Source organism: Anas platyrhynchos, chromosome 6 (genome assembly GCF_047663525.1).
Source record: "Anas platyrhynchos isolate ZD024472 breed Pekin duck chromosome 6, IASCAAS_PekinDuck_T2T, whole genome shotgun sequence".
Classification (NCBI taxonomy): Eukaryota; Metazoa; Chordata; class Aves; order Anseriformes; family Anatidae; genus Anas; species Anas platyrhynchos.
In genome coordinates this window covers 2,145,892-2,285,174 of record NC_092592.1, presented here as the reverse complement: position 1 = coordinate 2,285,174, position 139,283 = coordinate 2,145,892, and the positions used below count along the sequence as shown (strand labels likewise).

Sequence of the window (139,283 nt, the reverse complement as noted above, 5' to 3'; positions counted from 1 at the left end):
ATGCCTAGGGATGGATACCATTTTTTCTTTACTCATGTTTAGCTTGTACTAAATAGTAATATAAAAGTAGAAAATAAATTAATTCACTGCCACAGAGATATTAAATGTATATCAAGTATTAATTATGCATTTAGTATGTTCAGAAATTGGTAACTCAGCTCTGAAAAATATATATAAGTGTATAACTTTGATAACTTTATATGCATACTTTACATATACATAGAAAGTCACAAACTAGGAGCAAACAAAAAATGAGATATCAGACAGAATCACTGGAGACAAAAAAATATATATTAATTAGAATCAGAAAATATGCCTGTGTTCAGCTCTATTTCTCAATAAGGCTATAACGTTTGCATATGTGTGGTTCACTGGAGCTTGTTCTCACTGTAGGTGTGTTGGTAGGACTTTGCTTTCCTCTGAGATTCTACAACTAAAGTAGGTTATTTTTTCCCATTCTGTGTTAAACAGATGCATAATTTACTTCAAACCACTGTTACCATTGCTCCCCAAAATGATGTGCATAGGCTGCTGATCTTTAAAACTTGTTAAAATACATGTATATACATATATATATACATGTATATCAGTTTACTAGTTTTGAAGAGACAGACTTCAAAACAAATCAGAGACACCAAATACTTGAGTTTAAAATCCTGTATAAAACCTTTAACGTGACCTGTAGAATTACCAATTCTGCTGCATGAAAGTCACAGATACTGTCTTAAAACAAGAGTGTGGACTCTTTCTGCTGGTGTCAGTTAGGACGAGGCTGGTTTTTAGAATAAAAGCAAGGACAAAACTAACAATCATCTTTAGAAGGGAATTTCTTGCACTGCCCCAAAAGGCCATTAGGACCTCTTTTGCTAAGCGAGGCCCCATTTCTGTAGTATCTCAGCAGACAGAGTCAGCTGCTCTTTATGGACTATTATTTACTTATTAATTAGATATTTCAAGTCAATTTACTTAGTCTGAGCATTAGCTGCTCAACAGAAAACAACCACAGAGCAGTTACTTTCCTGTGGATCACAGCCCCAATTAATAAGCCCGAGTGGCTGCATGGGGAGCAAGCTCAGGCCCTGTGTGGCAGTGGGGTTAAGCAGTCACAGCCCAGCTTCTGGCACGCTTCGTTAGCCCCTGCTCATCAGCAGACACGTGCTGACCACAGCTGAAGTGGTGGGATGTGTGATACCCTAACGCAGTGTGCCAGGTGCTATGAAAAATGATTTGCTCCTAGCGGCGCTATCTAGTTAAGGGTGTTCTCTCAGTTCTTTTGAAGTGGTTTGTGAAAAGGAGCCGAGAATCCCCCCTCCTGCTTCTTTCAAGAACTTTGTTTGGAAAAAAAAAGAATATTGCCCTGTTAGGAAAGCCTTAATTAGGTTTTATCCAATGAGTCAAGAGTAACATTTATGCAGAACAGCTTTTGTGTGGTGAATGTCTTGTTTGCACAACCTGTGACACTCAACAAACCCAAACAAAATGCCCCTTTGCTCATCTCGCTGACGAGCTCTTCACTTTGCACAGCTTGGCACAGAGGCCAAGATGCCCTCTTATATCCTAGTTGCAGCTACTGAATGGAAAACAAGGCAGCTCCTTCAATGCAGTGATGGAAACTTGGCAAGTGTTCTTCCTCTACCCTCACAACTCCGTGCCTCTGCCCAAGGCTTTCATCTCCTCTGGTATGGAGGCCGCCTCACTATCGAACACGTACTAGCTAAATTAGGGAAGATGGAATGATCCCTTATCATTAAGGCTGTGTGTAATGCAATTAAAATGGAGCATTTTCTCACAGCACAAGAGTTCAGCCCTGTTCTCATTCTGAAAAAAAAAAATAAAATAAAAAATAAAAATTGGGGTGTGCCTTAGGACTTTGATTTGTTAGAAATTACTGCCTTGAATAATTATGGGATGATATTAAAGACTGAAATGACAGAGAAAGAGCAACTTAGAGGCACTTGCTTCTCTTACATAACTGCAAGAACAAAAAATACAGGTTGGAACACGGAAGACAGCAAGGCTGTGAAGCTGACCTAGAAGGGTACTTATATCATGAGCTTCCAGAGGTCAAAGCGCTGCTGTTATTTCCTCTTTCTACCCACATTGCATAGGGAAAGCTACTAAGCCAAATGACAAATTGATCCCAAGCACATCACCTTCAAGGGGTTACAAATGCCAAGCTGCTTTGTCCTGTTTCTCTTCTGAATCTGTTGGTGGCTATCACCAGGTTTCTTTGGAAAACAACCAAACCAACCAAAAGGGATACTTCTAAGCAGCAGCCAGTAGGGGCCGACACAGGATTAGGTTCGTGAAGATGGCTTTGTGAAGTCTCCCTGTTGCAGTTAAGGAGACTGAGTCACAAACAGAGCAGGAGAAAATGAGTGCAAGGAAACTGGAGTTGTTCAACATGCAAGGACTTCATATAGATCCAGTAAAATCGGTAAAATTCTGTAAAACTCCAAGGTCACTAGTCTAGACCTACTGCTTGAGTTGTTGCTGAGACAAGAAGCATGAAGCTACATGTCCTGGAATTCGGGATGATCATAAATCCTGCACCACAGACCCAACTAAACATTTTGGGTGAAGATACTCCTCTCATTTCAGAGGCTGCAACCTAAGCTGGTGGAAGCAACCCCTCACTCCTCTTGTGGTAACACTTTGAAAACACGGATTTCACCAATCAGAACTTGCCCAAAGGGCCATTCATCTTCTCCAAAAGAAGCCCTAAGAAAAACATCAGAAAATAAACTCTATCTGTCCTTCCATAGAAATCTATTACTCCTCCTAGACTATATGAAAATGTAGGTTCTTAACTGGGGTTTTAAAAATGCATAGATACCTGAGCTGAATTTTTTTTTTTTTTTTTTTTTTTTTTTTTTTTTGCATTTCATAGAGGAACAGAAAGCTACCACCCTTTGAGATGTGTGCACGCCAACATTATCCACAGGCCGCAGACACTGACCTCTAGAAAATATTCTCCAAACCACATTCAGTACTCCACATCAGCTGCAGCTCTGAAAAGGGCAACATCGCAACCTCATACGCTCACTGCTCCTCTTCCCAGTGCTCACCTCCCTTTACAAGCACTGCACAGCGTGGCCATGTTTACAAGAGAATTGCCTGAATTTCAGAGGCACCCACATTACACTTCCAAAAATTATGGCATTTGGCTAAAAAAATTAAATATGGTTGTAAGAGGACAGTAGTAATTACATCTTTAATTATTCCTAAGAACACAAAACACTTAAGTCCTAAATTGTTTACAAATTTAACGGCTTACAAACCCGTACTTCTCAGTAATTTTTTTTTTTTTTTTAAATAGCATTTTCATTCATAGTAGTTCTACTAATAAATCTATAGTTTTTAGAAGAATATTTACAGAACTTTAATGAAAAAATAAGACTTAAGCACATAAAATTTAAGCAGAAAATAGCTTACAATTACACTGGCAGTAAAGTAACATGGCTTCCTGGCTACTGTACTCATTACCATAAAAAAGGGGATAAATACGAGCATAAAAGATTTATTTTTCTACCTGCCATTCTGCACAAGCATCGCATGGTATAGGAACCACTATATGTATCTACTAAAACAGGCGGCATCATATCTGTAAACATATTAAGAAAAGTACTTAGATAATATCATCAGCGATAGCTTTACAAAATCTGAACTTAAAATCTGAGTGTAAGTCAAGTCACATTAAAAATTCCAATGTCATTTACAGAATCATTCTAAAAACTGGCTCTTTAACTGTTAAGACTATTTTCTTGTTCTTGCACTTGCTCTTGTGCTTGATCTTGTTGTCCTGTTCGTCCCTCCAGCAGTCTGAGTTGTCTTCACATTGCCTTCAAGTTTTTCTTCAGTTTTGTTTCTTTTCCCTTTTTTGGGTGATCCGTTTTCATCATTCTCTATTCGTAGACAGAAATATTAAATGGAAATTTATATCATAAATCAAGCATTTTATAGAAAGTCAATCTTCAGTTCCATTGTTTTTGAAGGGAGATGTCCCTAATGACTACGTTCCAAAGCTTACATCTATGAGTTCAACAAACCAGTTACAAAACCCACACTTCTGCACATCCAATATCCTTTAAAATAGGTCCCCAAGGACATACAGCTATTTCTGAAAGTAGGTTAACATTAATGAGAGCACCAAAACCAATTAGCTATTATTTTAGCTAAAAATTCTTCTACTGATATGTAAAACTAAAACATATCTAACACTGAAGAAAAAAACAGCAAAAATGAATGTACAGCAACTAATTTATTGTCCAGCTAGAACTGCAAAGTCAGGCTTGTAGTTGTAACAAACACACTGGACGCTTCTGGAAGAATCCACATGGCACAGACCAGTGAAGCTGCTCCAAGAGATGAGCATCGACCCAAGCACCACCACTAAAATCCATGTGGGGAAAAAGGACCTCCCCCCAAAAGAAACTATTCAGACCGGTAGAAAAGCACTGGGAGAGATCAGTCCTTTGGGAGGTGCATGTAGCAGTGTCAAGAAGTGAAAACTAGCAGAAGTGTGAAGTCAATAAACCAAGAGGGGAACCTGCCACAATAGATGTACGTGTTACGTTTGGATAAGCACACGTAACAGATAAAGAGATGAAGAGAAATGAAACGAGAGCATGGCCAAATCACAACAGGATTAATGAACATAACCTGCCAGAAAATTCTTTGTGCATCTGTAAAGATTCATTACTTCCATTTTATTATATTTATTTGACGATAATTTATTACAACATGGTATCTTTAAAATTTTATCACATCCAGCTGAAAGGTTTAGGGAATATTTCAAGTGTCTGAAGCTAGAGCTCTATTGGCTTGGGGAAAATAAAACTGAAAAACAGGAAAAGTGAGAGACATGTGGAACTTCTGCTGTCATTTGAGCTCAAATACAGCTCCAAGTCCTTCTAGCACCAACTTCATTACAGCACGGATAAGTTGTACAAGCTACCCAAAACCTGGACATACAAAAGCAGGAGCTTAGATGGTATTTAGGAGAAAACAAGCACAGACAATGGGTGCTACAAATGTAATTATCATGCTATGCTCATAACCACCTGTAAGTTAGTTAATTGCTGTTATTTAACCTGCAAGTTACGGATTGAGACAGCAGAAGAGCATGAGAGCATTTGAATAACTCAGCAGAAGAGGAATACAGCTGTCAGATGCCATACAATCAATCCATTCTGCTTTGGAGAAACATCTGGTTTGTACAGGATAACCTAGCCCCTTCTTTACTTACCTCTCTTTGCTACATTAAAGACCCACTCTCTATTTACATTAGACTATGGCAGCCAACAGTAATAACAACCTGTACAAAATTCTAAACTTAGCTATATGTAGAAAATAGAAATATTTTTTTTTCCTCACCTGATTTTGATTTTTTAGGTGGTACATCATCTGCTGGCAACAGACATTTTCTTCTGCGAGAAGTGGAAGTTGTCTGTTGGGTAGGGTTAACCTCTTTTCCTTTTCCAGACTGATTACTTTCTTCAGAACCAGTGGGTATCAAACACTGCATTTCCGAAATGTTGCCGTTTTCAGGCAAGTTGCCATTGTCACGAAGAGAAGTAGCTGCCTCTGGTTTGAATTGTACATTTTTCCTCTTATTTCTCAGTTGCCTTTGTTTTTCCTGGGATGAGTTATTTTCCAGAGCTGTACCTTCACCTTCCTTAAGGATTCCGTTTTGACCTCTGTCTTCAGGCAAGACAAGCTTTTCCCTGAGAAAGGTTGAACTAGTTTCTTCAGATTTGGAAGGAACTATTTTCCTTCTGCCTGCCTTCGATGGATTTTCTTTTCCTGATTGGGTTACTTCCAAAAGTATACCCTGTTGCTCTTTGGGAGTTTCATTCTTACCATCTTCTGGCAAACCTTGAAGTGAACTAGAACTAACAGCCAGTGAAGTGATACTACACTTTTTCCCTGAGTACCCTTTTGAAAGGTCAATTTTTTCTTCGGAAGAGGGTTTTTCAGAAATCATTTGTTTAGCTTTCCTATGATTATTATTTCTGCTACTTTCTTTTGATAAGTTACGTTTTCCCCGAGCAGGAGTAGAACTTGTGGCTTCTAATAATATGGCAGCTTCATTCCTTCTGCCTCTTTTTGGTTGATCTTTTAGACTTGAAACAACTGCTCCTAACGGAACATTTTGATCTTTAAGAGCCTCTTCTTTACCATTATCTGCTGGCAAACCACGTTTTCTTCTAAGAGAAATGGAATTAGTTGTGTGTGACACTGGAGGAGTTTCTTTCCTTCTGCCCCTTCCTAATGGCTTTGCTTTTGCACAGGACACCGATTCCAAAAGCACGTTTTGTTCTTCATTAGTACTCTCCTCTTTGTCATCAGTTTCTGACAAGCCACGTTTTCTCCGGAGAGAAGCTGAACTTTTTGCCTCTGCTGCTAGATCAATCTCTTTTCTTTTGTCCCTTGCTGATGTATTTGCTTTTGCCTGTGTTCGATTCTCTTGCAGGATTTCAGTTTGCTTTGGTTCATGTGCTTCCTGCTCATTTCTTGTCTGCTTTTGATGTCTATGAGCAATGCCATCACTGTTTAGAGCAGTTACCAATGTGTCAGCTGTGTTGTTCTGGTCTTTCATTACTTGGTGTGCCTGCTTGACACAACTAGAGGCTGAAGACTCTTTGGGAGAAGATTCCTCTGTTTCTGACTTACATTTAAGCATAAGATCTAGGCTGTTTACATCCTGGGCAAATTCATCAGCCTTCTTCTCTGAAGAGTCTTTTTTCCCTCTCCTGCTTCTAGTTCTGTTTGCTTCTTGTTTGAATTCCAAGTTGAGAACAGTTACTGGCATTTTATCTGTCTCTCCAGAAGGTGATTCTGACTTTAATCTTTGAGATGCCTTTGTAGTATTTTCCTGAGCATTTTCCGCTTCATCTCCCAGAGATACTTTCCTCTCATTTTTGGTGGGTGATTTTGTTTCCGTAATGGTTTCATTTGAAGTCTCCTTGGCTTTCTGAACATTCTGTGTATTTTCAAGTGCCATCCCGCACATGTCTGGTTTTACTTCTGTTGGTTGTTTTCTAGCATTTCTTGAAGACTTACCTCTTTTTTCTGTTACCTTTACTTCAAGTTCAGTTCTGTTTCCAGATGCTTCTGTGGGGGCAGTCTCAGAAGTCTGCTCATCACCTTGTAGTAATTTTGCTGATTGGTGTTTACGAAGTTTCCTTGTCGTCCCATGAAGTTCCTCTGAAGGAGCTTGTTCAACCTGTTCATTCCTAGCTCTTCTTTGTCTTTTGGGTGGAAGCAGTGCTTCTGTGTTTTCTATTTTTTTCATTCCTCTAGACCTCTTCTGATGCAATAGAAGAATTTCTTCTCTGTCTTCTACACTACCTTTGTCAGATGCGTTTTCAGATTTTTTTAAATCTGTTTGCAGTTGGTGATTTTCATCCTGAGTGCTACTAGATACGCCTTCTGTCTTTCTGCTTTGATCATCTTCAGTTACAGATGTGCTACTGATATCATACTCCTGCAAAGCCTGTTTCCTATTTGCAGGATCTTTTTGTAGCACTGAAGAATCTTTTTCAGAAGACTCAAGATCCTCACTAGGATGTTTTAGCTCCTTAGGTTCCTTAGTTTTACCTCTTCTTGGTCTTCGAGTATCAACCTGCGTTTCCACAAGTGAAACAGTTTCAACTGTTTTCTCAACAGGATGCTTTGAAACAATTTCTTTTTCCATGCAAAGATTTGTTCTCCTTCCTCTTCCTGTATTTTTAGCTACTGAAGTTGAAGTACTGATCTCTCCCATCTCTTCTTGGATGCTCTTTTTCTCCAGACCTTGCAATTCTTTTGAATTTAAATCCTTTTCACACTGCTTTGTTGAAGGTGGATGTACAGTCTTCCTTGGTCTGCCCCTTGTTAGTCTCTGGGTAGAGTGGTCTTCACTAGTTGACAACTTTTGTTGAGAATCTTTATCTTGTGAAGTATTTCCTTTGTCTTCTAAAACAGTTTTATTCCCCCCTACAAAGTTTGTCATATAGAAAAGAGCACAATCAAAAGTTACACATTACTATGCCCGATCAAAGTATCTCTTGAGTTTTCATTTTCCCAGTAAAGCGGTCTTGCTCAAATGAATCATATTTTATTTTAAAAAGTAACAGGGATTTAAACAGACTCCTAGAATAAAACCCAGTTTAGTACACAGAGTTATTTGTTTTATTTGACAGGTAGCACTCAAGCTTTAAGATATATTTTGAAAGTCTTTGCAAATAAAGGTGATTTTAAGTGGATACCTTAGCAACAGGTGATTTTTTGTTTGTTTGTTTTTTACACTGGTATGTTTGGAGATGCCACCGTTATTACATCAAACTACTACACCATTTTTTAAACACCAATAGAATGCCAACACTGGTTTGTGTTACAGATTACTGCTCAAATTCCCTGAGATATTTGCTCCTTCCATACTATATAATTTGGAATTTTTACAACACGTTGAAACTTCCTAACAACACACACAGTCCTGCATATTCATTATTACTCTAGTTAAAATAAAAGTGTTTGTACTTACCATACTCACGACTGCCATTAGTACAAGCAGTTACAGCATCTTCCTGCTTAGGATCCGTAACATTTTCTGACCTGACCTAAGGAAATAAGCAATAATCAATACTTTTGTGTGTGTCTGACAGGACAAGAAATAGTTAACTAATAGAAAATTGGGAGTGAAACAGTTGAAAAAAGTCCTGCCAAATACTTTATGAGAAAATGAAGCCAACTTCGTTTGCTAACTGCATCATATATTTGGTACTACCACAAAATTGAACTTAATACTTGTTATCTGAGCTAGTGTAGCAGTTTTTACAGTGAAAGACAACACAGTAGAGTTTTAAAAAGCATTCAGTAAACGGGCTGAACATTGTCTAGTAAGATTAGAAAAAGAGGGTTATTGAATCTAAATCATTTGAATGTTTTGAAGTGTTTTATTGTAGTTCTACACAGACCAGCAATACTCATTTTAATCTATGGATCTGGGAGTCAACAAAAATCGAGGCTAATAAAATACACCAATGACAAGAGTGATGAAGGTGCGAATTGTAAGGTCAAAATGGTAACCCAGAGCAGCCTCAGCAGCCATTTAGGTAGGGTTCCTCTAAACAAAGTACATCCTAATACAAGCAAACAGAGTAGAATTGGTGTCCATTCAGCAAGCAGTGAATGAAAGCCTTATGGGCATGACGAGCAATCAACTGACTACGTGGTAACACCAAATTTTGGCAAAAGCTCAGTGCTCTTGGATGTTTAAAGAAAAAAAGTGTTTTGAATTTAATCTACAAGCTATGAAGAAGCTGTACAAAAAAAAAACAAACATGCATATATCCCACTTATGAAAAGGAAGGCACAGAAAGAACTCCATTGTAGTCTGTAAGTAATTTAAGGGTGCTTTAAACATAACAGAAACAAATGACTAGAAAAAAAGTGCTCCTTCAAATTTGTACTCAGCTGCATCTTCTGGTTTTTACCCATTCACACCTGGACAAAGCTACCAAGGAAAACACAGGTTGTCAACTTCACTGTTTTCAAATAAACATCAGGTGCTCTTCCAGAAGGTATTTTGTCAGCCACAGGTCTTGTGCATGAGATATTTTAATGAAAATACAATGATATAAAACATGTCTTATTAGATGGCCTAAGAGTTCACTTCAACCACAGGCTCCAAGCTTAAATAAACTCTTTCCAAAAGCTAAAGAAAATATTTTACCTTTGTTTCCTCTGACTTCTGCTTGGCAGTCTTCATAAGCTGCTTGATGCCCGACAGGACCTCTACAAGTCCTGGCTTCTTCTCTGGGGTTTTTAATGGCTGCTTGATGGCTGATCCAACGTTGACTGACTCCAACTTCTCATCTGGTGTTTTCCTTTTACTTTCCAATTTCACCTGAGAGGCTTGTTTCTCTGCACTTAATGATACGCTGTCCACATCAAGATCTTCTTCCAGCATAGCTATTCCTTCTGGAATTCTGCAGTACATTATTTCAAATATAGACTTTGGAGATTCCTCCTCTCTCATCAAATCTGAGATGTCATGACAATCCAGTATCTCTCCTGAAGAATCTGGAGTATTTAATGGTGACACCATCATCTCTCCTGAAATAAACAGTAGGTTTATCTAATTTGGCAAACAAACTAAGCAGGAAATCCAAACATTCCAATCGCTGTATAACTAAGTAAAAAATGGATTCAATCAGCCAAAGCTTTCTACAAGCTAAATCCAAAACTGTGTTTCAGCAATTGGTTTGGTAATTAGCAAGAAGGCAATTAGCTCCTACAAGGCACAGCATACGTTAAAAAAATTAAGCCTAAAAAACCTTGATGATTTTTTATTTAATCTGATAAAAATCATTAGTATTACTACTCTGAATATTGGATAATTCATTCTTGATTTTGGTTGGTGATTCACTAGATGCTCACTTTTGCTAAATTCTTAGTAAAACAGAATTTAAAGAATTCTGAGTTATTCAGGAACACGACTGATATGCAAAGTCATATGCAAAAGACAGAAAAAAAAAGCTAAGGATCATCTTAACACAAATCTTCCTAATCTGACATTTTTCTTAAGTAGAATCTTTGCAAAATTCTACAGCATAACCACTCCCTGCCGTAAGATTTTGTCATTGAATCTAGATGTATCCCCTGACAATTGATTAAAGGATTGCCATGCTTCAACACAAGGTTTGCCTGAAACAATACTTCAGCATTTAGAAGTTCGATATAAAACTGAATGAATAAAAAAATAACACCTACCAAAAAAAATAACTGGAACTACTGGAAAATGTCCTCCAATACATGATAAAAAAAAAATCAATGGTTGCAAGATGCTTTATCTCTACACTAAGTCTGCCTAGCATTAGGCTATGCACTATCAGTGAGTTGCAGACACAGCTACCCCAAAGTATACTTTAATAATTTCTTTCCAATTAACAACCATACCAGATTCTTCAGGAGTACGCAGTTCAGAAGTGTCCATTGTCGTGCACGGTGGTGTAAGATCACTGTCACGAACAGTGCTTGAAGGTGATGTTTTTCCACTTGTATTTTCTGGAGTTTTAAACATCTCAGCCAGCCCTATAAATTATATTCAGAAAAATGAGCACTTGTTTCGGAAAAAAAAAAAAAAAAAAGTGCACAGTTGGCAGAACCAGTAACAGGTTTTAAAAATCTCACAACGTACCTGTGAAGCTTTCATCCATATTCAAGTTTTGTTTCGAGATTGGATTTTTCACCACTTTAGGGACCTGTCCAGCTATTCTACCAGTGGTAGAGTGCGCTCTGCCTACAACTACTGTAGCAGGAGATTCTGCATGACCTGTGCTAAAATGACCTTTTATTTTTCTTTCTGGAGGAAAAAAAGGAAATAAATAAATAAAAATTAGGACACAAAGATCCCTTTTATTTAAAACCTAGCCAGAATCACTCAAGAGATTCCACAAATTTATTGGTCGTGTTTAGCTATTGAATTTGAATGTTCAACAATTAAAATATTTGTGTCTCAATGGTTATCATCCATGATGTCTGCCATACACCCAACAGTTACAGGCAGTCCAGTCTACAACTGACAGTGTGTGAACTGGCTAGGGAAAAAGGCATAAAGAAACTAAGCTGAATACAGGTAAAATGCATGTTTTCACCAACAAAAATTATTGAACTGAAATTGTATCAGTTATATACTACTCCAAATTGAGGGACTTGGAGGATCAATACCGCAATTAACCTAACAAACAGAACCTTACTTAATGACTTTAATTCACGTGAAAGATTCACCCCACTGCCATTCCTCCCTCATTCTGTCCTCCTGGTGAGGCCAGGAGTGTCCCGAGAGCACATAGAAGTGTGCCCAAAGGGAATTGCTGATTTTGGAGGCACAAGGTGCCTATGGGGCCAGGTCGGGAGCTGGGCTGGGATGAGCTCCATCAGGCAGCCGGACCAGGCCCGTTTCCAGCGTGGCGGACGAGCAGCCTTTGCCCTGAAACTCAAAAGTCAAACTCTGTCGCTGACTTCCCTTATTAAAATGGGAGCGTGGTTGAGAGGGGCCATCTCTTGCCTGGGGATGCCAGTCTTTCCCTGTAGTTAATGGAAAGAAGGAGGCTTCTCTAGAGGGCGAAGGCGAGCTGAAACCTCAGCTGGAGTGCCCTGGAGGTACTGCTGTGTCTCCACTGCCTACACAGGGATCTTGGGAGGCAGGTCTCCGGGTGATCAAATTAGTCTTTGTGTCTGCCTCATTCCCTAATTGTCAGTAGATATCCCAACTAGTGAACAATGTACAGCATAACAAAGGAGGCACACATATAAAAAGGAGCAGAATTAGCCTGCGCTAATTGGTGGGCCTGACTTTGCTGACAGGAACCAGGCAGTTAAGAGGAGGGCTAGGAAGTAATTCACTAACTAAAATACACCTCAGAACACAGTAGTAAAATGATTTTATCTTGGTAATTTGACAGACTGGAACAGCAACAGATGAAAGTTTTTCATTTGTTTGTTTTAACCTGGCCCAGCTACCAGGTCAGACTGCTAGAAGTCTCGGCTGTTGATGTAAATGAGTTGAAGGCTTTGACTTGAAACTTGTTCTCGGTGGGTCCGATTAAAGTGAATTTGGCCCTCGTTTTACATGTGATTTCTGACAAAATGATCTGTCTGACCCTCCTACAGGGTGTTATCATTGTCCTTTATTTAAAAATAGGTCATTTGGAGCTTTATGTACGTACACAAAATATTAAGTACAAAATTCACACAACTTCCACAGTTGGCTGGCTTGCAGAATATTTCTCTCAAACAAAACCAAGGATTTAAAACTTTGCCTTACTTTGCCTTAGTAAATGTGCTTTTAGCTTGTTAAGAAAAGCCCAATCTTTAAATATAATTTAAAGCTCTAATTAGTTGATTTTAGGCAATTTTTTTTTGACATTTTAATGGCAAGGATACCTGGATTTTTTCTGGTATTCATGAAGATATTTGATAAAAAGGTAGATGCAACTCTCTCTGAAAATAGCAAAAAAACAAGTTCATGGGATCTTTTCTAAGCCATACAGTAGCCATTTAGATTTTCTTATATGCTTTCAAAGCTATCCAGGAGCCTGGTAAAGGCTCTTAATTGCAGAACTTCCCAATTTCTACTCCACTAGCACTTCTTTAACTAGGTCTTTTCCTCCAAAATACGATCCTGTCACTGAAGGAAATAATACTGAGGAAATGAAATATGGAAGTTAAATATTAACTTTTTTTTCCCTTTTTAGAGAAAAAAAATAAATATATATATATATATACTTTTCAGATGGCTGCAAGTCTGAGCAGTCCTTTCATCTCCCACTCTCAATGGCAAAAGATGCATTTCTAGAAATGGCACGCAAGTTTTATGGTTAATAAAATAGTTTATTGCGCCATTATTGTTAAGAAGTTTTTCTTGCAATGGAAAAGCATTCAGGTACACACTAAAACAACACCAATCCCACAGAATATTGTGTTTGTTCAAGCATTCAAACTTGATTAAACTTCTCTTTCAAAGTACTGCTGCATCACAGTTCAGTGAGCCCAAATCTCTCCTAATGCTTGGACACTTCTGATAAAGGATTTGTGTCAGGAACGTGTTTTAAAGTGCTGTTCTGAAGTCGGAATAGTTCTAGACAGAGATATTCAACTTCCTGCTAGGGAGAGGTGCTCAAATTAAGCATAAGAAGGTACTTGTATCTACCCTGAGTACCATAAAAAGCTATCAGATGACCCAATATAACTGACAGTTAAAATTCTACTTCTACATCACCTTCTTCCAGTGTATTGCCTCCCCAAATTTGAGCCCTTCAAGTGCACATACAAGCGCAAGTCACAAGCCTCAGAATATTCACTAACTGAGTTTTGGAGATGCAAGTAACCCCAAAGGCTTTTTTTTTTTTTTTTTTTTTTTTTAAAGAAGGGTGCAAGTTCCACCTGTTTCAGTTTTATTTTGTTTGTTTGTTTTCTTTTGTTTTTTCTTCCTCCCCTGAGGACAAACCATAAATTCTATCCTAAAGAAGCAAGAAAGGAAGCTGAAATAAGAATCTATGGAGATGACATCCTCAAAGATCATCAATTACCTGATATCTTTTAATCTTTGAGAATTGGCTCCATCAGATCTCAGCCTTTGGGAAATTATCGAACCTGACAGTGTTTACAACTCAGCATCAAGGTTAACAACTACAATCACACTGTTCTCTCCAAATAGCATTGCACCTTAGTGTCAAGTCAGGAGAGGAATGCCATGGAAAGATACAAATTAAAAGATGGAAAATTCAAACCAATACAGGTTTTCTTGTAATTAAGCAGCTGATCTTGTTATCAAGAAACTTTTTTGAGCTATGAACTCACAGTAGTCAGAAAGGATATTGGATATGAAAGAGAAAGTCAAGAGTAAATGACATATCTCTATATAAACTATACCATTGATTACAGTACAGGTTTGAAATATTAAAATCTAATGTCAGGATTATTTTTTTATTTTTTTATTTTTGGAAGATTGCTTAGAAAATATGAATACCGAGTTAACTAAACGCTCAGCCTTACAGCGAATATTTTAGTTACCCATTTTAATAAAATGTGACAAGGCTCTTAAACAAAAATAGAATAATAAAAAATAATAATAAAATGGACTGCATATTTACTATCTTACTGTATCCATGTAAAATGTTATTTAAAATTTTATTTAAAAGCCTTTCTGGAGAGTATATATTATACCATTACTGAAAATTATATTATCTTTACATACTTGCAGGTATTTATGGAATGTTCTTGTTTCTTTTGGACAGATAAAATATATATATATGTTTTTGCCTTTCAAAATATAGTTTTCAAATATATTGAACCCAAAAAAAGTCTGATGCACTGTCAGGCACCTCAATTTCTTATACGTCTCCCTAGTTTGGTATAAAGGAAACAGTCTGCTGATGAAAAGAAAGGCAGCTGTGATATTCTTTCTTATGTTTATTTTACCTGGCCATGGATATTCACCACCACTCTTCACCAACATTATTTAGTACTCATTCTCTACTGTTCTACCGTCTAAATATCTCTCTCCTCCTTAAAATATATTTATAAATGTAAAAATATATAGACACATACAGAGAAAACTATGAATCCAAATAAAGCCATGAGTAACTGTAAACATATTTTTATGAATTCCTGGAAGCTACATTTATTATATAAAACAAACAAACAAACAAACAAAAACACAAACACAGAATTAAAGTCAACTTTATTTTATTTACTATTGTCAAACAAAAACTTTCTAGGGCAAGACATTAAAAGAAGTGAGGCATATATAGAAACTTAATTACATTCTTTCAAAATCCATAGTCAAAACATCCTAGTTCAATGGACACATAGCACATTATGTGGTGTACAAAAGTTTTACTGCAGATAAAGACATTATGGCGACATCTGCCTGGCACTTTAACACCTCCTTATATTAAAAATTACATACACCTTATATTAAAAATTACATACACTTCCAATGCTAAGGATCAGCTGTTTCTCCACCTTATGTTTTCAGACTATGCCTCTTGAAAAATGCAGAAATATTTCTTTAAGTGAAAGCCAAACAGTATTTGGAAATAAATAAGTAAATACATAAGTAAATGAAGTCTTTGCTATGATCACTTACAGTTCATACCTGGGGACAGAAAAGGACACTGTAAAGTCACATCCCAAAGGTAAATAAATCAAGGTAGTGATGGAGTTATAAATACCTCCACATAGGATATTTTACAATTTGTATTGAAAATAAGCATTACAGAATTTCTGAGTTTCTCTTAAATTATTTTTGTGTCACTTTCTTTCAGAAGTTCTGCATAGGTACGCTTGTTTTTCCCTTGAATATTTACCTAGCATAAGACTCAGAATATTTTAGCTTGAGACTCAGACCATTTTAGAAGATATTTTCGTGTAATAAAAGAATTGCAATTTGCATTCTTTAAGGACACCACCACCTTCCAGAAACACATTAAATGAAGCAGAATGAAATCGAAGTAGGGCAGTTTGGGAATTATTTTCAGCTGTGTTGCAGCTCTGAAGGGCTCTTTCAAGTTAGGCATTCAATTTAGGCAAAAATACCTGGCTTCTTGTAGAGTTTATAACCTAAAGGCTATTGATTTGGCAGTATCAAAGTCGGTGAAGATTCCTGGAAGGAGCTGAGTGTCGGTGTACACTCAGGAGATGACCAATGACACAAGACATGGGATGACAACCGCACATTTATATTTGCCATCAAAATTTTTGAGAAAATAGTTAACTTGAGACTCCTAGCTATACTTGAGAGCAAATTGCAAGATATTTATGCGTACTATGTTACAGAAAATAATCCTATGACACATTTTTCCTTGTGGGGCTGTGAGTCTCACGAGATGAAGGTTGACCACCTTCTGTCCCCCTGAACTACTGTAATGGTACAGATCTGGTCAACATGCCTAGGGATGGATACCATTCTTTACTCATGTTTAGCTTGTACTAAATAGTAATATAAAAGTAGAAAATAAATTAGTTCACTGCCACAGAGATATCAAATGTATACCAAGTATTAATTATGCATTTAGTATGTTCAGAAATTGGTAACTCAGCTCTGAAAAATATATATAAGTGTATAACTTTGATAACTTTATATGCATACTTTACATATACATAGAAAGTCACAAACTAGGAGCAAACAAAAAATGAGATGTCAGACAGAATCACTGGAGACAAAAATATATATATTAATTAGAATCAGAAAATATGCCTGTGTTCAGCTCTATTTCTCAATAAGGCTATAACGTTTGCATACGTATGGTTCACTGGAGATTGTTCTCACTGTAGGTGTGTTGGTAGGACTTTGCTTTCCTCTGAGATTCTACAACTAAAGTAGGTTATTTTTTCCCATTCTGTGTTAAACAGACTCATAATTTACTTCAAACCACTGTTACCATTGCTCCCCGAAATGATGTGCATAGGCTGCTGATCTTTAAAACTTGTTAAAATACATGTATATACATATATATATATATGATATACATATATATACATGTATATCAGTTTACTAGTTTTGAAGAGACAGACTTCAAAACAAATCAGAGACACCAAGTACTTGAGTTTAAAATCCTGTATAAAACCTTTAACGTGACCTGTAGAATTACCAATTCTGCTGCATGAAAGTCACAGATACTGTCTTAAAACAAGAGTGTGGACTCTTTCTGCTGGTGTCAGTTAGGACGAGACTGGTTTTTAGAATAAAAGCAAGGACAAAACTAACAATCATCTTTAGAAGGGAATTTCTTGCACTGCCCCAAAAGGCCATTAGGACCTCTTTTGCTAAGCGAGGCCCCATTTCTGTAGTATCTCAGCAGACAGAGTCAGCTGCTCTTTATGGACTATTATTTACTTATTAATTAGATATTTCAAGTCAATTTACTTAGTCTGAGCATTAGCTGCTCTACAGAAAACAACCACAGAGCAGTTACTTTCCTGTGGATCGCAGCCCCAATTAATAAGCCCGAGTGGCTGCATGGGGAGCAAGCTCAGGCCCTGTGTGGCAGTGGGGTTAAGCAGTCACAGCCCAGCTTCTGGCACGCTTCGTTAGCCCCTGCTCATCAGCAGACACGTGCTGACCACAGCTGAAGTGGTGGGATGTGTGATACCCTAACGCAGTGTGCCAGGTGCTATGAAAAATGATTTGCTCCTAGCGGCGCTATCTAGTTAAGGGTGTTCTCTCAGTTCTTTTGAAGTGGTTTGTGAAAAGGAGCCGAGAATCCCCCCTCCTGCTTCTTTCAAGAACTTTGTTTGGAAAAAAAAAGAATATTGCCCTGTTAGGAAAGCCTTAATTAGGTTTTATCCAATGAGTCAAGAGTAACATTTATGCAGAACAGCTTTTGTGTGGTGAATGTCTTGTTTGCACAACCTGTGACACTCAACAAACCCAAACAAAATGCCCCTTTGCTCATCTCGCTGACGAGCTCTTCACTTTGCACAGCTTGGCACAGAGGCCAAGATGCCCTCTTATATCCTAGTTGCAGCTACTGAATGGAAAACAAGGCAGCTCCTTCAATGCAGTGATGGAAACTTGGCAAGTGTTCTTCCTCTACCCTCACAACTCCGTGCCTCTGCCCAAGGCTTTCATCTCCTCTGGTATGGAGGCCGCCTCACTATCGAACACGTACTAGCTAAATTAGGGAAGATGGAATGATCCCTTATCATTAAGGCTGTGTGTAATGCAATTAAAATGGAGCATTTTCTCACAGCACAAGAGTTCAGCCCTGTTCTCATTCTGAAAAAAAAAAATAAAATAAAAAATAAAAATTGGGGTGTGCCTTAGGACTTTGATTTGTTAGAAATTACTGCCTTGAATAATTATGGGATGATATTAAAGACTGAAATGACAGAGAAAGAGCAACTTAGAGGCACTTGCTTCTCTTACATAACTGCAAGAACAAAAAATACAGGTTGGAACACGGAAGACAGCAAGGCTGTGAAGCTGACCTAGAAGGGTACTTATATCATGAGCTTCCAGAGGTCAAAGCGCTGCTGTTATTTCCTCTTTCTACCCACATTGCATAGGGAAAGCTACTAAGCCAAATGACAAATTGATCCCAAGCACATCACCTTCAAGGGGTTACAAATGCCAAGCTGCTTTGTCCTGTTTCTCTTCTGAATCTGTTGGTGGCTATCACCAGGTTTCTTTGGAAAACAACCAAACCAACCAAAAGGGATACTTCTAAGCAGCAGCCAGTAGGGGCCGACACAGGATTAGGTTCGTGAAGATGGCTTTGTGAAGTCTCCCTGTTGCAGTTAAGGAGACTGAGTCACAAACAGAGCAGGAGAAAATGAGTGCAAGGAAACTGGAGTTGTTCAACATGCAAGGACTTCATATAGATCCAGTAAAATCGGTAAAATTCTGTAAAACTCCAAGGTCACTAGTCTAGACCTACTGCTTGAGTTGTTGCTGAGACAAGAAGCATGAAGCTACATGTCCTGGAATTTGGGATGATCATAAATCCTGCACCACAGACCCAACTAAACATTTTGGGTGAAGATACTCCTCTCATTTCAGAGGCTGCAACCTAAGCTGGTGGAAGCAACCCCTCACTCCTCTTGTGGTAACACTTTGAAAACACGGATTTCACCAATCAGAACTTGCCCAAAGGGCCATTCATCTTCTCCAAAAGAAGCCCTAAGAAAAACATCAGAAAATAAACTCTATCTGTCCTTCCATAGAAATCTATTACTCCTCCTAGACTATATGAAAATGTAGGTTCTTAACTGGGGTTTTAAAAATGCATAGATACCTGAGCTGAATTTTTTTTTTTTTTTTTTTTTTTTTTTTTTTTTGCATTTCATAGAGGAACAGAAAGCTACCACCCTTTGAGATGTGTGCACGCCAACATTATCCACAGGCCGCAGACACTGACCTCTAGAAAATATTCTCCAAACCACATTCAGTACTCCACATCAGCTGCAGCTCTGAAAAGGGCAACATCGCAACCTCATACGCTCACTGCTCCTCTTCCCAGTGCTCACCTCCCTTTACAAGCACTGCACAGCGTGGCCATGTTTACAAGAGAATTGCCTGAATTTCAGAGGCACCCACATTACACTTCCAAAAATTATGGCATTTGGCTAAAAAAATTAAATATGGTTGTAAGAGGACAGTAGTAATTACATCTTTAATTATTCCTAAGAACACAAAACACTTAAGTCCTAAATTGTTTACAAATTTAACGGCTTACAAACCCGTACTTCTCAGTAATTTTTTTTTTTTTTTTAAATAGCATTTTCATTCATAGTAGTTCTACTAATAAATCTATAGTTTTTAGAAGAATATTTACAGAACTTTAATGAAAAAATAAGACTTAAGCACATAAAATTTAAGCAGAAAATAGCTTACAATTACACTGGCAGTAAAGTAACATGGCTTCCTGGCTACTGTACTCATTACCATAAAAAAGGGGATAAATACGAGCATAAAAGATTTATTTTTCTACCTGCCATTCTGCACAAGCATCGCATGGTATAGGAACCACTATATGTATCTACTAAAACAGGCGGCATCATATCTGTAAACATATTAAGAAAAGTACTTAGATAATATCATCAGCGATAGCTTTACAAAATCTGAACTTAAAATCTGAGTGTAAGTCAAGTCACATTAAAAATTCCAATGTCATTTACAGAATCATTCTAAAAACTGGCTCTTTAACTGTTAAGACTATTTTCTTGTTCTTGCACTTGCTCTTGTGCTTGATCTTGTTGTCCTGTTCGTCCCTCCAGCAGTCTGAGTTGTCTTCACATTGCCTTCAAGTTTTTCTTCAGTTTTGTTTCTTTTCCCTTTTTTGGGTGATCCGTTTTCATCATTCTCTATTCGTAGACAGAAATATTAAATGGAAATTTATATCATAAATCAAGCATTTTATAGAAAGTCAATCTTCAGTTCCATTGTTTTTGAAGGGAGATGTCCCTAATGACTACGTTCCAAAGCTTACATCTATGAGTTCAACAAACCAGTTACAAAACCCACACTTCTGCACATCCAATATCCTTTAAAATAGGTCCCCAAGGACATACAGCTATTTCTGAAAGTAGGTTAACATTAATGAGAGCACCAAAACCAATTAGCTATTATTTTAGCTAAAAATTCTTCTACTGATATGTAAAACTAAAACATATCTAACACTGAAGAAAAAAACAGCAAAAATGAATGTACAGCAACTAATTTATTGTCCAGCTAGAACTGCAAAGTCAGGCTTGTAGTTGTAACAAACACACTGGACGCTTCTGGAAGAATCCACATGGCACAGACCAGTGAAGCTGCTCCAAGAGATGAGCATCGACCCAAGCACCACCACTAAAATCCATGTGGGGAAAAAGGACCTCCCCCCAAAAGAAACTATTCAGACCGGTAGAAAAGCACTGGGAGAGATCAGTCCTTTGGGAGGTGCATGTAGCAGTGTCAAGAAGTGAAAACTAGCAGAAGTGTGAAGTCAATAAACCAAGAGGGGAACCTGCCACAATAGATGTACGTGTTACGTTTGGATAAGCACACGTAACAGATAAAGAGATGAAGAGAAATGAAACGAGAGCATGGCCAAATCACAATAGGATTAATGCACATAACCTGCCAGAAAATTCTTTGTGCATCTGTAAAGATTCATTACTTCCATTTTATTATATTTATTTGACGATAATTTCTTATTACAACGTGGTATCTTTAAAATTTTATCACATCCAGCTGAAAGGTTTAGGGAATATTTCAAGTGTCTGAAGCTAGAGCTCTATTGGCTTGGGGAAAATAAAACTGAAAAACAGGAAAAGTGAGAGACATGTGGAACTTCTGCTGTCATTTGAGCTCAAATACAGCTCCAAGTCCTTCTAGCACCAACTTCATTACAGCACGGATAAGTTGTACAAGCTACCCAAAACCTGGACATACAAAAGCAGGAGCTTAGATGGTATTTAGGAGAAAACAAGCACAGACAATGGGTGCTACAAATGTAATTATCATGCTATGCTCATAACCACCTGTAAGTTAGTTAATTGCTGTTATTTAACCTGCAAGTTACGGATTGAGACAGCAGAAGAGCATGAGAGCATTTGAATAACTCAGCAGAAGAGGAATACAGCTGTCAGATGCCATACAATCAATCCATTCTGCTTTGGAGAAACATCTGGTTTGTACAGGATAACCTAGCCCCTTCTTTACTTACCTCTCTTTGCTACATTAAAGACCCACTCTCTATTTACATTAGACTATGGCAGCCAACAGTAATAACCTGTACAAAATTCTAGACTTAGCTATATGTAGAAAATAGAAATATTTTTTTTTCCTCACCTGATTTTGATTTTTTAGGTGGTACATCATCTGCTGGCAACAGACATTTTCTTCTGCGAGAAGTGGAAGTTGTCTGTTGGGTAGGGTTAACCTCTTTTCCTTTTCCAGACTGATTACTTTCTTCAGAACCAGTGGGTATCAAACACTGCATTTCCGAAATGTTGCCGTTTTCAGGCAAGTTGCCATTGTCACGAAGAGAAGTAGCTGCCTCTGGTTTGAATTGTACATTTTTCCTCTTATTTCTCAGTTGCCTTTGTTTTTCCTGGGATGAGTTATTTTCCAGAGCTGTACCTTCACCTTCCTTAAGGATTCCGTTTTGACCTCTGTCTTCAGGCAAGACAAGCTTTTCCCTGAGAAAGGTTGAACTAGTTTCTTCAGATTTGGAAGGAACTATTTTCCTTCTGCCTGCTTTCGATGGATTTTCTTTTCCTGATTGGGTTACTTCCAAAAGTATACCCTGTTGCTCTTTGGGAGTTTCATTCTTACCATCTTCTGGCAAACCTTGAAGTGAACTAGAACTAACAGCCAGTGAAGTGATACTACACTTTTTCCCTGAGTACCCTTTTGAAAGGTCAATTTTTTCTTCGGAAGAGGGTTTTTCAGAAATCATTTGTTTAGCTTTCCTATGATTATTATTTCTGCTACTTTCTTTTGATAAGTTACGTTTTCCCCGAGCAGGAGTAGAACTTGTGGCTTCTAATAATATGGCAGCTTCATTCCTTCTGCCTCTTTTTGGTTGATCTTTTAGACTTGAAACAACTGCTCCTAACGGAACATTTTGATCTTTAAGAGCCTCTTCTTTACCATTATCTGCTGGCAAACCACGTTTTCTTCTAAGAGAAATGGAATTAGTTGTGTGTGACACTGGAGGAGTTTCTTTCCTTCTGCCCCTTCCTAATGGCTTTGCTTTTGCACAGGACACCGATTCCAAAAGCACGTTTTGTTCTTCATTAGTACTCTCCTCTTTGTCATCAGTTTCTGACAAGCCACGTTTTCTCCGGAGAGAAGCTGAACTTTTTGCCTCTGCTGCTAGATCAATCTCTTTTCTTTTGTCCCTTGCTGATGCATTTGCTTTTGCCTGTGTTCGATTCTCTTGCAGGATTTCAGTTTGCTTTGGTTCATGTGCTTCCTGCTCATTTCTTGTCTGCTTTTGATGTCTATGAGCAATGCCATCACTGTTTAGAGCAGTTACCAATGTGTCAGCTGTGTTGTTCTGGTCTTTCATTACTTGGTGTGCCTGCTTGACACAACTAGAGGCTGAAGACTCTTTGGGAGAAGATTCCTCTGTTTCTGACTTACATTTAAGCATAAGATCTAGGCTGTTTACATCCTGGGCAAATTCATCAGCCTTCTTCTCTGAAGAGTCTTTTTTCCCTCTCCTGCTTCTAGTTCTGTTTGCTTCTTGTTTGAATTCCAAGTTGAGAACAGTTACTGGCATTTTATCTGTCTCTCCAGAAGGTGATTCTGACTTTAATCTTTGAGATGCCTTTGTAGTATTTTCCTGAGCATTTTCCGCTTCATCTCCCAGAGATACTTTCCTCTCATTTTTGGTGGGTGATTTTGTTTCCGTAATGGTTTCATTTGAAGTCTCCTTGGCTTTCTGAACATTCTGTGTATTTTCAAGTGCCATCCCGCACATGTCTGGTTTTACTTCTGTTGGTTGTTTTCTAGCATTTCTTGAAGACTTACCTCTTTTTTCTGTTACCTTTACTTCAAGTTCAGTTCTGTTTCCAGATGCTTCTGTGGGGGCAGTCTCAGAAGTCTGCTCATCACCTTGTAGTAATTTTGCTGATTGGTGTTTACGAAGTTTCCTTGTCGTCCCATGAAGTTCCTCTGAAGGAGCTTGTTCAACCTGTTCATTCCTAGCTCTTCTTTGTCTTTTGGGTGGAAGCAGTGCTTCTGTGTTTTCTATTTTTTTCATTCCTCTAGACCTCTTCTGATGCAATAGAAGAATTTCTTCTCTGTCTTCTACACTACCTTTGTCAGATGCGTTTTCAGATTTTTTTAAATCTGTTTGCAGTTGGTGATTTTCATCCTGAGTGCTACTAGATACGCCTTCTGTCTTTCTGCTTTGATCATCTTCAGTTACAGATGTGCTACTGATATCATACTCCTGCAAAGCCTGTTTCCTATTTGCAGGATCTTTTTGTAGCACTGAAGAATCTTTTTCAGAAGACTCAAGATCCTCACTAGGATGTTTTAACTCCTTAGGTTCCTTAGTTTTACCTCTTCTTGGTCTTCGAGTATCAACCTGCGTTTCCACAAGTGAAACGGTTTCAACTGTTTTCTCAACAGGATGCTTTGAAACAATTTCTTTTTCCATGCAAAGATTTGTTCTCCTTCCTCTTCCTGTATTTTTAGCTACTGAAGTTGAAGTACTGATCTCTCCCATCTCTTCTTGGATGCTCTTTTTCTCCAGACCTTGCAATTCTTTTGAATTTAAATCCTTTTCACACTGCTTTGTTGAAGGTGGATGTACAGTCTTCCTTGGTCTGCCCCTTGTTAGTCTCTGGGTAGAGTGGTCTTCACTAGTTGACAACTTTTGTTGAGAATCTTTATCTTGTGAAGTATTTCCTTTGTCTTCTAAAACAGTTTTATTCCCCCCTACAAAGTTTGTCATATAGAAAAGAGCACAATCAAAAGTTACACATTACTATGCCCGATCAAAGTATCTCTTGAGTTTTCATTTTCCCAGTAAAGCGGTCTTGCTCTAATGAATCATATTTTATTTTAAAAAGTAACAGGGATTTAAACAGACTCCTAGAATAAAACCCAGTTTAGTACACAGAGTTATTTGTTTTATTTGACAGGTAGCACTCAAGCTTTAAGATATATTTTGAAAGTCTTTGCAAATAAAGGTGATTTTAAGTGGATACCTTAGCAACAGGTGATTTTTTGTTTGTTTGTTTTTTACACTGGTATGTTTGGAGATGCCACCGTTATTACATCAAACTACTACACCATTTTTTAAACACCAATAGAATGCCAACACTGGTTTGTGTTACAGATTACTGCTCAAATTCCCTGAGATATTTGCTCCTTCCATACTATATAATTTGGAATTTTTACAACACGTTGAAACTTCCTAACAACACACACAGTCCTGCATATTCATTATTACTCTAGTTAAAATAAAAGTGTTTGTACTTACCATACTCACGACTGCCATTAGTACAAGCAGTTACAGCATCTTCCTGCTTAGGATCCATAACATTTTCTGACCTGACCTAAGGAAATAAGCAATAATCAATACTTTTGTGTGTGTCTGACAGGACAAGAAATAGTTAACTAATAGAAAATTGGGAGTGAAACAGTTGAAAAAAGTCCTGCCAAATACTTTATGAGAAAATGAAGCCAACTTCGTTTGCTAACTGCATCATATATTTGGTACTACCACAAAATTGAACTTAATACTTGTTATCTGAGCTAGTGTAGCAGTTTTTACAGTGAAAGACAACACAGTAGAGTTTTAAAAAGCATTCAGTAAACGGGCTGAACATTGTCTAGTAAGATTAGAAAAAGAGGGTTATTGAATCTAAGTCATTTGAATGTTTTGAAGTGTTTTATTGTAGTTCTACACAGACCAGCAATACTCATTTTAATCTATGGATCTGGGAGTCAACAAAAATCGAGGCTAATAAAATACACCAATGACAAGAGTGATGAAGGTGCGAATTGTAAGGTCAAAATGGTAACCCAGAGCAGCCTCAGCAGCCATTTAGGTAGGGTTCCTCTAAACAAAGTACATCCTAATACAAGCAAACAGAGTAGAATTGGTGTCCATTCAGCAAGCAGTGAATGAAAGCCTTATGGGCATGAAGAGCAATCAACTGACTACGTGGTAACACCAAATTTTGGCAAAAGCTCAGTGCTCTTGGATGTTTAAAGTAAAAAAGTGTTTTGAATTTAATCTACAAGCTATGAAGAAGCTGTACAAAAAAAAAACAAACATGCATATATCCCACTTATGAAAAGGAAGGCACAGAAAGAACTCCATTGTAGTCTGTAAGTAATTTAAGGGTGCTTTAAACATAACAGAAACAAATGACTAGAAAAAAAGTGCTCCTTCAAATTTGTACTCAGCTGCATCTTCTGGTTTTTACCCATTCACACCTGGACAAAGCTACCAAGGAAAACACAGGTTGTCAACTTCACTGTTTTCAAATAAACATCAGGTGCTCTTCCAGAAGGTATTTTGTCAGCCACAGGTCTTGTGCATGAGATATTTTAATGAAAATACAATGATATAAAACATGTCTTATTAGATGGCCTAAGAGTTCACTTCAACCACAGGCTCCAAGCTTAAATAAACTCTTTCCAAAAGCTAAAGAAAATATTTTACCTTTGTTTCCTCTGACTTCTGCTTGGCAGTCTTCATAAGCTGCTTGATGCCCGACAGGACCTCTACAAGTCCTGGCTTCTTCTCTGGGGTTTTTAATGGCTGCTTGATGGCTGATCCAACGTTGACTGACTCCAACTTCTCATCTGGTGTTTTCCTTTTACTTTCCAATTTCACCTGAGAGGCTTGTTTCTCTGCACTTAATGATACGCTGTCCACATCAAGATCTTCTTCCAGCATAGCTATTCCTTCTGGAATTCTGGAGTACATTATTTCAAATATAGACTTTGGAGATTCCTCCTCTCTCATCAAATCTGAGATGTCATGACAATCCAGTATCTCTCCTGAAGAATCTGGAGTATTTAATGGTGACACCATCATCTCTCCTGAAATAAACAGTAGGTTTATCTAATTTGGCAAACAAACTAAGCAGAAAATCCAAACATTCCAATCGCTGTATAACTAAGTAAAAAATGGATTCAATCAGCCAAAGCTTTCTACAAGCTAAATCCAAAACTGTGTTTCAGCAATTGGTTTGGTAATTAGCAAGAAGGCAATTAGCTCCTACAAGGCACAGCATACGTTAAAAAAATTAAGCCTAAAAAACCTTGATGATTTTTTATTTAATCTGATAAAAATCATTAGTATTACTACTCTGAATATTGGATAATTCATTCTTGATTTTTGTTGGTGATTCACTAGATGCTCACTTTTGCTAAATTCTTAGTAAAACAGAATTTAAAGAATTCTGAGTTATTCAGGAACACGACTGATATGCAAAAGACAGAAAAAAAAAAGCTAAGGATCATCTTAACACAAATCTTCCTAATCTGACATTTTTCTTAAGTAGAATCTTTGCAAAATTCTACAGCATAACCACTCCCTGCCGTAAGATTTTGTCATTGAATCTAGATGTATCCCCTGACAATTGATTAAAGGATTGCCATGCTTCAACACAAGGTTTGCCTGAAACAATACTTCAGCATTTAGAAGTTCGATATAAAACTGAATGAATAAAAAAATAACACCTACCAAAAAAAATAACTGGAACTACTGGAAAATGTCCTCCAATACATGATAAAAAAAAAATCAATGGTTGCAAGATGCTTTATCTCTACACTAAGTCTGCCTAGCATTAGGCTATGCACTATCAGTGAGTTGCAGACACAGCTACCCCAAAGTATACTTTAATAATTTCTTTCCAATTAACAACCATACCAGATTCTTCAGGAGTACGCAGTTCAGAAGTGTCCATTGTCGTGCACGGTGGTGTAAGATCACTGTCACGAACAGTGCTTGAAGGTGATGTTTTTCCACTTGTATTTTCTGGAGTGTTAAACATCTCAGCCAGCCCTATAAATTATATTCAGAAAAATGAGCACTTGTTTCGGAAAAAAAAAAAAAAAAAGTGCACAGTTGGCAGAACCAGTAACAGGTTTTAAAAATCTCACAACGTACCTGTGAAGCTTTCATCCATATTCAAGTTTTGTTTCAAGATTGGATTTTTCACCACTTTAAGGACCTGTCCAGCTATTCTACCAGTGGTAGAGTGCGCTCTGCCTACAACTACTGTAGCAGGAGATTCTGCATGACCTGTGCTAAAATGACCTTTTATTTTTCTTTCTGGAGGAAAAAAAGGAAATAAATAAATAAATAAATAAATAAAAATTAGGACACAAAGATCCCTTTTATTTAAAACCTAGCCAGAATCACTCAAGAGATTCCACAAATTTATTGGTCGTGTTTAGCTAATACAGACTGCTGGGCATACAGAAGTGGTTAAATTGCAGCTACTTTAAAGGGCTGATTCGTTGTGAAATGCAGCTCATATATTCGTTTAAGATTTGAGTGACTACGCTCAATGAGCATCTGAGACAAGTTTTCTTAGCTTTCAGAAACGCTCAGGGATTATCCTGAGAGTCTTTCAGTCTTACTCCTTTCCACCTGCATAGAATCCTTTAGGTTGGGAAAGACCTTCACCATCATCCAACGACCAACCTCACCACCACGTAAAGTGGTTAAACCGGAACAGAACCTCTTTCAAACAGCACTACAGCTTCAACTACAGACAAGGGACAAATACTTACTCCATCCACCCAACACAATTAGTTATTTAGATACATTCTTAAGATGTTTTGAATTAATACATTTCAGTAAATTCAAGTAGATTTACACGCTGTGAGAAAGACACCAATACCCATTTAACATCTTGCCAAAATCTCAAACTTCCAGCTTCTGCAGTTAAATGCCAACAAGCTGTTTCAAGGTTAAGCAAACCCCCAAACCTTAAAAAGAAGTAAAACAAATACCTTTGGTGACTGTGTTGTCTTCTTCATTGGTCTTCGTTTTGGGGCACGTTTTTTAACGGCCTTTGCCTGTGGTCTTGCAACACCCAATTTTACCACTTCTGCCCAAGATTTCGCAACTACGAAGCAAAACAGACACAATAACCTTAACTGGCAGCTGTGTAAACAGGACTTCACAGCTATTTATGATTCCAAAGGATTTGCTGTAGTCAGAAATCACAATTTCAAGCTGAATCTTAACGAGTGTCCAAGCATCCAGTACGAGCGTCCAAGCATCCAGTACAAGTGTCCAAGCATCCAGTACGTTTCTACAACAAAAAGCGTCATACAGTTCCAGAATCTGTGCTAAGTGCTGACCTCACTCTGTCCTCACTCTCTGCTGGAGTTCAAAAAGCATTTGGACAGTGCTCTCAGACATGTGGTCTGATTTTCTGGGCGGTCATTTAAGGACCCAGGAGTTAAACTTGATGATCATTGTGGGTTCCTTCCAATTCAGGATATTCTGCGATTCTGTGAAATATTTTCCTCATTACAAATTTGCCATAAGCCTTTCAGTCTTGCACTTTATTGTACCTGAATTTTTCCTTAACAAAATGTAAGGTTTAACAGCAAAAAAATGTTTTTTTTGTTTTTTTTTTTTGTTTTTTTTTTGTTTTTTTTTGCTTTTTTGTTTTTTTTGTTTGTTTGTTTGTTTTTTGTTTTTTTTTAAGTGAAACATATCCAGGATTAACCAGGAAGGCCTGTGATTTTATCTCACCATATAATAGGACTATCACTGAGACACTGCACACAGACACTGCACACAGCATGTTATTCACAACTTTAAAATGATTCTACAAAAAACGAAGATAGCAAAGAATAATAAATTGCCAGATGAATGTTGATATTGATGGGAAATTTTAAATTTGAAAGAGTCAAATTGATATAATTTGTTTTCATAAATTAAAGACATCTCTTCTTTAAGTGTTTTCATAAAGATTAAATTTTCAAGAACCAGATTCCCTCTCAATTTTTCCAGTGGTATCAAAACTATTTTGACCAACATTTGAATTTGAATGTTCAACAATTAAAATATTTGTGTCTCAATGGTTATCATCCATGATGTCTGCCATACACCCAACAGTTACAGGCAGTCCAGTCTACAACTGACAGTGTGTGAACTGGCTAGGGAAAAAGGCATAAAGAAACTAAGCTGAATACAGGTAAAATGCATGTTTTCACCAACAAAAATTATTGAACTGAAATTGTATCAGTTACATACTACTCCAAATTGAGGGACTTGGAGGATCAATACCGCAATTAACCTAACAAACAGAACCTTAATTCTACCATTTTTCAGTTTCTGAGTATTAGGATTTGCGTTCTAAATACCTTGTTATAAATCTAGTTGCTAAAGCGATGGATAAGTGTGAGAACATAAAATTTTGCAATTCTCAGATGATTCAAAAAAAAAAAAATCCCACAAACCATCAGAATATACACCGATCATTTGGTGGTCTCAGAATAAAACTAATAATAGGACTACTTCAGTTTTGTAGCTGTTTTTTAAAGCAGTAGAAATCATATTAAAATTAACTGCTGAAACAAACCTAGTAAGTTGGCAGTAGAGGCACCGCTTCTTCTTTTTGAACTGATAACTGCTACAGCACCACTCCTCCTCTTCATGGGAGTCTTCATACTACGTCGTGAACTTCTTGTTAAGTTGTTAGGTGTTGCCATTGAGGTTTTATCATCTTGGCTAACACCATTAGATTTAGGTGTTTTCTCTAGGGCACCATTTTTCTCCCCTGTATTCATATCTTTTGCAACACCGTTCTGCTCTTCTGCAATTGGTGATGGTGTTGTGATGTGCGAAACAGAGAAACGCCCTTTTGTGTAAGGTGCTGGAGAGCCTGTAGGAAGCTGCGGTGTTGCTTTTCCAGAGTCAGGGGAAGAGGCAGCTGGGGGCGTCTGGGCTGGCAATTTTTCTGGTGACATTTTTTCTTTTTGCAAACATACAGAAAGTTCTTGGTAGAAAAAAAAATAACAAAAAATTACTGTGCAAAGCTAAACTACAAGTGTTCTTTTCTATCTCTGAAAGTAAATGCAATAGTATAAAATAGCATCAGATCAGTTGAAAAAGTCTTAGATGTTACTCTCTAAGAAGAAAGCAAATTGGCAACAACTTTTAAATTTCAAAAGCCTCCAATGGCCTGTGCAAATCCAACTGAACAAATTAACTTTGTTACTCTAGTTTATTCAAAACAGTCTTATTCCCATAAAGTGCACTACAGGCTTTCACTAGCTTAAATCAGCAGCTGAATGTTTTCAGACTTCTGGCCAAGCCACACGGCCATAGCTTGCATAGTCTGGCAACAAACTACTCTTTCTAGATTGCGTCTCTTTTCTGCTATTTATGATTAACTGGTGCCAGTAGATTCTGCTGTTAAGCACAAGCACACAAACATACTCCAAAACATGCATGAGAACAAGCAAAAACGTGTGATGAAATAAAGCACACCCCCTGGATAAAGAGAGGTAGACGAACAATAAGCTGCACATCCTCCTTTGGAGGAAAAAGTTTAAAAACGCTGATTAAAAAATACCATTATAATTCCCAGTCAATATGTCCACTTCCTAACATACATCTTTATTATTCATTTTGAATTCATTTTTAGAAGTCTTTGAATTTACAAGTTCTGTTCGTATCACTTAGCTTAGCGACTCGATTAGCCTCAGCATTTATTTACCTGGACTGCAAAGTGCTTCAGCCCCTGAGCCTTTTTCAGCACTGCGCGTGGGGAGCCTCCAAACAGTAAGCTCAGCCTTGCAGGAATCGCACCTCGTTTAAGGGGTGAGTTGGGAGGCAAACTTTTGTCAAAGAGTTCCGGACTTAGATGACCACCAAAAGACAATCTTTTTCGCTTGCCTAAAGGCTGAGGTAACAGATCACCGCTCTTCCTCTTCTGAGACACTCTTTTTGTGTTACCTAAACAAAAAATAGCAATAATTGAATATATCTCCACAAATCAAAGAATCCAGGAAGTCACCATTTTAACCAGCACAGGAAACAAGGCTTACTTGGGCATTTTAAAGGCAGAATCATATTAGAAAGTAACTCATTTACATTCAATTGGAGAAAATTTTATAGAAATTACTGGTTATTTTTAGGGTCATATATATAAAAACATGATGTTACAGAACCAACGTATCAGCAATTAATTATATATTTAAATGGAAAAATTCTCACGAAAATTAAGAGATTTTCTCCAATTAAGTGCCAACAAGGCGCGAAATCTATTTACCTGATTCTTCTTCAGCCAACAGGTCAGAAACATTCATTTCTGCAACAGCCTCATTGTCTTCCAGTACACTAGCACTTCCCAAAGACCTTTTTGATGATGATCTCCGAGGTCTTAGAACACAAGTATCTTCCAAATCTGATTTCTGATTACACCCATTGGTGGCCAGATCTTGTTGAGTTCCACTGTCCTGTCTGTCTACAGTCTTATTGTCGTGTTCTTCAACTGCATTTGTCTCCAGTGCTTTCTCAGTTCACAGTTCAGAGGTTCTCGGCCTACCCCTTTTTCTTCCAGAGCCAGATTTCTGACTAGCAGGAGATGCCAGTTCTGATGTTATCTCTCCTGAAGTTGGTGTCTCTGAATGGATGCTTTTGTTTACAAATTCTTTACTTTGTCTGACATTTCTTCTGGGACTCTTGGAATTAGAAGCAGGAGACTCAGAATCTCTCTTTTTTGAATCTACATTTGTCTGATCACAGATTTCTTTCAGCACTTCTACTTTCCCCGATTTTCTTGGTGTATGTTGTTTACTGTTTCGTCTCTGGTTTATGCATTTATTTTCTGCCAAAGGCTGTTGTTGGAGGCTATCATTTCTGCACACTGAATCTTCCCTTTGAATTTCAGCTGAAATTTCTGAAAAAGATTTGTGTTCCAACAACACATCTCCTCGAGCTGTCGGAGTACCAATATTTACAGAATCCACCCCAGTAGCTTCGTTGGTAGGTGACATGAAACAAGATCGAGGACTCTTCCTTCTGGGGGTTGGTGTAGACATAACATGTTTGTCTACTTCAGAAACGTTTGTCATGTTTGTTGTCTGCGCTATTTTCTCTGCTGTTATTGCAGAGTTGTAGATTTTCACCTCATCTGCATAACCCAAGCGTTCTATGGAGCATGGCTGCAGCAGACATGCTGCATTTCTGTCATTCTCCTTACTGGGTTTGGGTGTTTTGGCTGGAACTTCAGTGCCTTTAGATTTACCTGGTGTACTTTCTTCCTTATGATCTTGCAAGTTACTTCTCCTGAGAATACTTTTTGTCATCTCCTTTGAAACAGAAGTTCGCGGACTTCTGGTAAAACATTTCTTGGTAGCACTTCCTACCATTGAGATTTGATTAAGTTCTGAACTAATTACTTCTTGTTTCATTTTATATTCTTCATTATTTTCACTTATGCCAATTTCTTTTTCTTCAGTAGGGCTTACATGATCACAACTTGATGCGATTTGAGCACTTGGTTCCTGCAGGGCACCCTTACCACCTTCTTTTCCAGCTTTTTCAGGTACATTTCCTCCTTGCAGAGTTTTTTTCACTTTAATCTCATGTTTCAGCGTTTCATAGAGTTTACTAAAGGGAGACATTTCAGTTTGCTTTCTAGTAGATTGTTTTATCTTATATGAAGATTTAGGTGTTTGTAGCTTAACTGGTAAGGCTTTGGACATATTTTCCTCTGTACTTTGTTTATTTTCATCAGCATTTTGTTCTTTGCACTCAGAATGATCTACAGCGTAAGCAAAGCAAAAACAAAGTTATGTAAAAAAAGCAGAAACATAAGTAAAGTTCCTTAAATACAGATGAGAATTCCCTCCTTTCCTCTACCAAGGCTAGCAACCAGGCTCCAGGATATGGGACTGTACACAAAGCTCTGTTTACAATAACAATTCTCTCATAATAAAAACATTAGTTGTGAAATGTTTAATAAATTTTAAGTTGCAATCTGGACCTTATCCCACATTCAGATAAGGCAATTTGTATTTCATGCTGCTGTTTTTCTTCGGTGGCTTATATACCTATCTTTCACGGCTGCCACAAGACAAATCTGTGAACACAGAACTAAACAATCACTGAGATCGGCTTACCACAATTCAGTCAGTTTCCTGTCTTGCATTTACCCAGGTGCTGTATTGTTCTAACTGTACCAATGCTTCTCTAGGGTAAAGCAAGACAATAAAACAGAGCTAGCACTTCCCAAATGAGACAGAGCAAGTGACCGCACGCATGCTGGAGGCCTGAAGTAACATGCTTCACTTCACATTTTCCACGCAGAGAGCAGTCAGCTAGCAGGGTTCATCCAAGAAGTTGCCTTTCGAAACCACAAGAAGCTGAGCCCTTGTGAACATTTACACATCCACAGTCTCAACACTGCCATATACCAGCATGAACATCTACTAAAACAAATGCTGACATGTCCACTTCTCTTAGATGCAACGGGAAATACATGTAAAGATGGAGAGACTAACAGACAAGGAAAAAGCACACTGATCAACTTTTGGAAAAGGAGATGGGGGTTAGGAAGGAGATCTTTAAACGTGATCTTTTGGGGTTTCAGCAAAACGTTCAATACTGTTTCTCAAAAAGTGTTACTGCCCGTTTGTCAGAATGCAACAATGTGTTTTCCCCTGGCATGGGTAAATCACAGCATTTAAGTACAATGCAGTAGTACACTGACACAGGAATGTGTACTGTGCTCAGTTTGAAAAATCTTTAAATATATTTATTTTGCTCTTTTCAACCTTGTTTTTCCTCCATATGCTAAGAATTAAAATTAAGGAGGAAGATGAACACAAACCCCCTATAATACAGGTACCAACCTGAAGATCTTTTAGATCCTGAAGTTTGCTTATGTAATAACTCCACTTCTGCCACCTGCTGAACATGAAGAACCTGTAAATTTGTACAACGTTACAGCAGAGCAACAAATATTTATTTAGCTTTCTACTGAACATTGGAAAACGCTAGATTTATAAATGTGTAAGCATTGCATACTGAACAGGTTTAAAAGCACTCAAATTAAAACCGAGTATTTCACCACTTAAGAACACTAACCGATACTCTACACAGCAAGAGCTCAAGTCTTGTTTTATTATTATTAGCTCTAAAAGCAGCTGTAGCATATGAACATGTACAAGCACATTCTAAGCTCACTTTTGTACCAGACCTAGTGGAAGAATTTTATTTAAATAAGAGAAACAGAACGTACAAAAATCTTCAATAGCCACAGTACTCGCTAAGTAGCAATATCCCCTTGAAGGGTTAAAACATTGTTGGGAATTAAAAAAAGAAACAAGTGCAAATCAATTATTAAAAGATAAACTTAGTTTGATATTTATAAATTCCAACAATTTACTAGCCCATAAAACAACATACTTTTGGAGGAAAAAAATGCTCAGGTTCTAGGGCAAACATCCCCATTTAAAAGTACAAGTATATCCAATGTTAATACTTTGTTTCCTGCATCCTATCCTCTCCTCAAAAAAGATAAGGATTCGTTTCAATAGGTTGCCTATAATCTTAATAGATGAGTAATAGATCTATTAACAGAAACTGATAACTCTAAAAATAATATATTGAGTTTAAAAAAGATATGAGTTCATTTGCATTTTCAAACGGAAAGCTAGCCTACGATTGAAAAAATATTCCTCATTTAAAAAAAAGCAGACAAAACCCACAACAAAACAGGGAAATAGAATTCATCCTTATCAATACTGATACCAATGTATTTAGAAGTAAGCCTGTCACCACAAATTTACCTGCCGCGTTTCATCTTTTGGAGATCTGGAACGCCTTTTTCTTGGAGTTGATTGGAGAGGATATTCAAACCTGGATGAAATATTTTAAAAGTAAAAACAAGCATTTTTTTGGTTAAATAGCTGATAACTAAATTCGCATTATTAAGATAAATGACCTAGAAAGAGTTGTCCCACTCCCAGCAATACCAACATATTGCTTTAAAGTACTTTCACTACATCAAAATATTCTCTTCTCCTAGAAATGTGTTTGTCCTTGAAACAAAATCAAAATGATCTCTCCAGACAATTTTATCTTTATTGATTTAGCTTAATATAATATATAAAAGTAATAAAAAAAATCTTTAAGCCGTCTTGCCTTCTGGAGAAGCTCTATAAGACATTGTAAAGAGATACAAAATAAACTAAATTATCTTTCTGAAAATGGTAAAATGATGTTTTAGGTTTTCCCATTCATCTACTGCTATCTCCTGTATCTTCATCCGGCAGGTAGAGACCGTCCACAGAGTTCCCCACACTGTTTGGCTGCAGAACATGTTCTAGGATCAAGGCATTGTCTGTCAGAGACAGTTTGTCACTGGCACTTACCTGAAAGAACGATCAATAATAGCTAACACATCTCCGTGCTTCAGAGGTACAGGTTGCTGAAAACAGCTACCGTTCAGCTGCGTAGGATTTACTGTACTTAAATTTGTCAAGATTGCCTAGAAATAAAACAAAAATTTCAGTAGCCCGATGAGATGCAACAATGCAATACAAATGTCATTAAAATATGCATATCTTACCTCCTCGTTTTCATTTACTTCAATTTTACAATGTTCTTTTGAGACCTGAGGCAACTGGATGCGCATGTCACATTCTGTTCTCCTAGAGGTGAAAATATAATTGGAGTTTACAGACATGCAGAGAGGACAAAAAATCTCACTGCTGTAGAATTTGGTGCTTTGACATCCCAAATTTCAGCTAATAATTTGGATGACTGTACACAGAAGAACAAAGGGACAAGAAAATACATTGAATGAAATACTTAACGTGATGTCTATCGCACCAAAAGAGTTTGGAACACTAGGAAAAAGCCAGAAAGTTATTGCTACCACAGGGAAACCTTTTCTCCACCAAAGAAAAAAGTGAATGTGATCAGCAGTTTAAATTCCACCACTTTTCTCTGGACATATACATTTAATACATGCCAACAGACCTAAGGCAAGAGAGCAGTCACTAAGTTCTCCAGGTAAGAAACAGGGGGAATGCTGTACTTGGTGCTAATTTCTGTGATGAAAAGTGGTGGAAAAAACAGCACTGCAGTAAAAAGGATCGAAAGAGAAACGCGGAGTCTAAAGCTTGGATTCTAAGTCACGTTATCAGCAAAATACACTCTGTCCAAAATCTGTCCTAGTGCTAACAATACAGAGATCAAAAAAAACAGTGTCTGAGTGGCTGAGAAGCAGCCTTTTCATCCGCCAGTAAAGCCAATTATTATAGGACTGGCTCCAGTGTGAAGCCGCAGATTACCATTAGTGGCCAAAATTGTTAGAATGCAGGCTTGCCCTGCCTAACCCACCAGGGAGCGTTGAACTCATTCACCTTAATTGGCTAAAAGAGTTGAGATCCTGAAGACAATTAAGTCTGAAAAAAAATGCAGGACATTAGGCAATGAACGGGAAGAAATGAACCACCTAAGGCTTTCAACTGTGACAAAAAAATATCAGGAGCTTATGTTTCTGTAATGCCAGAGAATCCATACTGGAAAAAAGGTAAAATAATCAAAAATCTGTTCATGACAAGCCTAAAAAGACATTAAAACTGATTATCATCTGCCTGGGCAGCTCTGCTGAAGCCAAAGAAGAGTATTATTGACACTGCAGTGCTTCCCACAGACTGGCACTACGGGATCTGATGCAGGACTGGATAATTAGTTAAGATATTAATCAATCAATCAGAGAAGTGCTGAGCAAACCCAGTTCAAGAGAAGTAAAAACATTTATCAATTCTTGATACTAGCTCGTGCATTTCATTACTGAGGCCTTGGAGAACCAAAAAAATAATTAAAAAAAAAATAAAAAAATAAAAATAAATGCAAAAGAGCACTGGTATGAGCACAGTTGAATGCAAGCCACTTTCCCTTCTGCACTGGTTGGTTCTCTAGGACCTGCCCGCAGATAAGAGTGCCACCACTTGCTAATTGGACACACGTCACATGTAGATTACTTGCAATCTCATAGCTCTAGCGGATCTCTTTGACAGAAACTTTGGGGAAAAAAAAAGAACTTTTTTTTAAACAAGGAAAGGTCAAAAAGCGATGACAAACAGTAAGTTCCGCTCAAGTAATGTGAGTCCAATACCACTTTTCCTACCTTGAACAGCATTCACAAATACAAACAGTTCTTACTTGCAAGTAAATATTAAAAAGATTCTGTCTGCAGGAACTATCATTAATGTTATTTCAATGCATCCGAGTACTCGACACATTCTCACCTTCCAAATAAACAAGAACTTGCAGTGAGTGGAAAGTGAATTCCATCGGTCCCATTGCGTTTAATTACAATTATTTTCCCGAAGAGCGGCATCTTCCAACATAAGAAGTCTTACCTATGTGAGAATGTCAAAATTACTCATCCAAGTCATGATTTATTCTCATAAATATGTAAAGCAACGTAACCCTTTTTTAATGCCGTTCAAAACACTCCTAAAGTACAGCACAAGAGCCTTGTGCCTGTGCCACGTGAACGAAGTGCCATTTCCATGTGTTTCCCTGCACCTGGGAACTATCCACCACGAGCATTGGTTGAAATCGTGCACAGGAGCGCGGGCACTACACGTTTGGAGGAAACAACGCTTTTAACAGCGGTAAGAGCAGTCATCACGTGCTCACACAAACTTAGCAATATCGCTTTGACGTATGCCATAGCTGCTTGGTATCCATCAGAGCCTGCAAAGAGGCAGCACCACTCATACAATGGTTCATTCCATGAGCGATTTAAAGCTATTTTCAGGCAAGCAGTCACTCCTGCTCACCTACACCTGGTGCGTTACCTTCCTCTCATCTACTGGGACGTTCTCGGACTTGGCTTTCAAGCAAAGCTGCCTTTGAAGCAAACCTGGAGAAGCCGTGACTGCGGCTGGAGCTATTTATCTGCAGCTCCCTGTCAGTGCCAGCTCTCACACCCGCAGAGGTTTCACAGAAATCCCGCTGCAGGCTGGGTCTCAGAAGCGACTGCGTCCCCTGGGCTCTCAGGGAGCTCCCTCCTCCAGGAGGAGGCTGAAGCACCCGTCATTACCACAGGATCAGGGTCCCGAGCGTTGCGTTAAATACAAACCTGACCAAACCACGACATTTCTCACCCCTTGGCCCGTCAGCAAAGGAAGGACCGAAGGGGAAAGGCCTGGCAGGAGCCCCGCGGTGCCGGCTCCCTGAGGGGCTCCCACAGACACACACAGCGTGTGACAGCACTGACAGCGCCCCTCCGCCAGCAAACCCTTGGGTGTGCCTGTGCACGGTGCAGCGCCACATGTTGTTCATTTGAAAGCAGGCCCTACAACAACACCTATAACCCGCGCATGGGATTAAAGCCCAGCACCCCCACGCCACAAGCACCGTAAGGGCAGCACCACGGAGCGATCCCAGCCCGCTCTCAGCATCCTCCCCGGCACTCCGCTTCCCCCAGCAATAACCGCGTGTGGTTTTAAAGCTTATTCCCAACGCCAGCAGCCCCCCGCCCCCCCTCACCCCGTCCCGTCCCGGCGCTCACCCCCTCAGCGCGGTGCCGGCTCCCTCCTGCTGCCGCCGCCGCTCCCCGCGGCGCCCCCCTCCCGTCCCTCCCGTCCCTCCCGCCCTTGCCGCGCGCGCCAGCGCCGCCTCCGCCCGCTCGTATCCCTCCGCCGCGCCGCTCCAGGCACCTGAGGCACCGGAGACACCGGGAGCTGCCGGAGCCGCCCCGGGGGGACACGGCCCCACACACCCAGCCCCGGTCGAGCCGCCTCGAGGCCCCTCGGCTCTATCCAGCGCCGCTCGGCGGACGGACTCTTTTAGCCCGGGAGGCCCCAGTTGGGCAGCAGCTCGCTAAAAGCTTCCTAAACTAACGCAGACAGCCGAGGCTGGCTTCTGAGCCGCTCCTCCCCTAATTCAAATTGGTTTTGGTTTTGTTTTCTTCATCATAAAAACAGGGCGCTTCGAAGGGGTAACAGTAGGGGGAGCGCGGAAGGAAGCAGCAGTAAAAGTGTTGGAAATAAAATCAGCACTTTAAGTCTGTTGTCGTCATCTAAGTAGTTACCTGCTGTTACCTACAAAAATTTATTCCCTGACAGGAATTGAGTACTAAGGCTTAAAGTTGAGACTCTCAAGAACTCAAAACAAAGCCCATGCTGCTCTGTATGTGAAGATTTTAAAAAAAAAAAAAAAAAAAAAACACTGGTGAGGAGCCAGGGTGACTCAGGCCTTGACCAGAAGGCCTTGACTGCATAAAAGTAGAAAGCTGATACGAGAGAAAATTGTCATCACCACATCCAACATCACGGCCATCCACATTCTTGGCCAAGTCTACGCTTGATATCTATCATTTAAGCAAAAATTGACTTCCAGTCAATGAGATAATATGGTATGAAAAATGACAAGAAACCCTGATCTGAAAATAGGCAAGCAGAAGATGCCTTTGAACCCTTTAAATGTAGACTCGGGTCAGAAACATTTTTAGACTGGAAGGACTCCACCTCAGCCCTTCGTGACATAGAGAAGATTATTTTTAAAATGCTCTTTAAAACATTTAAGCACAGATGAAAATTAACTACATTATGACACATAACTTCCATTATTATGCTCAATTCTTTCTTCATTTTGCACATTTTTACCAGTGGCCTGCAGTTACAAAGCGCAGGCCCCAACTACCTCACGTTTCATTCTCCAGCCTCCTCCACGCAGTACATAAAGCCAATTTAAAAGCAAGTCATGTATTTGCTCTCTGCTGATTCTCTCTGAGGCTTAAGGGAGTCACAAAAGAGTTTGGACTTCTATAAAAGGGATTAGAGAGTACGGCTCTCTTCCCCTCCATGAAACAGAACAGGAAAGTTCTTAGAAATGAGGGAGTAGAGGTAGGCCAGGCAGCAGATGGAGATGCAGGTGACTTAATGCTCCTCCTGCTCTTTGGGCATTGGTTAGCCTGGCTGCTCGAAACCTCATTTTCAGGCTGTGGTTTCACAACAAATGAAAGCCAACCTGACCTTTACCTACTGCCAGAGTTAAACAGAGTTGAGGTATTTAAAATAAGCACGAAAGAAACAAAGTACGCCTAAAAGTTCTGAATAATTAGACAGAGAGAACAAGTTACTCTTACGGACAAAATCAAAAATACTTCAAAAACTTGGCATTGCTCGTCGGTCGAGGGAAATGATTGCCCTGTTCTGCTCTGCCCTGGAGTGGCCTCACCTCGAGCACTGTGCGCGGTTCTGGGCACCACAGCACAAAAAGGACATTAAACTGTTGGGAGAGTGTCCAGAGAATGTGTGACTCCAACCATGTCTTCTACCAGCTGATGTTTCAATTTCGGATTTTTCTGGATTAAATTAACTCTTGTCACATCTTTTACTACCTCCTTGTTTTCTACTGGAGTCTCCGGCAATTTCTGCAAGGCATTTTCATCTGTAGTAGGTTCCAATTTTTGCTGTGGGGCCCTTGTGAGCTGCTTGATGCCTGACAGGAAATCAGTAGGCTCTACAGGCTCTGGCTTCTGCTTGGCGGTCTTCATGAGCTGCTTGATGCCCGACAGGACCTCTACAGGTTCTGGCTTCTTCTTTGGGGTTTTTCATAGCTGTTTGATGCCTGATGCAACGTTGACTGACTCCAACTTCTGATCTGGAGTTTTGTGACTCCAGTGGAGTGACATGCTATCCACATCAAGATCTTCTTCCAGCATAGCTATTCGTCCTTCTGGAATTCTGGAGGACATTATTTCAAATATAGACTTTGGAGATTCCTTCTCTCTCATCAAATCTGAGATGTCTTGACAATCCAGTATCTCTCCTGAAGAATCTGGAGTATTTAATGGTGACACCATCATCTCTCCTGAAATAAACAGTAGGTTTATCTAATTTGGCAAACAAACTAAGCAGAAAATCCAAACATTCCAATCGCTGTATAACTAAGTAAAAAATGGATTCAATCAGCCAAAGCTTTCTACAAGCTAAATCCAAAACTGTGTTTCAGCAATTGGTTTGGTAATTAGCAAGAAGGCAATTAGCTCCTACAAGGCACAGCATACGTTAAAAAAATTAAGCCTAAAAAACCTTGATGATTTTTTATTTAATCTGATAAAAATCATTAGTATTACTACTCTGAATATTGGATAATTCATTCTTGATTTTGGTTGGTGATTCACTAGATGCTCACTTTTGCTAAATTCTTAGTAAAACAGAATTTAAAGAATTCTGAGTTATTCAGGAACACGACTGATATGCAAAGTCATATGCAAAAGACAGAAAAAAAAAGCTAAGGATCATCTTAACACAAATCTTCCTAATCTGACATTTTTCTTAAGTAGAATCTTTGCAAAATTCTACAGCATAACCACTCCCTGCCGTAAGATTTTGTCATTGAATCTAGATGTATCCCCTGACAATTGATTAAAGGATTGCCATGCTTCAACACAAGGTTTGCCTGAAACAATACTTCAGCATTTAGAAGTTCGATATAAAACTGAATGAATAAAAAAATAACACCTACCAAAAAAAATAACTGGAACTACTGGAAAATGTCCTCCAATACATGATAAAAAAAAAAATCAATGGTTGCAAGATGCTTTATCTTTACACTAAGTCTGCCTAGCATTAGGCTATGCACTATCAGTGAGTTGCAGACACAGCTACCCCAAAGTATACTTTAATAATTTCTTTCCAATTAACAACCATACCAGATTCTTCAGGAGTACGCAGTTCAGAAATGTCCATTGTGGTGCACGGTGGTGTAAGATCACTGTCACGAACAGTACTTGAAGGTGATGTTTTTCCACTCGTATTTTCTGGAGTTTTAAACATCTCAGCCAGCCCTATAAATTATATTCAGAAAAATGAGCACTTGTTTCGGAAAAAAAAAAAAAAAAAAGTGCACAGTTGGCAGAACCAGTAACAGGTTTTAAAAATCTCACAACGTACCTGTGAAGCTTTCATCCATATTCAAGTTTTGTTTCGAGATTGGATTTTTCACCACTTTAGGGACCTGTCCAGCTATTCTACCAGTGGTAGAGTGCGCTCTGCCTACAACTACTGTAGCAGGAGATTCTGCATGACCTGTGCTAAAATGACCTTTTATTTTTCTTTCTGGAGGAAAAAAAGGAAAAAAATAAATAAAAATTAGGACACAAAGATCCCTTTTATTTAAAACCTAGCCAGAATCACTCAAGAGATTCCACAAATTTATTGGTCGTGTTTAGCTATTGAATTTGAATGTTCAACAATTAAAATATTTGTTTCTCAATGGTTATCATCCATGATGTCTGCCATACACCCAACAGTTACAGGCAGTCCAGTCTACAACTGACAGTGTGTGAACTGGCTAGGGAAAAAGGCATAAAGAAACTAAGCTGAATACAGGTAAAATGCATGTTTTCACCAACAAAAATTATTGAACTGAAATTGTATCAGTTATATACTACTCCAAATTGAGGGACTTGGAGGATCAATACCGCAATTAACCTAACAAACAGAACCTTACTTAATGACTTTAATTCACGTGAAAGGTTCACCCCACTGCCATTCCTCCCTCATTCTGTCCTCCTGGTGAGGCCAGGAGTGTCCCGAGAGCACATAGAAGTGTGCCCAAAGGGAATTGCTGATTTTGGAGGCACAAGGTGCCTATGGGGCCAGGTCGGGAGCTGGGCTGGGATGAGCTCCATCAGGCAGCCGGACCAGGCCCGTTTCCAGCGTGGCGGACGAGCAGCCTTTGCCCTGAAACTCAAAAGTCAAACTCTGTCGCTGACTTCCCTTACTAAAATGGGAGCGTGGTTGAGAGGGGCCATCTCTTGCCTGGGGATGCCAGTCTTTCCCTGTAGTTAATGGAAAGAAGGAGGCTTCTCTAGAGGGCGAAGGCGAGCTGAAACCTCAGCTGGAGTGCCCTGGAGGTACTGCTGTGTCTCCACTGCCTACACAGGGATCTTGGGAGGCAGGTCTCCGGGTGATCAAATTAGTCTTTGTGTCTGCCTCATTCCCTAATTGTCAGTAGATATCCCAACTAGTGAACAATGTACAGCATAACAAAGGAGGCACACATATAAAAAGGAGCAGAATTAGCCTGCGCTAATTGGTGGGCCTGACTTTGCTGACAGGAACCAGGCAGTTAAGAGGAGGGCTAGGAAGTAATTCACTAACTAAAATACACCTCAGAACACAGTAGTAAAATGATTTTATCTTGGTAATTTGACAGACTGGAACAGCAACAGATGAAAGTTTTTCATTTGTTTGTTTGTTTTAACCTGGCCCAGCTACCAGGTCAGACTGCTAGAAGTCTCGGCTGTTGATGTAAATGAGTTGAAGGCTTTGACTTGAAACTTGTTCTCGGTGGGTCCGATTAAAGTGAATTTGGCCCTCGTTTTACATGTGATTTCTGACAAAATGATCTGTCTGACCCTCCTACAGGGTGTTATCATTGTCCTTTATTTAAAAATAGGTCATTTGGAGCTTTATGTACGTACACAAAATATTAATTACAAAATTCACACAACTTCCACAGTTGGCTGGCTTGCAGAATATTTCTCTCACACAAAACCAAGGATTTAACACTTTGCCTTACTTTGCCTTAGTAAATGTGCTTTTAGCTTGTTAAGAAAAGCCCAATCTTTAAATATAATTTAAAGCTCTAATTAGTTGATTTTAGGCAATTTTTTTTTGACATTTTAATGGCAAGGATACCTGGATTTTTTCTGGTATTCATGAAGATATTTGATAAAAAGGTAGATGCAACTCTCTCTGAAAATAGCAAAAAAACAAGTTCATGGGATCTTTTCTAAGCCATACAGTAGCCATTTAGATTTTCTTATATGCTTTCAAAGCTATCCAGGAGCCTGGTAAAGGCTCTTAATTGCAGAACTTCCCAATTTCTACTCCACTAGCACTTCTTTAACTAGGTCTTTTCCTCCAAAATACGATCCTGTCACTGAAGGAAATAATACTGAGGAAATGAAATATGGAAGTTAAATATTAACTTTTTTTTCCCTTTTTAGAGAAAAAAAAAAATATATATATATATACTTTTCAGATGGCTGCAAGTCTGAGCAGTCCTTTCATCTCCCACTCTCAATGCAAAAGATGCATTTCTAGAAATGGCACGCAAGTTTTATGGTTAATAAAATAGTTTATTGCGCCATTATTGTTAAGAAGTTTTTCTTGCAATGGAAAAGCATTCAGGTACACACTAAAACAACACCAATCCCACAGAATATTGTGTTTGTTCAAGCATTCAAACTTGATTAAACTTCTCTTTCAAAGTACTGCTGCATCACAGTTCAGTGAGCCCAAATCTCTCCTAATGCTTGGACACTTCTGATAAAGGATTTGTGTCAGGAACGTGTTTTAAAGTGCTGTTCTGAAGTCGGAATAGTTCTAGACAGAGATATTCAACTTCCTGCTAGGGATAGGTGCTCAAATTAAGCATAAGAAGGTACTTGTATCTACCCTGAGTACCATAAAAAGCTATCAGATGACCCAATATAACTGACAGTTAAAATTCTACTTCTACATCACCTTCTTCCAGTGTATTGCCTCCCCAAATTCGAGCCCTTCAAGTGCACATACAAGCGCAAGTCACAAGCCTCAGAATATTCACTAACTGAGTTTTGGAGATGCAAGTAACCCCAAAGGCTTTTTTTTTTTTTTTTTTTTTTAAAAGAAGGGTGCAAGTTCCACCTGTTTCAGTTTTATTTTGTTTGTTTGTTTTCTTTTGTTTTTTCTTCCTCCCCTGAGGACAAACCATAAATTCTATCCTAAAGAAGCAAGAAAGGAAGCTGAAATAAGAATCTATGGAGATGACATCCTCAAAGATCATCAATTACCTGATATCTTTTAATCTTTGAGAATTGGCTCCATCAGATCTCAGCCTTTGGGAAATTATCGAACCTGACAGTGTTTACAACTCAGCATCAAGGTTAACAACTACAATCACACTGTTCTCTCCAAATAGCATTGCACCTTAGTGTCAAGTCAGGAGAGGAATGCCATGGAAAGATACAAATTAAAAGATGGAAAATTCAAACCAATACAGGTTTTCTTGTAATTAAGCAGCTGATCTTGTTATCAAGAAACTTTTTTGAGCTATGAACTCACAGTAGTCAGAAAGGATATTGGATATGAAAGAGAAAGTCAAGAGTAAATGACATATCTCTATATAAACTATACCATTGATTACAGTACAGGTTTGAAATATTAAAATCTAATGTCAGGATTATTTTTTTATTTTTTTATTTTTGGAAGATTGCTTAGAAAATATGAATACCGAGTTAACTAAACGCTCAGCCTTACAGCGAATATTTTAGTTACCCATTTTAATAAAATGTGACAAGGCTCTTAAACAAAAATAGAATAATAAAAAATAATAATAAAATGGACTGCATATTTACTATCTTACTGTATCCATGTAAAATGTTATTTAAAATTTTATTTAAAAGCCTTTCTGGAGAGTATATATTATACCATTACTGAAAATTATATTATCTTTACATACTTGCAGGTATTTATGGAATGTTCTTGTTTCTTTTGGACAGATAAAATATATATATATGTTTTTGCCTTTCAAAATATAGTTTTCAAATATATTGAACCCAAAAAAAGTCTGATGCACTGTCAGGCACCTCAATTTCTTATACGTCTCCCTAGTTTGGTATAAAGGAAACAGTCTGCTGATGAAAAGAAAGGCAGCTGTGATATTCTTTCTTATGTTTATTTTACCTGGCCATGGATATTCACCACCACTCTTCACCAACATTATTTAGTACTCATTCTCTACTGTTCTACTGTCTAAATATCTCTCTCCTCCTTAAAATATATTTATAAATGTAAAAATATATAGACACATACAGAGAAAACTATGAATCCAAATAAAGCCATGAGTAACTGTAAACATATTTTTATGAATTCCTGGAAGCTACATTTATTATATAAAACAAACAAACAAACAAACAAAAACACAAACACAGAATTAAAGTCAACTTTATTTTATTTACTATTGTCAAACAAAAACTTTCTAGGGCAAGACATTAAAAGAAGTGAGGCATATATAGAAACTTAATTACATTCTTTCAAAATCCATAGTCAAAACATCCTAGTTCAATGGACACATAGCACATTATGTGGTGTACAAAAGTGTTACTGCAGATAAAGACATTATGGCGACATCTGCCTGGCACTTTAACACCTCCTTATATTAAAAATTACATACACCTTATATTAAAAATTACATACACTTCCAATGCTAAGGATCAGCTGTTTCTCCACCTTATGTTTTCAGTCTATGCCTCTTGAAAAATGCAGAAATATTTCTTTAAGTGAAAGCCAAACAGTATTTGGAAATAAATAAATAAATACATAAGTAAATGAAGTCTTTGCTATGATCACTTACAGTTCATACCTGGGGACAGAAAAGGACACTGTAAAGTCACATCCCAAAGGTAAATAAATCAAGGTAGTGATGGAGTTATAAATACCTCCACATAGGATATTTTACAATTTGTATTGAAAATAAGCATTACAGAATTTCTGAGTTTCTCTTAAATTATTTTTGTGTCACTTTCTTTCAGAAGTTCTGCATAGGTACCCTTGTTTTTCCCTTGAATATTTACCTAGCATAAGACTCAGAATATTTTAGCTTGAGACTCAGACCATTTTAGAAGATATTTTCGTGTAATAAAAGAATTGCAATTTGCATTCTTTAAGGACACCACCACCTTCCAGAAACACATTGAATGAAGCAGAATGAAATCGAAGTAGGGCAGTTTGGGAATTATTGTCAGCTGTGTTGCAGCTCTGAAGGGCTCTTTCAAGTTAGGCATTCAATTTAGGCAAAAATACCTGGCTTCTTGTAGAGTTTATAACCTAAAGGCTATTGATTTGGCAGTATCAAAGTCGGTGAAGATTCCTGGAAGGAGCTGAGTGTCGGTGTACACTCAGGAGATGACCAATGACACAAGACACGGGATGACAACCGCACATTTATATTTGCCATCAAAATTTTTGAGAAAATAGTTAACTTGAGACTCCTAGCTATACTTGAGAGCAAATTGCAAGATATTTATGCGTACTATGTTACAGAAAATAATCCTATGACACATTTTTCCTTGTGGGGCTGTGAGTCTCACGAGATGAAGGTTGACCACCTTCTGTCCCCCTGAACTACTGTAATGGTACAGATCTGGTCAACATGCCTAGGGATGGATACCATTCTTTACTCATGTTTAGCTTGTACTAAATAGTAATATAAAAGTAGAAAATAAATTAGTTCACTGCCACAGAGATATCAAATGTATATCAAGTATTAATTATGCATTTAGTATGTTCAGAAATTGGTAACTCAGCTCTGAAAAATATATATAAGTGTATAACTTTGATAACTTTATATGCATACTTTACATATACATAGAAAGTCACAAACTAGGAGCAAACAAAAAATGAGATATCAGACAGAATCACTGGAGACAAAAATATATATATTAATTAGAATCAGAAAATATGCCTGTGTTCAGCTCTATTTCTCAATAAGGCTATAACGTTTGCATACGTATGGTTCACTGGAGCTTGTTCTCACTGTAGGTGTGTTGGTAGGACTTTGCTTTCCTCTGAGATTCTACAACTAAAGTAGGTTATTTTTTCCCATTCTGTGTTAAACAGACTCATAATTTACTTCAAACCACTGTTACCATTGCTCCCCGAAATGATGTGCATAGGCTGCTGATCTTTAAAACTTGTTAAAATACATGTATATACATATATATATACATGTATATCAGTTTACTAGTTTTGAAGAGACAGACTTCAAAACAAATCAGAGACACCAAATACTTGAGTTTAAAATCCTGTATAAAACCTTTAACGTGACCTGTAGAATTACCAATTCTGCTGCATGAAAGTCACAGATACTGTCTTAAAACAAGAGTGTGGACTCTTTCTGCTGGTGTCAGTTAGGACGAGGCTGGTTTTTAGAATAAAAGCAAGGACAAAACTAACAATCATCTTTAGAAGGGAATTTCTTGCACTGCCCCAAAAGGCCATTAGGACCTCTTTTGCTAAGCGAGGCCCCATTTCTGTAGTATCTCAGCAGACAGAGTCAGCTGCTCTTTATGGACTATTATTTACTTATTAATTAGATATTTCAAGTCAATTTACTTAGTCTGAGCATTAGCTGCTCTACAGAAAACAACCACAGAGCAGTTACTTTCCTGTGGATCACAGCCCCAATTAATAAGCCCGAGTGGCTGCATGGGGAGCAAGCTCAGGCCCTGTGTGGCAGTGGGGTTAAGCAGTCACAGCCCAGCTTCTGGCACGCTTCGTTAGCCCCCGCTCATCAGCAGTCACGTGCTGACCACAGCTGAAGTGGTGGGATGTGTGATACCCTAACGCAGTGTGCCAGGTGCTATGAAAAATGATTTGCTCCTAGCGGCGCTATCTAGTTAAGGGTGTTCTCTCAGTTCTTTTGAAATAGTTTGTGAAAAGGAGCCGAGAATCCCCCCTCCTGCTTCTTTCAAGAACTTTGTTTGGAAAAAAAAAGAATATTGCCCTGTTAGGAAAGCCTTAATTAGGTTTTATCCAATGAGTCAAGAGTAACATTTATGCAGAACAGCTTTTGTGTGGTGAATGTCTTGTTTGCACAACCTGTGACACTCAACAAACCCAAACAAAATGCCCCTTTGCTCATCTCGCTGACGAGCTCTTCACTTTGCACAGCTTGGCACAGAGGCCAAGATGCCCTCTTATATCCTAGTTGCAGCTACTGAATGGAAAACAAGGCAGCTCCTTCAATGCAGTGATGGAAACTTGGCAAGTGTTCTTCCTCTACCCTCACAACTCCGTGCCTCTGCCCAAGGCTTTCATCTCCTCTGGTATGGAGGCCGCCTCACTATCGAACACGTACTAGCTAAATTAGGGAAGATGGAATGATCCCTTATCATTAAGGCTGTGTGTGATGCAATTAAAATGGAGCATTTTCTCACAGCACAAGAGTTCAGCCCTGTTCTCATTCTGAAAAAAAAAATAAAATAAAAAATAAAAATTGGGGTGTGCCTTAGGACTTTGATTTGTTAGAAATTACTGCCTTGAATAATTATGGGATGATATTAAAGACTGAAATGACAGAGAAAGAGCAACTTAGAGGCACTTGCTTCTCTTACATAACTGCAAGAACAAAAAATACAGGTTGGAACACGGAAGACAGCAAGGCTGTGAAGCTGACCTAGAAGGGTACTTATATCATGAGCTTCCAGAGGTCAAAGCGCTGCTGTTATTTCCTCTTTCTACCCACATTGCATAGGGAAAGCTACTAAGCCAAATGACAAATTGATCCCAAGCACATCACCTTCAAGGGGTTACAAATGCCAAGCTGCTTTGTCCTGTTTCTCTTCTGAATCTGTTGGTGGCTATCACCAGGTTTCTTTGGAAAACAACCAAACCAACCAAAAGGGATACTTCTAAGCAGCAGCCAGTAGGGGCCGACACAGGATTAGGTTCATGAAGATGGCTTTGTGAAGTCTCCCTGTTGCAGTTAAGGAGACTGAGTCACAAACAGAGCAGGAGAAAATGAGTGCAAGGAAACTGGAGTTGTTCAACATGCAAGGACTTCATATAGATCCAGTAAAATCGGTAAAATTCTGTAAAACTCCAAGGTCACTAGTCTAGACCTACTGCTTGAGTTGTTGCTGAGACAAGAAGCATGAAGCTACATGTCCTGGAATTTGGGATGATCATAAATCCTGCACCACAGACCCAACTAAACATTTTGGGTGAAGATACTCCTCTCATTTCAGAGGCTGCAACCTAAGCTGGTGGAAGCAACCCCTCACTCCTCTTGTGGTAACACTTTGAAAACACGGATTTCACCAATCAGAACTTGCCCAAAGGGCCATTCATCTTCTCCAAAAGAAGCCCTAAGAAAAACATCAGAAAATAAACTCTATCTGTCCTTCCATAGAAATCTATTACTCCTCCTAGACTATATGAAAATGTAGGTTCTTAACTGGGGTTTTAAAAATGCATAGATACCTGAGCTGAATTTTTTTTTTTTTTTTTTTTTTTTTTTTTGCATTTCATAGAGGAACAGAAAGCTACCACCCTTTGAGATGTGTGCACGCCAACATTATCCACAGGCCGCAGACGCTGACCTCTAGAAAATATTCTCCAAACCACATTCAGTACTCCACATCAGCTGCAGCTCTGAAAAGGGCAACATCGCAACCTCATACGCTCACTGCTCCTCTTCCCAGTGCTCACCTCCCTTTACAAGCACTGCACAGCGTGGCCATGTTTACAAGAGAATTGCCTGAATTTCAGAGGCACCCACATTACACTTCCAAAAATTATGGCATTTGGCTAAAAAAATTAAATATGGTTGTAAGAGGACAGTAGTAATTACATCTTTAATTATTCCTAAGAACACAAAACACTTAAGTCCTAAATTGTTTACAAATTTAATGGCTTACAAACCCGTACTTCTCAGTAAATTTTTTTTTTTTTTAAATAGCATTTTCATTCATAGTAGTTCTACTAATAAATCTATAGTTTTTAAAAGAATATTTACAGAACTTTAATGAAAAAATAAGACTTAAGCACATAAAATTTAAGCAGAAAATAGCTTACAATTACACTGGCAGTAAAGTAACATGGCTTCCTGGCTACTGTACTCATTACCATAAAAAAGGGGATAAATACGAGCATAAAAGATTTATTTTTCTACCTGCCATTCTGCACAAGCATCGCATGGTATAGGAACCACTATATGTATCTACTAAAACAGGCGGCATCATATCTGTAAACATATTAAGAAAAGTACTTAGATAATATCATCAGCGATAGCTTTACAAAATCTGAACTTAAAATCTGAGTGTAAGTCAAGTCACATTAAAAATTCCAATGTCATTTACAGAATCATTCTAAAAACTGGCTCTTTAACTGTTAAGACTATTTTCTTGTTCTTGCACTTGCTCTTGTGCTTGATCTTGTTGTCCTGTTCGTCCCTCCAGCAGTCTGAGTTGTCTTCACATTGCCTTCAAGTTTTTCTTCAGTTTTGTTTCTTTTCCCTTTTTTGGGTGATCCGTTTTCATCATTCTCTATTCGTAGACAGAAATATTAAATGGAAATTTATATCATAAATCAAGCATTTTATAGAAAGTCAATCTTCAGTTCCATTGTTTTTGAAGGGAGATGTCCCTAATGACTACGTTCCAAAGCTTACATCTATGAGTTCAACAAACCAGTTACAAAACCCACACTTCTGCACATCCAATATCCTTTAAAATAGGTCCCCAAGGACATACAGCTATTTCTGAAAGTAGGTTAACATTAATGAGAGCACCAAAACCAATTAGCTATTATTTTAGCTAAAAATTCTTCTACTGATATGTAAAACTAAAACATATCTAACACTGAAGAAAAAAACAGCAAAAATGAATGTACAGCAACTAATTTATTGTCCAGCTAGAACTGCAAAGTCAGGCTTGTAGTTGTAACAAACACACTGGACGCTTCTGGAAGAATCCACATGGCACAGACCAGTGAAGCTGCTCCAAGAGATGAGCATCGACCCAAGCACCACCACTAAAATCCATGTGGGGAAAAAGGACCTCCCCCCAAAAGAAACTATTCAGACCGGTAGAAAAGCACTGGGAGAGATCAGTCCTTTGGGAGGTGCATGTAGCAGTGTCAAGAAGTGAAAACTAGCAGAAGTGTGAAGTCAATAAACCAAGAGGGGAACCTGCCACAATAGATGTACGTGTTACGTTTGGATAAGCACACGTAACAGATAAAGAGATGAAGAGAAATGAAACGAGAGCATGGCCAAATCACAATAGGATTAATGCACATAACCTGCCAGAAAATTCTTTGTGCATCTGTAAAGATTCATTACTTCCATTTTATTATATTTATTTGACGATAATTTCTTATTACAACGTGGTATCTTTAAAATTTTATCACATCCAGCTGAAAGGTTTAGGGAATATTTCAAGTGTCTGAAGCTAGAGCTCTATTGGCTTGGGGAAAATAAAACTGAAAAACAGGAAAAGTGAGAGACATGTGGAACTTCTGCTGTCATTTGAGCTCAAATACAGCTCCAAGTCCTTCTAGCACCAACTTCATTACAGCACGGATAAGTTGTACAAGCTACCCAAAACCTGGACATACAAAAGCAGGAGCTTAGATGGTATTTAGGAGAAAACAAGCACAGACAATGGGTGCTACAAATGTAATTATCATGCTATGCTCATAACCACCTGTAAGTTAGTTAATTGCTGTTATTTAACCTGCAAGTTACGGATTGAGACAGCAGAAGAGCATGAGAGCATTTGAATAACTCAGCAGAAGAGGAATACAGCTGTCAGATGCCATACAATCAATCCATTCTGCTTTGGAGAAACATCTGGTTTGTACAGGATAACCTAGCCCCTTCTTTACTTACCACTCTTTGCTACATTAAAGACCCACTCTCTATTTACATTAGACTATGGCAGCCAACAGTAATAACAACCTGTACAAAATTCTAAACTTAGCTATATGTAGAAAATAGAAATATTTTTTTTTCCTCACCTGATTTTGATTTTTTAGGTGGTACATCATCTGCTGGCAACAGACATTTTCTTCTGCGAGAAGTGGAAGTTGTCTGTTGGGTAGGGTTAACCTCTTTTCCTTTTCCAGACTGATTACTTTCTTCAGAACCAGTGGGTATCAAACACTGCATTTCCGAAATGTTGCCGTTTTCAGGCAAGTTGCCATTGTCACGAAGAGAAGTAGCTGCCTCTGGTTTGAATTGTACATTTTTCCTCTTATTTCTCAGTTGCCTTTGTTTTTCCTGGGATGAGTTATTTTCCAGAGCTGTACCTTCACCTTCCTTAAGGATTCCGTTTTGACCTCTGTCTTCAGGCAAGACAAGCTTTTCCCTGAGAAAGGTTGAACTAGTTTCTTCAGATTTGGAAGGAACTATTTTCCTTCTGCCTGCCTTCGATGGATTTTCTTTTCCTGATTGGGTTACTTCCAAAAGTATACCCTGTTGCTCTTTGGGAGTTTCATTCTTACCATCTTCTGGCAAACCTTGAAGTGAACTAGAACTAACAGCCAGTGAAGTGATACTACACTTTTTCCCTGAGTACCCTTTTGAAAGGTCAATTTTTTCTTCGGAAGAGGGTTTTTCAGAAATCATTTGTTTAGCTTTCCTATGATTATTATTTCTGCTACTTTCTTTTGATAAGTTACGTTTTCCCCGAGCAGGAGTAGAACTTGTGGCTTCTAATAATATGGCAGCTTCATTCCTTCTGCCTCTTTTTGGTTGATCTTTTAGACTTGAAACAACTGCTCCTAACGGAACATTTTGATCTTTAAGAGCCTCTTCTTTACCATTATCTGCTGGCAAACCACGTTTTCTTCTAAGAGAAATGGAATTAGTTGTGTGTGACACTGGAGGAGTTTCTTTCCTTCTGCCCCTTCCTAATGGCTTTGCTTTTGCACAGGACACCGATTCCAAAAGCACGTTTTGTTCTTCATTAGTACTCTCCTCTTTGTCATCAGTTTCTGACAAGCCACGTTTTCTCTGGAGAGAAGCTGAACTTTTTGCCTCTGCTGCTAGATCAATCTCTTTTCTTTTGTCCCTTGCTGATGCATTTGCTTTTGCCTGTGTTCGATTCTCTTGCAGGATTTCAGTTTGCTTTGGTTCATTTGCTTCCTGCTCATTTCTTGTCTGCTTTTGATGTCTATGAGCAATGCCATCACTGTTTAGAGCAGTTACCAATGTGTCAGCTGTGTTGTTCTGGTCTTTCATTACTTGGTGTGCCTGCTTGACACAACTAGAGGCTGAAGACTCTTTGGGAGAAGATTCCTGTGTTTCTGACTTACATTTAAGCATAAGATCTAGGCTGTTTACATCCTGGGCAAATTCATCAGCCTTCTTCTCTGAAGAGTCTTTTTTCCCTCTCCTGCTTCTAGTTCTGTTTGCTTCTTGTTTGAATTCCAAGTTGAGAACAGTTACTGGCATTTTATCTGTCTCTCCAGAAGGTGATTCTGACTTTAATCTTTGAGATGCCTTTGTAGTATTTTCCTGAGCATTTTCCGCTTCATCTCCCAGAGATACTTTCCTCTCATTTTTGGTGGGTGATTTTGTTTCCGTAATGGTTTCATTTGAAGTCTCCTTGGCTTTCTGAACATTCTGTGTATTTTCAAGTGCCATCCCGCACATGTCTGGTTTTACTTCTGTTGGTTGTTTTCTAGCATTTCTTGAAGACTTACCTCTTTTTTCTGTTACCTTTACTTCAAGTTCAGTTCTGTTTCCAGATGCTTCTGTGGGGGCAGTCTCAGAAGTCTGCTCATCACCTTGTAGTAATTTTGCTGATTGGTGTTTACGAAGTTTCCTTGTCGTCCCATGAAGTTCCTCTGAAGGAGCTTGTTCAACCTGTTCATTCCTAGCTCTTCTTTGTCTTTTGGGTGGAAGCAGTGCTTCTGTGTGTTCTATTTTTTTCATTCCTCTAGACCTCTTCTGATGCAATAGAAGAATTTCTTCTCTGTCTTCTACACTACCTTTGTCAGATGCGTTTTCAGATTTTTTTAAATCTGTTTGCAGTTGGTGATTTTCATCCTGAGTGCTACTAGATACGCCTTCTGTCTTTCTGCTTTGATCATCTTCAGTTACAGATGTGCTACTGATATCATACTCCTGCAAAGCCTGTTTCCTATTTGCAGGATCTTTTTGTAGCACTGAAGAATCTTTTTCAGAAGACTCAAGATCCTCACTAGGATGTTTTAGCTCCTTAGGTTCCTTAGTTTTACCTCTTCTTGGTCTTCGAGTATCAACCTGCGTTTCCACAAGTGAAACGGTTTCAACTGTTTTCTCAACAGGATGCTTTGAAACAATTTCTTTTTCCATGCAAAGATTTGTTCTCCTTCCTCTTCCTGTATTTTTAGCTACTGAAGTTGAAGTACTGATCTCTCCCATCTCTTCTTGGATGCTCTTTTTCTCCAGACCTTGCAATTCTTTTGAATTTAAATCCTTTTCACACTGCTTTGTTGAAGGTGGATGTACAGTCTTCCTTGGTCTGCCCCTTGTTAGTCTCTGGGTAGAGTGGTCTTCACTAGTTGACAACTTTTGTTGAGAATCTTTATCTTGTGAAGTATTTCCTTTGTCTTCTAAAACAGTTTTATTCCCCCCTACAAAGTTTGTCATATAGAAAAGAGCACAATCAAAAGTTACACATTACTATGCCCGATCAAAGTATCTCTTGAGTTTTCATTTTCCCAGTAAAGCGGTCTTGCTCAAATGAATCATATTTTATTTTAAAAAGTAACAGGGATTTAAACAGACTCCTAGAATAAAACCCAGTTTAGTACACAGAGTTATTTGTTTTATTTGACAGGTAGCACTCAAGCTTTAAGATATATTTTGAAAGTCTTTGCAAATAAAGGTGATTTTAAGTGGATACCTTAGCAACAGGTGATTTTTTGTTTGTTTGTTTTTTACACTGGTATGTTTGGAGATGCCACCGTTATTACATCAAACTACTACACCATTTTTTAAACACCAATAGAATGCCAACACTGGTTTGTGTTACAGATTACTGCTCAAATTCCCTGAGATATTTGCTCCTTCCATACTATATAATTTGGAATTTTTACAACACGTTGAAACTTCCTAACAACACACACAGTCCTGCATATTCATTATTACTCTAGTTAAAATAAAAGTGTTTGTACTTACCATACTCACGACTGCCATTAGTACAAGCAGTTACAGCATCTTCCTGCTTAGGATCCGTAACATTTTCTGACCTGACCTAAGGAAATAAGCAATAATCAATACTTTTGTGTGTGTCTGACAGGACAAGAAATAGTTAACTAATAGAAAATTGGGAGTGAAACAGTTGAAAAAAGTCCTGCCAAATACTTTATGAGAAAATGAAGCCAACTTCATTTGCTAACTGCATCATATATTTGGTACTACCACAAAATTGAACTTAATACTTGTTATCTGAGCTAGTGTAGCAGTTTTTACAGTGAAAGACAACACAGTAGAGTTTTAAAAAGCATTCAGTAAACGGGCTGAACATTGTCTAGTAAGATTAGAAAAAGAGGGTTATTGAATCTAAGTCATTTGAATGTTTTGAAGTGTTTTATTGTAGTTCTACACAGACCAGCAATACTCATTTTAATCTATGGATCTGGGAGTCAACAAAAATCGAGGCTAATAAAATACACCAATGACAAGAGTGATGAAGGTGCGAATTGTAAGGTCAAAATGGTAACCCAGAGCAGCCTCAGCAGCCATTTAGGTAGGGTTCCTCTAAACAAAGTACATCCTAATACAAGCAAACAGAGTAGAATTGGTGTCCATTCAGCAAGCAGTGAATGAAAGCCTTATGGGCATGAAGAGCAATCAACTGACTACGTGGTAACACCAAATTTTGGCAAAAGCTCAGTGCTCTTGGATGTTTAAAGAAAAAAAGTGTTTTGAATTTAATCTACAAGCTATGAAGAAGCTGTACAAAAAAAAAACAAACATGCATATATCCCACTTATGAAAAGGAAGGCACAGAAAGAACTCCATTGTAGTCTGTAAGTAATTTAAGGGTGCTTTAAACATAACAGAAACAAATGACTAGAAAAAAAGTGCTCCTTCAAATTTGTACTCAGCTGCATCTTCTGGTTTTTACCCATTCACACCTGGACAAAGCTACCAAGGAAAACACAGGTTGTCAACTTCACTGTTTTCAAATAAACATCAGGTGCTCTTCCAGAAGGTATTTTGTCAGCCACAGGTCTTGTGCATGAGATATTTTAATGAAAATACAATGATATAAAACATGTCTTATTAGATGGCCTAAGAGTTCACTTCAACCACAGGCTCCAAGCTTAAACTCTTTCCAAAAGCTAAAGAAAATATTTTACCTTTGTTTCCTCTGACTTCTGCTTGGCAGTCTTCATAAGCTGCTTGATGCCCGACAGGACCTCTACAAGTCCTGGCTTCTTCTCTGGGGTTTTTAATGGCTGCTTGATGGCTGATCCAACGTTGACTGACTCCAACTTCTCATCTGGTGTTTTCCTTTTACTTTCCAATTTCACCTGAGAGGCTTGTTTCTCTGCACTTAATGATACGCTGTCCACATCAAGATCTTCTTCCAGCATAGCTATTCCTTCTGGAATTCTGGAGTACATTATTTCAAATATAGACTTTGGAGATTCCTCCTCTCTCATCAAATCTGAGATGTCATGACAATCCAGTATCTCTCCTGAAGAATCTGGAGTATTTAATGGTGACACCATCATCTCTCCTGAAATAAACAGTAGGTTTATCTAATTTGGCAAACAAACTAAGCAGGAAATCCAAACATTCCAATCGCTGTATAACTAAGTAAAAAATGGATTCAATCAGCCAAAGCTTTCTACAAGCTAAATCCAAAACTGTGTTTCAGCAATTGGTTTGGTAATTAGCAAGAAGGCAATTAGCTCCTACAAGGCACAGCATACGTTAAAAAAATTAAGCCTAAAAAACCTTGATGATTTTTTATTTAATCTGATAAAAATCATTAGTATTACTACTCTGAATATTGGATAATTCATTCTTGATTTTGGTTGGTGATTCACTAGATGCTCACTTTTGCTAAATTCTTAGTAAAACAGAATTTAAAGAATTCTGAGTTATTCAGGAACACGACTGATATGCAAAGTCATATGCAAAAGACAGAAAAAAAAAGCTAAGGATCATCTTAACACAAATCTTCCTAATCTGACATTTTTCTTAAGTAGAATCTTTGCAAAATTCTACAGCATAACCACTCCCTGCCGTAAGATTTTGTCATTGAATCTAGATGTATCCCCTGACAATTGATTAAAGGATTGCCATGCTTCAACACAAGGTTTGCCTGAAACAATACTTCAGCATTTAGAAGTTCGATATAAAACTGAATGAATAAAAAAATAACACCTACCAAAAAAAATAACTGGAACTACTGGAAAATGTCCTCCAATACATGATAAAAAAAAAATCAATGGTTGCAAGATGCTTTATCTCTACACTAAGTCTGCCTAGCATTAGGCTATGCACTATCAGTGAGTTGCAGACACAGCTACCCCAAAGTATACTTTAATAATTTCTTTCCAATTAACAACCATACCAGATTCTTCAGGAGTACGCAGTTCAGAAGTGTCCATTGTCGTGCACGGTGGTGTAAGATCACTGTCACGAACAGTGCTTGAAGGTGATGTTTTTCCACTTGTATTTTCTGGAGTTTTAAACATCTCAGCCAGCCCTATAAATTATATTCAGAAAAATGAGCACTTGTTTCGGAAAAAAAAAAAAAAAAAAGTGCACAGTTGGCAGAACCAGTAACAGGTTTTAAAAATCTCACAACGTACCTGTGAAGCTTTCATCCATATTCAAGTTTTGTTTCGAGATTGGATTTTTCACCACTTTAGGGACCTGTCCAGCTATTCTACCAGTGGTAGAGTGCGCTCTGCCTACAACTACTGTAGCAGGAGATTCTGCATGACCTGTGCTAAAATGACCTTTTATTTTTCTTTCTGGAGGAAAAAAAGGAAATAAATAAATAAAAATTAGGACACAAAGATCCCTTTTATTTAAAACCTAGCCAGAATCACTCAAGAGATTCCACAAATTTATTGGTCGTGTTTAGCTATTGAATTTGAATGTTCAACAATTAAAATATTTGTGTCTCAATGGTTATCATCCATGATGTCTGCCATACACCCAACAGTTACAGGCAGTCCAGTCTACAACTGACAGTGTGTGAACTGGCTAGGGAAAAAGGCATAAAGAAACTAAGCTGAATACAGGTAAAATGCATGTTTTCACCAACAAAAATTATTGAACTGAAATTGTATCAGTTATATACTACTCCAAATTGAGGGACTTGGAGGATCAATACCGCAATTAACCTAACAAACAGAACCTTACTTAATGACTTTAATTCACGTGAAAGATTCACCCCACTGCCATTCCTCCCTCATTCTGTCCTCCTGGTGAGGCCAGGAGTGTCCCGAGAGCACATAGAAGTGTGCCCAAAGGGAATTGCTGATTTTGGAGGCACAAGGTGCCTATGGGGCCAGGTCGGGAGCTGGGCTGGGATGAGCTCCATCAGGCAGCCGGACCAGGCCCGTTTCCAGCGTGGCGGACGAGCAGCCTTTGCCCTGAAACTCAAAAGTCAAACTCTGTCGCTGACTTCCCTTATTAAAATGGGAGCGTGGTTGAGAGGGGCCATCTCTTGCCTGGGGATGCCAGTCTTTCCCTGTAGTTAATGGAAAGAAGGAGGCTTCTCTAGAGGGCGAAGGCGAGCTGAAACCTCAGCTGGAGTGCCCTGGAGGTACTGCTGTGTCTCCACTGCCTACACAGGGATCTTGGGAGGCAGGTCTCCGGGTGATCAAATTAGTCTTTGTGTCTGCCTCATTCCCTAATTGTCAGTAGATATCCCAACTAGTGAACAATGTACAGCATAACAAAGGAGGCACACATATAAAAAGGAGCAGAATTAGCCTGCGCTAATTGGTGGGCCTGACTTTGCTGACAGGAACCAGGCAGTTAAGAGGAGGGCTAGGAAGTAATTCACTAACTAAAATACACCTCAGAACACAGTAGTAAAATGATTTTATCTTGGTAATTTGACAGACTGGAACAGCAACAGATGAAAGTTTTTCATTTGTTTGTTTGTTTTAACCTGGCCCAGCTACCAGGTCAGACTGCTAGAAGTCTCGGCTGTTGATGTAAATGAGTTGAAGGCTTTGACTTGAAACTTGTTCTCAGTGGGTCCGATTAAAGTGAATTTGGCCCTCGTTTTACATGTGATTTCTGACAAAATGATCTGTCTGACCCTCCTACAGGGTGTTATCATTGTCCTTTATTTAAAAATAGATCATTTGGAGCTTTATGTACGTACGCAAAATATTAAGTACAAAATTCACACAACTTCCACAGTTGGCTGGCTTGCAGAATATTTCTCTCAAACAAAACCAAGGATTTAACACTTTGCCTTACTTTGCCTTAGTAAACGTGCTTTTAGCTTGTTAAGAAAAGCCCAATCTTTAAATATAATTTAAAGCTCTAATTAGTTGATTTTAGGCAATTTTTTTTTGACATTTTAATGGCAAGGATACCTGGATTTTTTCTGGTATTCATGAAGATATTTGATAAAAAGGTAGATGCAACTCTCTCTGAAAATAGCAAAAAAACAAGTTCATGGGATCTTTTCTAAGCCATACAGTAGCCATTTAGATTTTCTTATATGCTTTCAAAGCTATCCAGGAGCCTGGTAAAGGCTCTTAATTGCAGAACTTCCCAATTTCTACTCCACTAGCACTTCTTTAACTAGGTCTTTTCCTCCAAAATACGATCCTGTCACTGAAGGAAATAATACTGAGGAAATGAAATATGGAAGTTAAATATTAACTTTTTTTTCCCTTTTTAGAGAAAAAAAAAAAATATATATATATACTTTTCAGATGGCTGCAAGTCTGAGCAGTCCTTTCATCTCCCACTCTCAATGGCAAAAGATGCATTTCTAGAAATGGCACGCAAGTTTTATGGTTAATAAAATAGTTTATTGCGCCATTATTGTTAAGAAGTTTTTCTTGCAATGGAAAAGCATTCAGGTACACACTAAAACAACACCAATCCCACAGAATATTGTGTTTGTTCAAGCATTCAAACTTGATTAAACTTCTCTTTCAAAGTACTGCTGCATCACAGTTCAGTGAGCCCAAATCTCTCCTAATGCTTGGACACTTCTGATAAAGGATTTGTGTCAGGAACGTGTTTTAAAGTGCTGTTCTGAAGTCGGAATAGTTCTAGACAGAGATATTCAACTTCCTGCTAGGGATAGGTGCTCAAATTAAGCATAAGAAGGTACTTGTATCTACCCTGAGTACCATAAAAAGCTATCAGATGACCCAATATAACTGACAGTTAAAATTCTACTTCTACATCACCTTCTTCCAGTGTATTGCCTCCCCAAATTTGAGCCTTTCAAGTGCACATACAAGCGCAAGTCACAAGCCTCAGAATATTCACTAACTGAGTTTTGGAGATGCAAGTAACCCCAAAGGCTTTTTTTTTTTTTTTTTTTTTTTAAAGAAGGGTGCAAGTTCCACCTGTTTCAGTTTTATTTTGTTTGTTTGTTTTCTTTTGTTTTTTCTTCCTCCCCTGAGGACAAACCATAAATTCTATCCTAAAGAAGCAAGAAAGGAAGCTGAAAAAAGAATCTATGGAGATGACATCCTCAAAGATCATCAATTACCTGATATCTTTTAATCTTTGAGAATTGGCTCCATCAGATCTCAGCCTTTGGGAAATTATCGAACCTGACAGTGTTTACAACTCAGCATCAAGGTTAACAACTACAATCACACTGTTCTCTCCAAATAGCATTGCACCTTAGTGTCAAGTCAGGAGAGGAATGCCATGGAAAGATACAAATTAAAAGATGGAAAATTCAAACCAATACAGGTTTTCTTGTAATTAAGCAGCTGATCTTGTTATCAAGAAACTTTTTTGAGCTATGAACTCACAGTAGTCAGAAAGGATATTGGATATGAAAGAGAAAGTCAAGAGTAAATGACATATCTCTATATAAACTATACCATTGATTACAATACAGGTTTGAAATATTAAAATCTAATGTCAGGATTATTATTATTATTTTTTTTTTTTGGAAGATTGCTTAGAAAATATGAATACCGAGTTAACTAAACGCTCAGCCTTACAGCGAATATTTTAGTATTAAAACGCTGCTGCTGCTAAGTAGCTTTGACAAATGAGTTTATAATTAGAGTGCTCTTTCTCAGCCTCTGCCCCTCATTCGGCTGAAATTAGCAAGAACAAGCTCTTTGGAATATATTATTCAAATATATTTTACTGAACGTCATACCATGTGGCTTTTAATGCCTTTACTGACACACTTGGAAATTCCTTCTTACCTTTAAGCTAACCCCTTCTTATATAAAATTCAAACTATTAGTTTGCAAGCTCCCCATGTACCTGAATGCATATATAAAGTTCATATACCCTGTTTCTTTTTGAATTTTTCCTTTTTCATGAAATTCTACGCCTAGGCAATGTACAGAATCTGAATTAATCTTTTTAGTGTTCTGAAGCTTCTTTTTCTTACACTACTTTGTGTAGTATGTATGTGGCTATTGCACTATAATCCTTCCTGTCATAAAATATGTTTTTTGAACTAGTGTTAATATTTCAAATGTAAATGTTCTTTCTGTAGTACTCAAATGTTCTGCTAGCACTTTTGATTGTATATCAAAAAAATGACTGAAACATGATGCTCACTGAATGGAATAAAACATTAATTTACATATTTTAGAAATGAAGACAGTATGGTTCATATTGCGGAGCACAGAACAAGAACTAAAAGTACGTCAGCCAGCAGTGTTGGGAGCTGTTCAACCATTCCACCGGTAATTATTACTGCTACTGTCTAGTTTACTCTCATACACCATCTTAGGACGTAGCTGTTGAAGATATTTTTACAAATACGTAGTTAGCAGTCAATGTCTTTAATTGATTACTACTATGTACATCTTTGGTTTGTAGTTCCATGTTCACAGAAAATAGGTCTGATGCTTTCTACATGTTTACAAGTGAATTATATCCAGTGCTGTACTTCATGTGTTGTTCTTTGCTCTTTCACAAAAGCTCTACTCCGGCATTAGCAACTTTAATTTCATTTCTGTTGCTAGAAATCAATTCTGTTGCCCATAATTAATGTTTTTGTATTTTAAATTTGCATGCGTGAGTAAAGATTTAACTTGGCCTTTTTTCATCTGTCTTTTTAACACATCTCTTACCACATTTCTGAAACATAGATATGAATTCATTGTGGTCATGGTGTCTTTGGCAATATGAATTTGACTTTCAGCATTACATAAATCAATACTTTGTGGCAGAATTTTACATCTTTCTTCATCCCTACTCAGTATACTATCCAGTATGGCTACCTCTATCACATTTTAAAGAGTGTGTCTAAATTTTAAATGGAAGAAAGGCCAGTTTTATGCATAAATAAATGTGCTAGGGAACAGCATGTTTGCAAGTTGTGTAAGACTTTTACAGGACTTCGTGTGAAGGAAAGAGAGACTTTTGTTAGTCATCCCTGTTCTTACTGTAGGACATGGCCTTGTGCCTTATTAAGGAGAAAAAGAATTAGCCTTGAATTATGAAATGAAGTAAAGAAGAGCTAGGATAAATGCTAGGAATCGCCTACATATTTTTTCCCTTTCAGTTTGCTAACCTAAATGTGTAGGATTTCTTTTGGAATCGCCTATAGATCCCTATTTGAAATTATATTTCTGTACACCAGTAGGTGGTAGCAGTGGTCACTCACTGTAGAAACCTTCCTGATTGTTTAGCGAACACATGTTTTTTCTGTAGGCAGACACATCAAACTTGTTAAAATATTCAAATGGCATTTAAGTACCTAATATTCTGTTCTAAAAGAAAGATAAAAGCAGAAGCAGCTTTCAAGAGATTCAGCCACATAAACATCCTGTGTCAATTTACTTTGTGTAATCTTTCCATTTATATGCTCTTACGCTAAGTAAAATGTTTCTGCCCATTGTTAAATCTTATTTGAACTTTTGAATACTAGAACTAAAGAAAGGATATGCATGATGAGCTATTTGTAACATCAGAACGTGATTGCAAAACTAAAAACACAAAAGGCACTGCAGTAAGACCCACTGAGCTGCTTAGAGCCAATGCCTGTTACTGCTTCTAGCACTTCTCTGTTGTTTATATAGCTTTCTCAATGAAGAAACACATTAAAACATAAGCAGGTTTCCAGATTAAACACACAGAAGGAATTCGTATGGGCATGTATAAACAATAGCAGTAATAGCAGTAGGTGCAGTCATAGCTGGGTGACTGTGCCAAAAAGAAAGCCTTATGAGTTACAGACAATAAGCTATTCCAGACAAAATAAAATGTCTTGTTGTGCTTGTACAAATCTTTGTAGGGACTGCTGCAATTTAATTATAGGAAATAATGCAAACTATGCAAAAATTTAAATAATAAATGATAGATTTGTTTATTCATTTTGCTTACAGTCAGGCTTAGGATGATGGAGAGACTAGTGAGACTTGCATGCTGTGATTGAGCAGTAGTATTTTGTGAATTTACATTTTTGCATAGTGAAAATATCTGGTATTTGTATTGCAAAGTTTCTTCTAGCGAGCCTTGTATGAACTGTGAAGGAAGTCATCTGTCCACTGAAGTGGGAGAAGTAGAGAAGCCTTCTTTCAGAGCTCTGCCTATAAAAAGCAGAGGATGACAATTGTCTTACTGACAGAAGAAAAACATCAGTGGCCCAGTTTAAACTAGTTCTTACCAGCTTTCCTCAGGAATTTCTTCTGGAATATTTTTAAAGAGCATTCACAGATTTAATTTCCAAAATGCTCTTGTTTAAATACTGAGTTCTGCTAAGCTTCCGAGGAAAGAAAGACAGATCTTATACTACTCTTTTTATTCACATTTTTGATAGTCAACCTGCATGTGGTAAAGCTTAGGAAACTACTATTCAGGTGAATACTATGTAATTACTACAGCATTCTTACTGAAATCAGGATTGGGTACCTGGATTTATTGACTACCTTGTATTTGCATAATTTAGTTGTATTAGTCACAGCAGTTTTTAAACAGTGCCAAAAGAATTCTTTCTGGTTCCTGACTTAACTACCAACTTACTACTTAATGTGCTGACAGTATCATAAACAAAAAACAAGGCAAGAGAAATTGGGGTAAATGCAAAAGAAATGTTACTAGATTGTGGGGTAATTTTGCACCAGCAGGTACCTCAGCTCCTCCATGCTTCTCTTAGCCCTGTCCTCAGGTGGAAAAAGGGGGAGAAAACATGATGACGTAAAAAATATTCATGGGTTGTGATAAGGACAAGGAGATCTCTCCTTGTGCTGGAGCAAACTCTCTTGGTCCTTTTTCTACTTACAAGATGTTTGTCAAATCTGCAAGCACAGGACATTATCATTTTTGCTGAAGGCATATGTTTTGCACTGAAAAGTACTGGTTCATTATGATTCCTGAATGAAAGGCACCTAAACTCTGCAAGATATCACCTAAGATGCTTTTTATTAGAGCTAATGCTAAAAGAAAAAAAAAATAGCACAGGTGATCGTACACCCCTTCAAATGCTAGAGCCCTGACCCTGACTCCAAACCACATAGCTATACTGTAGACCTTGTCTGTAGCAGAGGTTCTCCCCTTTCACTCAGTTGAGATAATTACATGATTTTCTTACAAAGAAACAACTCTGCTTGCTCAATTTCTGCTGTTGAGAAGAGGTGAAGTTCTTATTATAACTTCTTTCTGCTCTGTTAGATAAAGGCAAGACCACAGAGCAGTGGTAATCACTGGAACCAGGCGGAAGCTGCCTGCAGGCTCCTCTGTCCCAAGAAGCTGGCTGAGTTTGCCCCAGGCCAAGGGATCTGTGCAGCCCCACAGGGGGTTCTGGGGCCACACAGTATGGGCAGCACAGCACAGGGCAGGCCTGGGCAAACTCGAGTTAACCCTGGTGTGGATCACCAGCTGCTCAGCGCATGGTGGTCTTCTCGACAGGTTCACTACCACATGTTCATGTTAGTACTGAGAATACAGTGTCATTATGGTAATGTTAGTACTAAATGATGTTCAAAAACTTCTGATACTGAATTGTTTATTTATTTGTAGGAACTGGTGAAAAGGAAGATAAAACGTCAGCTGACAAAACAGCAGAAGTCTGCTCTGAGGCGACGACTACAGAAAGGAGAGGCAAACGTTTATACCAAACAACGTCGAGAAAATATGCACAACATTAAGTCAAGCTTGGATGCAGCTAGTTTCTGGGGATAATTTATCATAGCTGCCACCGAACGTGAGAAAACTCACAGTACATACAGCTAAAACAGTTACCTAATAACCAAGCATCCTTTTATACAGTGGAGGAAAAAGTTCTTAACAATACCGTGTATTTTTGGAAACTAATAAACATCACGCTGGTTCCTCTGGTTTTGTTTGCATGATTTTATTTTGTGTTCCTAGTTAAAAATATCGACTGTGATTTAAAATAAATTAGTAGTACTAGGTACGATCATTTAAGTACAGTATTTCCAACAGTATCTTGTTTTAGGTCAATTTTACTGGTTTTGTATAGATTAAGAATCTTCTGATGTGCAGAGGATTCCTCTTTAAAAATTTTCCTTTGTTCCTACAACATAAAATTTAAATGTGAAATTCTGCCCTCAGGTTACAAACAGGTATTTGTTTGATTTAATTAAAAATCAAAAGGAAATAAAAACTGATAGCTTTTAACACTCTAAAATTTCTTTTGAACCTGTACAAGGATCATCAAACAACATGATAATGTACATTCTTTGAACCAAGCAATTCTTGCTTGTTTTTCCTTTCACTCCAGGATCTTGTATAGATCTTGAAAAGATCTATAGATAAGAGAAAAGGAATAAATCAGTGCTGTAGAGATCTGGCAGTCACTCAGGTTTTGAATTTGGCTGTGCAGTTACCAATAAATCTAATTCATTTAACAATTTACATAAAGTGGTGAGCATTCTGAACTTCTCTTTTTAAAAAATATTACCATGTTTTTTTTTTATGTTATTTTGGGTCTCTGAAGACCTAGAAAAACAAGTATCTTGATGTATCTGTGATTTAGGTGAAGAGCCTTCCTAGAGACGTATGACATGGTAAAGTTTGTCATCAACCCATAGTTTGCAACGTTTTAAATCTTTTACTTGGCTGGGGAAATGAGGAAGTTTGGATTTGAGGTTGATTTTTTACTCACACCTGATACTATCTATATTCTACTTTACCCTAACTGAAAATCAGCTTTTAGTCTATTGAGAATTACAGCCTCTGTCCTGTCTTGCAGCATGCTCTGCTTTGAAAGTTTTCAACTTCTGTCTTTTTGCTTTTACAATAAAAAACCTAGTCTTAGCTAGCAGCGGTATACATTCTTAAAAGCATGGCAGGCCGGAGCAGAGATGTAATAGATAAGTGTTTCTTTTAGCATCAAAGCTGCAGGAAGGTCTGGTGACAGAAGTAAGGAAGTCCAATTAAATCTTAAATGTGATTGTTATCAAGGTATGTAGGGCTGTTTCCTGATGCAAATAGCTCTTTTTAGCACGGGCAGAAAAGCAGCGTAATTGAATTTAATTTTATTTCCATTTTAAATGTAAAGGGAAAAAACATATTTTTATGTTTCTACACTCTTATCTGTTAAGGGGTTGTTTCAGTGACTGCTTAATAAGATTTCAGTTGAAGCTCTTTGCATAAGATGTGCACACACTTTTTGGCTTCTAATTTAGAGCTTTTCACAGTGGGTGAGTTCTTTCTGGTGCATGACCTTAAGTCTGTCTTGGTAATGGGTTCCAAAAATATACAAAGCCTGTCCCGTTTGATTGTGCTCCATGAGAATAGAAAGGATGGAATGATGGAAATCCATGCTGTTTATTTTCAAAATGTTCCTTTAAAGCATCCATTAACTCTTTTAAAGGTACTCTAATGGATGGCTGTAAGTTATCATTTTCATTTACTCTGCCAGACGAGACTTTTCAGAGAGTAGAGTAAGTGAGGGAGTTACAGCTTAATATATCTTTATTAAGCCTTTTTTTTTTTTTTTTTTTTTTCAAAGCAGCAGAATTCCTGAAATATCTGAAGTCATCAAAGGTCGCCACAAAGTTTACACATGGGATGAAGTTTAGAGTTCTCTTAGAGTGAACTTGGGAAAATGCAGAGGTTAAGACAATAGCATTATTGATTATCTTAGCGAATTCACCTAGCAAGGAATGTGCGGGTAATAACAAAATGGGTTTTAAATGTTTTAGTAAACAAACACAATGTTAGATCATTAATTTGTAAACAAAACATGAAGATAAAGAGTAGATACACCTTGTGCAATGCACACTCTATAAATGAAACAGTATGTACTGAAACTTGCAAGTGATGGAGATAAAAGGTTGCCCAGCAGTTTTCCACTGCTGCATCTTTAAAAAGAAAAAAAGAAAAAAATAATCTTTCTTTGGGAAAGACTGTACAGTAATTAAAGAACACACATCCTTACTTTGGGATTTTTTCCAAATCAAAAAGAAGACTTTACTGGAATTGAAATAAAAGTAAGCTGAGCAAAGCAACTATTTTGTACAGTTTATGACTCTTACACAAATGTGTGTGACAGCAATGTATTTACATTCGTGCTTCAAGCTTTTGCCACTGCATCTGTGTTTGCCTTGATTGGAGTGCCTCTTCAGACCTCTGCATATCCCACAGGTCCTTTTAGATGTAAACAGTTTAATTCACTGGTATTTTAATACATTTATTGGATAGGGAGTAAGGAAACCGCTTGTCAGGAAACCAGATTCAAATTGGGTTAACCTAATATATCACAAGTTTAATTTTGCTAATCGGATTAATTTTCTATTTGCCATTAATATCCTTCTTCTCCAGTTACATAGTTACAGGAAGAAAAAAAAAAAAACACCATACTTTTTATCGAATTTGTTGTTTTTAAACAAGAGCCTGCATGCTGCTTTCAGGCTATCACGTTTAGTATAGCTTTACATAAGTATTTCCTTATATTTGCAATCTTTTCCATAATTTGAGGGTTTGGGTGAGCAAGAGAGTCTCTTTATTCATTTGGTATGAACCAGAGAGGTCTTTGCCTCAGCACATCGCCAATAAACCGATGAAACAAACTTCTTTCTGGTGATTAGCTTCTCTCCCCGGCCTGTAGGTGGGTGTGTTTAACAGAAGGAAGGAGTAGGAATGCGCCTGTCAGCCTGCCTTTGCAGCTAATTAGCTCAGCATACAGCAAAGATAAGCAGTCCGGGGAGGTGGACCCTGCGGAGGGTCGTGGGGTTTGAGGCAATGCCTGATTGGGAGACGTGGGGAGATTCCTCAGGAATCCAGCGCATCAATGAGCTGCGGAAAGTTGGTACAGGACTTGCCTGACTCAGGCATGAGGGCAGCTTGTGGCTGCTTTCTGGAAAAGCAGAGCAGAGATGGACAGAACCTTGGAGTCTCTGCAACTTGTAATTGCCCAAGTTCTGCCTCATCGAGACCCTGCCCTGGTTTTTAAAGACTGTAAGTACCAAAGATAATGATTTTATTTCCCTGATAGTGAGTGTATTTAATTCAAATGTCTGTTGTACCCAACAAATTAAGAGAGAGAAGTAATTAACATGCTTGTACATGTATTCGTGTGCATACCACAAACTATCATTATTTTATCTTGCCTATTTGAAGGCAGTGTTGCTGCTTATTTTTTAAGTTTGCATTTCAGAAAACTGATTCACAACTTTTACCTAGGATATTTAATTACATTCTAATAACATGGTAAAAACTTTACTGCTTGACAATTTTGGAAAACTTTATGCCAACTCTCTTTCTGTGGTTAGTTTGTCCTATAAATTACCTTTCTTGACTGTAGTACTGCAAAATATCAAATATTGCAATCTTAAAACATAAGACGTTTTCCTGCAAGTATATGGAATGTGATTTCCCTCCCCCCCCCCCATATCAGACTTGACTATGGATGCACTTTTTAAACCTGGCCAAAACACTTATTTATTCTCTCTTTCTCTCTCATTTTACAAACTATCCCTTGTGAAATGTTCTGAAGTACCTTTCAGTAGATGGCACATAATAAACTGGCCTGATGCATCCCTTGAAACAGAGTTCAATGCAACTCACATCACGGAAATAAGAGTATTTAAATTTGAATTTATGATTTGAGTGGGGCTATGCATGGAACAAAGTGCTATTTAATTAGTAATTTCTTAGAAAATACATCCACAGATTTCATACAATGGAAAAAACCCTCTTCAACAGATCAAATGAAACAATAGTTAAATTCCATTGTTCTCAGTTTTCTTCACAGGTGAATGAGATCTCTTGATGTCATGCCCCCAAATCCGGTCCTACATAAACAATTTGATTGTAAAATTAGTATTTTGCTGGGTGTCATTTCAGTCTGAATCACCTAGTCAATCATTTAACATGCAAACAATGCTGGAACAATGTTAGATTTTTAGAAGGGAGTTTTATTTATTTATTTATTTAACATTCACTTCTAATCGTAATCTCCCGTGTGACCTGAGGCACACTGCAGAGACATTTATTTAATCTCCACTTCATTCTTTTGTCAACAGCTCTGTTAGAGTTAATAAAATCAGTCTCATACAGTCAACTGTTGCCTTCTAAACTTGCTGTAAAAGGAATAAAGACTTAAAGACATGGCTAGTGATGGACCTAGGGGAAAAACCCATGTACATCTGCATTAAACAACTCCACTTGCCAGATTCTTATGCTCATAGCCACACTGAAAAGTCAGAGGCTGACCCAGTAGTTCCCTGGGACTAAGTTGGATTTACTCTTGTAGAAGGATGCTACTCTTGTGTGAATGTAGCATAAGGATCTGTCCCAGAGCTTAGGAGTCTGACATCTGTTTCTCAGGCCACCCTGCAGGAGGTTTGTATGCTGCTGGGTAGGTTTGTATTACTGTTGCAGTCTTGGGACCTCGTGGAGCAGTCTGTGAATGTACACACATCACAGGAACAAAGAATTTGATCGGGGTGCAGTGTGGGGGGTGGGCTCGAGGAGAGGGGCATTCCCTTTCATAAGTTTCCACTGGTAACCAGTTCCTGCAGGTCTACTGACAAGGCTTTTATTAAAAGTGTATGTACAAGCTGCTTGGACAATGCATTTGTGACCACCCACAGATCTAAGGGAGGGAGAGATGATTAAATAGAAACAAAAGTGCGAGTGGATTCGAGTAGTTTTGTTTTTTTTTTTTCTACTTTAGATTTTCTGAGGTATGAAAAGAATTTTGAAGGCATTCTAATATAAATTTAACCTATACAGGCCTGAAGTTGCTGTGAGTGTGTGCCACTAATTCTGACTGGTGACAGACATTCATAGTGCTTTGTCTGTAAGTCAGATGAGAATTTACATGCATTCTTTTTATCTTCAGCAAAAAGTCATCTTTAGATCTAGGTGGTGTCCATCTCTGACTTGTAATCAGATTTAAATACAGCAAGCAAGTATTAGACTAGAAAGAACATAGTGTCTCATGTTTCCCCATGGGACCACGTCCACATCTCTTACAAACGCATTACTTTCAGACCTTATTGGAAAGAACAAAGTAAGAATGAAGTCCATTCAGGATCTACTTTGTTGCAGCAGCATCTACCCTTTTCACAATGTGGTGTGACTCAGTATGTCAACAGGACTGAGTTTTGCTAGGGCAAGATGTCAGAGCAAGTCTGCTCATCACTGCTCAGCACCACATACACTTTTTGTTCCCATTCCAACCTAGAGGTCTTGGCTTGCACTGTCCCAACACTTTGTTCTGTTGGGAATGTCTCACAGAGGGCTTTCTTCAACAGCAGCAGGGAGAGACAAGAAGTTCAAAAGTCCCTGCCCTCCTGGGTGCAGCTTGCAGGAGCAAATACAGTGAGTGGTGCTGTGCCTGCTGCAGCAGTGCTCCTTCTGGGCTAGCCTTTTCCCCGGCAGAGGCAGAGATGATGGGATTTGGGAAAGATGCAAGATCATGGCTGGGTGCCCTGGCAACAAGACAGCAGGGATAATTTGTTTCTCACAAGTTCCTCCCTGCCATGAGAATGCTTTATCCTTATAGTGGTAGACAATCTTTGGCAGAGAGCAGGGGTCTGAGCAAGGCCCCGTGGTGCAGGCCTGTCACCAGCCCACCGATGGGGGACGGGGAACAGTGGGCTGCAGAGGGGCTGGCAGCTCCAGCAAGAATGGGACAGGCAAAGACATGGAGGAGGAAGGCAAGAAGAAGGAGCCCAGTGCTCAACTCATGCTACTGCAAGAGTTGTGTTTGCTTTTTGGTGTGTGTGTTTCCCTGAACTGTGCGCTGTATGTAGCTTCCATCCCAGATAACATGATAAAAAGATAATGCTTTCTACCATGCAGACCTAATTAACCCCAGCACTGGTCTAATCCATATGCTGACCTTATTACGACTCCGTTTTCATATCAAAAAATATTATGGTATCAGGTAGGAGTTACGATAAAGCTTGGAAAAAAGCTAAGTACTTCCAGAAAGTCTTTTTAAGCCCTGACTTGAATTCATGGTTCCTAGCTGGATTGCTGCTTGGTTGGTTTGTGAACATTTAGCAAAGTGATTTTACATCAGCTGAACAGCACTGTGTCTCCATTTCTTTTTACTGGTAGCAACAAATCGCACATTTTCCTTTGCACGTTTTGCCAGCAAAGATTTCAGGTCAGCAATAGATGGACAGGTTAGACTGTAGAGTTTTTAATAAGAAAGTATGTTAACTTATGGGGATCTGCCCATAATTTTTGGTAGAATCAGCCCAGCTCACTTTTCTTCATTTAACATTGAAATAGATTTGTCAGTGGGTACCATACTAGCTCTCTGATACAAGCTTTTAAATTGAAGTGCACTATAGCCAGAGTAAGTCAGTTGCCTTGGAGAAATATTACAAGATTAAAAGTTTTATCAAACAAACAGTCTTTTCCTTTCTAGATTAATGTTATTATTACTGTACTATTCCTGTGCGAATCAGTTATACTTCTGATTATCACAGGAGATTGACCAATTTATAATTCTTTATTGCTATATTCAGATGCTGAAATTATACCAAAGTTCTTATCATTTTCCCATGTAATGCTACATAAGAATGTAGACCAAGCCAAGCTGTTCGGCAATGACTAACAGTTGTCTTCAGACTATCAGCTTAAAAACACCTGACTTTAGTATGTCTACTCATTCTGTTCCAAGTGATAACCTGCTTACTCAATTCATAACGCTGCAGGGATTGACTTTTTGCCTCAGTCCAACGGTGGTGTCAGTGAAACCCTCCCAGTCTCTGTCCTTCCTTTCCCTAGCTGCATCTAACTCTGCTGTGACTACAAACATACCAATGGTTCACAAAGCCTACACCATTCTCTGAGCTGCTTGCCTCCAACATCTTCTTCTTTCTTCCTTTACTTGGTAACATGTTCAGAATGGCTCTTGAGGAGGCCATCCAGTTCGTTTATTTAATTTTATTTTGTTCTTTTTCCAAATCCTTGAAGCCTAGGAACTGTCAGTCAGTGCTGGATTTAAGGTAGTCATTGCCAATTAAAGATGTTGCTTCTCACAAGTGGAATCTCACCCCACAATCAGATCTTCTTTTCCTGAAACAACATCTTGCTACTTTTTGTGCTTTTTAAGGGTTTTAGACAGAATCACCTAGTAGTCCACTGCTAGATCAGCTCACTCATATAGCATCCAAATCCATCATGGAGAAGGAAAAATGCCCCTGAAGTCCTCTCAGCATATTGTTGGTGTCCCAGTACATGATACTTGGTAATGTTTTTATATATATTTAACAATATACCTAATTTCATTAGGTTTAGTAAGGATATGGGGCTTTTTATTTTTGTACATATACATGGAGAACAGAATAGTATAGCATATGGACCAGAATATCCTAACAAAATCACTGCTAACATGCTAATACATAACATAATATATATGATAAATGCATAGTAAGATCATGGGAAAATTAATTGATATTGCCTACTCACATTTGTACCTTTTTTTTCCTACAGCTATTATTTATATGTTTAAAAATATGCAAAATAAATCAAAAGAGAAGCAATAAAACCTTCCCTCAAAACAGCTGGATCCCACTCCAGTTGCTGCCTTTTTTTTTTTTTTTCTAGAGATTTAAACAGTATCTCTTTGCTAGCCTGAGCCCAATTTAACAGCTTCCCTAAGATGTATGCATTAAGTTACAAGCCTTAATAGGCTGCAGCTGGGGAAGGGTGCACTTGTAACTTATGAACTTTGTTTAAATGATATAGTTTTACTGATTATGTGCCATGGCTTGATTTAAGACATGTAAGGGAACTTTACTAGCCTCTCACTGAAGAATCTTCTTTAATAGATTTCATATTACATATTTCTTTCATTCAAAAAGCTTGTATTTTTCTTCTGCATTCACGTATTAAATTAAATCCACGAAGGCAGTTAAAAGGACTTTTAGAAACAGCTGTTTTAAGTTTTAAAATGACAAAGTAGGTGGTTATCTTGTGTGTGTGTTCTTCATACTCCACTCTCTCGGCAGTGAGACGTTGTCAAGTATATGACTCCATTCCACTTCAGTGGCAGAGTCACTTGGCTCCCACTCCGATTTGCCCTTCCAGTCTTGGCCAAAACACCCCCCTCCCAGTTGGCCAGCCTCCTGTTTATGGCATTGTTTGTTTGCCTTGGTTGAGGTGAATGCCTAGCCAGTATTTTTAGCAGTAATTCACAGAAACCTGGAGCTATTTTTTTTCTGGCATCAATGCAGTGCAAACTTACTGACATAATCCAAGTTGGAGAGTTCTGTTTCCCACTTAGAATGATATTTAATTTGACTCACAGACTTCCTTGAGCAGAGGCAAGACAGTTGCTACTGAAAGGTGAGAAATTGTCTGGAAAACAATGTTGTGTTATAATAAATGTGTTATCATTTAATCCTCTTTCAAACACAGTTCACATCAAACTGTATTTCTGAACTCTCAAAAGAGCTCAGGGTTCATTTAGGGTAAATGCAGCTGTATAACCCACATATTTGTTGTTCCACAGAACTCGCAGCCTGTCCTAAATTCAAATATATATATATATAAATAAATAAATAATAAAAAGTCCTTAGAGTCTAGGAAAACTTCAAGAACTCTACCAGGATTTGCACTTGGGGACAGCTTCATTTGGTACAATGCCTCTTGCCCTGGGCAAGAGGCTTTTCCAGCTGAGTAAAAAGCAAAGTAGAGAAGAAAAATCATCTTCTCACCTCGTAACTAGGCATTACAGCCAGCTTCAAATAGACTGTTGTGGAACCATTAATATTCACAGATGGGAGAGTACTAAAGGAGGGTATATGGAATTCTTGCTCTTGAACTTGGTGATGCACGTACTACTATGAAACTCTAACCGAGAAAGATCTGAGGTATAAAGTGGATAAAATATTGTCTGAATGGGGTCTTGGCATTGCCTACAACAAAATCAATACTGTTAACTAATTCAGCAACTGACAGTGTACAAAATAAATTGTTTTAAAGCATGGATGATTTAATCCTGAAGAAAATTGTTTGTCATTGCATACAAATACTATAAGCATTATCTTAAAAACTCAACCACATCATAGGCATCTTTCAAAATACGAAAGTCAATTACAATGAGAATGTCCTTTCAAAATGAGACGTAAATTACAGTATTTTGCTGCATTAAACCATGAATCTTGTTGTTTCATTTATGTACTTCTGAAAATTCTCGTTGTTTTCCATACTGCATTTTTAGACTTAAGCCAGTTGGATGCCAAATACTGATATACAGCATAGAGACTGAACAACATTCTGCCTGGAATGTTTAGAAACGAAGGCAAACAATGCATGTGATTGCAGGAAAAATGAATAGTGAGAGATCTTAATACAACATTAGTAATCATCATATTAGTAATCATTAGTTACTATCTTAGAATAGTCACTTAGTATATTTGATTGTGCATCTGATCATATGTATACATTTTTCACATCTTCCTAAACTACTACAAATCCATGTGATACATAATGAAGGAAAAAAAAAATAATAGTGGCTGTAGTGGCTGTTAGGCATAAATAAAATCTTTTTTTTTTTTTTTTTAGTAGAGAACTGTTTTCACACACCGAATTTTTACAAGTTTAGCTGAAATTGTTTTAATTATATATTTGAAATTGATATGCTGTTTTAATTTAATGATGATAAACATACTGATTCAAGCTAAACAGTTGAGTAAAATAAAATTAATTAAATCAAAACATAAAGAATTCTTGGGGAAAAAAAAAGTTTGAGGCTTTGATATCATGGCTGCATTCTGTAGTTTAACCTGATGCATCTTCATGTTCATCACTGGTTTGAGGTGCTAGTTTTGGCTAGGATTGAAAAAATCACAGCAAAAACTGCAGTGATAATTTGATGCTGCCACTACATATATACCACCAAGTATTTCCTGCTACCATCCTCACAGCTAAGCCAGGTTTTATGTTTATCCAATTCAGTACAAACCCAGGCACTTTTAATTACTTAATTACGGAGATATCCAGCTGCACTGTGGGATAGGCACATAGCTTTCATTTGACAGAAATTCTAAACAGAATAAAAATGATGCTGCTCAGCTACTGTTTCTGTGTTAGTCATACACGTATTAGTTTAATCTGTAGCAGCTACTCACTGCTTACTAGTCCTCTGGTAAAATATTGCTTTATCTGTAAAATTTGAGACAGCTTAAAGCATGTTTCAGGATTTCAGGAAAAGAAGGGAAATATATTTCTGTTGGTGTATTGCAGTGAAAGTAGATATCTCTCTATAGCTCTAAAAAGTCTTTTGAATATTAGTTTTCAGAGTGGAAACTTTCAGCCAAGTGAGAGATGCAGGCTGTCTAAATGCTGAATTACCATCGAAAGGACTCATGAACAAGAATGGAAATTAAAACAGAAATTTTACACTCTGAACTCTTAATTTCTGTAAAACTAACAACAGAAGAGAAGCAAGGATCAGACACACAGCAATTTAGGTCACTTATTGCTACCATTGGTACTAAACAGTTTAAATACCTGTTTCTTTTATAGACCACCATACCAGTATAATTTCCTCTTGGTAAGCAAAAGCACGCATGATATTTATGGGTAGTTTCCCCTCCATCAATGAGGGGCATAGGATACTAAAATCTAGGGACTTGGACTGGACAAAAAATGATCATGCTTGGGATTTCCCTGTGCAGCTTTGCCAATTGCATTGTACATCTTAGAAGACTCAGCAGTTTATTACCTACAGAATAATCGATCTCATCATGATGTGGGAGAAATCAAGCTTTATTAAAATTTATTTATTTATTGTTTTACCAAAAGTTGTATCATACAGGCTGAATGATGAGACCAGAAAGAGTACTGTGGGTTACCTACACCACCAAATTCATTATTCCTGTGGACTTTGCATTATTGTTTTTAAGGACTGCACTCTTGGACAACAGTTGTTTCAAAAACCAAAGCACTTTATGGAAACATCCTAAATCAGTGATATTCTTAAAGCTGATACTTTCTGTTGCTATCTATTTCAATACCAGTAAAGGACTGAATGTCACCAATACCATTCTCACACTGAAGCAACAGCTCCTACTGAATTGTCATGTTTAAACTTGGAAATTTTACATTCATGAATTTTATGTTCAAATATCAGTTTTCACTTAATGGGTTTAAAATTAGATTGTTACCCAATGTGTGCATGCTCTGTGGAGCAGAAGGTCTCATAAAAAAGAAAAAAAAAGAAGAAAAAAAAAACACTCAGATGTTTACATCAGTGAGGTATTCAGCCAGAGACCAGTTTCTGAAGGTGGATTACCATTTGGAGTCCGTACCGGTAGCAGTTTCCCTGGCTAGTAGACCAGTTTTTCTCCCACATTCATCATCATTTAGAAAAGCAGAAGTCAGTTTCTGTGGTTAAGAGTTCCTCAATATTTCAGTTTTTTCTCACAGCTGCACTGAGACAGTGGTTATCCCAACGTGTTTCCTGTTACAAATACAAAATTTATTCAGATAGCTTTCTTCTTTACGGTGAAGCAATATTCCAATGCCATGAGAGTTCTGCAGCTTTAAATGCCCCAAATGCCAGAACTGGTAGGAGCCAACACTGCTGCTGCATCCGTGACACCATCCAGTGGCAGACAGCAGTGTGCTCCAAACACCCTGCCTCGCCTCCCCAGAGCTCAGACCACGCCACCCGCACTTCCTCATGGCTTGAGCACAGCAAAAAGGGAACTGGTGATGACCACACTCTGTGTGTCTGCCCTTGTCATGGCTAAATGCCAAGAAAAGCTGTTGTCTGTGAGAGCAGTGCAGCTGCCAGAAGTCAGGAAACAGGCGGTGACAATATTGGAGCTCACATTGCTCACCCTGCAGCAAACAGAGCAATGCCCTGTCCATAGATTGCATGTGAGCTACCACCAGGGTGACACTGTCTCAAAATGGATCACTTCTACATTATTCCACTACTAACAAGGTCAGACGAGATGAAGAAAGAGGAAAATTATACATGTATGAGGAAAATTATCTCTGCCACTGATTCCTGTATGCACTAATACTTGATACTGAACCAGTATCAGTACTCTGAAGGACCCATACTGCTGCCTAGGGCTTCCATACTTCCACTGGAAGGTCCAAATTAAGAAACATACTTCTTACCTTCTGAATTTAAATTTTCAAGTGAGAAATGATGAACATCATACACAGCTGGTTTTTTTTTGTTTGTTTGTTCATTTGTTTGTTTTTGCATAGTGCTGTGGTTTAACCTATCAGGCAGCTAAGCACCACGCAGCCATTTGCTTACCCTCCTCCCTCCCTCTGTGGGATGGGGGAGAGAATCAGGAAAAAGAAAAAAAAAAAAAAAAAAAAAAAGGAAAGAAAGCCTGTAGGTTGAGATAAAGACAGTTTATTTGGAGAGAGGAAAAAAAAAAGAAAAAAAAGAAGAAAAAAAAGGAAAATAATAATAATGATGATAAGAGTATTAATACCACTAATGTGTACAAAACAAGTGATGCACAATGCAATTGCTCACCACCTGCTGAACGATGCCCAGAAAGAAAGAAAATTATCTCTAAGCTACACATGGCTCTGTAAAAGGAGTCTAGATAAACTATACTAAAATTCTTTTTGAGTCCAAGCCGAAAAGTGTTGAGAAAACCCCAACACAGAACATAAAACTTTGGAGTACTGGCTCAATAGTCATGATGTCAATTGGATTTCTGGTTTTCACATTTCTATTTTCACATTAGCCTGCAACTATTATCATCATAATATACAACACCTTTTTTTCCAGCTACTTCATAAAGTTTTGCATTAAAAGTCAGCTGCTTTCCTTGCATGACCATGTGTTTTTGTTTTTGTTTTTGGTTTTGTTTTTTGAGAATGGAAAAGAGGAATCTGAGTATAACATTTTCTCATGTTTGAAAGTGAGCAGCTTAATGGCTGCTGTGATATCAAAGTTCCAACACATTGACTTAATAGTACAATATTGCTGACCTGCAATTTATGTACTACAGTAGCCTGCAATCCCAGAAAGTCCAAAATTGCCACAAAATCATATTTTTCACACCAGCAGAGATAATCACAGACATTTTATTATCAATAATAAATGTATCAAGCTCATATGTCTGCATTTCTTGTGTAACACAGAAAACACTAAGATCAAGGACATGTATGCATCCTACATTCAGCATTTTTATGTCTTTGACAGTGAATGTCGTAGCAATATTGCAGGAGTTCTGGGAAAGCAAACAGAAGCAGAAGGCCATATTCCCAAGCGAAGGCATCATTGTGTATGAATCACTGAGCTCCCTGGGCCCACCATTTGTGAGCTATGTTACCTTGCCGGGAGGAAGTTGCTTTGGTAACTTTCAGGTAAGTGTCAGCTTCCAATCTTTGCCAGGGGAATTTTATCTATTTACTTATATATTTATTCAGGAAAATTCTTTTGCCATAGAAGATACAGGACAACTACTTCTGTAACAATGAATACTACACTTGACTTTTCCAATCTCATTCTGTCCCAGCCCTCACCGACTTGAGAGACAAGGTACCTGAAGGAAAACAACACAGAGTTCTAGGAATGATTTTACCAGTCTTGTCTCTGGTTTCCAGTCATATCTACAATGAAGTGAAACATTATGGGTAACTCAAGCATTTCTGTCAGTTGAATCTAAGACCAAGGTGTTTGTAGTTTCTTTCTTTCAGAAAACAATAATATATTTTATGGTGGAGAAATAGCTTAGTATTTTATTTTATTTTATTTTAATTTTATTTTATTATGTTTTCCTTCAAAACAAGGGTCTGATTTGCCATCCGTAAAGTAGAATGACACTGAATTTCTTGCTGGTTCTGTGCATCGTTTCTTTTAAACCAAATATACTGTGAGGAATTTTGAGGAGGTTTGACCACTGGAAAGGACAACTTGAAACAAGGTTGTCACCCACTGTTGTTCATTCCACCTTGCTGCAGAGCTGCTTAAGCTGGCAGTTGCTTGTGCAAAGAGGAGAGGAGAACAGCAGCGGGAAATTTACCTATTCTCCAGGTGTTCAATTGCAAAGCCTCCTCTGGAGGATCAACAGCTGTGAATTCAGCGTGCTTAGGAGAAATTAGATCTACGTCTGAACCACAACTATTTCAGTAGCATCACTAACTTATGTTACTCTGAAGAAGCAGTCAGCACCGTTTCTATGTTAGGAAATAGCTGAACACAGTCTGTTATTCACAGGAATTATTCAGGCAGGCTTCTTTAGGAAGGCTGGGTTTCACTAGAACATTACTAGCCTGTAAGCCTCATGGCATCACCTTCCGTCTTGACTGCTAAACCTCCTTGCTCCCTACTATCTTCTTTGCCAAGATACAGCTGTCCACGTTTACTTTTCCTACTTGGCTGGACTGAATTTAAGAAGGGATCCTGCAACTCTTCCTCTTGTTTGCCACTTAATCATCACACCAAATGAAAACTATTTGCCTTTCACCTCTTTATTTCAGGCCTTCTTTCCTAGTGGTCATTTAAAAACGGAAAGAAAAAGTCCATCAACTTTTTTTTTTTAATATTCAGCAGACTCTTAAGTCATCAAGCACTTCAAGACTGTTTGAAATAATCTCTACATTAATAGAAAAGGAATTCCTCAGACACACTGCGGCCACTTACCTTTAATACACTCGTTGGATGAGACGGAGCTGTATTTCTTGCTTTCGCCTGCACTGGAAGGCTTCCCTTCCTTGTAAGGTTGTTTACTGCTCTCACTTGTGCATTGCTCACATGAAGAGCCATCTGGAGGATGGGATTCTTCCTTCTTCTCCCGCATTATCTTCTGGAAACGAGGATCTAAGTGTTCCAAGGAGCCCTTCACTTTCCTGGTGTTTCTCTTTTTTCTTCTTTTTCTTCTCCTTTTTCTTCTTTTTTTACGCTTGCGATTGGCATTGTCAAAGTGGAGCGCACAGAAACACAAATCATAAAGTCTGAAAGAAACATGCAAGTTTAAAAGAGAAAAAAAGATGTGGCACTTGTTGCCTATATGAAACTTTATTTATTTTACCACAGGTGATGATTTGCAGCATGTCAGCTATTTGGGGTGCTTTGTGCACACGCAACTTACTTTAGATGTAGCAAACTTAAGCCCTCAGATTGAAGGACCATAGGTCCTGGTTTGTACACAGATCATTAACAATGGCTAGCTCTGGAATACGTGCAAGCAGAAAAAAACTTTTAACCTAATCCAGAATGGTGTACGGATGTGTTTCCAACTATGTGGTCCAAAGCTAGTGCTCTGACGCAATTCAGCAATAGCTTTCCTATCTTCACTGATCAACCTAACAACATGATCCCCAGCCAGCTGATGCTATCTAAGTAACTTAGAAACTACCAGAACAAAAAAAAAAAAAAAAAAAAAAAAAAGAAGAAAATAGAGAAGAAAAAAAAAGGAGAAAAAAAAAAAAAAAGGAATACATGAGAAGCACCCAGAAAAGAATTAGGATAAAAAATGCGGAGTATGCTGGAATCCTTGCTTACTTGGAATCCTTCTCTCCATGTTTATCCTTAGACTTCTTTTTCTTCTAGAACTTGTGATATTTTTGCATTTTTTTCACCACCTAAAAGCTCCTTTTCTATCTTTCTGTCTTTCCTTTCTATTTCACTTTCACTACCTTCTGCACGGGTAGATTTTCTTTTTCTGTTTCCTTCTGTTTCATTTTTCTGGCGACAGTTCTCCAAATGAGCTGACACAGGTGGAAGCGCATGTCTTTCACGAGAATGTCTTCCAGAATGTTGCTGAGATACCGAGCAACGATGCAAGTCTGCTCGGGGTGTGCTAAAGCGACGTACATCTTCATCTCTCAAGAGGGAACCGTGAGGCCATCCACTTTTGTAATGATAATGCTTATGTGACCTGCCGTAGTAAGTTGCAGTCCATTTGTCAAAGGCTGCATCGCCGTGAGAGAACTTTCTCTCTCTACTGTCTCCTGTCGCATGAGGTGAATAGTAATCATTGGAATAGCTACATCTTTCCCATCTCCCTGCTTCATCTCGATAGTATCTTTCTCTGCTCCAACTTCTTTCCCCTTTGGATCGGGAATATCTATTGCTACCTTGTTCTGATCTTCCTCCGCTGCCAGATCTGGACTTTGAATATTTGACTGCTCTTCTGCCATTCTCAGGGCTGTTTCTTTCACCAGGGAAAGATCTGCACCTGCTTCCCTCCCAGTGCTCCTGCTTGTGACGCTTTTGCTCAACAACTTCCACGCTCTGAGAACACCTCCTCTTGCTGGAAGGACCTGCTTTTTGACTCTCCTTCTCTTCACTAGGAGCATGTTCCCTCTTGCTTTGGTAATGCTCTTTCTCAGTGTTTTTAGTCTTGGCCTTTCTACCTTGGCATCTCTCTGCAATAGCTGAGGAGGAAAGCTTTTTAGAGCTACATTCAGTGTCACACTTGAGAGAGGAAGTTTGCCGCAATTTCTCACCACGCTCTTTGCCGTCCAAAACGTTTTCTTTTGAAATGAGGTCACGTTCTTTTGATCTTCTTGGTTTCTCCTTGTCTCCACCGTCATCACATTGGTACTGTGCGAGGTATTCATCCTTCCCAGCAGATTTCGGAGGGTCCGCGACACTGCACAAAATAAAATCACATTTCTCACTTCTGCTGAAGGACGTGAAGATTAACAGTAAAACCTTCCAAAGGCAAACAAACAAACAAAAACCTCCGGACTACAGGAACACTCGCAAAGATATGCCATTTAGAAACCTCTCCTGCAATTAGGACACCTTCTCCAGCTCCCAGAGAAAGTGCTTTTTCCCCTCTTGCTTCTGAAGCCATTGCACTAAAAAAGCAAACGCATCTGTCTCCCTCCACATGCTGCTGCTCTGAATAAGAGCCAGAAGGTTCAAAACCACCCTATTTGGTCTCCCCACATAGCCGAAAAAAACACCAGTTGAAACAGAGTTTTCTACCTCTCTCCCACAAATTTACATTCACATATCCTGTGACTGCAAAAATAGAAGGCGGGGCTCAGGAGGAACAGCCAGTGTTGGAAATGAAAAAAAGCAGCCTCTTTCTTCAGAGTCTTAAGCCTATGCTACTAAGAAAAACAAAACAAAACAAAACAAAAGGAGAGGAGAACAACAGCGGGAAATTTACCTATTCTCCAGGTGTTCAATTGCAAAGCCTCCTCTGGAGGATCAACAGCTGTGAATTCAGCGTGCTTAGGAGATATCAGATCTACGTCTGAACCACAACTATTTCAGTAGCATCACTAACTTATATTACTCTGAAGAAGCAGTCAGCACCGTTTCTATGTTAGGAAATAGCTGAACACAGTCTGTTATTCACAGGAATTATTCAGGCAGGCTTCTTTAGGAAGGCTGGGTTTCACTAGAACATTACTCCGCAAGTCCCTTCTATTCCTTTTCCCCTTAGAATCTGGGGATGTTTCAGCTAAAAAGGAGGGCAGAAACACTCTCCGTAGGTCTCCACCATGTAGTAAAACAGCGCTGCGTACCTGGTTAACCTCTGCAGCCAGCAAAGCATTGCTATTTGCAGCAGTGCCCTGACCCCAGCCTCTTGCTGAGCTCCGTCCTGTGCTGCTCGGATGCTCCCGCTGCTCAGACATGGGGGCTTAGAGAGCCACCGGGCCAGCACAAGCCCCCGAGCTCACTGTCAAACTTCACTTTTGGCATCTTTCACTTCACCAGCGCCGCCGGACGAGGAGCCCAGCAATGCCTGACGCCGCTCCGGGCTCACCTAAACGCGGGGCAGGAAATTCAGATTCAAAGCTGCGAAGGTTTTTCTTAGTGAAAGCATGGAATGAGTGGCCATCGGTGACTAACCTTACAGGAAGGCATTCACTTTGTGAATGCTGCAGTGAGTGAAGACTGAAGGCATTTTCTGAGTGACCTAAGGAGAGCCCTCCCCGAAAAGCAGGACGTTTTATTGTCTATGTAACATCTCCTTTGAAGGCTCGAGCACGAGATCCACCAGGTTGAAAGTCTCAAGACACGGATCTGCCACCACAGAAGCAATACATTTCATCTACTAAGCCTAAATACCGTATTTTGCCTCCTCTGTAGGTTTAAAAAAACACGGCCACGCTTGAAGGAATGCATTCTCAGATATTCTACGTATTTACAGTGCTTTAATTAATACCACAGACATGTTGTGCTGTTTAGGGGAATTTGCAATTACATTTTCATTTCCAACCAAACGCAGCCTGACACAAATTGGGAGCAACAGGAACTAATCATCTGGAAGCCGGGATATGCATCATTCGCCATTTTCTAAGAAAATGACAAAAATATAAAACCCCAGCAGTCTGAGAACGTGAGCACTGAGGTAAAGGCCTGATCAAACAAACGCGCACAACTATGATTTGTCCTTTTAACTCAGCAAAAGTCTGCAAACTGCCATGGTAGCAAATGAGGAGAAGGAGCTGGTATTTACAGAAGTTGCAGCTGAAGATTCAGATAAACCATTCGGGTCGATGCTCCCTTCCTGCAGGTTTAAGCTGCGGTCACATCGCCTATTTCAAACCCTTTTGATTTCTACCAGTCACCCCAGATCCCACCTATTTTGCACGTTTTCCAATCAATGAATTCGCTACATGATTTCTGGGGCACAAGAGCAGGCCTGGTGAAGAGGAGCATGCCTGGTGCCATCATTCAATCAAATCAAAAGCGTCCAGGAGAAGCCCGGGGTGTGGTACTCACAGGGAATGTTTGCGAGCGGCCAAGTTCAGCAGAAGAGAATAGGCAGGACTGGAAGCCCAGGGGAACGAGATGCATCTGTTGTTGCAGGCAGCCCCAGCAAAATGTTACAGCTTCACTAGCCTGGGGCATGATTCCCCCCTTCCCTTTTCACAGCCAAGTACAATATTAGCTTGCCTTTTCTTTTTTTTTTTTATTATCATTATTTTTATTTCTTTTTGCCATCGTCAGGCTGAGGCCGGCTGAGAATATTCTGTGTCTAGACTAATAAATGTTTGTGCGGATTTTGCAAGAGCGGCTTCTGGGAACAGAATCCACTTTTTGTTTTCTGCTGGAGGAAAAAAAATAAAATAAAAATAAAGGAGGAGCATTAAAAGCAACCAAGCACCCCCGTGCATTTGTTTGAAATTGCATGTTACGGTGCTTCTATTTTATGTGCAATCAATACATAATTTGGAAGAAAAAAATGCTTTTAAAATTCAGAGCTATCCCTGAGCAGCTAAGGTTCTCTTGGAAACTGAAGGAGGAGTCTGAAATGATTGTTCTTGTGTTTGCATCCCCCAGTGGGAAAGGCAGCACACAAGTAGAAGCCACTGTGCTTTGAGGCGGCATGAATCATTAAGAATAAAGATCCCCCCCCATTTAAACATGAGATATTAAAACTGAATCTAGGACAAAGGTAAACTAAACAGACTCCTTCCTTCCCGGGCAGTCAGTGGGTTAAATCAAATATCAAAGGGGCAACATCAACCTTATAACTTCCTCTGCCGAAATTAAAAAACAAAATAAAGGTAACTTCTATTTTGCCTGCCCCGACCCCAATCGCATCGCCCGAATGGGTGCAAACTGCTGGGATATGTGAGGGCCCAAGCCTACATTTTCCCTGTTTCGTATTTGTTGGAGGAGGGCGGGGTATCTCCAGATGAAATGGCTGACCGAGCTTTTTATTTCCTCGCTTTGGGTGGAAATGACTGAATCTTTCCAGGCAGCGGAGCAGTGCTCGACCGACTCCCTCGGCCTCCCCGCGTGGGAAGAGCCCTGCCGGGAGCAGCCCGCGTAACCCTCAGATGCCAGCCCCATCAGGATTAGGTCCAGCAATGGGATGTTGGCTCCTCTAAGTGAGGACGCATCCTCTCGAAACACATACACAGAGATTTAAATGAGATATTCCCAAGAACACCTGCCTATTCTTTCAGCACGTGTGCAAAGAGTAAATTCATTTTACTTCGTTCCTCTTTTTCTCAACTCTCCCCTCCTTCCTCCGGAAGGAAACAGCCAAGCAATATTAGCAGGGCCTTCCTTTTCCCCTGGTGGAGTCCAAGAACGCGAGAATTGAGAAAAGCGACTTGTCAGGAATCAAGTTTAAAAAGAGTGTTTGTGGTAAAATACCGGAAGCTGTAATCAGAAACACAACTTTTAACTAAAAAAAGCTTCTTTCCATTGTAAATTATTCCAGTTAGTGAAATAACAAATTAGTTCTCTGCTCAGCCACAGCCTCCTCCACCAAATTTAAGTAGAACCTGCAAAGAAGTTGAAGTTGTAAAACATTTGTCAGATGCAAGGGGCAGCGTTGCGTGGGTTAGCATCATGCTCGGATGCCCACAGTACCAACAGGTGCTTTCTTTCCAGAGGCACCAGCTCCTCCAAGAGTTCCCTGCACGAAGAACTGAAGAAGCTGCAGGCAGGGTGAGCTTTCCTCAGTCCTCATCCTCACAGCGAGGAGTACTGGGGACGGGGAGCTGTGTTTCGGCTTGCTAAGAAGCAGAAACCCCCCGAGTTTTCAGGCGGGCTCCGCTCAGCTCCCCTTGTGACTGCTGCTCGGGACACGACCCTGCCTTGCTCAGCACCCTCGACTCCAGCAGGTGCTGCTGCTGGCAGCTGCCCTATGTATACAAAAAAAAAAGAAACCAACACAGTATTTTCCTGCTTTTAAAGTATATCCCGAAGATTTAGTAGGCATTGTGACGTTCTGCAGAAGCCCACAGCTGTAACTAAGGTTTGTGGGGTGTAGAGGGGCTGGGGGCTAAACAAGGCCAACAAGAGCCACATCTCCTCCCCGGTTGTCTCCCCTGTACTCTTTTTAGGACATCCAACATTCCCAGATCTCGTTTTGTCCCAGTGACCAAACAGGAGCCTGGCACTCATGCACTACGCCTTAAAACCTCTACAAACCGTGCGCCTAAGTCACAGCACTCATTATAAGCCGGCAGCTCTTTCTGGTCTCACAAACTATATGTGGCTTGAGAGATGCTCTCCAGATTCAGGGCGCTGAACACCTGCAGCCTTTGCCATAACCATGACAAAGTTCAGGAGCTCCCTGCTGGCTCCAAGGCTGGCTCCAGCAGCGGCTTCAAGCTGTGGGTCAAGAAGGCCAAGGCACCCAACGAGAACCTGCAACACCAAGTGGCTTTCTGGAACGGCTCCAAACACAACTGGAAGCCTGTTGGTTTTTTTGGAAGTGAGCTCTTCTGGACCTGTTAGGTGCAAGCAGAAGTCAAACTTTCAAAGCATGTTTGCATCGTTAAGCTCTCCATGATCCATCTCCAAGGTCTTCTAAGAGCTAGTAGCAACGTGGTCAGAGTTCTTGCCTGTTTTTCCCTTCACGTTCTCCCACGTCAGCAGCCGTGTGCTCCCTTTGGGCTGACTTCCAGAGCTGGGTAGAAAGGATCCCCTGGAAGCAGAGATGCTGCTTTATGCAACACCTTGCAGCTCACTGCACTCTGAAGGGTACACGAAAAGAGGTGAGTGGTCCTGGTGTGGTTCCTTCCAGCTCTCAGAAAGGCAAGAGAACTGGAAATGAACCATCAGCCAAAGGGAGGCACGGCGCAGCGTTACGAAATGCCATCTGGCTGCTACAGGATAAGGAAAGGAGGCATTTTTGGTGGCTCCCATCTCCACAGAAAAAGAAACAACTATTTATGCAGCAGAGTGGTTGGAGTATTTCAGGAGGCCCTGAGCTACCCCAAAAACCAACAACGAAACCACAAACCAAACCGAAACCAAACCAAACTAACATGATGGACTGCAATAAAAGATAAACATCAGAATTAATACTACCAATGACAATAAAGATGTTGAAAACTTGAGTCATCACATCCCTTGTGTAGACTGCAGGAGGAAGCACCTTTAGTGCCTGATGTGACAGTGTCAGAAAGTTAATTAATAACACCACAAAACTGGATTCCTGTGAGCACACACTCGGCAAAGGTGATACAACCGACAGCCGGACTTGAACACTGATACTGGTACCTGACTGGGAAATAGCGAGGAAACAAAGGGAGGAGGGGAAACCGTGCTATCCTGAAAATTGCATCACTTGTTTACAAGTCACCGGCAACTCCGAGGCAAACCATCTCGGGCATTTATGGATCAGTGACCTCACGTCTCTGGCACAGGACGGAGAGGGAATACCGACCGTGAGTTCACAGAAGGGAACAGCGCGTCCAGGCCCTCCTGCACTGCGCCAAATGTGGTCAGAATGTCCCCTCCCCTCATCACCCCAAAACTTATCACGTAGGACTTCTATTAAACAGACCCCAAAGAGCTCGTTCTGTCAATTTTGCAACAGGCTCAGGATTTCTCAGAATTAGAGCGGCTAATTTCATAATATACAAAAATACTGCATCTGGCACAGGGGAATTCTCAGCTAGACTTCAGCCTTGAGACACAAAGCGAAACTGACCATAGAAATAGAGATTGGCCAGAGCTCAGCCACAAGCGAGTATGCCTCGGTTATATTTATTACCTGCAAGCAGAACTAGAAAAACAGTTTACACTGACTTGCTGCTTTAGAAGTTAGTTCCATAAAGACGGAAGAAATTCTCAACTCAAACTTGAAGAAAGCATCAGACTTCAAAACCAGTCGTAGATCTTTGAAGTAAGACTGTTATGAATTCAGAAGTCACATCCAAACAAAAAGATCATTTATATTAATGGTAACTAGATTAAAAAAAAATTAATCCTGTCCCTCAGGCTTTGTAAGTGACTGGGGAAAAAACAGCGCAAGGATAGTAATAAGCCTAAGGGAAACACCACAAACTGCTAAGGGAAGCAAAAGACCCAAGGAAACAGCCTTTTTGGTACATTAGGAACAAAAGGAATCCTAACAACAGCACAAAGTCCATCACTTGACAGAAATTCTTCAGCGTTGAGAAATTTACAAAAGGCAGAACCATTCAAAAGCCAGCTCTAACAGGCTCCAGGGACGCGTGGACACGCAGCGATAAACATCGGTTTTCCCAGTAATAACCAGCAGAGATAAATGACGACAATTACGGCTAGCAAACGGAGCGCTGGATGCAGCTGAAGCAGGCACAGGTCATCGAGGGCTTGGCAAGAGAAGAGAGAGCCCAGGAGAGCCACAAGAAGCATTCAAGGAGTAGGAAAGCCTCACAAAGAGAATGCGTGCCCTACCTCCAAGTGTTATGTCTCAAACTTGTCTTTGTTAAACAAGCACAGTGCACAGGTGCTTTACGGAAACGCAGAGGGCTTTTTGGCTGAGGAAGGCTAGTAGGACTGCCAGCCTGAAGTTAGCAGTCACCTCGTTTAGAAAAAATGGCACCTCCTTCTAACGAGCTCCGGGGAACCCAATTAACAGCGTAACTGGCAGAGGCTGCCTTGCTGGCAATGTTTCAAGACGGTAACAAATGGGTTTTCTACTTAATGTCTGCTTGTTCGGGGAGGTTTGGACTTACAGCCTATGGCATTTGGGTCCTGGGGTTTGCCTCATACAGGTTGTTCTCCACAGCTGGACCAGGTTCCTCAGAGCACCCACCAGCTCCTCGTGCGTGAAACCCCTCTGAGCAAACACCAACGCAGCACAGGCTGCTGCTTAACACCAGCAGCGCAGCTTTCCAAACTCCCCTCTCCTTTCCCCCTCCAGCGGGCTGCTCGTGTTCACCTCAGGCCTTCCACAACAAAGCCCCCTTTGCACGGATCGCCCTGCACTTTGACAGCCCCAAGGCGCTCTCTGGGGCGCCTGTCCCGGCTGGGACCGCCACCTCAGCCTTGACTCACCCTTCAACGAAGCCAAACTCCTCCGTCAAGCCTGACGGGGAGCCCCAGCACCTACCGGGCAGCGCTGACAGCCGCAGCCTCTCCGCTCCCTCAGCGCCCCGCCGCCGCCTCCATTAGGCGCCTCGCCTCGCCCCGCCCCGCCGGCTGCCGATCTCCAGCGCCGCGCAGCACCTGGGGGACAGCCGGGCGTCAGGGCGGCCCCCGGCACCGCAAAAACCCCCGGCAGGGCTGGGGACATGGCCCCGCTCCCCTCCCACCGCCACACCGAGCGCGTGTGTGTATATAGAGAGGGGGGGGAGCCCGGTCTCGGCTGGCTCCGTCCCGTTTCAAGGCACGGAAAGCGAAGTTGCTCGCCCTGCCCGTGTGCCCCCCATACCCCCGGCTCTGTCACAGCCCAACCGCGCCCCGTTCCCCCCTCACAGAGCCGGGGAAGGGGTGCTCGCAGCCGCCCCTCTCCTCAGGGCCGGCCGGGGGAGCGCCTCGCCTTCTCCCCGGGGGTCTCCCGTGGCCGCTTGGGGTCGCCTCCCGCAGCCGCCTCGCCCCCCTCTCCTCTCAGCCCCGCCGCCTGCCTCCTCCTCCGCCGCCGCCGTTTTGCGTCTCCGGGAGTCGTCCGCTGCCGGCGGGGCGGGCGCTGAGCCGTCGCCGAGTCCCAGCTCCGCCGGCCGCCCGGGCCCTCGCCTGGCAGCCCGCGGCGCCCACTCGCATCCTCCCGGCGCCTCGCAGCCTCCCCCCCCCGTCCCCGGGAGGGTTTGAGAGCCGGGCAGGGCCGGGCAGCGGCGGGCAGCGGCGGGCCGCGGTGCCTCAGCCTCCCCCGGCAGGGAGCGGGGCGGAGCCGCTCCGCCCGGCAGGCGGCGGCCGGCCCGGCCCGGCTCGGCTCGCCTCGGCTCAGGGCATAAAGGCGCTGAGGGCGCCCGGCTCCTCGACCTCGGCTTCTTCTCCAGCCCCGAGTTCCCCTCAGGTGCCCGGTGCTGAGGGAGGAATGCCCTCCGGGGCTGGCTGGGACACCCCCAAAACCTTTGGAGAAAAAACAAACAAACAGCGAACAAACAAAAAACCCACCCCCAACCCCCTTTTTTTCCACCTCCAAGTTGAATAAAGAGGAGCTCTTCCTTCAGTACGTGTCCAGATATCTGAGTCTACGTTTTGCTTTAACTCCCACTACGTACTTCTCTTCAATACGCTGTGTTTCCACATACCGCTGCTTTTAGCAATGTTTTTGCCTCAGACGCTAAAAGTTGATCTTTTCCCCAAGTCAGAAAAACCAGAATGGGGCTTCTGGGAACCCTTAGCTGTGACAGCTGTTCATGTCCAACCGAGATTTACGCCTTTATATATATTTAACTGTGAAGGTCTTCTTCTCTCCCGACTAATAACGGGGAGAAGTTTGCCCAAAACTTCGAAGAGCAAAAGTTTTGATGCCAGGAACGCTCCTGCTTCCTCGTTGCCTGTCATTCCCTTTTAAGTATGAAATTTTCCAGTTGCAATGCAATGAGCTGACTGTGGTTCCAGAGGTAAAGATGCATTTAGGATACCAGGTTTTCAACATCGTCTTGAAGTGGATAAGAAGAAACACATTTTTGCCTCAGTGATATGTTTTTTCCTCTCCTTTGCCTGGAGATGCAATGAAAGCTTCCTGTTGTCCGCTCAACACAGGCATCTTCTTCACGGTAGCTTTTTAAATCCAGTGCTAACAACACAGCTCTTTGTTCCCTTCTGTACATCTACTGAAACGCAGATTAGGTGCCAGGCGTAGGTCAGTCTTGGAAAAAGCTGCCACCCCTAACACACTGACGGAAACGTCGGCATTGAGTTGCACCTGGCTCACGATTTGCCAGTGTTTGCCTAGAAAGCTCCATGGTTTATATAGCATAGATAGATCCCGAAACAATTGAGAAAAGTTAGACTTGGAGCACTGTGTCCAGCAGTTCTGGGCTCCCCAGTACAAAAAAGACGGGGGTCTCCTGGAAAGAGTCCAGCGGAGGGCAACAAAGACGATAATGGGGCCTGGAGCATCTCCCCTGTGAGGAAAGGCTGAGAGACCCGGGGCTGTTCAGCCTGGAGAAAAGACTGAGAGGGGATCTCCTCAATGTGTATAAATATCTGAGATGTGGTGGACAGAGGGATTTGGCCAACCTCTTTTCAGTGGTTTGTGGGGACAGGACAAGGGGCAATGGCCACAAAATGGAGCCCAGGAAGCTCCGCACCAACATGTGAAAGAACTTCTTCACGGTGAGGGTGACGGAGCACTGGGACAGGCAGCCCAGGGAGGTTGTGGAGTCTCCTTCTCTGGAGATATTCAAGGCCCATCTGGATGCCTACCTGGGCAACCTGCTCTAAGGAACCTGCTTTGGCAGGGGAGTTGGACCCGATGATCTCTGGAGGTCCCTTCCAACCCCTACAATTCTAACAAAAAGGACTGGTTCATATTCATTCTGGTGCCTCAGTGGTGGAAGACGCTTATTAGACTGGCCTAGAAACCTGAAGTAATGTGTTCAGGAGTGCTAGCTAGTATCCCAAAAACTCAGCCCTGTAGAATGCAGTCACGGGAGAAAGATGACAATGCACTTACAACAGATTAGGAAAAAAGCTAGGAAGCAGAAATGGATATTTTTATGGTGTACTCTTTTGAGCACCTCAGAAGTTCTTGTCACCTGTCTTGTCTGTGATTCCTCAACTTCATGTTCATTATATAAAGGATTTCTCAAAAAGTCATTTTAGAGAACAAGAAAAGCAAACCATATACACAATCCCATTAAAAATGTCAAGCATAGATAAAAAATACCATACGATGGGTGAGCAATGTCTGACGGGTAGGGCTCAGAGGGTTATGGTAAATGGGGCTACATCAGGCTGGTGGCTGGTCACCAGTGGGGTCCCCCAGGGCTCCGTTTTAGGGCCAGTTCTTTTCAATGCTTTTATAAACAATTTGGATGTAGGACTAGAAGGTGTTTTGAGCAAATTTGCTGATGACACTAAACTGGAAGTTGTTGACTGTTGAGGGTGGAAAGGCCTTGCAGAGAGATCTGGACAGATTGGAGAGCTGGGCGATCACCAACTGCATGAAGTTTTACAAGAGCAAGTGCCGGGTCCTGCACCGGGGACGGGGCAACCCTGGTTATATGTACAGACTGGGCGATGAGATGCTGGAGAGCAGCTCTGCAGAGATGGATCTAGGGGGGTCGTGGTTGACAGCAAGTTGAGTATGAGCCAGCAGTGTGCCCTGGCAGCCAGGAGGGCCAACCATACCCTGGGGTGCATCAAGCACAGCACTGCTAATCGGTTGAGGGAGGTGATTGTCCTGCACTGCTCCGCGCTGTGCGGCCTCACCTCGAGCACTGTGTGCAGTTCTGGGCACCACAGTACAAAAAGAACATTAAACTGTTGGAGAGTGTCCAGAGAAGAGCTACGAAGATGGTGAAGGGCCTTGAGGGGAAGACATATGAGGAGCGGCTGAGGGCACTGGGCCCGTGCGGCCTGGAAAGGAGCAGGCTGAGGGGAGACCTCATCGCGGTCTACAGCTTCCTCATGAAAGAATCATAGAAACACAAGGTTGGAAAGGACCCACAAGATCATCTAGTCCAACCATCCTTCTATTACCATTACTACCTATTACTAAAATAGCAGTAAGCACAAATGAAAGCTTAAGAACACTTTCTATTACTATAAAAATAAATAATTTGTAATACATGGTTAGTAATATTTAGCAAACAGTGTGCTACCACCATCACAACGGCCTATTACCCCTTCTAGCTTCAGAGGCATCCTTATACATCCAAAATAGAGAGGAGGATATAAACTATATGGATCTTTCTCAGCAGTGGTTTCACAACAATTAGAAGGAAGAAACAGTTGCTGAGAAGCCACAACAAGCTCAAGTTAATTTCTGGACTTTGAATAATTACTCCTTAAGTTCTCTCTCTCTCCATACAGTAGAGCACGCTCCTGACTAACTTGTACAGTGCACTCTGAATAGGAGAGATTTGTTTGCCTAAGCTAAAGGAAGAAATAGAAAACCAAGAAAGCTACTTAACTTTTAACACTTAAATTAAATGTTAAGTTACAAAAGTTCACAGGCCATGAGATAACATAAATAAATCCCTTCTTGAGCTAAAAGATCTCTTTTTTTTTTTCAGGAGCGGCCTCCCTGAATGTAAATAATCCTCTCACAGGCAGAACAGAGTGTCCGTTCTAACTCTTTATCAGATGTGGAAGAAGAGATCGAGATGACCAGTGCCTAAAAAAAAGAGGCACTCTCTTTTCAAGGCAGACTGATCGGCACAACAAATTTCATCTGTTCTCAAGCACAAGCAACTCTAAGATAAATGGGTTCAAGGATCTTCAATGTGAAGAGTGAATATCCAAGCGTATACTGGGAACACCTGACTTGGACCATGGACGCCTCACACAGATTTCTGAGGAGTTCGGACAACTCCAAAATCATCTTTTACAGGAAGAGACCAGAGAATTTGACTCAGTGTAAAACTGGCACAGGCAGAAATCTCCCCAATTACAGATGCTCAAGCGCATTAGTTAAAAAGAGATTAGAGTGTGACTAGAGAGAAGTCTCAAACTCTTGTTATATACTTAAATTTCTCTCCAAGGATGGAACAACTGCTATCACCGTGCATGACTGGCTGTAGAGGGAGAGAGCGAGTGAAAGACTTAGAAAAGCACCTTCCCTTCGTAGTCCTCCCGCTCCCAAAATGGTTCCCAAGGAAAACTACTGACAGACTAAGGTTAACTGCTTTGAAAGGGCTGTGTGGGTGGACCCATTGTCTTCAAGTTCAAGTTTTTTCCTGCAGAAACTGCCAACAGTTATGCCAAATATAACAATTGTTTTGCAAGGTGGATAAACGTCTTCCAGACTGAAAGGGAGAAGTCGTACTGTTGTTGTCTGTGCACAGACAGCTAAGCAGTGAAGAGCAATGCTAAACAACCACGATACCCCAGAACACACAAGTACTGCGTAACAGTGACAGAAAGTGCTAGAATTCAAAACAAAAATTACCTCCACCATATCGGTTTTGTCGTAGTCTTCTCTCTGGTTGTAAATACACTGATTAATGACGCCATATACTTTTTCCAGGTGATAAATGTCAAATCCCTTCGTTATCTCAGTGACAAAGCATAACAATTTCTGAAGACAACAATGGAGCAAAACAACAACTTTAGAATAGTACAAGATCCTTTGAATACGCTCTATATGTTTTCGGAGGTTGAACAGTAACAATACAAGTGAGAGCCTACTTTTTCTTACGCTATTAAATAAAATGTGACACTTCAGAGAACAGATTAAATATCCCATGAGATTTCAGCAGGGAAAATGAGTTATTTTTTCATATTTCAGAGAAAGGAAAGGCTGAAATTTTGGACAATCTTTTACTACTAACCAATCTATCACATCAATGGTTGTAATTGCAAGTCGACTGCTCCCAAAGCAGTAGGGAATGACACGATCCTCTTTGTAGGACAGCTGCTGCCACAGCAAAGCCACTGTTGCATTTCATTAGAGAAGCATTGCAGCAGCGCGGGGCACTGTAAAAAGGCTGCAGATCTTGTAGATACAGCTGTGCCAGCTGGAAAAGGAAGCACCCTTAGGTGATTACCTTTACCCACGTGTGCCATGCCTACAACTCTGCTGGCAGAACAGATTGCTCAAACGCCCAGAGCAAAGGTGGATTAGTTTGCTCAATCCTACCTTTAAATTCAGGGGTGGGTAAATAGCAAAGCGACTGCTTGTAGCAATCACCTCTCTCTCACACAGTCATTTCTATTACCAAAGATGCAGAGATGATAATCTCTGGCACAGCAACAGTGACAAGCTAGTGGCAGCACCTTCTTCCACTGCCACAGCTGTCCATTACCTGTGTGAGCCTGCAAGCATGTAGCTTTAGGGAGCAGCCATACCAAATGGAAATACTACTGCCCCCTGGAAATAATGCCGCTTATCATCTTATCAGCAAACTCTGCCTCCCTCATGTATATATATATATATACATACACACACACAATATAAGAAATTCTAATACTGCACTTTCAAGGAATTTCAGAAAAGTAGTCACTTCTCCATGGCTAGCTAGTTTACGTCAACCTGCTAACTTCAGGTTTAATATCATCACTGCAAGAAATAAAGATCCTTTTCAGGTTCTTAATACATCAAAGCATGAAGAAAAATCCCCAAATAAAAGCCCTCAAACCCATCATAAGAATTATGAATCATTAAAATGATATCCATAATAGTACTAGCAGGTTGTCAGTGTGGTATTTTAAAATTCAGCAAGGCCTTTTGTCTTAAAAATTAGGCAAAGAATCTGTCTCCTAAACTACAGATGACCAGAAGCAAATGGTAGCCTACAGAAATCTCCATGAGGTGTGGAAACTAAACAGTCACAGTGCATTACAGGCTGAATTATTTCACTATCTGTATGTCCTTCCAATTAATTGTTTTAATTGGCATTGGTTAACAATGGGCTTAATTTGTAATTTTACATGACGCAGGAATATGTCCTATTTGAGCATTAAAAAAAAGGTGAAATTAGACATACTTTGAGCTCATAGCGATCCACAATAACTATGTAGTCTGTCTCCGTAGGGACTTGTACAGTGTTCTCATCACTTATCTGTTGTTGGTCTTCTTCCCAAGAACGTTCAGGAGTCACCGCTTGAAATGCCCAGGAATCTGGAAGGACACAGATTTCTTCAGTCAGGTTTTCTGTTTATCTAGAATACAGTCTCAGTGAAGTATCCTGTACCTGCCAAACAGTCTCTTTCTACAAATACAGAGACAGAATTGTTATCGTCTTCACTGAGAAATACTTGGCTTCTCCCTTCTTTCTAGCTAAAGTCACTGCTCCATAAAAATTAGAAACTAAGACAAAAAAAGCAAACAAAAATACCCACAAACAAACCAAAAGCACTAATGAAAAGCTTAATAGTGGAAAAAAATAGTCATGTTGCCAATTCAGGGCTCAGAGTCTCAGAGCGCGTGGTGAAAGGTGACCCCCAGCTGGCTGCTGGAGGAAGCTGAGGCAGCGTTCAGCTCTAACCTTTGCCTTCTTGGCTGGCATCTTTGCACTCCTGCTGTCAGTGGGTGTTGAGTGTCCTTCCTCCCAGCCTCAGAACGTGCCCTCAGATGTAGGCAGCGTTTAGCAGCTAGAATTCACTCCAATATAAAGAGTACAAATCATGCGTTTTCTGCTTTTGCTTTGGAACTCTTAGCTTGAGGTTTTCCTGCAGGCCATGAGGTTTCTTGCAGCAGCAGGGATGAGTTCTGTTAGCAAGAGGCTGTTCTGTGCTTCGACTGTGGGAAGATGAATGGTTACCTGTGCACCGTGAAATAGAACTTGACACCTAGCACACCGCACTTGCAGCCTGTGGGGTGCTTTAACAAGCAGGTAAATCAGCAGAGGCTGTTTTGCAGCCGGGGTGATGCTGGGTGATTAAAAAGCAGGGGCAGAACAAGGAGTTTCTAGTGTTTGTTCTTGCTTGTCATCCGACTCTCCACTTCCACTGTTCGTTAGAAAAAAAAAACAAAAAACAAAAAACAAGGGGTAAGCATCTTAATATCTTTATTGTAAATGGAAGGCACAAAACAGACCAGCAACAGAGACTGTCCAAGAGAAATACTTGGTGCTTTATAAACAAACAAGGAAGTACCCTTAGGTGGGTGTGATAATCCTTCTCTAACGCGTTTTTGGAGTGCAAAAATAGATTTGTTTCTTTCTTGCTCTTCTCTCCAGGACAAAGGCAGAATAGCCAACTGCAAAGTTAGACCAGGGAGGTCAGTTTGTTCCATACTGAGAAAGACAAGCCTGTAAAACAAACTAGACAGATTTTCTTTGTGTTATTTGTCTTCCTTCAGCAAAGGCAAAGCTTATGCCACTTGTTGGTGTGTATTTCCAGAATTTGGGAAAAAGGCTTTGCTCTCTTTGAGAGACTGATAACTTGATTTGATTAACTGAAGACAGCTGGAAAACTGTTGGTTCCTCATTATTTTTCACTTGTTACTTTCTTTAGGGTTACTTTTCAAAAGAAGATTTCCCTGCTCACAAGCCAGTAGAAGACTTTCAGCCCAAGCAAGGGTGAAGACAGCTCTCTCCAAGAGCAGAGGAAGTCCCTGTGGAGAGAACCCGAGCTTGTTAGCAGAACTCGTCGTCATGTCTAAACAAGGAGACGATTGCTACTTCTATTTCTATTCTACCTGTACCAAGGTATGGCTGGCTTTCCTTTGCTTTGCTTTTTTTCCCCATTTTTTTCAGGAAGGAGTAGATTAGGAGGAGGAAGCACACTGGTCTTTGGTTAACTTGAGAACCAGATAGATTCTGAATTCAGTTGTAGCAACATTAGGCAGCAGCATGGCCATTTTTGAGGCTGTACTCTATTTTCCTTGTTGGTTTCCTTTTGGTTCCAGGGAGACAAATGTGCCTACCGCCACTGCGAAGCTGCTCTGGGCAATGAGACGGTCTGCAAGCTGTGGCAGGAGGGTCGTTGTTTCAGGAATGTCTGCCGATTCAGACACATGGAAATTGACGTGAGTGCCTAACGATGTGTTCTCAAAATCAATCAACAAAAGCATTTTTCAGTGCCGTAGGTGTACTGATTGTGCTTTTGCAGGATAGATTCGTTTGCTTCAAAATCATACTGGTTTCTGTTACCAAGAGAGGGGGTGGGAGGAAGCAGAGGGAAATAAAATCAATGCCTTAGGTGTGTCTTAGCAAGATATATATATATATATATATATATTTATTAGATGCTGACAGTTTTCTCAACAGATGCAGAATAGCTGTTAAATAGACTGCTAAAACCTGCTGGAGCAGGGGGGTAATAAACAGGCTGTTCTATCGTCATGGGAGCAGGCTTGATAATGAACTCTCAGGTCTCTTCTGACCCACAGTCCTTCCGATAACGCTGTTCTAGCTGCCTGGGGTAGGAAGTGGGGAAAGTTAAAGGTGCAGAAGAACTATGTCTCCAAGAAGTAGTTCTAGACAGGGTTAACCTAGGCAATTTCAGATGTTCTTTTTCCCTCTGAATAATGCTAGTATAATCCTAGGTGTATTAGTTTAAGCCACCCTCAACTGATGCCTGAGAGTGCCTGTCTTCTCAAACTGAATGATGACAAATCTAAATGTGCATAGTGGTTGCAGCTTATGCAAACTTTGTGAATATGCCCAGAAATACTCCACTTAACTGAGAAACTGACCTTTGGAATGATGTTTCAGCACTGCGTTGTGACAGCTGTCGTGATCTGGAGCTGTGCATCTCTTTGCAAGCCTCAGGTGCATGTTATCACGAGCTTTTCTTTCTTTCTGTCTTCAGAAAAAGCGCAGTGAGATTCCTTGCTACTGGGAGAAGCAGCCGGGAGGCTGTCAGAAAGCCAACTGTGCTTTTCATCATGCAAAGGGACGTTACATCGATGGACAATTCTTCCCACCAAGCAAGAGTGAGTTTAGGTCCTTTTTCTTTAAGCACTGAAGAATTAATTTGGAGTATTACTTAGTGGGTGCCAATCCTGTAGGGGGCATCAGGTAACTGTTCATTTGTGAGTGCAGGAAAAGGTCTGCAGTCATAGGTGTACTGCACCGAGTGTACTGCTGGTGTTTGTTTTCTGCTTTCGTGCTCAGCTTCTCTTGGCTTTGTGTGATGTTTGCCTTGCAGTTTGCTTCCTGTTGTTTCATCTTTTGCTGGGTGGTAGGGAGATGTGTTGTTGTTCGAAGGGAAGTCATTGTTCCCGGTGTAAACAGTGATGGGGTGGGCAAAAGGAGATGCTGAATTTGTTGTCTGTGCGGGTTATCTGCCTTTCCTACCATCTCTTTGCATTGTGGTCAAAGTTTTAAACTGCCATATTACCGATGATCCTCCTCTTCCTCTAGCTACACTGCCAAGTCCGCCTGAGTCCGCGGACGATGATTTGAAAGTGGCTCAGATGTCACTGCAGCAAAAGAAACTTTCTGTCCAGTCAAATCCCTCTCCACAGCTAAGGGGGTGACGAAAGTGGAAAACTCTGAAAATGTCCCAAGCCCTACACACCCTCCAGTTGTAATCAATGCTGCAGATGATGATGAAGATGATGATGGTGAGCACGTTATGGTTCTTGGAAGGAATTTGTGCTGTAAATGAATGTGTAGATCTTTGGTTCTTGAAGGAATTCATGCTGTAAATGAATGTGTTAAATCTTTGGTTCTTGAAGGAATCTGTGCTGTAAATGAATGTAGAAATCACAGATGACCTGAGGTCTGACTAGCGATAGGGCAGGCAGTCTGGCCAGGTCACTGGTGGCTTTGTCTGGCAGTCAGTGGACAGAACCTGAAACGTTGGAGGAAAGCTTAGAACCACTCCTGGCTTTAGCTGGTCTGTTGTGTAAAGTTCTGTGTGAAACTAGGAAGGAAATTTCTTTTTTCTGTCTGAAGAGCAATGTGTTGTGTAGTAGTTAAATCTGCAGAGAGAATCTAGAGTCCTAGATGTTTTGTCCTAGTGTATTCTACTTAGGAGTTTATCAGGTCAGTGTAGCTCTTTAAAAAACAAAACAAAACAAAAGAGCGACAAAGTTTTTTATATGAAGCATGGGCTGAAGTGTCACTGCATGAGCTACGTAATCATGAACAATCTGGTCTATGCATAACTGAATAGATTTTTCCCCTTCAGACCAGCTTTCTGAGGAGGGAGAAGAAACTAGAACTCCCGTCCAGCAACCAGCTGCGAAAGGCAAAAATGGATTACGGGTGATTTCCACTCGCAAAGGCAGTTCTACTGCTACTAAACAAGGTATTCCAGCACCTTAGTAGGATAAATCAGAAGAACTTGACAGTTAACTCAAAAGCAGTGTGGTGTAAAAACACAACAAAATGTAGGGGTGCTGAATGGACTCGGTTATTTCCATGATCTCATTTCTGCCATTCATACCATCACGTGCCCATTGGGTCAGAAAGGTGAACTCCTTTTCTTTACTTTTGGAGAACAAAACAGGGCCACAGCGTGGAGTTGAAATGGCTGCACGTGCAGCCTTGCAACCACTGTTGATAAACCATGTCTAACGATAGAGGGATCTAATATGGTGTAAATGGATTAAAATTAAAACTACATTTTTAAGCCTGAAGGATGATAGGGGGGGCAAAATGCCCTTGGTTCTCTGGCTCTTTCACTTGTGAGGAGTGTTGACAGGCTTTATTCTAAATACTTCAGAAAGTTCCTGAGCGCTAAGAAGCCTGAGGACCTGTGGTCCCTCAGTTAGTGCCTCTAAGCCAGTCTCATGAACTGTTTCCTGTTTTCAGAGGGCAATCTGAATTTTGGAATAAAAACACTTGAGGAAATCAAATCTCAGAAGATGAAGGAAAAAAATAAGAGACATGGTGGTGAGTTAATATTCCCTACTTTCTTATCCTGGTCACGGCAGGTGATGGTGCCTGGGAGCTGCTTGAGGGACAGACTTCCATTTTTAGCTGGGGGCATCAAGCAACCTGATTCTCAGCCAGCTGGTATTCTAAATGGGAGTTCAAAGGGCAACCAAAGGCAAATTAGTCACCTCTCTTATTTACATGCTCTGCTTGCTGTATTTTGGACAGTAACAAATAATTTAAAGTTTTTTGGTTTTTGTGATAGTTTTTTATGTTGGATAAACTTCCTTATGTTTTGGTTGCTCTGAACAGAAGGTTCTTCAAGATCTTCTCTTCGTCCCGTTGATTCTATGATTTTTCCTGCTCCAGAAAAGGAAAACGTCCGGACAGTGGTGAGAACTGTGACACTGTCTTCCAGGAAAGGTAATAGTGAATGCTTTTGTTTTGATTTCATTACTCCCAAACTGGAGGGTTAAGCAATAATTAAAACAATTCACCCATGTTAGCCTTCTGGTGCTGCCTTCTGTTCAAAACGTGCTTTTATGCTTAAAGTCCCTGGTTGTACTGGCAAGATTTGGTGCTCAGGTTAAGTGCAGTGGCAGGAGAAAAAAAAAAAGTGTCAGTATGCAAATAGGGGGGTAACTGAAAAACAGAAGAGTAACGAGAAGAAAGAGCTGTAGAAGACAGTGCTATATAAGAAGCAATTTCTGAAGCATTAAAGAGGCTGACAGTGGCAGGTGTGGACACAGTATGACAGGAGTTTGTGTATACATTGTTTAGAGCTGTGCAAATGCCTTTGAAAGGGAAAAAAGTGTGGAAGTACTTTTACTCGTAGACATTCACCTTCGAAAGGACTATTTGTCAGCATTTGTACCTAATAATATTCTGCTTGCTTATGCAGCTTTGTTCTGCACAAAGTATAGCTGTCAAGCAGACTCAGATTCACTCTCTACTATCTCAGCTGGAATTTGAAGCAAGCACTGAGACTATTAATATTTTTTTTCTATGTTAATTATAGTTAAAATATGAGTTTATGTGGTTTAGCTGTCAAAACAGTGTCTGACATGGTGGAGATGGGCTAACAGGATAATATTTCTGTTGGCTACTGGTTTCTGTGAAATAGAAAAAAAAAATCCCTTTTGTTTTAGGGGAGGAACCTGTGGTTCGACTAGATCTTGCTGATAGACAAGGAAAACAGAAAGCCTCCGCGGGTAAGAACTTTTTATGAGCTGTTACGTAGGTGCTGCCTTCTATATATGACTGCATTAAAGAGTATTTTTGATGTATGAAAGGCAAATACGTTGCAGTGGAGATCTGTGTTGACTGCAGAAATGGCCAAAAAAAAAAATCATTTATCAGCTGAAAGGCAATTCTATGAAAATATGCTTGAAAAATAGAAGCTTATTGTTGACTGTTCTCAAAGCTTCCTGCAAAGAAAAGTTCTTACAATATTCCTTGTTTTCTCTGAAGACGATGTAAGCACCCTTCCAGTGAAGCGCCGCCTTGCTGAAAGGCTGGGGAAGAAGGTAGAGGCTCCGGGAAATGCTGACAAAGCACCCAAGAGAGATCCAGGTACTAAACAGGCATCTGGATTGGATTCCTGGGTTTTGTATTTAGTCTTTCTGTTTGTCCTTTTCCAGTGATGTTTCTTTTTGCATGTTGGCTGAGGTGGTAATCACTGGGATTCAAAGTTCCCTTTCCTGTCTTGTTTTGCAATGTGAACCTGAAGTTGACATTCTGCAGCCTCCCTAATTCGTTCTTGAATTGAACTGTTTTGCAGTTCAAGTTGCCAAGTCTCTGAAGGACAGGCTGGGATTACCTCCTAAACAGACCAGTACTGAGAGAGGTAACAGCTAGATATTAAATATGCTTTCTCCTCCTTCCTTTCCATGAACTTGGACTGCTTTCATCCATCCCTAAAAACTAATTGAAACGAAAACAAAGAACTGATGCCTCTTGCTTGAGTGCTGAAGCTCTTCTGACAGCCACTATCAGAAATCTGGCTCTAGGTGTGTGTTTCTTTTCTACTTGTGCCTTGTCAAGGTTTTTAGCTGCTTCTGTGAACCGTTCCGTACAATTAGAATAGAACCACTGCCAGGAGCAGGAATTTGAAATGCAGTCTGAAAAAGTACTAAAGTAAAGCAGCATTTCTGTGTAGCAGTTCTCTCTGGATAGGGCTGGTCTTCAAAATACAAGTGGCTCAGAGGAGGAGGAGAATGTTGTTCTAAGGATATTGTTCTAAGATGCATTATTGGGAACACTCAAGATTAGTTTTCCTTAGTGCTCTGACAAATGTTGGAGACTGAAACTATTGCTGGACTCTCTTTAAATGTTGGTGCTTCTCCTCATTTCTTGATGATGACAGGGAAGGCTGCTAAGCCGATGGGAGAGATCCATGTGAAAACACTGGAGGAAATCCGTCGTGAGAAAGCTCTTCAGAGACGCGAAACTCAAGCCAAAGCCGAGGCTGAAGGGCATGGTAAAACTGAAGATTCCAGCGCAGGGGCAAGACCTGCTCGTGCAGCTCCCTCAGCACAACCCGGACCTGCCCCAGCAGAGCAGAAATCTTTATGGAGCACAAAACTAACAGGTGCTCCATAAACAGATGCTTTAATGCCTGCCCCAGTGAGGTGCTTCCCATCTTGAGCAAGTTCAGTTTGCTCAGGATCTGCTTCATGGATAATTGCTGAATGGATTGCACATTGTAGCCTTTCTCTCTCTCTCTCATGGGGCACAAGGAAATAAATGCACATTGGAAACAAGTACCCAGCTTTCTTTATTTCTGCCGTTGACCAAACTTTTTTTGGTCTTCTTTTTTCAGGTGCTTTAAAAAAAGAAAAGAAGGCAGTGGAATTGAACCAGCCTTGTCCTAAACTTTCCTCTGTACCTGATGTACAGGTGAGTCCTCTGTGAAGACACACATACATTCGTACAATTTCTGATCATTCTGACAAGTTTGGTTACTCACCGTGTGCCACCCTCTTGAGTGTGTTCTTACCCTTCAGCACCTGGTAGGAGCTGCAGTGCAGTCTAAATCCTATCGCCAGCAGCATTTCCAGACAACTCTGTACTCCTCAAACTTGGAATCAGTCTGTTTATACCACAGCAACAAAGAAACCCTGTTAGCACCAGCTGAAATCTACACAGTTAACGTGGAGGGAATTCTTTTTGTTCTTACTGACTTGATCTGTCAGACATGAAGGATTTAATGCAGAAGGCCAGAGTTCTGTGTTCAAGGAAATCAATCTGTCAGTGGATACTGTCTAGGGGAACTTGTATGACTTTCTGCTGCTTAAAAAGAATGGGATAAATAGATGTACAGCAGAACACCCTAGCTGTTTAAAGAAGCTTGCCATAGTGGATATTGCAGATATGTGAGACTGTGTCCATAGTAAAGCATGGCTCTTGTTACAGGCAGAATTTTAGGGAAAAAAAAACACAACAGTAACCTGAACGATATTAATATGCTGTTCCACATCAAGACCATTTTGGAGGGATTGCTGATCAGATTTTCTTAACGAAATCTCCACGGATTATTTTTTTTTTTGTGTCCTATTCATGCACTACTTTTCTTTCCTTCTAGCCCACTCAGCAGAGTGGAACTCGTAAATGTCCAGAGAAGAGCTTTGAAGAGAGACGGTGGGAGAAGTGGCAACAGCGAGAACAACAAGAGAAGCTTGGGAAGGAGGAAGCTGCTGTCAAATCTACTGCTGGCTTCTTTCATACTGAACCAGCAGGGAAAGTGGCAGCTCAATTTCAGGGCCGGGAAGCTAAAAGTAAGTGTTGAAGGTTAAGAGTTACTTAGGTTGTCTTCTGAAATACAGACAGAAGATGACAGTTCTCATGCTGTAACTCTGGCTGGGTGCATTTTGCCACGCAATGCTACGAAGCGAAGTGTGGACTTTCTTTTTCTTAGTTTGTTTCTTTTCCGGCCAGCCAGATGTTAGGTAAGGAACGGGAGACTAGAAAATGACACTACAAATTTGGACTTTGTAGAACAACTTAACTGTGGGACATCACTGCAAGGAAGAGGAAGCTGGTACAACAGTTGCATACGCTCTTGTCCTACTCTAACTGCTGCTTTTCCCTTTCCTAGAGGGAGCAGGACTTGAAATATAAAAGCTGTCTATATTTGTGAACCTAGCTTGCACTTAGGATTGCTATGTGTCTGAGGTTTCCCTTGTCCTGGATTCTTATTTACTGTAGCTATTCGGTTTCTTGGTTCCTTTGTATGGATTATTGGTAGACAGAGTTTACTATGTGGAAAACATTCCTGAGAATCCAGGCAATGGCGGTGCAATTCTGCTGGCCAAATGCATTTAACTGTGTAGAAGGACTGTGGAAATGATGAAGAGAACCTGGATTTTTCCTGAGGCAGAGCAAGACTGTATCAGTTCTCTCTTCCTTTTACTCTAGCCAACTTGATGACATCTGCGAAGCCTTCGGGTGGGAAAGTCACTTTCCCCAAGAAGAAGGCATTGAAACGTAAGGCACCTGGGAGTTATCCCTCTGCCATAGCAGCTGTGGAACTCCGGACTGCCTTGGATGCTGACATGATGGGACCTCCAGCCAAAAAAGCAGCCATGGTAAGGCCAGGGGCTAACGCAGAGATGGATCCCTTGTTAAATTCCTACCCTCCTCTAGGAGAAAAGGTGGAAAAGGCAAACGTTCTGCAGGCCTTCTGTTTCCTTGGAAATCCAGTAGCTGTCTACAGGATGCTTGTAGAACCCTTCTGTATTTATGAGCTGAATGGCACTCTTTAACCGGTACTCTGATGCTGTGATTTCTCTGGTGGGGGGGATTTTGTCCATGAATGCCATGTTCTTAAAAGACACAAGATCATGAGTAACCTCCAGGTGAATGTGAACTTTCTTCAGGAGCACCTTGGTTTTGCATTTTGGCCACGGCTCCGCAATGCCAGAGGAGAAGCAGTGTGGAAGAAAAAGCTATTAAGGAATCTTTTACCCATGTGTCATAAATACTGTTTTGCTGCTTTCTAGGGTGTTTCAGACGTGCCGGAGCTCGTCCCAGCCATCAGACTTGAAGAAAATGCCCAAAACAGGTGACAACCCCAACTTGTTCTTTTTCTTAATCAGTGTATATCCCCAGGGAAACATAAGTTCTGTCACATGTGGGGAAAAAAGGAGGGTTCTGAGATAATTAAAGCCCAAATCCATCAAAGGAATAAGTCACCTGAAACCACTTTCTAGCAGCTAGCAGGATTGCTTAATTAGGCTTTCTTTAAATGCTGCAAGTCAGCACAGCTTTCCAGTGACTTCTTGGGTTGTCTGAATACCTGAACGAGGAGGAGGTGAAGTTCTACTTCCTCGGGAGGTGATAGATGAGGAGTAGTGTCCTCTGCCTTTTGGTCCTCAAGAATGCCACCTCAACTCCAGGTGCCCTGGCTTCACAGATAAAGCCCCAGACTGAAAAATGTACCTGGTAACACATCGGGCTCTAAATGTAGCCCTGGGTTGATTGATAACAATCCCTGTGTAAGATTGAAGCGTAGGAGGGCTTGCCTACAGTTTTAAGAGCCGGTTTGCAGAAAAGGGATTTCCCGTTAAGAAATGGCATATCCTGATTGTTCTTTCTTGCTCTCCCAAGACCTGAAGTGCGTCTTGGAAGCCCGGCAAGACTAGAGGAGCAGATGGAGATCGATCTCGAGACCTCGACCTCAGCTTCTTCCCAGCTAGAAGAGGCACGGACACGCCGGCTGAGTTCCACAGGGAACGCGCCCTTATCTGCGGATGAAGATTTGGAGAAGCTACTTTGGGAAATCTCAGGAGGCAGACTGGAAGCCGAGATTGACTTAGACCTAGGGAAGGACGAGGATGAGCTCCTCCTTGAACTCTCCGAGATGATTGACAGTTGAACTGCGTAGTCCTATGGTATATTTAAAAAAAAAAAAAATTGAAACTGTTCTTCTTGTTGGATACCCCGAGGTGATCCTTTTTCTAACTGAGGCTTTGCAATGAGACTTAAAGCACAGTCCGAACGGGTAGAAATTGGCAGGATCTGCACTCAGTTGTCCTAAATTTCCCTGCTGGTCAGAGTTAAGGGCTTGTGCATCCGTTCTGTAACTATAGGTGGCTACCTTCGCTATTGAGAGGACAAAGCACTTCTTTCGGCACAGAAAGATCTCCATTGGCACGCCACGGTGGCTGCAAATCGATCTTCTGATGGAGCGATGCTCTGAAGGCTTAAACGTAAAGCTTCTTCCTTCCTCCCCCCTTGGCACAACTCGATGTTGGGCACATTGTGAAGCTTCGGTGTTCTGATTTCTCGGACAGTTGATAGCCAAATCCTGGAGTTACTATGTCAACTCTTGACTTTTACTCGTGTATGCCATTGTTTTGACTGTACCCGTGTCAGATGATGAAGCTGTAGGGGTGTGAGGGAGCAGAATCGTTATTCCAGTGTGTTGTGGACCAAGCTTGCTGCCAGGACTGGGGGTGGGGGTCATCCCACCCAGCCTTACTTTCAGTTATCAGGGATGATCAAATGGTGAAAAGCAGCAGCTCTGCCATGCGGCTCCGCTACCCCCACTCCCTTCTCTTGTGCTGTACCAAAGTTCCCCCAGGCTTTGGTTGGTGCTTTTTGCTGGTGTGAGGACTCCGGGGCGAGAAGTCGGGACTCTGCCGCAGTCTGAAAGGGTAACCCCTCCTTTTTAGTGGCTTTTTCTTGCTTACACATTAATCTTACAGACCAGGCTGCCACTTACAAGGAACAAACCCCTATTTTTAGGGTCACAATTTTATTATAACCTTATTATTGCCACATCAGGGCCCAGGGACCATCTCTGGAACCGGGAGCAGGGCCTCTGTGGCAGGTCCTGTCCCAACGGACACAACGGACCTGGTTCCCTGCAATGCGGACTTCTTAGATGGCGAGGCCTTATTGGAGAGGAACAGCCCTCCTTTCAAATTCCCAAATCCTCATGCTAGGAGATGAGGCCTGAATGTTAGAGTCCAAAGCCTCCTCTTTGGGTCCAAACACCCATCTGGAGGGATCAAAGCATCACTTTAGGATCCAGACAGAGGAAGCGGGCTGCGCTGTGCATGATTTTTAGGCCCCAGCATCACATATTAGGGCAGAAAGCCTCTTCCTTGGACTCTAAAGCCTTGTTTGAAAGGATAATTCCTCCTTTTTAGTGGCTAATGATTTCTTGTATCCCCCTAACTCCCTCTCTCAGCCATCCAACCCGCAGGGCTCAGGACTTGTTGATGCTCTAAGGAAAAGCCTGAGGAGACAGAGAGCTGTGTGTCCAGCCCACAGGGCGCCGGACAACAGGCTGGCCAGGACAAGGAGACAAAGAACAGGCAGGCAAACTGCGCGAAAGAAGCAGGAAAGCTGGAGGAAGAGGTTCTGCCTCTGTTCTGCTGCTGGCTGGAAAGCGGATCTGAGAAGGGACAGCCTCGTTCGCAGCTGCTCGGAAGAGAGCCCCAGCTCGTGTCTGGAATGCTCTGGTGTCCCCAAGGCTGCCAGCACTGGGAACAGCCTGTTTATGGCGGTGCCTCCCCTTTCCTGGTCTCGCAGAGAAAGGGAAGCCCATGCAGGACCCCGTTGGGAAGGCCTGCAATGCCATGGGAGGGCCTGCGTGCTGGAGCAGGGCAAGAGAGCGGGGACAAGCGGCAGAAGAGGCTGGAGAGGGGGGAAAGGTGTCCGCAGGTTGCTTGTAGCTTCTCCCTCCCCTGGCCACTTAGCGCGAGGCGAAGCACAGCCTGGACACTGGCGATTCGGGTGCAGAGCTTTACTCAGAAAAGCTGCCGGACGGCTGCCAGTCCTCACCCCCCCGCTGCCCTGCACGCCGGGGGGGCCGCCCCCAGCCCTGGCAGGAGGGCCGGGACGGTGGTGGGGGCCGGGGGGGTGGTATCCACGGGGGCTGGAGGGCGCTGGGCCGGTCGCGCTGCAGCCGGCTGGGGTGCGCTCGTCCAGGCCCGGGTGGCGGCCGCTGGCACTGGGCCCGTCTCGGTGCCCGGGCTTCTGGGGCTGCGGAGAGGCGCCTGCGGAGAGAGGAGGCTGGGCAGCACCCGGCGGCCGCGCCGCAGCACCTCACCGGCGGTGCTGCAAGGCCAGCGGCAGCCGGCCGACGGGGAGCTGGGGCGAGAGACGGCCGCTCACTGCTGTCTTCTCCTGCGCAGCCGGATGACCCCGCAGCACAGAAGCGTGCTGAAGAGCAGGGAGCCCACGATTGCCGCCGCGCTCACGAGGCAGTGCTTGCGCACGGCGGCACCGGCCGAGGCACTCGCGCTCCTCTCGCCAGCCGCACCTGGAGGAACAGCTCTGGGCCTTAGCGCGTCCTCGCGCTGCTGGGCAGCCTGCGGGAGCTCTGGCAGTGCCGAGACGGTCGCTCTCCCGCTGCCAGCCTCTCCGGGAAGAAGCTGCCTTGCTTGCAGCAGAAGGCGCCGCTGCCATGCTCGCGGCTCCCGCTTACGGGCTGCTCAGTACCTGGATTCTCTTGAAAAAACTGGAACACCCCGGTGTGGCGGGCTTCTCCGGGCTCTGAGAGCACTGCCAAGAAGGAGAGAAAGGGAAAGCCTCAGCACGGCTTAGGCACAGAGGATGCCGAAGGACGGGCGGACAGACGGGCGGATGGAGAGGCTCCCTCTGCAAGTCCGTGCAGCCCCCTGGGCCGCAGGTCACAGGAGGGGTCCCACTCGCTGCTGCGGTGCTGCTTTGGGCCCCTGGGGACTTGGGCAAGCTGCGGGGCTCAGGTGCTGCGGGAGGTACGCTCCGGTACGGGTCACGGGCTGCAACTGGCTGCGGTGGGAGGCAGGCGATCCCCACCCACAGGCACAGAGGCCCGCCAGCATCTCTGGCACACTGCTGGCGCTGAGCTCCGCGCGCCAGAGCCCACAGCCCTCCTGCAGAGCGCTTCCAGGCTCCTTTGGCAGCACCTGCTCTGTGCTAAGCGTGCCACCGGACGGCAATTACCTGGCGGGACGGTCGCTGGCGCTGCCTCTGGCGCTCCCTCCGAGCCTGGCAGCGTGTTTCCCCTGGGAAGCGCCTCCTTCTGCACAGCCTCTCCGTCCGCCCCTTCGGCAAGAAAGCGGCACAGTTGCACTGGGAGCAACCACTCCTCAGCAGGAGGATGCTTCTAGCTGCAGCAGGCGATGCTTCTCAGCATGCACACGGCTGTAGCCAGCCCCTCAGGCTTCCCCGTGCAGCACACCCACCCTGTGCTCCCTCCAGTTCCTGCAGGATTTCCTGCAGGATTGCCGAGGTCCTCTGGGAGCTTTGGCCTCTTCTCGCTTGATGCCTTGCTCTTCGAGGACCCAGCGCGGAAGCTGGAGAGCCGTCGCCTACAGCCACACCTGCAAGCAAACACAGAACAGAGCAGCTCCCACCAAACAGGGCGGGATGCTTCTTCCCATCGCGCAGCTCCCACAGGGGATTGCTGCATGGCCCTGGGCTCTCCCTCCTGCCCAGGAGCCTCTTGCAAACAGGCAGCAGGGGCCTGCAGTGCCAGCGTGCCGGGACAAAACGAACGAAGCGTGCGTGCAGCTGCCCAGAGAAGGGCCTCCCCAGAGCTCAGCCCAGGCTCGAAACTCAAGCCCACCGTGCCCGCTGGCTCTGCAGCACGCTTGGGGGCGGAGCGGCTGGCAAAGACAGCTTGGCAAGGCAAAGCGCCCCAGGCGTGTCACCGAGCCTGAGCCCTTCCCTCTCTGCTGTCCTGCGCGGCTGAGGCCAAGGAAGGCTGAAGGTCCATTGCACGCGGGCAGCAAACAACAAGGGCAATGCTCGCTCCTCCCTCCCGCTGACTTACCTGGGGGATCGCCCTGGGGCACGAGGACAGGACCATGCTCGGACGTCCCGGACAAATCACCTACAGGCACAGAGCAAAACCGTTGCCAGTGCGTGCTGGGAGCTCCTTCTGCCCCAGCGCCCTGCGGTGGCTGACAGAGGGGCCGGGGCACGGCGCAGGGCCCAGGAGCAGGGCGAGCTGGCGGAAAAACACTCGTCCCCGCTTCTTGTGGAGAAGAGCCCACTGGCCAGGGAGAGGCTGCAGCACTGCTCAGCTGGCGCAGAAAGCCACCAACAAACCCCAAGGAAAGCAAGAGCCACACCGTAGCCCACGTACCTGTGGGGTGCCACCCAGCCTCAGGAGCAGGATTCCACGGCGCAGCTGGAACAGCACGGCCTGCGGGCACAGATGGGGGCCAGGACAGGTGAGGAGGGCTTCCACTGCGTGCTGCAACCAAGTCTGCCCTCGGGAAGCCCCCCCAGGGAGCGGACGACCCCTCGGAAGGGGGTGGTCTGCCTGCGCAGGACCTCCAGTCGCCCGCGGACCAGTGCTGCTGCTTTGGAGGCAGGGGACGGTGACAACTTACCGCTGGGCTGCCCCTGGAGCTCCACTCCAGGACCCAGCTGAGGAGCTGGGGAAGCGCTGCCGAGCGCATCGTCACCTGGAAGCAAGCAGAGAGCAGACACGTTCCCCTTGCCCGCTGTGCCCCCGAGCACCCTGCAGTGACGGAGGGGCCGGGGCACGGGGCGAGATGCCCGAGGCTGCGGCGGGGCTCAGGGACCTCCCGACGGAGGGGAAGGCTGGAGCCGGGGCAGCGCGGCGCATGGCTCGGCTCACAGGGGCCCCGGGGGGCTCAGCCCAGGCTTCGGCCCCCAGCCCCTCCGGCGACTCGCCCGCATCCGGCCCTGCCGCTGCCTCCGGCGCTGGCGCCCACCTGCTCCCAGCGCTCGCCTTGGCATAGCCCAGGCATCCCGGGCACACAGCACGAGGAGGAGGAGGAGGAGGCGGGTGGGGGCCGCAGCCCCCCACATCCGCCCCATGCTGCCACCGCCGCGTGAGTGCCGCCATTGGGGCCGGCGCAGAGAGGTGCCCGTGGCCTGGCACAGCGTCACAGCGCGGCGCTGTGACCTCATGGCCGCACCCTGCTGGCACAGGGGCTGCATGCATGGGTTGGGGCTGCGTGGCATCAGCCACAGCCGCAGCTCCACTGGGCCACCCGCCCTCAGTGTGGAAAGTGGCCTCCTCCTCCTCCTCGTTGCCATCAGAGCTGGCCAGCAGCATCCTCAGCATCCTAGAGGCCTTGGGTCTGTACGATTCAAAATAAATACATAAATAAATAAATAGAAAACAAATAAAAACAGAAAAGGAAAAACAGAAAGAGAAAAATGGTGTTGGATCCTAAAAGGCTTCTTTGGTCCCTCAAAGCCTCTGGGCTGCATGGTCTGAAACCCAAAAGGACGCTCAGTGCTGGCCAGAGTCAGAGGGGGCAGATCCTTCCTCCGGGAAAATGGTGAAGTGGAGAAAGGCAGCACTCCAGCACGCCCCTGCTGTCCCAACAGGGTGCTGGTTTTCCTCAGGTGGGCAGCCGAGTTCCAGCACGGCCGCTCTCTCCCTGCCCCTCCTCCAAGAGGCAGGAGGAGAAAATACGACAGACACATGGAGCTTGTGGTTTGAGATACAAAAAGTTTAATTAAAGGGAAAAGGGAGAGGGAGGAAAAAAATGAAGGGACGGCAGGGCAGGGCAGGGAAGGGAAGGGAAGGGAAGGGAAATGGGGGAGACCGCGCGAAAGGCCAGAGAGAGGGCAAAAGAGCGAGGCCCCCAGGCGTGGGGCGTGTGCGCAGAGCTGCGCTCCAGGGAGGGCTGCACAGTGCCCCCGGGGCTGGGGAGGCACAGCCTGCGTGTAGCTGAGGATGCTGCTGGCCAGCTCTGATGGCAACAAGGAGGAGGAGGAGGCCACTTTCCGCTCTGAGGGCGGGTGGCCCAGTGGAGCTGCGGCTCTGCCATCCCTGGCAGTGTCCCAGGCCGAAGCGGGGGTCTTGGAGCAGGCTCGCTGCTGGAGAGGCGCCGGCTGAAGCCCTGTTGTTCATGGGCTTCGGGAGCTGCTTCGGGCATGCCCCCGGCACGCAGAAGGCCGGAGAAGTGGAGGCAACGTGCCCGGGGAGCGGGGCTGCGCCGCAGGCAGGAGGAGATGCCGGGAGCTCTCCAGCACGCTCAGCTGCCTGCCGGGGAAGAGCGTCGCCTCCTCCACGCCTTCTGCAGCCTGGAGCACAGCTGCCGAAAGCTGAAGCGCGAGCGTGGCCTTGGTGCTTGCAGGTCTGAATCGCCAGCGATGAGACCGACTCGCAGGGGTCGTTTGCCAAGCCTCGCAGGACTGAGAGAACAGAGGAGAGGCGAGGTGACGGCCCTGTGCCCGCAGAGCGCCCGGCCCCCCGCAGACGTTGCCCCCAGCTCTCCGCACAGCCAGGAGGGAGCAGGGGACAGGCTCCTGCCATCCCCCTCCCTGGCTCACCTTGGCAGATGTCCTGGCTCTTGCTCTGGTGCTGATCCAGCAGGTGCCTCCCCACGAGCCCTGGGGACACACGGCCTGTCAGCGCCCCCGGTTGCTCCCCGGGGCGCAGCACGAAGGCACAGGGACGGGGGACCCCAGGCTCGCGGCTCACCAGTGAACCTCACAGCCTCCCGCCGCAGGGGCTCCTGCAGGCTCTGCAGGTAGGGCAGGCTCTGGGCCAGGTACTCCTCTGCTGCGCTGCTCCTCCTGGCCAGCTGCAGAGGGAAGGGCGCGGGCTCAGCGCAGGGCGGCCCCGGCCCCGGCCCCGGCCCCGGCCCCGGCCCCGGCCCCGGCCCCAGGTGCAGAACTGTGCGTACCAGGCACTCGCTGATCTTCCAGCTCTGAGCGTCTCGGCCAGGTGCGCCAGCTGCCTCCAGCGCAGGAAGCGCGCGACACCAAGGAGGGCTTCCCGGGAGGCCTGCAGAACAGCTGAGATGGCAGCAGAGCCTGGGCAGAAGACCCTGCTCCCCCCCCCGCAGCCCCTCCGCAGGGAGGGGGCCTCAGTGGAGACTAACGCTGCCAGCAGCTGCAGCACCCCTGGTGCTCGGGGGCCCCCAAGGCAGGGCAGGGCAGGGCAGTCAGCATCGCCCTCCCCCGAGGAGCAAAATGCCCACCTCGGCCACGCTCTCGTCCTGGTCGTGCAGGTGGAAGGACAGCGGGAGCAGGCTCCTGTGTGCCACCTGCTGCAGCTTCTCTTGGCTGCCCTCCACAAAGCCCAGCGTGTCGAGGAAGAGGCGAATAGAGAGAAGCCGCACCGTACTTGAGTCCTGGGGAGGGCGAGAGGGGGACATGGGTCCCACTGGGGCAAAGTCCCCGAGCCCCCAAAAGCGCTGCAAAACGAGCCTGCCCAAGGGCTCGCAGCGCCCAGGGCTGGGAAGCGGGCAGGGAGAGCCCCCAGCGGGCTGTCCCAGGGACGCAGCCATGGGGACGCAGCCTTACGTCGCCAAAGAGGGCTGGGAGCTTGCTGGCCAGCTCCAGAGCCGCGAGGCTGAGCGTCCTCCCCTCCAGGAGCCGCAGCATGGTGCTGAGCATGGGCAGAGCGACAGCGCGGGTGTCGCTGTCTGCAGCCTGCAGCTGCTCCGTGATGCTCGGCAGCAGGACGAGCGTTTGCCTCGCCTGTGTGAACAGAACACCTTCCTTTGGGGAAAGCAATGACTGCCCCCTGGGCGAAAACACTCTCCCAGCCCGCCCAACGCCCCTTCCCCTCCCCGCTGCCTGGCAAGGTGCCGAGCCACAAGAGCCCGGGGCCAGCCCAGCCCAAGCCGCGGCACTCGTGGCGTTGCCGGCTGCCCCCGCTCACCGTGGCCGGCCTCTCGGTGAGCCCCAGGATCGCCCTGAGCACCAGGCTCTGCATGCCCAGGCACGGGCTCCGCAGGTAGCTGGCAAAGAGGCTCACGACGCAGTCCAGCTCGTCGCCGAGCTCTGTGCACTCCAGCAGCTGAAAAGGACGTGGGGCGCAGTGCCGGCTCAGCAGCAAGAATGCCAGGGCAGGAATGCCAGGGCACGGCCAAGCCTGGCCCCGAGGCAGCAGGGCTTGTGCAGAGCCCCACGTGGGCTCGCTGCTCCTGCTGCCCCTGCTCACCTTGCTGAGGATGACCATGGCCACCGTCTGCCAGGAGGAGGCCTCCGTGCGGAGCAGCTCAACCAGCTGGTGGATGATGGTGGTGCGCAGGCTCCTGGGCAACTCCTTCATTTCCCTGGCAGGGAGAACGGCAAGCAGGCGCCGTCAGCCCCGAGCCGGGCGGGCCCAGCTCTCCTGGCTTTGCAGCGCTCTCTTTTGCCACCAGCCCAGCGGCCACGGGCACCCATGCTGTGGCAGCACTTCCTCCGAGAAGCCCCTGTCACCTCCAGGGCTGGGATGGTGCCGACGAGGGGCTCTCACCTGGCCACCACCTGCACGCCCCAGAGGTGGCTCTCGGCGCTGAGAAGCGCGGCCCAGACGCCCTGCGCCTCGATGGCCAGCACCTGGCTCCCCAGGCCCACGCTGCGGAGCAGTGCTTTCAGGGCCTGCACCGTGGACCTGCAGGCAGAGAAGGGCCCGGGTCACGCCGGGAACCCCAGCCCTGGGCTCCTCTGAGCAGCAGGGGCCGGGGATGTGGCACCTGACGGGAGTGAGCAGGTCCTGCTGGTGCTTCTCCCAGAAGACCTGCACCTCCTGCAGCTTCAGCTCCGTGGTGAAGGACACTTGGAAGAGGAGGGCCAGGAAGAGCTGGGGGAAAATGGCCTTCGCCTCCCCCCGGCTGGTAGGCAGCAGGAGGATCTCGTGGAGGGGCCTTGCTGCCTGCAGGAAGCAGCCGGAGGCGGAGGCGTGGGCAGGGAGGGACAGAGGAGGACGCAGCCCCCCAGGCTGGTGCCCCAGGGTGCGGAGAAGGCTGGCAGGGGCCAGGGGAGGGGAGCGGGGCCCCTGCCCCTGCCCCTGCCCCTGCCCCTGCCCGATGGAGACGCAGACGGGCAAGCGAGGAACTCACGGCCAGGGCCTGGATGCGCGGGTGGTGCTTGGTGGAGGTGGATGTCTTGCAGCCAGACTGGTTCGTGAGGATGCGGAGCAGCTCGTGCAGCACCCTCTCTGTGGCTGGGGGCTCAGACACCATCGCCCTCCACATGGTGACGGCGACGCTGCGGGACCCCCGGGCTGTCAGCAGGGCCGCCCCCGGCCCGGCTGACGGCTTTGGGGGTGTGCGAGAGGAGCCCTGCTGGGCCCCGTACCTGGTGCAGGTCAGTGAGCACTGCAGCAGGCTGGCAACCGTCTCCCTGGGGCGCTTGCTGGCCAGCAGCAGCAGGGCCCTGTCCAGGCTCTGAAGGGCCAGCGCGGCTCTGACAGACGGCAGGCTTCTGTAGATGGCCCACACGATGTGGAGCACCTGCCGGTGGGACACGGCTGAGACTGGGCCGGCACCAGGGCAGGAACAGAGCCCCGAGGAGCTCTGGAGGCTGGAGCCGTGGCCGTGGACGGGGGTGCTGGCGGGCACCCACCTGTCCCGAATGGAAGTCGGTCTCTGCCGCCAGCACGTCCACCATGTGGGCAGCCAGCTCGGTGCTGTGGGGACTCGGGGCTCTCATGCTCTGGACGGCGGCGAGGAAGACGCCCAGGCGTTCCGAGGGCTGCAGGTACTTCATGAAGATCTGTGGGAGGAAGGGCAGCACCTCAGCCACCGCGAGGGCTGCGACGGCCCCGCTCAGCCCTGCTGCTCCCAGCGCCCCAGGAGAGCTGGGAGCAGGGGCTGGGCGCCGGCTGGGGTGCGGCCGCGTGCGGGCCCCGTGGGGACCGGGCTTTGTCGGGGACAGCGCCGGTCCTCTTGCTGCCGTCGCAGGGCCGGGCTCTCCTCCGGGGCTCAGGGCTCAGGGCTCAGGGCTCAGGGCTCAGGGCTCGGGGCTGGCGCTTCTCACCATGAACATCCTGTTGCTGTTGCTGTCTTCGGAGAGCCGCAAGGACAGCCGAGCTCGCCAGCTCTGCCAGCCCTGCGGCTGCTCGGCATCCTGGTCGCACAGCCTTGTGCCTGGAGAAAAGCGGACACAGTGTCTGTCGGCGGGGGGGCCTGGGGAGCTGGCAGTGGCAGCCGGGGGCTCGGGCACAAGCCTCCCTGGCAGGAAGGGGGCATGCCAGAGCAGAGCCGGGGGCAGCGCGGCCAGGGAGGGCCCGGGCTCTCGCGCTCAGGGCAGGGGGAACGGCTCGTCAGCCCGCGGCAAGGCAGCCGGGCTCGCTCGCTCGCTCGCTCGGGTCTCTCCTGCTGAGGAGAGGGGCCCAGGCGGCCTGGTGCTGGCCTGGCTGTGCCTGTGTCTGGAGGGACCCGGCCCGACGCAGCTCCGCTCACTTCTTTGCTGTGTGACGAAGAGGCAGAGGTGGCGCACAGCCTTGGCTGCCTCGTGGCTTTTTCCCTCGCTCTCGCAGGTGCAGCACAGGAGGAGGTACCCCACCAGCCTCCCAAGCAAGGCGAAGCGGTGCTTCTCGGGGTGATGATGCCTCAGCACTGTGGCTCCTGCAAAGCAGGAGCTGACCTGGGGAGAGAGGCAGCGCGGGACCATGGCTGAGCGGGGCGGCAGGGCCCCAGCCCCAGCCCCGGCTCTGCGCAAGCCTGGAGATGGGGAGAGCCGCAGCCGGGGAGCGAGGCCGGGGGCGCCGGGGCTGCCTGCAGCAGGGGCTCCCTACCTGGGGCAAGGAGCAGGTGTTGAGGAAGGCGGCCAGCCCGGCGATCCGCACCATGGCCCTCTCCTCCATGGCCTCCGGCTGCTGCTGGGTGAAGGGCAGCAGGAGCTGGGGGGAGAAAAGCTGCTGGTGTGCCCGCAGCACAGGGCACTGCTCCTTCCCGTCGTCCCCCCGCTGCGCTGGCCAGGCGGGTGGCCGTGTCCCCGTCCTGCTGAAGCCCAGCCTTTGCCCAGCCCCACCTTCAAGATGTTCTGCAGCTCCAGGAGGCCACAGGCGCCGGCGCTGCTCACCAGCGCCTGCAGCAGGCTGTCCAGGGCTTCCACAGTCTGCAAAGAGGAGGACAGGGCTCGGGGCGCCCAAACATGGAGCAGTGGCATCCCCAGAGCCCAGCCCATGCATACCCTGACGTAGAGAGACGTGTCCATGTCTGTCCCGTCCTCGTGGCCAGGGAGGTGGAAGACCCCGCGGAAGCAGGCACGCAGGATGCCGTTGGTCATGCCCTGCGGCAGCAGCCGCGCTGTGCTGCAAGGGGAGGGGGGCAGAGGTGTGGAACGCCCCCTGTGCGGCACCCTGTGCCCCACTCAGGGCCCCTGGCCGGCAGTGGCGGCCAAGCCCGTGCTGGCCCAGGTACCTCATGGCGGCGATGGCGAGCATGGCTTTCTGCCGCACCTCCGTGTCCAGGCGATCGCTGGGCTCCTCCTGCAGCAGCGCCTGCAGGGCACAGCGCGATGGATGGCACAGGGCAGCATCTCCTGGCCAGCGAGCGGCTCCAGGGGCTGGCCTACAGCCTACAGGATGGCTGCCCCGTCCCAGACGGCTCCCGGTGCCCAGCACCCGGCCAGAGGGTGCTCCCCGCGGGGCAGGGCGTCCCCTCGCCTCGATGCTCTGCGCCACCTCCAGCTGGCAGAAATACACCGCGTCCCACGTGCGGGGGTCCGCGACGGCGGCTTGGCAGGCGTCGCAGATGGAGGCCAGAAACCTCAGCTTCTGCGCCTCTCGCTGAGCTGCGGAGGGGAGAGACGAGCGAGCGGGTCAGGGGAGCCCAGCAGGGGCTGCCCGCAGGAGGCCAGCAGCCGCGGCACAAAAGCAAGTGGTACCTTGGGTCTGCGGCTGCAGCAAGCGCGGAGGAAGCTCAGGGCGTCCTCTTCCTCCTGATGCGCCACGGCCGAGGCAGAAGGGCCCACGCCTGAGCCAGAGGGCGCCTGCAGTGGCTGCACCTCAGTCTCCTCATAGGGCTGCGGCTGGGGCCTGGAGGCCGGGGAGGCCCCAGCCTCCTCCAGCCAGGCCGCTCGCGGGGAGCAGGGGGGTCTCCCTGACATCCTGCCGGGAGCGCTCAGGAGGGAATGTGGCTCCTGCTCCTGTGGCGGGGGAGGGATGCCACAAAGTGCCACCGCTGCCACCGGCCCCAGGCCCCCGCGGGTGGCCCCAGAGCCCCGCGGGGGTCCTGTCCCCAGGGGCCTGCAGACGCCAGCCCCTGTCCTGGAGGGAGGTCCCCCTGCCCGGGGCTGCCCCCAGCCCCACTGCCGAACCAGGCCCCTTGGGGCCGGCCCCGCTGCGCAGCCCTGGCAGCGCTGCCCCACCTGCTCCTCAGCCCTGGCTCCTGCGCTGGGTTTCTGGGGCAAGGTGCCCGCGCTTTGTGCCTTTGCTTCGCACCTGGAGCACCTGGGAGCACTCCAAGCCGTCGCTGCTGCACGGAACCAGGTCCGTTGTGTCTGTTGGGACGGGACCCACCCCAGAGGCCCTGCTGCCGGTTCCGGAGACGCTGCCTGGGCCCTGCAGTGGGCAGACTAAATTAGAATAACATCGTGGACCCTAAACACGGGGAACTGTTCCTTGGAAGTGGCCGCCTGGTCCACGACATTGACGTGGAAGCAAGAAAAAGCCACTAAAAAGGAGGGCTTATCCTTGCAAACAAGGCTTTGGAGCCCCAGGAAGAGGCTTTCTGCCTCGATATGTCACGCTGAGGTCTAAAAAGAATGCTTTGGGCCCTGAAAATGAGAGCCTGTGTCCAAAAACAGAGGGAGTAGGTGATAAAAAGGCGGCTTTGGATCCCAACTATAGGCTCTCTTAGTGATGAAAACGTCCTGAAAGCTGGGTGCTTAAGAACAAGGCTGTGGTCTATATAGAGGAGCCTTGGTGCCATGCCTGTATGCTTCTCAGCTGCAAAGAAAGGGTGAGAAAAAGGGTTTGGATCCGCAAAAGATGCTCTTAGCCCTGAAGAGAAGGGGTTATAGGGTGAAAATGAGGCATTTGGCCCTAATGAGGAAGGCCCCAAGAAGGCGGCTCTGAATTCAAGAGGTGGGTCTCTGGGCCCTAATATTAAGGCTTTGGTCACCAAAAAGTAGACTCTTGGCCCTACAAAGGAGTAGGTAGGCAATCAGGAGGGGGCTTAGGATCCCAAAGCAGCCTCTGGGCCCTGAAAATCAGGGTTTGGAGCCTGAGCATGAGACGTCAGCCATGAAGAATGAAGTTTTAGAGCCTAGCATGGGGGTCTCTGGACACTAAAATGGGGCTTTGAACCCAGAAAATGAGCCTTTGTACCCCAACCTGAGGCTTTGAGTCCCAAGGAGAAGGCTCTGGGTGCTAAAAAAGAGGCTTTGGGCTCTCAGGTTGAGCCTTTGGGACGTGACTGTCAGGCCTTGACTTAGCAAATGATGATCCTGGCACTGAAAAGGAGGGTTCGTTCTCTAAAAAGGGCTTTGAGCCCAAGGAGGATGCTTTTTGCCCTAATATGTGATGCTGGGGCCTAAAAATCATGGACAGCGCAGCCCGCTTCCTCTGTCTGGATCCTAAAGTGATGCTTTGCTCCCTCCAGATGGGTGTTTGGACCCAAAGAGGAGGCTTTGGACCCTAAAATTCAGGCCTCAGCTCCTAGCATGAGGATTTGGGAATATGGAATGAGGGGTTTTCCTCTCCAATAAGGCCTCGGCATCTAAAAGGGCCGCTTTGCACCTTACGATCAAAGTGTGGACCCTAGAAATTGGGCATTGTTATAAGTTGCCCCCTTAATTAATTTTCAGAGAGCATTGCATTAAGAATAGAAAGGAACTTATTGAGTAAGCAACAGCAAGCAAAACAGCGCTGGGCAGCCGGGGAGTCTCGGCTCCGCCACCAGCACGCACCTCACCCCCGCCAGGGTCCCTTTTTATATCTTGGTAATTCCGGGATTACGCAGCACATCCTGGTATATTCTGCGACTGCGCGCACTGTTGCTAGGGGGTTGTCTCTGTCCCTCTGGTGGTCGTGAAGATGAAGGCCGTAGTCTTCCTCGGCATTGTGGTTCAACTTCTTTTTTTTAGATTTGGTCATGTTGGCCCAGCGTGAGACAGGAAGGCAGGATGTTGAGACACTAGGTTAGCAACTTATCAGGAGATGGTTACATGAGCTTTGCAACAGTGTCTTTGAACCAAAGAGGCAACTGAGATGCAGAAGGAGAGAAGGGGAGGGGGTTCTCTTTTTTGTTACATTAAGCAAAAGAATTTTCATAGTGTCCAGCCAGGTATTATACAGCTCCTTACTTCAGCAGGGAGCCTTCGCAACTCCCGCTCCTCAAACGGAACTCCTTGTTTTTATAATACAAAAGACAATGAACAAACATTTATTGTGTATTACAGGCATGTTGCCCTAAAACGGGCAGCCTGGTCCGTAAGAGTGTGGCTGGAAGCAAGAAAAATCTGACATTGGATCCAGAAGCTAGGTTAAGGGGGAGGCCTGGCCATCTAAGAAGGCCGCGTTGCATCTTATAATAGAATCGTGGATCCTAAAAATAGGGAATTGTTCCTTGGAAATGGCAGCCTGGTCTCTAAGATTGATGTGTAAGCAACAAAAAACCAGGAGAGGTTATCCTTTCAATCAAGGCTTTTGAGCCCAAGGAAGAGGCTTTTGCCCTACTATGTGAGACTGAAAATGTCAGACACAGCCTGCCCTCCTCTGTGTAGATCCAAGAGCGATGCTTTGCTCCCTCCAGATGGGTGTTTGGACCCGAAAAGGAGGCTTTGGGCCCAAAGCCTCAGGCCTTGGCTCTTCAAATGAACATTTTGAAACTAAAAATGAAAGAGGGTTCCTGTCAGCTAAGGTATTGCACCCTATAAAGGCAGCTTTGCAGCCTCAAATGAAACTGTGAGACACCAAAGTAAGGCATTGTGCCCTAAAAATGATGGCCTGGGCTTGAAAACTGAGGAGGTAAGCCATAAAAAGTCCCCTTTGGATCAGCATGGAGTTGCAGGGCCCTGAAAAGCAAGATTTGTTCACTAGAACGTAGAGCCTGGGGCTCAGTTCTGAGGGGTTAGGAGATCAACAGACGACTTTGGATCCCAAGTGGAGGTGCTGGACCCTGAAAAGAAGGCTGTGGCAGGCAAACAAGGAAACACGGGGGCCTACTAATGAAGATCATTTGGATCCTAAACGAGGGGTGGTCCTCAAAGTAGTGAGGCTTTGGACTATAAAACAGGTTTTGGACCATGCAGCCCAGAGGCTTTGAGGGACCAAAGAAGCCTTTTAGGATCCAACACCATTTTTCTCTTTCTGTTTTTCCTTTTCTGTTTTTATTTGTTTTCTATTTATTTATTTATGTATTTATTTTGAATCATACAGACCCAAGGCCTCTAGGATGCTGAGGATGCTGCTGGCCAGCTCTGATGGCAACGAGGAGGAGGAGGAGGCCACTTTCCACACTGAGGGCGGGTGGCCCAGTGGAGCTGCGGCTGTGGCTGATGCCACGCAGCCCCAACCCATGCATGCAGCCCCTGTGCCAGCAGGGTGCGGCCATGAGGTCACAGCGCCGCGCTGTGACGCTGTGCCAGGCCACGGGCACCTCTCTGCGCCGGCCCCAACGGCGGCACTCACGCGGCAGTGGCAGCATGGGGCGGATGTGGGGGGCTGCGGCCCCCACCCGCCTCCTCCTCCTCCTCCTCGTGCTGTGTGCCCGGGATGCCTGGGCTATGCCAAGGCGAGCGCTGGGAGCAGGTGGGCGCCAGCGCCGGAGGCAGCGGCAGGGCCGGATGCGGGCGAGTCGCCGGAGGGGCTGGGGGCCGAAGCCTGGGCTGAGCCTCCCCGGGGCCCCTGTGAGCCGAGCCATGCGCCGCGCTGCCCCGGCTCCAGCCTTCCCCTCCGTCGGGAGGTCCCTGAGCCCCGCCGCAGCCTCGGGCATCTCGCCCCGTGCCCCGGCCCCTCCGTCACTGCAGGGTGCTCGGGGGCACAGCGGGCAAGGGGAACGTGTCTGCTCTCTGCTTGCTTCCAGGTGACGATGCGCTCGGCAGCGCTTCCCCAGCTCCTCAGCTGGGTCCTGGAGTGGAGCTCCAGGGGCAGCCCAGCGGTAAGTTGTCACCGTCCCCTGCCTCCAAAGCAGCAGCACTGGTCCGTGGGCGACTGGAGGTCCTGCGCAGGCAGACCACCCCCTTCCGAGGGGTCGTCCGCTCCCTGGGGGGGCTTCCCGAGGGCAGACTTGGTTGCAGCACGCAGTGGAAGCCCTCCTCACCTGTCCTGGCCCCCATCTGTGCCCGCAGGCCGTGCTGTTCCAGCTGCGCCGTGGAATCCTGCTCCTGAGACTGGGTGGCACCCCACAGGTACGTGGGCTACGGTGTGGCTCTTGCTTTCCTTGGGGTTTGTTGGTGGCTTTCTGCGCCAGCTGAGCAGTGCTGCAGCCTCTCCCTGGCCAGTGGGCTCTTCTCCACAAGAAGCGGGGACGAGTGTTTTTCCGCCAGCTCGCCCTGCTCCTGGGCCCTTTGCTCACTGAGATGCACTCCTTCTGCCTGATGGCCAGAGGGTAGGGGATCCTCCATTTCCTCTGCTGTGTCTGCCTGACGCATCTGTCCCAGGGCTGGCAGAGTACAGTTCAACCTTCTCCGACTCCCTGGTGCTCCTCAGCCTGCCCACCTCCTCCCGAAGCTCTGCCAGGAGGCTGAGCAGTTCTTCTACCTGGGCGCACCTACCACAGGTGGACTCACAGGATGGGATGTCAGGAAGAGTTTCTTCATGCAAAGGGTGGAACCGGCTGCCCAGGGCACTGCTGGAGTCCCAGGCCTGGAGCTATTAAAGAAATGCGTGGACTTGGCGCTAAGGGCCGTGGTTTTGTGGTGGGCCTGGTGGTGTTAGCTGACGCTTGGACTTGAGCTGAAGGCCCTTTTCCAAGCGCAAGGGTTCTGTGACTCTTTCACTGGTTGAGTAGGCGCCATGCAGTCACCGGGCCCAGGGAAAAGACGTCCTTGGTGGCCTCCAAGTTAGCTCAGCGTCATGGCACCGAGTCACTGTGAAGGAGCTGCTGGAATAACGAGACAACAACCTAGTTCTATTAAAATATATATTGCTCTTTTGAGGACTGCTGCAGGGCTAGCAGCAGCACAGCAGTGGAAATCTCCGTCCTGACATTGCGTTATGACTTGAAGTCAGGATCAGGGTGGTTTGAACTGCCAGGGAACGGACCATGGGTTCCGGGTCGTTCTCTGAAGGCTGGAGGACTGCAAAAGAAAGAAGAGCAGAGATGAAAACCCACTCCTTGCACAGATCCCCAGGCATCCCCTGCAGACCATGCCAGCCCCACTCAACTCTTCCCCAGGCCAGGAGGAGCAGGAGGGACAAAGGAATCCGTTGAAAGCTGCTGCTCAGCAATGTCCCAAATGCAGCCACCAGTCCTTCCCCACCTGCGCACCACAGGTCAAGTGGGGCACCTTCACAAGCTGGTTCCCTCACCACCTGCCTCCATCCCTTGGGAGGATTCACACACTCCAGGAATCTCCTGGACTCTTTCCTCTTGCTATTGTGCTTCCCCATGAGAGCAAGGGCTAGCAATCGTGACCCTGCTCCTAGCTGCTTGTAGGCCGTCTCATCTCCCTCTTCGTCCTGGTTGCGTGCTCTACAACAGGCTCCCACCTTCTGTCAGCTTTACTGCCCTTTCCCCTGACTCTTCCTCAGGGACACTCAACCCTTTCAGCGGCACTGCCCAGCTCCAGGCTGGGAGGCCATTCCCTGACACCACAGGCTACCCCGTCTCCTCTCCCTCGTTCCTATGGCTGCATTGCTCCTCCGCCCTGAAGCATTTCCCTGGAGCAGGGCAAGGCACGGGGGCCTTTGCCGCTGTCCACCCAGCCCTAGCACACCCCCCACTGCCCTCACTCACCGATGAGGATTTCCTCCAGCTTCTCCTCGCTCTGGTCCTCGCAGTAGCGCGCAGCAAGACCTAGACACAGAGATCCCATCAGAGCCCCGCTCCCCAGCACGCTCCCAGCAGCGCAGCCCCTGGCCTGGCCAGCCAAGCTGTGCCCCTTCCTGCACCCTGGAGCAAGGGCCCAGTCAGGGGGCTCTGGGGGCAACAGGGCTGTGCCTCACTGCCAGGTCAGTGCCTGGGGCTGCCAAAGGCTGCCCCAAGAGGGACCCAGGGGCTGGGCTCACCAATGAATCTGACGGCCTCAAGTCGCAAAAGGGTCTGAGTGGCCTTCAGGTAGGTCTGGCTCTGCTGCAGGTATTCTTCTACTCTGCCTCTGTCCTGCTGCAGCTGGAGAGAGAGAGAACGCAAGGTCACGGGGCTTGCACACCCTCTCCAGGGTCTCCTCCAGCATCCTGGGGGCAGGGAGGGCAGAGGGGCCTGCAGAAGAGCCCCCTGGGGCTCTGTGCTGGCAGGAAGGGAGCGAGGATGCGGCTGCAGGCAGCGGGCTCTGGCCGGGCGCATTTGCCCAGCTGGGGCAAACCAAGTTGGGTCCTTACCAAGCACTCCCCGATCCTCCACGTCTGTTCTGTCTGGGCCAAGCGCTTGAGCTCCTTGCGTCGCAGAAACTTTGCAGCCACGGCGAGAGCTTCCCCAGAGGCCTGCGGAGCAGCAGAGGTTGGGAGGTAGCAGCACAGCCTTGGGAAGGAGACCCTCTGTCCCCTCCTCTTGGCAGGGCTGCGAGCCTTTCCCAGCGCGTTATGGGAGGCTGTGGTGGGGGGCAGCGTGCACCTGGTTCAGTGGCTAAGGCAAGGCCACGGGACAGCCACCATCGGAGGCAGCTCATGCTGCCGGCCAGAGATCCCCCAGAGCAACCCTGTGGCATCAGCACACCCTTGCCCACATAACTGCTCAGCTCTGAGATCTGTACCTTTGCTACGCTCTCACTCTGGTCTCTCATGAGAAAGTAGAGTGGGAGAAGGCTCCTGTGCACGGTGCTCTTCATTTTCTTCTTCCTTTGCCGCAGCACAGCCTCCACCACGGCTTGGAAGAGGCAGATGGAGTGCTCCCGCACCTGGCTGGACTCCTGGCAGGGAGGAGGACAGGAGGAATTTCAGCATTAGCGTGGCTGATGTGAAGGGAGCTCCCAGCACTGTGAGATGCTTCAGCGCTGGATCCTTCCCAGAGGAGCTGCTCAGGGGCAGCTGCAAGGCCTGGTGCCCGTGAAGGGCAACGCAATCGGTTGCCATCGCAGGCTGCCCGCCAGCCACCCCACTTTCGCCACCAGCCGCACCAGCCATGCCCAAGCAGAGCTCCCCAGCGCCTGGGCTGACGAGGAGACTGGGAAGGCCCTGCCTGAGTGCTGCCCACAGGGCCGGGCTGAAGGGCAGCCCTCGTTACAGGGGGCCCAGCTGAGGGCTCGGGCTCCCGCAGCACACTTACGTGGTCAAAGAGTGGCAGGAGCTTCTCAGCCAGCTGCAGAGCCGGGCCACTGGCCTCCCTCCTCTCCACATGAGCCATCACGTTTTTCAGCACAGGCAGGGCCTTCAGCACCACGTGTGTGTTGGTGTCCTGCAGAGCCTCCAGGATGTCTGGCAGCAAGACCTGAATTTCCCTTGCCTGTAGGAAAGACACCATTTCCCTTCCGTGAGGCAGTGAGAGACCACCCTGGGCAAAGGGCTCTGGTTCCTGAGCACCAGCCTCCTGCCTTGCTTCCTGGCAGCGGGGAGGGACGGGAGGGCAGAAGAGCAAAGCCCCAGGCTGCCAACATGGCTTTGCTTGACGATGGCCCGCTCACCTTCACAGGGCTCTCTGACACGGTGCAGAGCCCTTTCAGAACCAAAAAGCGCATCATTGCTCTTGGGTGCCTCAGGTAGCTCTGGAGGTGCACTGGGTTAACAAAGTCCTCCTCATAAATGTGATTCTGGGCCAGCAGCTGCAAGAAAGAGCAGTGAGAGCCTGGCAGGGCCTGCAGGGCTCCCTGCAGCCTCTTCTTCTCCCACCTTTGGGCAGGGATGGGGCAGCGCCAGCTGGCACCAAAGAGGCACCAGGCGCGGGGAGCTACGGGGGCTTGCCGGCCCCAGGGACCATGTGTCCGTACGTCCTGCAGGAGCTGGCAGTTTGGGGGTAGATGGGCACAGGGCTGTGCCTGTGTGCCTGAAGGGGCACACGTAGCCCTGCTGGGAGCAAGGTTTCATCTGGGAACTCACAGCCAAGCGACGGATGCACGTGTCTTCGGTGACTTCCTTGCACCACTGGCACAGCGGGATGCCTAGCAACACGATGTTTAAAACCTTCTCCAAGGTCTTCGGCATGGCCAGGATCACCTCCCACATAGCCAGGTCAGTGCTGCAAGCCCAGAATACTCTGTCAGTGAGGCTGCCTCAGCCGCAGGGCCACAAACTGGGCCAGCCCCAGAGGACCCAGGCTGTCCTGCAGCCCCTGTGACTTGGGGAGCACTGAGGGCCCAGCCTGGGCAGGCAGGAGGGGGCTGAGCTGGTGTTCCCTGGGGGCAGGGGGACTCTGGGCTGCCTTGGACAGCTGGGCTGCTGCAGCCCTGGCTGGCCCAGTAGGGCTGGAACACATTGGTGGGAAGGAGGGCTGTGCTCCTTGGGGATGTCCTGCTCTTTGCCATTGGTGTGGCAAGCAGAGAGTCTCCAGGTGCATCTCCCGACGCGGAACAAGCCCTCAAGGATGTTAAGGCCAGGACCTGTCACGTGGCGGAGAGAACTGCAGCAGGTTCTCGACTTCTTCCCTGGACATCATGTAGGTCAGCCTGAGAAGCAGGGAGTCCAGGCACTGCCGCGCCGATGCCGTGTGGATGCTGCCCAGGTTTCTCCTGATGCACTCCATGGTCTTTGGCACCTTGGGGGACAAAGTGGGAATGGTGTTGCCAGCAGACAGCAGCCATTGCCACAGCTGCCACTCAAACTTTGGCCCCTTCCATTGCTCTCTGCTGGCTTCAGGTGGCTTCTGGAGCCCAAGAGACCCTGATGTGCGAGGGAGGCAGGGAGGGAGGCAGGGAAGGAGAGAGGAACCACGCCTGGAAGAGCTCAAGGGCAGGGCCATGGCCACAGGCCACTTACATCTGTCAGCCAGTAGAAAGGGTCCTCCAAGGCTGCGTCCAGCACGCTGCAGGCCCCCTGCTTGTCATGGATGCTGGAGTCTTGTAAAGCTTCAAGGGCTGTGAGGACGATGTCCAGCCTCTCAGCAGGGAAGAGATGTCCTCCAAACCCCTGTGGGAAGAAGGAGGAGCGAAGACATGCCTCACTGAGTGTCCCAAGGGTGCTGCTTAGCTGAGCAGCAAGGGCAGCTCTGGAGAGAGGGCCCTCGGGGGAAGGGGTGAGGATGGGGCATATGGGGCATATGGGGCCAGAGTGCTGGCCCTGCAGGTAACCAGGGCTTGCTGGTGGCCAGGAGGGTGGAGCTGCTGCCGGGACACAGGGGAGCAGCCTTCGCATAGCCCCAGCCTGGGGACAAGAGGAACCCTCTCAGCAGGGCGAGTGAGGCCGTGCCAGCCCCACCGGTTCTGGACCCCTTTGCTCACATGAGATGCCTGCTGATGCTGCGGACAAGATCCCCAGCAAGGCCAGAGCTCATTACCTTGGCAATTTCACACGGAGTTGATGTTGTAGAAAACGGGTATGCTGTGTCCTCCAAATTCTTGTGTCTCTCTGCATAATTTTCCATGTCCTCTGTCAGTGAGTATGCTAAACAGGGGGAAACAGCGAAGAGTCAGTAGGGAAGAGCATCTTTGCCAACAAGCTTGCCAAATGGTGAAAAGCACTTTCACTAGGAATGGCTGAGGAGGGAGGCTCAGACCCACGGCGAGTAGAGTGGTGGGCAGGGATGTAAAGCACAAGGTGAGGAGTGCTGGGAGCAAGAGGGACCTCAGGGATGATGCAGAAGGAGGAGAAGCAATGGCGTTGGGTGCCGTGGGGGTAGCAGCGTGTCACAGACCCCCTTCTGCTCGGGGTCAGGATGTGCAGGAAGCCCCCTGACACCTGCCTTTAAGACAGCAGGGAGCAAACAGTCAGGGAGCATTCTGGAGGGCGTCACCATCCCTGGTGATGCACGGCTGGCTCTGCTGTTCACTCCTCGGGGAAGATGCGGTTTGGGAAGTGCTCATCGATTGATGGCTTAGACTGGGGGACACCACAAAACAGCGTGGTAGGTGATCTGGGGAGGGTTGGGAAGGACAGCAGCAGAGAACTGCTCCTGGACGGCAGGTGAGCGTCTAGCTTCTGCGGGAAACGATAGCCAGAATGCTGCGGGAAGCTGCTGTGAGGAGCAGAGGAGGCCAGGGAACCTGGCAGAATTCCGTGGGCAGCCTCCACCAAGCACAAAAGCAATCCTTCACAATACTCAGGGAGAACAGGCAGACAAACCAGCAGATGTCTGTGTGCAGATGGACATTGCCCACCACACCTTCTTACCTCTTCCTTCTCTGACGACTGTGTACATGCGATGAAGACTTTCCAAAGCTGAGTGTCTCATGGAATCATCGCCACTGCTGAAAAGCAAGAGGTGGCCCAGCAGCTTGCCCAGGATGGGGATGCGCAGGATGAAATCAGTGGGCTCATCGTTGCCATAGTTTTCAAAGTTCTCTAAGATCTGTTTGAGGAAGGGAGGAGAGACAAAGGGCTTAGTGGAGGCAGAGCCAGCCCCTGAGAGAGCACGGCCTGGGGAGGGAAGAGCAGGGGTGAAGGAGGGACGAAGACCCTCGATTCACGGTTCTGAGGCACTCACGTGCATCGAGGCTTGCCTCACAGGCACCCCTGAGTGGCAGGATGCTCTGGGATGCAGGAAAGGGTGGAAAATTCCTTGTGCCTTACCTTGATCACCAAATACCAGCGGATGAAAGTAATCAGCCTCTCAATCACCTTCACAGCTCTCTCACGCACAGCTGAGTTTTTGGAGACAGCAAAGTCCAGCATCACCTGCGAGGAGAGAAGTTGCTGGGGGTTGACAGCGGTCTGCAAATGTGACCTGAGAGGATTCTTTGGAAATTCTTTGCAAATGCCAAACCTTCAACATATTCTGCATCTCTATGTTGAAACTGGCGATGGGACAGTTGAGTACAAAGCCCTCCAGCATGGTGTCCATGGCTTTCATAGTCTGCAGGGAGGACAGAAGAGCATCGAATTATTTCTTTGGCCCTCCTCACCCCCAGGAGCTGGCTCTGAGCCCCTCAGGAGTTCAGGGGTGGCTTTGGGGCTAAAAAGCCACTGCGTGCAGACCTCCTGCAGCACAAGATCAGGTCGGGGAAGGGGCGAGGCTGGGAAAGCAAATCTGGGCCCCGGCCCTGCACTGGTCTCTGCTTGTGTCAGCACGGGGAAGCAAGGCAGCAGCTCAGCAGGACTGGGGGTGCCGGTACCTCACCCAGCACATACCTTGGTGTAGAGCACTCTTTCTGTCTCTGGCACATCCGACTCCGGAGGCAGAAAGAAGACACTCTTGCAGCACATGTTTAGGAGTCTCTCCTTTTTGCCATGCAGTGCTGTCGGCGTGGTGTTGCTGAAGGAGAGAGAGAGAGGAGCCTGTTGGACGCAGTGCCTTGAGGCTTATGAAGGAGGACACGGACCTTGGCCAGGCATCCCCGGGAGGGACGGGCAGCCTCCCTGCCAGCTTCAGGGCCACCAGGACATTGCCACCAGGGGCTGGGCACGCACCTGAGGAGGGCGACAGTCTCCATGGCCTTCTGCCGGAATGCTGTGCGCAAGCTGTCCACGGGCTCCTTTTCCAGCAGCGCCTGCAGAGCACAAGCAGGATGAGACCTTGGAGCCGCCGGCACCCAGCAGCAGCAGAGCCAGCGCTGCCCCAGCCCTCGCCTCCCAGGGGGCTGGTGCCGGGGGGCCTTGCCCCTTCCCCAACCCGCTGCGCATCCTCTCACCATGATGTTCTCCACCAGCTTATGTTTGCTGCAGAAGCCATGCAAGTTCAGCGGCGCACCCTTCTCGGTGACACATCTGCACAGATCGCAGATTTTGCTGAGGAACAGCATCTTCTGCTCCTCGTCGTCCTGGCAGCCACAAAGACACCAACAGAGCATTAGGGGGACACCCACGGCCAGCAGGACCAAAGCCTTGAGGGGTCTGGGGCTGTGTGGGACCCCTGGAGGGCAGCGCCAGGAGCACAGCTGTGATGCAAGCGGCTGCCATTACCTTTTCTGTGCCTCTGACATACGCCCTGATGAATTCCACGGCCTTGTCTCTGCACAGTTTCCATGCCTTATCTGGAAAGGAGGAAAGCAAAGAGTGCTGCAGAGAGGGGCTGAATGCAGGGGTGAGGAGAGGAAGGGCCCCAGCCCCAGAAGGACGTGGGGAGGCCGCGGGGATGCCCAGAGGCTGCAGCAGCTCCGCTGGGAAGAGAGGCTGAGGGAGCTGGGCTTGTGGAGCCTGGAGAAGGCTGCGGGGGGACCTCGCTGCGGCCTCCCCATGCCCAAAGGGGCCTCCAGGAAAGCTGGGGGGGGATCTTCATCATGGACTGCAGCGACAGGACAAGGGGTGACACCTTTAACCTCAAAGAGGGCAGGTTTCTTTTGGACAGGCAGGGATTTCTCTCCTTCACGCCCAGGGCAGTGAGGCCTTGGCGCAGGCTGCGGTGCCCAATCCCTGGCACTGCCCACGGCCAGGCTGGGTGGGCTTTGGGCAGCCTGGGCTGGGGGGAAGCATCGTGATCGCCGAGGTTCCCCCAGCCCAAAGCGTCCTGGGATTCTGTGGTGCTGCGGAGGAAGCTCGGCCCCGTCAGCCCAAGCGCCGCTTTACCCAGGGAAGGAGTCCTGGAGTCAGGCAGGGGTCTCTGTGTCCCCAACCCTCCCCACCCCATCCCGAAGACCCTGACTCACTGGGATCCAGCCACTGTACGTCGTCCTGGCTCTCCTCTACCGGGCGGCTGCCCGCTGCCTGAGCAATGTCCTCTGCCGGGCTGCTGTCCTCTTCCGGCAAAAAGGCCTCGACTGGGGTTCTTTCCACTGCCAGCAAGCTGTCCTCTGCTGGCCGGTTGCTGCCCCTAGAAGACCAGGTCTCCTGCCAGGCCAGCCTGGGCTGCCTGGGGGGCATGCCTCCCTCCTCATCCCCTTCAGAAGCAGCCTCTGGAGTGGGAGAGCTCGCAAGGAGAAACCGGCGGCTCCTCTGGGCGGGCGGTTGTGGCATTGTGGGACGTGGGCTATGCTCGGGGACTCCTCGCAGGCCCTGTGCTCCTGCCCTGTCCGTCACTGCCGTGCACCGACACTGAGGGTCCGAGCCACGGCTGCGCTCTTATAAGGCGGAGCCCTGGGGTGTCACCAAGTGACGTCACAATGGGTGCCACTGTGACACGCGCCTGGGCTGGGTGGGCACCCATTGTGACGTCACTTGGTGACACCCCAGGGTGCTGCCTGACGCGAGCGCAGCCGTGGCTCGGACCCTCAGGCCCTGCTTCCCAGGACGTGGCTGAACACCGCTCGTTGATGGGAAGTAGAGAATAATTTTTTTTTCCCTCTCTCCGTGCTCCCGCGCGGACTGATTGTTTCTTTTGTTTCTTTTTTTTTTCCTCCCCATTCCCTTTCCATTTAATTAAACCTTTCTCATCTCAAACCTCGAGTTCTCTGTGTTGTATTTTCTCCCCCTTCCTCTTTGAGGAGAGGGGGAGTGAGAGAGCGGTTGTGGTGGAGCTCGGCTGCCCACCTGAGTAAAACCACCACACTTTGTCCCAGCAGTTGCGGTGCCTTGCGAGGGGCTGGGGCTGGGGTGGCCGTGCCCAGAGCCCTGCAGCAGCCTGTGGAGGGCATTGCCCTGGGGCCAGCCCAGCCTGGGCTGCTGGGCTGGGCTGGGCTGGAGAGAGGGCAGGGTGGTGGGGAGAGGTGGGCAGGGGCCGGGCTGGGCTGGGCAGTGCCCGGCAGAGCACTTTGTTGACTTTGATGACTTTCACCTATTTCTTTGAGGACTGTAGACACCCGTCTCTGTTCACCACCTTGCTCTCATCCCAGCATTTCCATCATTTCACCAGTGTCTCATCAACCCTCCCCAGCTGCTCCTTCTCACACAAAGCCATGGTCTGATCACAGACGCTCTTTGGGTGACCTCTGGCAACGCAGCACAACACTCTGAGGGACAGTTCTTCCTCCTCGTGGCCAGCACCAACATTCCAAAGTGCACTTTGTGGCAGTTTTTTCTCTCCTACTCTTTTCTACTACAAAAGAAAGCTCCATCAGGGTGGAACCCCCTCCTAAAGTAGGCATCCCAATCCATCAGGCTCCTTGCGGCCTGTCAGCCAACCAGACAGAAGTCACCGCACCAGCATCTTCCAAGCCATGGGCCTGCTGCTGTCCAGTCATGGACTCAAGCAGAAGGGACAGGACAACCCATATGTGGGCCTTCTTTCTGCATGGGTCCTCCTGGGTATGGAGGCAGAGGGGATCCCACAGTCAGCATGCCAGCCAGGTGCCTTTTGCTGGCCTACCAGGGCCACTGGCAGATGTCAGCCGAAAAGTACCGATCCCAGCTCTAAGTCAAGGGTGACCTGCCACCTACAGACAGAAGTGACCTCTCAGTCCCTTTCTGTGACATGTTCCTGCTGCTGCCCTATCTTCTGCAGGGACAGAAGTGACCTTACAGTCACTGCCACAGTCACATTGCTCCTGCTGGTGCAGGACTTCCTGAGGCAGAGCTGAGCTCATCAGAGCATTCTCCCCTGTCTCCTCCTTGTGGCCCACAATCTGATGAGATCCATGGCCCCTCACATTCAGCTTTGAGTGCCATGACTGCAGAGCAACCTCATGGTTCCTGCCCTGTCCCAAGGGATGACGGGCCTAAAGTTAAGGCTTAGTAGAGGGTCTGAAGGTGAGGAGGTTAATGCACAGGAACAGGGGTTTTGGATGTTAGGTGTTCATGTATATGATTAGGGACTAGGGCCCACCTTACTGGGTTAAAGATTAAGCAAAGTTTGAATGGGAATGTTTTGGTATTCTTATGTGGGTATCAGGTCTGTGTTTAGGGTATGGACAAGCTTTGTGGTTTAGGGTTTTGTTTAGGTCTCTCAGGCAGTTTCCTAGGGTTAAAAAGAGCATTTTAATGCTAGTGTTAAGGTCAGGGATCAGAGTGATTAAGAGAGTAAAAACAAGGGGAAGGGGCTATGTGATGAATTTTGGCTTCAAGGGATGCGTTGAGGTCAGGCATTAGAGTAGTGGATTCCTGACAGTGTGTACAGTAGCATTTAGGTTTAAGGATTAATGTTGCTGGTTAAAATAGGGCAAGGTCTTTACATGACTCTTTTAAGTCAGTGCTACAGCAGAATCAACATTGCCTGAACCTTCTAGCCTCCCAGAAATCATTGATTCCTGCTGGCCTCTTCTCTCTCCCAAATCTCACATTTCTCCTGGCCAGGCTTCTTCTGACCTCCCCATATCAGTCATCTTCTTAGGGGTAGTTTTCTGATGGCTTTCATGATCTCACAGTGTCTGTCTTACCTCTGTTGGCTACTCCTTTCTTAAGACAGACGCAGCACCGAATCCAGGATGGAAAAGAACATAAAGGCTGCAGGAACACCCTGCACAATGTGCCCTGCAGCTCCGTACCACGCCAAAAATTTGTTTCCTGCCTCCAGCTTTTGGATATAGAATGGCTCCTATGCAGCCAGGGTAACTTTTTCCAGGCCCTCGTGCATGGTTCAGTTTACCCCAGGCATCTTGGAGGCAGTGGCCCCCTCTGTGTTGAAAACTGAAAGCAGTCCTGAAGGATGACTTCAGGCAAAAGCTGACACCTCTGACATGACAAGCCCTATCCAAGACCTCTTCCTTTATGGGGCCTACCAGGTACTCGGAAAGAGCGGATCTCACAAACTACAGGCACAGCAAGTGCTTTCTGCTTGCCTTTCAGGTACTTTTGCAGATATGAGCCTAATGGCATAGATCCCAGCCAGGAGTCAAGGGATGAGCTGCCAGCTATTTCTCCAAGAAGCCACCTCAAAGGCCATTTAACAGCCATTCACTTCCTGCTGGACTTAGAATTTCTGAGGCACCACCGCCTCCTAATATCATACCTACAAAACACCCCCTTTTTGGCCTAGGACCTGCCCAGGTAGAAGTGATCTGATTGTGATCCTTCAAGCCCATGGCACTGCTGCTGGGCTCCCAGACTCTCTGATGCATGTGAACCAGTTCCGTGCCAGTTCTGGGAGGTGCTAGGGCAGGTGGGACCTTGCAGGCAATGTTCCAGCCCCATGACTGTTGTTGGTCTCTCAGCTCCTTGCACACAGCAAAGATCACTCTGACATGCAGATGTTGTGTGCCTGAAGCTGGCCTAGAAGACACTCTGGGAAGCGCCCTCCCAGCCCCTGCCCCAGCCCGAGCTGGCGGTGCTGCTCTGCAGAGCAAGGGGGCTGTGGTGCCCAGGGCACGGGGACACTCTGCAGGGCCATGCTGGGCAGGCTGGGAGGCAGACCCAGCTCATGGGGTCACTGTCATTGCCCAAGGCTGCAAGGAATCAGTCACCAGCCTCCTTTGCTGGGGCTACTGCGTGTCCTGGGGCTGCAGAGCTCTCCTCTGCCTGTTGGCAGCAGCTTGAGCACTTGAGCTCTGGTAAATTCACCTTGGACAGGCTCATGCTCTGCGGGCTCCACCTGTTTTATGGGCTCATGCTGCTCCGGCCAATACCCTGGACTCTGCTGGCAGATGCTAATTCCCTCTGCAAGAAACATTAACCTGCCAGCAGTCCCAGCACAGCCCCACAACAGCACTGGCACCAAGCTCCAGGAGCAGCCGGGCCTGGCCCCACCAGCAGGAGAGGGCGGCAGAGGCAAGAGAGCAGCTTGGCATGCCCCAAGCGCTGGTGCTCCCTGGCTGTGCTGCTGGAATGGGACTCTTTTCCTCTGCAAATGGGCACTGCCCCAGCAGAGCCAGACCAGGTCTCAGAGGAAGGACATCAGACAAAGAAGGCAGTGTAGGCTGTTTTATTTCGTTAAAAGTTCACAGAGACCATAATTCCACATGGACAGAGACTCAGTACATACACTAAACACACGTACAGAATTGGGAGTGGGACAAAAATGACATTTTATTGGGCAACCTAACCTGAAAAAAACAAAACAAAACAAAACAAGACAAAACACAAAACTAAGTAATACCAGTACTAAAAATACACACTCACACACACAAAAACAACAAAAAAGGGAATATAGGTTGTTCTGTGTAAGTGATATTCTGAGTAATCTGCAGAAACAGACTGTGAAATTATTGCTTCCGAAGCAAATCAAGTCATCAGTTTCCACAAGGCATTCTTGAGGTCCTTGTTCCTCATGCTGTAGATGAAGGGGTTCACTGCTGGAGCCACCACCGAGAATAGAGCGGCCACCAACAGGTCCAGGGATGGAGAGGAGATGGAGGGGGGCTTCAGGTAGGCAAACATGCCAGTGCTGACAGTCAGAGAGACCACAACCAGATGAGGGAGGCACGTGGAAAAGGCTTTGTGCTGGTCCTTCTCAGAGGGAATCCTCAGCACAGCCCTGAAAATCCGTATATAGGACAACATAATGAAAACAAAACAAGCAAAGATTAAAGAAAGAGTAAATAAGAGTACAGCAACTTCCCTGAGGTAGGCATCTGAGCAGGAGAGCTTGAGGATCTGGGGGATCTCACAGAAGAACTGGGCCACTGCATTTCCAAGGCAGAGGGACAGGGAAAATGTATTGGCTGTGTGCAGGACAGCACTGAGAAAGCCACTGCCCCAGGCAGCTGCTGCCATCTGGGCACAAGCTCTGCTGCCCAGGAGGCTCCCGTAGTGCAGGGGCTTGCAGATGGCAACGTAGCGGTCGTAGGCCATGACGGTGAGAAGGGAATACTCTGCTCCAACCAAGAAGACAAAAAAGAAGACCTGTGCAGCACACCCGTGATAAGAGATGGCCCTGGTGTCCCAGAGGGCATTGGCCATGCCTTTGGGCAGAGTGGTGGAGATGCAGCCCAGGTCGAGAAGGGCGAGGTTGAGGAGGAAGAAGTACATGGGGGTGTGGAGGCGGTGGTCGCAGGCTACGGCGGTGAGGATCAGGCCGTTGCCCAGGAGGGCAGCCAGGGAGATGCCCAGGAAGAGCACGAAGTGCAGGAGCCGCAGCTCGCGCGTGTCTGCGAATGCCAGCAGGAGGAACTCGCTCACAGAGCTGCTGTTGGGCATTTGCTGACTTTGGACACAGGTATCTTTGAAGAGGAGAAAAAAAAATAGAACAGACTTCAATGAGGAAAACCTATTTCATCTCCTGGAAAGCCCGCAGATAAGCCTCTTTCTTTGCATGAGAACCTTTCTGCAGCTCTCTTGCTTGAGCTCTGGGTGGTGCTGGCTGCGTGTGACACTGGGAGCAGGGGCTGCTGTGGGCTCCAGAGGAGTCCTTCCTGCTGTGCAGCAGGAGGGAAGCAGGACCATGGGGGAAACTCAAGTGCAGTCCACTTGTCAGATCAATGAGCCATGCAGTCTTTTTGCAAACAACTCATCCGACCACACTGTAGAGCAAGAGAGATTTTATTTGCTGTATTTTCTTAACAATTACCCCTGTAATGCTTAGGACACTGATCATACTCGTGTTACGCTGAGAAAAAAACGGAGACAGCTGAGAGCAGAGAAGCCCCAGTCCGAGTGAGGCTGGACAGAATCCTTACCTTGGCCCTGGGGGCCTGAGCAGGATCTCAGCTCTTCCCCCCTAGCCAGGGCTGCCGAGGCCTCACTCCAGCTGCTCACAGACAGACATCCAGCAGCACGGACATGGCCTTAGCAAGGAGGTGTCTTCTCCTTGGGACGCCTGGATGCCACAAGGATGCCACGAGAGAGCTGCATCCTGCTGGAGAGCAGCCTGAAGCCCAGGAAAACACCCCACAGACAGGTGAATATCCACACGCTGGGGTATTCCAGTATCCCAGTCACACAACATGCTGTACCTAGAGGATTCTTGGCCACTCTGTTCCTGCTGATCTTGGCCAAACTCTTCTTTCCCCCGCCTGTGCTCACAGACCCCATCCCATGCGGCTGTGCTCAGCGCTGCCCTGCAGCACCCTGCCACCAACAGGGCCCTGCCAAGGGGCACCTCCATGCAGCAGGAGCTATGGGGCAGCTGACAGAGAGCCCTGCATCACCAGCAGGGTGTTCGAGGCTTCTAGGGTGTCAGGGGCACCTGGCTTAGGCCACTCCAAGGGGCTTCTGCCAGACTTCCTCACCTCGCAGTGCAATCCAGCAGGACTCTCACAGCCTACTGCATTGCCCACCGCCCTCCCAGAAACAAGACCCAGCACGAGACCCTTCCAGGAGCTGCAGCTGCATGGCCCTGCAGCCAGAGACTTACCTTGTCAAGGGCTGTGCAGATTTCTCCTGCAGGCAGCTCTCAGCACCCTCCCACTCCCAACTGCCTCCAACCCCTCTCTCCTCTCCTCTCTTCTCCTCTCCCCATGGGGGTCAGAGCCCCCAGCCCTTCTGCGCTGTGCAGAGGAGCTGCTCCTGGGCAGAGCTGTCTCTCTGCACCAGGGCCCTCTTGCCAGGAGCTCTCCCTGTCCCAGGAGCCCAGCCCAGATCAGCAGCAGAGGCATTGGAATCAGCCCTCTGGGGGCTTTGGCGATGAGCCCATGAACCTCAGGCACTGAGAGTGCGTTGAAGAAATCTCTCAAGAAATCCAAGGCAGATGCAAGTTTCCTGCAGTGTCCCCCTGAGGGGGGACTCTGCTGGCACTGACACAGCCTCCCTTGGAGCTCATTAGAGCAGAACACTGGAGGCAGTGAGGACAGGTAGACAAATGTGAAGGTGACACTGATGTATTGAAAAACAGGCTTTGACCCCAGGCTCCTGGGAAGGGAGACCCTTTCCCTTCACACAGGAGCTCAGGGCTCTTCCTGGGCAGTAGGAGATGGGGATGTCCATGGCCCAGTGCAGGAGAAGGGTACGACTCCTGCCTGGTTCATGGCTGGTGAGGAGGCAATGAGACCCTGGTGCTTTAACAAGAAGCTGCCTCCTCATAGGCCTCGCTGTCGGAGACAACAGCCCTAGCCATTGACACACAGACCTCAGGCCTGTTAGGACTTTCAGCCTTTCCAGTGTGCTTGCTCCTCTCCACACCAGGCTGTCCAAGAGAT

General features: G+C 44.6%; 5 protein-coding genes, 2 long non-coding RNA genes and 1 pseudogene across 8 annotated transcripts; 3 read left to right on the top strand and 5 right to left on the bottom strand.

Annotated features, from left to right (window-relative positions):
• Positions 1-3,756: 3,756 nt before the first annotated feature.
• On the bottom strand, positions 3,757-39,435 carry LOC140002815 (uncharacterized). Its single transcript, XM_072040208.1, is given in 19 exon segments — positions 3,757-3,905; positions 5,377-6,985; positions 7,430-7,627; positions 9,719-10,059; positions 21,830-24,433; positions 24,981-25,023; positions 26,172-26,554; positions 27,387-27,521; positions 27,627-27,797; positions 28,477-28,593; positions 30,064-30,495; positions 31,218-31,442; positions 31,759-33,255; positions 34,346-34,418; positions 35,285-35,354; positions 35,870-35,985; positions 36,067-36,148; positions 37,757-37,870; positions 39,179-39,435. Coding segments are annotated over 18 exon segments (8,337 nt in total). The 5' UTR covers positions 37,849-37,870; positions 39,179-39,435.
• Positions 39,436-61,685: 22,250 nt separating this feature from the next.
• LOC140002787 (uncharacterized) lies at positions 61,686-66,507 on the top strand. Its single transcript, XR_011810294.1, has 2 exons — positions 61,686-62,908; positions 66,189-66,507. It is a non-coding gene; the product is annotated as an uncharacterized lncRNA (long non-coding RNA).
• A 2,731-nt stretch (positions 66,508-69,238) lies between these two features.
• Positions 69,239-106,387, top strand: LOC140002814 (zinc finger CCCH domain-containing protein 11A-like; annotated as a pseudogene).
• Positions 75,577-90,999, bottom strand: LOC113842171 (uncharacterized). Its single transcript, XM_072040207.1, has 6 exons — positions 90,864-90,999; positions 90,295-90,358; positions 83,043-83,188; positions 82,096-82,970; positions 81,235-81,545; positions 75,577-78,069 (listed from the first exon to the last, which is right to left on the bottom strand). Exons 1-4 carry the CDS (start codon positions 90,997-90,999, stop codon positions 82,123-82,125), a joined length of 1,194 nt encoding a protein of 397 aa, XP_071896308.1. The 3' UTR covers positions 75,577-78,069; positions 81,235-81,545; positions 82,096-82,122.
• Positions 106,388-106,623: 236 nt separating the features above from the next.
• Positions 106,624-108,965, top strand: LOC140002788 (uncharacterized). The gene is made up of 2 exons (XR_011810295.1): positions 106,624-107,066; positions 107,232-108,965. It is a non-coding gene; the product is annotated as an uncharacterized lncRNA (long non-coding RNA).
• Positions 108,966-113,606: 4,641 nt separating this feature from the next.
• LOC140002771 (maestro heat-like repeat family member 5) lies at positions 113,607-120,046 on the bottom strand. Of its 2 annotated transcripts, XM_072039987.1 has the most exons (21): positions 119,646-120,046; positions 119,163-119,423; positions 118,697-119,069; positions 118,467-118,587; positions 118,305-118,391; positions 118,069-118,173; positions 117,734-117,917; positions 117,309-117,418; positions 116,895-117,044; positions 116,628-116,782; positions 116,390-116,537; positions 116,024-116,202; positions 115,804-115,941; positions 115,504-115,618; positions 115,222-115,359; positions 114,861-115,037; positions 114,536-114,688; positions 114,239-114,339; positions 114,034-114,136; positions 113,883-113,942; positions 113,607-113,744 (listed from the first exon to the last, which is right to left on the bottom strand). In XM_072039987.1, exons 3-19 carry the CDS (start codon positions 118,717-118,719, stop codon positions 114,043-114,045), a joined length of 2,178 nt encoding a protein of 725 aa, XP_071896088.1. In that variant the 5' UTR covers positions 118,720-119,069; positions 119,163-119,423; positions 119,646-120,046; the 3' UTR covers positions 113,607-113,744; positions 113,883-113,942; positions 114,034-114,042. The 2 variants fall into 2 exon arrangements, with proteins under 2 accessions (XP_071896088.1, XP_071896089.1); XM_072039988.1 differs by lacking the exon at positions 119,646-120,046 and having other exon boundaries at positions 119,163-119,635.
• A 4,303-nt stretch (positions 120,047-124,349) lies between these two features.
• On the bottom strand, positions 124,350-132,634 carry LOC140002855 (maestro heat-like repeat-containing protein family member 7). Its single transcript, XM_072040243.1, has 19 exons — positions 132,051-132,634; positions 131,368-131,438; positions 131,097-131,225; positions 130,876-130,955; positions 130,597-130,720; positions 130,232-130,321; positions 130,039-130,143; positions 129,640-129,817; positions 128,807-128,913; positions 128,290-128,439; positions 127,914-128,068; positions 127,414-127,552; positions 127,002-127,139; positions 126,647-126,823; positions 126,135-126,290; positions 125,764-125,865; positions 125,452-125,554; positions 125,180-125,239; positions 124,350-124,520 (listed from the first exon to the last, which is right to left on the bottom strand). Exons 1-19 carry the CDS (start codon positions 132,355-132,357, stop codon positions 124,393-124,395), a joined length of 2,499 nt encoding a protein of 832 aa, XP_071896344.1. The 5' UTR covers positions 132,358-132,634; the 3' UTR covers positions 124,350-124,392.
• A 3,712-nt stretch (positions 132,635-136,346) lies between these two features.
• Positions 136,347-137,702, bottom strand: LOC140002854 (olfactory receptor 14C36-like). Its single transcript, XM_072040242.1, has 2 exons — positions 137,470-137,702; positions 136,347-137,369 (listed from the first exon to the last, which is right to left on the bottom strand). Exon 2 carries the CDS (start codon positions 137,344-137,346, stop codon positions 136,432-136,434), a length of 915 nt encoding a protein of 304 aa, XP_071896343.1. The 5' UTR covers positions 137,347-137,369; positions 137,470-137,702; the 3' UTR covers positions 136,347-136,431.
• Between the last annotated feature and the right edge of the window lie 1,581 nt (positions 137,703-139,283).

Coding starts and splice junctions, on each gene's coding strand:
- LOC140002854 (XM_072040242.1), bottom strand. CDS start 137,346: ATGCCCAACAGCAGCTCTGTGAGCGAGTTCCTCCTGCTGGCATTCGCA.
- LOC140002855 (XM_072040243.1), bottom strand. CDS start 132,357: ATGCCACAACCGCCCGCCCAGAGGAGCCGCCGGTTTCTCCTTGCGAGC. Junction 131,439..132,050: donor CGTACAGTGGCTGGATCCCA/GTGAGTCAGGGT, acceptor CCTCCTTTCCAG/ATAAGGCATGGAAACTGTGC. Junction 130,956..131,096: donor AGCTGGTGGAGAACATCATG/GTGAGAGGATGC, acceptor TGTGCTCTGCAG/GCGCTGCTGGAAAAGGAGCC.
- LOC140002771 (XM_072039987.1), bottom strand. CDS start 118,719: ATGCTCGCCATCGCCGCCATGAG. Junction 115,942..116,023: donor GACCTGCTCACTCCCGTCAG/GTGCCACATCCC, acceptor CTCTGCCTGCAG/GTCCACGGTGCAGGCCCTGA. Junction 114,137..114,238: donor GGAAGATCAGCGAGTGCCTG/GTACGCACAGTT, acceptor TTCCCTCTGCAG/CTGGCCAGGAGGAGCAGCGC.
- LOC113842171 (XM_072040207.1), bottom strand. CDS start 90,999: ATGCGAGTGGGCGCCGCGGGCTGCCAGGCGAGGGCCCGGGCGGCCGGC. Junction 90,359..90,863: donor CGGCGGCGGCGGAGGAGGAG/GCAGGCGGCGGG, acceptor TGCGGCTGTCAG/CGCTGCCCGGTAGGTGCTGG. Junction 83,189..90,294: donor GAGTTTGGCTTCGTTGAAGG/GTGAGTCAAGGC, acceptor TATTTTGTGCAG/TGTCGCGGACCCTCCGAAAT.